Source organism: Pleurodeles waltl, chromosome 8, assembly GCF_031143425.1.
Source record: "Pleurodeles waltl isolate 20211129_DDA chromosome 8, aPleWal1.hap1.20221129, whole genome shotgun sequence".
NCBI classification, from domain to species: Eukaryota; Metazoa; Chordata; class Amphibia; order Caudata; family Salamandridae; genus Pleurodeles; species Pleurodeles waltl.
Genome location: NC_090447.1, coordinates 954,569,612 through 954,713,790, shown reverse-complemented (window position 1 = coordinate 954,713,790; position 144,179 = coordinate 954,569,612).

The following is a 144,179-nucleotide window of genomic DNA, read 5'->3' as shown; positions in this document are numbered from 1 at the left end:
CAAAAAAGTTTCTCAATAATTCTAACAAAAAGCACTGCGCTCCTTGGTTTGACAACTGTTGCAGAGAAGCACAACTGTCTCTCCTGGAAGCAATAAAAGATGGCCATGTTGGGCTGTTAAGAACAGCCAGAAAAGTTTATAAGAAGGAATGTTCTAAGGCACGCAGAAGTTGGGAAGAGGCCAGATGGGTTATTATTTTGGAGACTGCTAAATCCAATGACACATCTAGGTTCTGGAAACTAATAACTGATGACTGTAGCATCTCCCCTGCCGCACCTGGCTCCTCAATTCTCTCAGCATCATGGGTAGAGCACTTTGGGCAACTATATGAAGGGCCTTCTGAAGCACCTTTGTGGGCCCCTGATACCCCAATAAACCATGAGACTACCCCGATCACATTTTCTCTAACCGAAACAAGAGCAGCAATAGACTCATTGAAATGGGGAAAGGCCCCTGGCCCAGACAAGATCCCAGGCGATCTATACAAATCAAGACCAGATATATGGGCACCATATCTCAACCTTATCTGCAATGCTATTGCAGCAGGGGCCCCCGCTCCTCCCAATTGGAAAGGGGCCGAAATAGTACCCATTTTAAAAAAAGGAAATCCGAACATCCCTGCCAATTATCGTCCGATTAGTCTCCTTGATAACTCCCAAAAAATCTATGCAAAGCATCTTTTGCTCCATCTTGAGGAATGGATTATGGAGTCCGAAGCTCTTTCTGACCTACAAGCAGGATTTAGACCTGCAGTGAGTACAGTTGACCAAGCCCTAAGATTCATGTCAATAAAATGGAAGAATGTTGACCTGGGGAGGGGTAATCTCTATGTGGTCTTCATAGACCTCAGAGCCGCATTTGATTTGATCCCCAGGAACCTGCTGTGGTCAACATTATCAAACATGGGAGTGCCATCTGGTCTCCTGAAACTCATTGCTCAACTGCATGAAAATACTTTCGCTCAAATTAGATGTGGCCAGGGGGGTGAGTTGACTGACCCCGTAGCTATTAAAAAAGGAGTTAGACAGGGATGTGTTCTGGCACCCACTCTTTTTTTGCTATATATCAATAATTGCATCCACTACTTAGAGAACTGTATAAATGATTCACCTAAATTGGTTGGGAAAAAAATCCTGTGTCTGCTATATGCAGATGACACAATTTTGATATCTAAATCGCCAATGGGAATCCAAAACCTGATCAACCAATTTTGTGTTTTTTGTAGTGACTATGGTCTGGACGTAAACATTAAGAAAACAAAACTCATGATATATAGTACCTCCAAGAAACGCTCGCGCGTTAGCATAGAAATGAACTCGATTCCATTGGAGAAAGTAGAAGAGTTTGACTACTTGGGTTTCAGACTATCGACCACAGTCAAATGGATGGCAGCCATTGACAAAGGGGCTCTCATTATAAGCCAGAGAGGTGGGGCCCTTGTCCGTAGATCGAGAAAGGCTCCGAGTCCCCCCTTGAACATACTTGCAGAGATTTACAATGTCCAAATCAGAGCAGCGGCCCTCTATGGAGCGGAACTTTGGGGGTCCCACAAAAACCTTGATACTCTGCAAACCAAGGAAAACCATTTCCTTAGACAGATTGCCCGGCTAGGTATGGGCTCACCAATGACCCCTCTAAGGCTAGACCTAGGTCTAAACAGTATCAAAACCACAGCAGCCCTAAGGCCTCTCTCCTATTGGAGTCGCTTATGGAAATCTGTTGAACTCGAACCATATAGGCTGGCTATAAGAGAGCTCATAGCCACCCCCCAGGCACTGGAGAAAATCCCATGGCTGAAGGAAATGAAATCTGCCTGGGTCAAAATAGGTTTTCCTTCCTACTGGAACTATCCGGATCAAATCCCCGATAATGCAAAGAAACTTGTCACAAAAAGATATTGGGAGAAAGTTAACGAAGACTCCTTGCACCAAAAAGGGGCGGGCAGGCTAACAATGGAATTTCTCCAATTCAAGCACGAGCCCTGGCCTGAGAACTTCTTGAACCTTCCCATGCCTCCGTATGCCCGTGCTTTATATCTCCTACTAAGATATGGTACACTGCCTATTAATGGTTTTACGGCTCACTGGTCATCTAACATCGCTTCAAATGATAGATGTATCTCTTGCCAAAATTGTAAAGAAACAATAGAGCATATACTATTTTTCTGCCCTCTGTATAAAAGTCCCAGAGGGAGGTGGATCATTCCCCTCTGCAAAAATATGTCATTACATGATAGAGCAAACACCACCAGAATCTGTACATACGACTCATCCTCCGTGGTAGCTATTACAGTTACCAAATTTTTAGCGGAGGCCTGGTACATCCGGCGTAGGCTTATTGTTTCAAAGGGCATGTGAGCCATCCTGACATTAGTCGACAGAAGGAGTCTCAACTGTTATTTTTTTGCCTCCATATGAGGATTGACGAGGGCCAGGTCTTATGGGGAAACAATTGCACACATTGGTATGTTAGACAGAATTTTATATTCTAGTTTTTTATCTTTTTTTATCCTTAATATTTTAGCCATGTCTTATTTATTGTACTTTTTATCTATAATCAAATACTTAGTCTTGTTGATCTTATTGTTATACTGTCCTGATTATTACTGTTTTTTTTATTGTTATCTTGTTTTTTTTTTTTTAACAAATACTATTTTATCATGTATGATTGTTATCTTTGTTACTCAAAATGGCCTAGATCTCTAGACCGAATGAACTCAAATAAATAAAATAAATATACAAAAACCCACAATTATCCCCAAAAGCAGAAACCTATAGACCTATATACAACGACTGAGGCAAAAATAGTAATTAAGATCACCTTAAATTTGAGGCAAGTCACAATCATTACGTATAGAGAGGAATAATCTCTAAAAAAGTTCAGAACAGTAGAGGACACATCTGTGGCGAGGTATTACAACTACTTTTACCCCAAGTGGACATCTTCTTCCAAATTCAGTCCTCGAGGGAACTAACTTCCAAGTTTGATTATGTACTCAGATTCCAGTCTCGTCAAAGTTTTTTCTCTGTCTCCTCCTCTAATCTTTGATGGGACCCTGCAAATTCTGAAAATAGAGATCGTTTTACTGCTAGGTTCATGTAGCTTGTGCCAATGCCTCGCCACTGGATCTGAAGGATCATGGTGCCAGATAGCTCAATAGTGTTCCAAAATTCCCTTTTTAACCAGAAATATCATACTTCCTACATAGTTCAAACCACAAGGGCACCCTAAAACATAAATCACATAGTCACTGTTACAACTGTTAAACTCATTTATCCTTGCATTTCTACCAGTAGGCAATAGATAAGTTCTCCTATTTGTACTGTACCTACAAGCCTTACATTTTCCACAATTCAAGAAACCCTTTTGTTCCTGTAACCATGTGCTGTTGCTCCCTTTACTGGGATGGCTATAAACTAAAATGTCCTTTAAAGAACTGTACTTCCTATACGTGATAGTAGAACTTGGTATTACTAAGGCCCTGGTGGTGGTGGCAACTACTGCCAACAGGCTGGTGGTCCAGACCGCAAATAATGAAGCACATGAGAAACAGCCAGCATGTAATCCACACACCGCCAGCATAGGAGTGTCGACAGTGATGGAAGAGGCCACTCACAGGCCGACGGAAAGGCCCCACCCGCCCAACAAATAGTGAAGCACAAGACCGCCATCAGATCCGCGGAAGGGACCACTGCCATGCAAAGCATGGTGGAAATGATCCAAATAAAAGGAAACACTCACCGTAGGCACACACAACATGCCGAAGCGGAAATGGAGAGAGAGTTGGAAATCATAACAGTCCTGTTCCTTGACATATACCTCCATGACCGTGACCATCGACGACGACGGTAAGTACCGCAACCTAGTAAACAAGGGGAAGGGCACAGTTACAAACCCAACCACCCCATCCACCCTGCAATGCAAACCCAACCCCTCACACCATCACAAGCCATACACACCAGAATAAGAGGTACTTACCTGACACAAGGCCAATACAACCTGCCCAAAGTACACACAAGTGCACACCCCCCCCCCCCACAATGAAACGATTAACCATGTCTCCAGATTGTGCCAACAGCAACACTGGGCACCCAAAGTTTAATAAATAATGAAAAATGTAATCTCCAAATAAGGCCATTGGCCAGTCCATGTGAAACAGGCCGAAGGGCCCAAATGGCCCGAACTTGACTCCCACATGTACACATGGTATTCCACCATAAAGGGACATCAATGGGGCAGCCAGGCACCTCAGGGAGTGGGGCATGGGGTTGGGGGGGTGGAGACTTATGTGTGGGAGGGGGGACTTGGGCTTACATTTTGGAGGTCGAGGGGGTTTGGGTTTGGTCTTGGAAGGTGGGGGAGTGGGCTTGGACCGGGGTGGCCGATGGACCTGGGGCAGCAGGGGGCTTCTTCCTACCTGGGGAAGTGGCACAGGAATGGGAAGGGCGGACTGGGGCAGACTTAGATATGGAAGGCGTGGACAGGGCCAGGAGATGGGCACATTTAGGGACAAGACAGGGTGGGCTAGTGGGTTCGAACAGGTCAACACGGGACAGGAAAAGTTTTTTAGGGGCAGTTGGGGTGGATATGGAGGAAGGCGTAGGAGTGGAGGTAGAGGGAGTGCTTATAACTGGTGTAGGTGTGCTGGATGTGGATGCAGGTGCCTGTACAGTATGCTGAGATGTGGTGGTTGTGTGTTGAGTGGGTGTCTGGGAACGTTTGAGTGTTTTGGGGGTGGGGGGTGGACACAGTGGGACAAGACAGGCTGCCAGTGTGAATGGATGTTGTATGGGTGTCTGCAGGTCTGGTGAGTGTGCTGCATGTGTCAGTCAATGTCGTTGTGGTGAGTGCAGGTGTGGTGTTTGATGTTGTGGTGACTGCAAGAATGGGGCCAACAAAAGTGACTGAGGGTGCAGTGCTTGTGGGTGTGCTTGTTGAGGTGACAGACAGAGAGGCGGGAGAGGTGGACACACTGGGGGAAGTGGATGTTGTAGTGTGTGCCTTTGTATGTTGGCTGTGTGTATGCCTGTGGTGGGAAGTGTGGTGCTTGTGTTTCTCTGTGTGCATCTTCTGTGTTGAGGTGTGTGCATGGCTGTCTGAACGTGTGCTTGGGATGGGTGAAGGGAGTCGGGTGCTGGAAGGGGTAGAGGTGATTGGAGGGGGGACGTAAAACCAGGGACACTGGCTGCCATCAAAGAGGAGGCCAGAGCCTGAAAAGATCTCTGTAGGCCAGACATGGCACCGTGAATACCTTCCAGGTATGCATTGCATTGCTGCATCTAGGATGCTAGCCTCTGGATGGCATACACAATGGTTGTTTGCCCTATAGAGATGGTCCGTAGGTGGTCAATAGCCTCCTCTGTGACGGCAGTAGGGCTGACTGGGGCAAAAGAGACTCCCACCCTTCTGGGTAAGCGGGCACAGGCAACTGGGTGGGGACCAACTGGCAGGGTTGTGATGGTATGGGGGGTGGCGGAAGATGACACAGAATGGGTGGGCCCACTAAGGTCTGTCACCACCAGGGAGCTCCCATCGGAGGAGGTATCGGAGTCACTACTGCCAGTGGTAGTTGCCTCCCCCATGGTACTCCCCTCGCCCTCCAATCCACTGGTCCCGTTGGCGTCCATCAACTCTGCCTCCTTGAAACCATGGGCCGCTACATCCCCACTCACCGGTGCCATTGCTCCCTTGTCAGATGATGCTGATGTACACAAAGAACACAAGAGCACAGGGATGGGGAGACAAAACATGAGAGAAATCTGTCAACACCTGAATGGATGTACATACTTGGTGCACACACAGTCCCACCCAGCTTACACACCTACATGCAGCACCTACAACGATAGTCATGACTAGGCCCCTGACTAGTGGCCACTACCCCAGCATACAACTCATTTTCCACATGACACAAGGACCTGATGAGTTGTTAGACCTGCTCCTAATCATCTACGTGCCCATGGTGGGCAGGACTGCTGGTAGGCACTTGTCAGAGTTCCTGGCACTAGACAGCTTACATACTACAGCACCCTAACACATCCATCAAAGAGGCATGGAACGTTCTTGGTACTCACCCCCTTGTGGCTGCTTGGCAGCCTTCAAGCGCCCATCCAAATCTGGATATGCCACCGCCAGAATGCAGCACATTAGGGGGGGTCAGGGTCCGACAGACACCCCTTCCTCGTTAGGAGGCCTTCACTAGCTGGGCCTTGCAGGTCTTCCTGGTCAAGTGCCACAGGTCCTCCCACTGGTTCCTGCAGAGTGTCCTCTTCTGATGGGTGCTAACCTGTATGGGACACACAAGAAAAACAGAGTTCAGGATATAGCCACATGATACAGCTAACTATACATCCTCTATGGGACAGACACTTCACAAGATCATTTCACCACCTCAATCACAGTACTTGCCACACAATCTACATCTGTGCAGTTATATACCGACCACACATGAATACAGGCATCCGCCACCATCACACACATCCATGCAGGCAACCGCCTACTTACCTGCTCCTCTGGTCGCCCATATAACTTGGCATACAGGGGTAGGACCCCATCCACCAATTTTTCCAGCTCCTCCGTGGTGAAGACTGGGGCCCTTTCCCCTGTGACTCGTGCCATTTGAGTAACCAGAGTCGGGACACATCAGCACACTCAGTGGAGTACTTCCAGGCACGGAATCCAGGAGTCAAGTGAAATTGGGGTGATGACATGGTGCACATGCCAGCGGCAATTATGATAGGCCCAGGTTCCCCTTTGACAACCATGTTAACCAATGAATGGATGCCCGGCGGTGAACAACGCCTTACGCCATGACAACATCTGCCAGCGGAATGAGGTCACTTCCACTCCTACATACCTCGACCTAAATATTTCCCATTAAGGCCCTATAAATCCCAGCCTTTAGTCGCCTGCTCACGTGAGTGTCTGTTCCTCACATCAGTCCAGAGGTATCATTGCATACATGTCCCTACAGCTGTACATCATACATCGCTTGTGTGAGTAACCTACATATTGTACAGCAGTTATTCTTACACAACATGTTTTGCATCTGTATGTGTGTCCCTCATATTTGTTCTTTCTTCCCATAGGTACAGACCCATGTGGCGAGGGAGGGCCCCATCTGTATACAGACCTCTTGTTGATTTGGAGACCATGTGGAACGTCACATCATTGTCACCTACAGACTCAATCGTACAACAATCCTTGACCTATGTGCATTACTGGATCCTTTACTTAGACTGGCTAATTGGAATCAGCATGCCATCCCTACTGAAGTGCAAGTGCTATCTGTATTCCATCTCTTGGCTATGGGCTCATTTCAGGTGACAGTGGGCATGGGTGCAGGTTCTCACAGCCAATGTTTAGCCTCATCCTGTCCAAATTCCTGGATGCATTTTACAATACCTGCAGGCATATGTCCAGTTTCCCCAAAGGGCTGAACTCCCTGCCATCAAGTCAGACTTTTATGCCTTCGCTAACATTCCCCATGTGATAGGTGCCATCGATGACACCCTCATAGTTCTCATCCCCCCAAGAGTGAATGAACAGGTGTACAGGAACAGGAAGAACTTCCACTCAATGAACATACAATTGGTATGTACTGCTGACCAGTACATTTCACATGTCAATGGCAATTTTCCAGGATCAGTTCACGATTCCTTTGTCCCGAGGAACAGCAGTGTCCCACAGTTGATGCAACAACTACAAGGGGACAGAGGATGGCTCATAGGTGAGTGTGTATGATACTGGATCAGTACGCAGCTGACAGCCAGGCTATCTGCAAGCATTGGCAGTTTGTTACAGTCCTGTTTCCACCACTTTTGCAGGTGATTCTGGCTACCCCAACATGAAATGGCTCCTGACACCTGTGAGAAATCCCAGGACAGATACAGAGAGAAATTATAATGAGGCCCATGGATGTACCAGGAGAGTGGTTGAGCTCACTATAGGTCTCCTGAAGGCTAGATTTTGTTGCCTCCATTTCTCTGGGGGATCCCTGTGCTATATGGCCCTGAGAAGGTGTGTAGAACAGTGGTGGCCTGCTGCATGCTGCACAACATGGCTGTGAGGGGAGCTTTTGTCCTACTAGAGGAGGAGGGTGCTGTACATCTAGGCCTGCTTCCTCTGAGAGGGGATGAAAGTGATGGTGAGGATGAAGAGGAGGAAGATGTCCACTCCAGGAACCAGCTGATCCAACTATACTTCCAGTGACTATGAGGTACTGTTCACTAATGATGTTGTCTGCACTGCATAATGTTTTTCAGACTCATTTGTTTGGGGATGTGGGGTCTGTAGTCATTGACACTGTTAGCTGTAAAATTAGGTGGCATGTGCCATGGAAACAAACACGGTGTACACTTTGGTTTACTCTAGATGATGTTGTGCGTGGGGTACCATTCCTGCAATGAAGGTCTGATTATGGAATTGACTGGCAAATGCATTCACATTTACAATTGATTCTACATAATGACAGGGGACATAGGAATTGGTGTACATGTGTATTATTTGGTGTCACAAATGCATTGGTGCGCTGTACAGGGAGTGGGCTAATGGTTGATGTCCATACTAGGTACATGGGCTCAGCAATTGGTGGCAGTTGGAATAGGCCCATATGTACCTTGCAAGTTGTTAAGTTGCTATTGGCGGGTGAGGATGGTAGCACAGTGGCACACTTGTGAGACAGTTCATGTCAGAGTCACTTCTTTGTGGGTAGCCTTGGTTTTGGCAGGTGTTCCTATGACATATCTGCGTCTGAGGGACTGTTTCAGGGTCTGGTGCAGGGCTGCACAGGTAGGGGTTCTGGTCTCCTGTGTGTCCTCTGCCAGTGCCACCAGTCAAGTTGCTGCTGCTGATGTAGAGGGCTTGTCTGTGTCCTGGACAGTGGTAGGGGCTTCCAGGTTTGTGGGGATCTCATGCTGGGTTAGATAGTGGTGCTGCAGCACCCCTGAAATAGTGGCCATGGTGGCATTAAGTTGTTTCCACTGATTCATGGTCTTTTGATGTTGGGCTGTCTGCAGCCTTTGACTCTGTCCCAGGGTGGCCAGGATCTGGCCCATCCTGTCTTGTGTATGGTGGTATGCTCCCAGGACCTCAGAGATCACCTCCTGGCTCCAGCATCCATCCTTTGGCCTCCCTCCTGGGCCACTGATGCCCTCCCACTTGGCCTAGCCCCCTGTGCCTATATCCCATGCAAAGATCTGGCAGTCCCACTTGCACTGGGGCCACCGTCATCCTTCCTGCTAGGTGGAGACTCTGCACTTGTGGTCTGCCAGTCTGTGGCCTGGAGACACTGGTGTGGGGTCATTTGGCCAGAGCTGATGCTGGTGGCTGGGTAGTAGGGGTGTCAGTGGTGTCCTGGGTGGGTCTGGAAGGTGACAGTCCAGGACTGTGTGACGGGCCAGGGTATTCCTCACTGTCCATATTTCCCTCTCCAGTGTCCTGAGTGGGGCCTTTGTCTCCATTTTGGGCATTGGTACTCCTTCGCCTTTCCGTCAGGGTGACATGGGTGGTGGTGCCAGTGGGGGGAATGGACATGTATGTTACATGTACTAATTTGAATAAGGATACACAACTCTTCCCTATTTTGTGCTGTTTATTCCCCTGTTGGGCCATGCAGGGACCTATTGTGGGGTTGCCATTACATTTTGCATGGGATGTGGAGGTGCATTGTGGGTGGTGTAGTGCCATTGTGATTCATTGCAGGGGTAAGTGGCTGTGCACAGTGGGAGGGATTTGGGCCTGTTGGTGGGTTTGTGGGCATGCAGGGTGACTGGATGTAGTTATTGTGACCTGGGTGTGGTAGTGGTCCTGGTGGTAGTTGGAGAGGTGGGGTGGTATATGCATTACAGGTGTGGTGGATATGAAGTAATTGTAGATGACTTACCAGAGTCCAGTCCTCCAGTGAGTCCAGTGAGGCCCTCAGGGTGCAGGATGGCCAGTACCTTTTCCTCCCAGTCGGTGTATTCAGGGGGTGTAGGTGGGGGTCCTTCCTCAGTTTTCTGGTCTGCAATGTTGTGCCTGGATGCCATCGACCTCACCTTTCTGTGCAGGTCGTTCCATCTCTTGCGGATGTCGTCCCTCATGCGTGGATGGTTTCCCACTGCTTTGACCTTTTTTACCATTGTCTGTCATAACTCCATCTTCCTGGCCATCGGTGTGTGCTGGACCTGTACCCTGAAGATTTGTGGCTCGACCTTCAGTTTTTTTCCACCATTGTTCTTAGTTCCCTATCTGTGAAGCGGGGGTGCATAGGGGGTGCCATGGTGTGTGTTGCGGAAGGTGTGTTGTATGAATATTGGTGATGGTGGTGTTGTGTGTTTGGGTGTGTGACTTGTGTGATGTTGCATTCGTGTATGCTTGTTGTGTTGTCAATCTCAGTTGTCCTATTGGCGATGCAATGGATTGTGGGGAGTTTTTGTGAATATTTAATAGTGTTGTGGATGTGTGTCAGGTGCGTGGGTTTCAAACTTGCCAATGTGTGCGTTTCTCACTGTTGGGTCCACTTGCTGGCTGTGGCGGTCTGTACCGCCAACGGTCGTTCGACATCCACTATCCGCTGCAGTGATTTGTGCATCATTATTTGGAGGGCGAGGATTTGTGTGCTTTGCGGTGGCGGAGTGCGGTGTGCAGCCTTTCTGCCATAAAGGGCCCTGGCGGTGGCTGGAGGTAGCACAATTTTTGGAGGTTTCTGTTTTTGGCATCTTTATATGTCGGGTTTCTGTTCACTGCCAATGGCGGTCTTCTGTTCACGTCGCCACGGCGGTCAACCGTGTTTACCACCATGTTCATAACGACCACCTAAATTCCCAATCACTTGATCTGATCTCTCCTAGTCCAGACTATGATATGATCATCCCATGCCTACCCGTGGTCCTTGTGGAGCACCTGTTACTCCCACAAGCCCACATGCAAGTTTGTTTAGCTAGGGGTGAAACAGGTGCCCAAAGAAATCCCATGGACCTGTTCAAACAACTCCCCTACAAAAAGAAAGAGGTTGCACTTCAGGCATCTCCTGTCCATTGATAAAAACATTTCTGTATGTTAATATAGACTGACCAGTCTGCTTTGTAAGAAATAGCTCATAAGCCTCAAACCACCCTTGTGCCAGATGCTTGTGTACAATGATGTAACATCCAGTGCAATCAAAACATAATCATCCTCCATTAGTAGGTTATATACAACCTCACAACTCTTCACTATTCTTTACATAGGAAGGTAAGTTCTTCACAAGTTGTTGCAAAAATAAGCCAATGTACTTTGAGGTTATTTCCAGTAAACTGCCTTGCGCTTCCCGGGAATACCCTTGTGCTCTTATGAACCTTTGAAATCAAATATAGCACTGGAGTTTTCGGATTGTCATTGTACAGGAACATGTGCTCTTCATATGTAATAAGGCCATCATTCCGCCAACCTTCAAGCTCTCTATTGTTTTGTTGTTGAATTTGAGGCAATATATTGTGGTTGCATCTGATTTAACAACTATTATCATTAAATTTGATTATAGGCCTTTTGTAGGTACATACTCATTGTCCACAGCACAATGTTCCTACATTTATGTGAACTCCTAACAACAACATGCTTATTTTTTGCAATTTGATAACCAAGGGACAGATGTAGGAATATATGATTTTGCGACTCGGAAACTGCAAGTCGGAGCGTCTCGCAATTTGTGATTCGCAAAATCATATGCAGGATGGTGTCATGACACCATCTGCGAATCGCAAGGGTGTCTCAAAGACCCACCTCATTAATATTAATGAGGTGGGTCGCAATTCGCGAGCCCCTTGCAATTCCCTGCACTCACAGGGATGGTGGCCTGCTGGAGACAGCAGACCTCCATGTCTGTGACTGCTTTTTTAATAAAGCAGTTTTTTTTTTGTATTGCAGCCCGTTTTCCGTAAAGGAAAACGAGTTGCAACACAAAAGACAAAATGAAACCATTTTGTTTCATTTTTTTCAAAGTAGGCAGTGGTCCATTGGACCAATGTCTGCTCTGAAAAAATAGTTTAGGCGACATTCACAAAGGGGAAGGGGTCCCATGGGGACCCCTTCCCTTTTGCGAATGATTTAGCACCCACTTGACATGGGTGCTAACTACGAATTTGTTAGGGTTTGTACACAGCAAACAGCATGTCCCCTCTCACTGCACTAGTGGGTTCTGTAATAGCTCCCTTTTAAACTTACTATTGAAAGCCTTTCTTGTTATCTCACCTTACCCCCCCCTAGGCTTCTGTGTATGTTGTTTAATGTGATGTTTTGTTTACACATTGGGCCTTGCTTTTACCAAGGCTTCTTTAAAATACTCCTCCCTAGGTCATGTGTTAATCCAATTCATTTGTATAATAACTGAAACTCTGCACACCTTTCAAGAACATGTGCAGCATGTGAGGACCACACCCAGCTCTTCAAACCACACCCAGCTCTGCACACCTTCCAAGAACATGTGCAGCATGTGAGGACCACACCCAGCTCTTCAAACCACACCCAGCCCTGTCTATAAAAGGCATCCCCCGAGCCTCACCCAGTGCTTGTGCTTGTCTACCTCCCGCTTACCTGAGAACAGATCCCTCGGCGCTGGCACTCCTGCTCTTTACAGACTTTCATTGACTTCAATGGGCGCAGCTTCTGGCTCTTCCTTCTTCCGGTTTCCGGTTCCTCCTTGCTTCAGCCTCTCTCCTATGAGTAACCTGCAAAAGAGAAAGAAGACAAGGTTAGACTGATCAGTATCTCTTGCCAGCAACAAGTAAGTGCAAAACCTTTTATTACCTGAAATAACTTTGACAACAATTTCTGGATTCGTGTATAGACAATTTGAAACGAAATACCTTCCACGAACATTGTGATTCAAACTCTTTGTTACAAGAATATTTTGCAGAACTTTGTGAAGCAAACATTGTTTTTTCTCATGGAACTTTTAAGAATCGAACAGTGGAAATCATTAACAGCAAGGCAAACAGTAAATCAAGGACTTGCACAAATTACATGCTGTATTTTGATGTAAAAGTACAGTATTTGTTTTATAAAAGATTATGGAAATATGGGAAAAGTGAGTCTGCTATTGGGAATTTAGGCTTTAGTTATATTATGATGAATGTTTGATATTGGTAATTCTGATAACGGTATTTGTTTAATGTTTTAGAAGCTTTACAGTAATAGAAAACACATCCCAGAGCAGTAACACATTCCAAACCTGGAAACTAGAGACCAGGATCCAAGAGGTACTTTTAGAAGAGAATTTCTAATAAATAAAGGGATAGTCAGGAACCCATTTAGGAATAGGTTGCACTTATCTGTTCTTTGGTTATGTTTCATTAGGCACCAGTTTCTACAGAAGTCAGAAAGGGCCGCAGATTTGTGCAGCACTTCAACAGTGGAAACGCAAGAACGGTGTTGTCTCTCTTTTTTATTTGATCCACTTCCCCCCTTCCCTTGAGCTTCTGTTCTTAGTGCACTGTTTTAAAAACTAGTGTGCTGGAACAAGCAGTTTCAGGGTGGGGTCGGATTGTCTTCAACCTCCATCAGAACTGAACAAGAACTCAGGTGAGCTGGGCTTTGACAGAAGCACAAGCCTTAAAAAAGTTCAGTTCTGGTGGACGATGAATACCGGGGAAGAAATAGAGGGCATTGACGTCACGGATATGGCACAGGCCCTAAATGAGGACTTGGCTCATAATGAATCAGTGTCTGGCATCTTGCAACATATGCAAGAGGAAATAGAGAGATTAAAGATGGAGAATACCTCTTTAAAACAGGGTTTAAGCAGGTATAAATTTAGGGGATCTCAGTGGAACACAGCTTTTACGCCTTTGTTTAAAACCTCCTCAGAGACAGGGGCGCCATCAAAACATACAACTTTGCCTTCCCCAGTTGAGGTTACTGTTAATGTTCCTAATGTTGTGCCCTTAGCAGCACCTGAACGTTTTCATGGAGATAGTAACAAATTCCATGTTTTTATCAATCAATGTCAATTACACTTCATTTGTAAGCCACAACAGTTCCCTACTGATGATACGAAAGTGGCATTCGTCTTGTCTTATTTGGGTGGCACAGCAGCCAATTGGTGAATTCCTTTTGTGGATAGAGATGATCCCATCCTCCATAATTGGAATCAATTTAAACGTACCATGACCAGCCTTTTTGCAAAACACACTTTCATGCAGGCAAGTGATAATGAGCTTTTAAATCTTAAACAAGGTAACACGGATTTATTGACCTATCTCACTAGTTTTAATCGTTTACTCACCGAGACACAGTGGCCAGAAGAAAAGCGTGTCTCCCTTTTTTATAAAGGTTTGAGAGACGAGTTAAAAGACGCGCTGGCTCATATCGTTGATTTGCCAAAAGACTATTCGGACTTTGTAGATGTAGTTGTGAAATTAGAACATAGACTAGGAGAAAGAAAGGGAGATAAATACAAACTGGAATCACGGTTAACTTTTATTAGACACGAGAAGAAAGACACAGATAATAAACTCCCTGAACCAGAGCCTATGCAAATAGGGACACTCAGAGGTCCACTCACATCAGAGGAAAAAGAAAGAAGGAGAAAATTTCAATTATGTTTATATTGTGGCAGGGCAGGTCACTTTGCCAGACAATGTCCAGTAAAGCCTAAAACTCCACGAAAGGGTGCTGTTTCCTCCACCTCCTCAACTGAATCGGGAAACGATTAAGCTCGACAAGGGGAGAGGTTACTTGTTCGAGAAAACATCTTAATCAAACCTCTAATGCTGCAGCCTTCAGGGTACCGCACATACCTAGACATTTCATAATTCAGGTCGTTTTAATTGTTACTACCCAAGTGAGGCATTCTCTCCCTGTCCTACTGGACTCAGGCGCGACAGGAAATTTTGTGGATAATAAGTAAGCTGAAATCTTAGGACCACCTATGTGCCTAAAGCCTTGTCCAGAAGCAGTATGTGCAGTGGATGGGTCAGAATTGACCTCTGGATTAATCACAAAACAAACAAGTCCACTTGTTATGGTCTGTCAGAACGGGCACACAGAGGTGATTAGCTTTGATCTGATAGATACTCCTAATTTTGGTTTGATTCTCGGGGTACCCTGGTTAACAACTCATAACCCAAAAATTGATTGGGTGAATAGAACTGTTACTTTGGATTCCTCTTTCTGTAGAACCAATTGCTATCAAGAAGCAGGTACAGAACAGAGCACAGTATTACACTGTGCTAGTGTTACACAAGATGAACCAAGTCTCCCTCCTGAATATTCTGACTTTAAAGACGTCTTTGATCCAGTAAAGGCTAGTGTGCTGCCCCCACATCGGTCTTATGACTGCCGTATAGATCTTATCCCAGGGGCCCCTTTACCTAATAACAGAGTATATGCTTTGACTGACGAAGAAACCAAATACTTAAGAACCTACCTAGATGACCTACTACAGTCTGGGTTCATCCGTCATTCCACATCTCCGGTGTCATCTCCACTCTTTTTTATCCCGAAGCCGGATAAATCCCTGCGCGTGTGTATCGATTATAGAGGACTAAATAAGGCTACAATAAACAATAAATATCCTCTTCCTCTAATACCTGTGTTGTTGGATCAATTAAGACATTCTACTGTATACACTAAACTAGATCTGCGGGGAGCTTACCACCTGGTCCGAGTAAAAGAGGGGGATGAGTGGAAGACAGCTTTCAAGACAAAGTTTGGTTTATTTGAGTACACAGTAATGCCCTTTGGGTTATGTAATGCCCCTGCGGCCTTTCAGTTCTTTATAAATGAGGTCCTACACGAATTCCTGGACGTTTGTGTCATAGTATACATAGACGACATCCTCATTTACTCTAAGAACTCAGAAGAACATACCCAACATGTTTGTGCAGTATTATCAAAGTTAAAAGAAAATCATCTTTTTGCTAAGTTAGAAAAGTGTACTTTTAATGTCAACAAGGTGGACTTTTTAGGATACTGCCTCTCACCTCAAGGAATAACTATGGATGTAAAGAAAATCAGTGCTATTGCTGATTGGCCAGAACCATCCTCTGTAAAAGATATTCAGAAATTTCTGGGTTTCGCCAATTTTTATAGGAGGTTTATTGCACATTTTTGCAGACATTGCGGCCCCAATAACTACCTTGTTGCGGAAAGGGCAACGATTTCTTTGGACTGATGAGGCGGCACACGCCTTTCAACTCCTAAAACAAAAGTTCACTTCAGCCCCAATTCTGAAACATCCTGATCCTGACTTGCCCTTTTTTGTTGAAGTGGATGCTTCACAAGTAGCTTTAGGAGGAGTTCTCTCTCAACGAGATGCAGTAGATGGCCAGTTACATCCTATAGCCTTCTATTCTAAAAAGTTATTGCCAGCTGAACAAAATTACACTGTGGCTGAAAGGGAACTACTAGCTATCAAAGTAGCCTTTTCAGAATGGAGGCACCATTTAATGGGAGCCAAGTACCCAGTTACAATCTTTTCTGACCATAAGAACCTACAGTTTTTTGGATCACTTAAAGCACTAACACCACTTCAGATGCGCTGGTTAAATTTTTTTAGCACATTTGACTTTCTTATAACCTATAGACCAGGTGCACAACAAATTCAAACTGATGTGTTATCTAGATACGGACATACCTCAGACATGAAACAAGATAAAATAGGAGAACCCATTATTCCTCCCCAAAAGTTGTTGGCACCAGTACAACAGAAGGATTTCATCACAGATCTATATAATGTACACATGCAAATAGCACCTCAGGATTGGTTAAAGGATTCCCATAACACAATACAACGAGGTTTATTGTATCACGACAACATGCTGTTAGTGCCCACCTCTGAATTACAAACAGAGGTGATAATTTGGCATCACGCCTCACCGTTGGCAGGTCATCCTGGTTGGGTAAAAACCCTGGAAAATGTGCAAAAACACTTTTGGTGGGACACTATAAGAAAGGACATTAAGCAATTTGTCACTACCTGTCCAATTTGTGCAAGACATAAATCTTCTCATAAGGCTCCTGACGGCTTGTTAATACCAATGCCAACACCCAAACAACCTTGGCACACTGTGAGCGTAGACTTTATTGTAGGTTTACCACCTGTAAAATCCTTCACAACAGTGTTGGTTATAGTGGATTTTTTATCTAAAATGGCACATTTTGTACCATCACGGAAATTACCCACGGCGGCAGAATTTGCAGATATTTTTATAAGGGAAATTGTGCGTTTACAAGGTTTGCCAAGCAAAGTGGTGTCAGACCGAGGGAGCCAGTTCAACTCCAGATTTTGGAAAAAATTATGTGAAAAACTGAAAATAGATGTGGCCTTATCCACTGCTTTCCACCCAGAGACAGATGGACAGACTGAACGACTGAACCAAACCTTACTTCAAACGCTACGTTGTTTATTGGCTGATTATTCTAGTGAATGGTTGGAAGCTCTCCCTGTAGCAGAGTTTGTTTATAATAATACTGAGCATTCAGCTCTACTTTGCTCACCATTCTATTTCTTGCAGGGGTATCATCCAAGAGCTATACCCATTTTGTTAGAAGATTCCCTGTTGCCTACAGTAACGGATAGACTAACGAGGTTAGGTGACATACAAGAAAAAGCCAGGAAACAGTTATTAAAGTACAAGGAAAGCATGAAAAGACAAGCAGACAAACACAGGTCTGAGGCCCCAATGTATAAAATTGGTGACAAGGCATGGCTCTCCACAAAGAACCTAAACATAGAGGGATCCCGAAAGCTGCAACCACGTTTCATTGGACCCTTTAGTATAACTGCCATAGTAAACCCGGTAACAGTAAAATTAGATTTACCAAAAGAATATCCAGTACATACTACATTCCATGTGTCCTTGCTTAAGCCGTACAACTCAAAAACCCGACCTGAACCACCACCTCCACCCATACCAATTAAGGGAAATCTGGAATATGAAGTGAAAAGCATAAAAGACTCAAAAAGAATTAGTGGACGTCTGTTTTATTTAGTAGAATGGAAAGGATATGATGAATCTGAGAATTCATGGGAACCAGCATCATATGTACATGCCCCACAGCTGATTAGACGGTTTTATTTAAAAAATCCAGGAAAACCCCGTCCTGTAGGAGGGCCTTTGAGGGGGGCAACTGTTAGGGTTTGTACACAGCAAAGAGCATGTCCCCTCTCACTGCACTAGTGGGTTCTGTAATAGCTCCCTTTTAAACTTACTATTGAAAGCCTTTCTTGTTATCTCACCTTCCCCCCCCCCCCTAGGCTTCTGTGTATGTTGTTTAATGTGCTGTTTTGTTTACACATTGGGCCTTGCTTTTACCAAGGCTTCTTTAAAATACTCCTCCCTAGGCCATGTGTTAATCCAATTCATTTGTATAATAACTGAAACTCTGCACACCTTTCAAGAACATGTGCAGCATGTGAGGACCACACCCAGCTCTTCAAACCACACCCAGCTCTGCACACCTTCCAAGAACATGTGCAGCATGTGAGGACCACACCCAGCTCTTCAAACCACAACCAGCCCTGTCTATAAAAGGCATCCCCCGAGCCTCACCCAGTGCTTGTGCTCGTCTACCTCCCGCTTACCTGAGAACAGATCCCTCGGCGCTGGCACTCCTGCTCTTTACAGACTTTCATTGACTTCAATGGGCGCAGCTTCTGGCTCTTCCTTCTTCCGGTTTCCGGTTCCTCCTTGCTTCAGCCTCTCTCCTATGAGTAACCTGCAAAAGAGAAAGAAGACAAGGTTAGACTGATCAGTATCTCTTGCCAGCAACAAGTAAGTGCAAAACCTTTTATTACCTGAAAGAACTTTGACAACAATTTCTGGATTCGTGTATAGACAATTTGAAACGAAATACCTTCCACGAACATTGTGATTCAAACTCTTTGTTACAAGAATATTTTGCAGAACTTTGTGAAGCAAACATTGTTTTTTCTCATGGAACTTTTAAGAATCGAACAGTGGAAACCATTAACAGCAAGGCAAACAGTAAATCAAGGACTTGCACAAATTACATGCTGTATTTTGATGTAAAAGTACAGTATTTGTTTTATAAAAGATTCTGGAAATATGGGAAAAGTGAGTCTGCTATTGGGAATTTAGGCTTTAGTTATATTATGATGAATGTTTGATATTGGTAATTCTGATAACGGTATTTGTTTAATGTTTTAGAAGCTTTACAGTAATAGAAAACACATCCCAGAGCAGTAACACATTCCAAACCTGGAAACTAGAGACCAGGATCCAAGAGGTACTTTTAGAAGAGAATTTCTAATAAATAAAGGGATAGTCAGGAACCCATTTAGGAATAGGTTGCACTTATCTGTTCTTTGGTTATGTTTCATTAGGCACCAGTTTCTACAGAAGTCAGAAAGGGCCGCAGATTTGTGCAGCACTTCAATAGTGGAAACGCAAGAACGGTGTTGTCTCTCTTTTTTATTTTATCCACTTCCCCCCTTCCCTTGAGCTTCTGTTCTTAGTGCACTGTTTTAAAAACTAGTGTGCTGGAACAAGCAGTTTCAGGGTGGGGTCGGATTGTCTTCAACCACCATCAGAACTGAACAAGAACTCAGGTGAGCTGGGCTTTGACAGAATTGCTTTGTGACCGCGTTCGCGGTCACAAAGCAATTCTGCATCGCAGTGCGAATCGCAAATAGGAAGGGAACACCCCTTCCTATTTGCGAGTCGCATTCACATTTTGCGAGTCGGTACCGACTTGCAAAATGGGAATGTGCATCGCAATGCACATTTTGCATGGTGCAAACTGCGAATTTCGCAGTTTGCGCCATGCAAAACGCTTTGTACATCTGGCCCCTGATTCCTATATTTCATGACAGCATCTAGTTTTCTGTCATCAGTTTTGTTTGATTCTACATGGGTCTTCTCAATTCCCTCAATGGAGAGATCATAAAATGTGTCAATGGCATATTTCGGAGTGATAGGCAGAGTTTTTGATGGTGGTTTGAAAGAGTTGATGTAGCTCCCCATACATCGAAGTTATGCTCTTGGATTATTCCCAAGTCTGTAAATGGATCGCAAAATCTGCAATTGTCATAGCCCCTTTTTTCCTGACACACTTGGTGGCACACGCATTCAAAACACACAACATACACTCACATTCAGTCAATCATGCACTCATTCAACACGACTCACATCCGCATGCACGCATACCAAAACATACACACAACCCCCCACACAACATCCCACTGTACACACACAACACCCCCACCCCCTCTCCTGTCGGAGAACCTGACTTACCTGCTTGCAGGAGGGGCTTCCGGCTGGAGACGGGACGTGGCGCTGCTGTCAGCAGCAGCATCCGCCAGCAAAACACCGCCAGGCAGTATCATTGCTCATGAAACGGTCGGCGGTGTTTTGCTGGCGTGTGGTGCTGCTGTCAGCAGTGCCACCTTACCGCCGTCTGCTGCCATGACTGTCGGCGGTATTCCGCCAGCCTTCTGGCAGAATACCGTTGATGGTCATAATACGGGTAGACGCCTGGTAGCCATGGCGGCGGCATGTTGGCAGCCGTCGCCGTGGCGGTAGGCAGCAGTTACCACCAACGTTATAATGAGGGCCTAAGTCCTAACTCTAACTACCTAGTGGTGACCGCCACTAGATTATATATATATTTATATATATTTTGTTTTATAAATATATATAGATATACACATGAATATATATATATATATATGTATATATATCATATGATATATCACATATCAAATATGAAATAAAGACTTCTGTTGCAGTCTACCCATCCCTTTTTTGTTTTCCTCAGTACTGCCAAAACCATAGTGTTAATGGTTGGCAAATCATGGTTAATAAAGTATTTGATCAACATGTTTGCACCGTTGAAGATGTTGATGTGGGATTCAACAAGACTAAGGGGGTCATTCTGACCCTGGTGGTAGACTACCGGCAGGGCCAACGACCGCGGATGCACCACCAACAGGCTGGCGGTGCATCCCAGGGCATTCTGACCGCGGAGGTACAGCCGCGGTCAGAAACGGAAAACCGGCGGACGCTGCCCTGAGGAATCCTCCATGGCGGCGCTGGGATTCCGACCCCCTTACCGCCAGCCTGGTTCTGGCGGTTTTGACCGCCAGAACCTGGCTGGCGGTAACGGGTGTCGTGGGGCCCCTGGGGGCCCCACTAAGATTTTCAGTATCTGCATAGCAGACACTGAAAATCGCGACGGGTGCAACTGCACCCGTCGCACCCTTCCCACTCCGCCGGCTCCATTCGGAGCCGGCATCCTCATGGGAAGGGGTTTCCCGCTCGGCTGGCGGGCGGCCTTCTGGCGGTCGCCCGCCCAGCGGGAAACTCAGAATAACCGCGGCGGTCTTTTGACCGCGCAGTGGTATTCTGGCGGTTCCCGTTTGGCTGGCGGCGCCCGCCGCCAGCCAAAGTTGGAATCACCCCCTAATTCTACTATAAATTGCCATCCCTGTGACCGCGCATGCTGCATACCAGTTTCTGTACGTGTAAAGTGGAAGACGCATTCAACACTGTTAAAGATGATGCTGCTAATTTAGCCAGCAGTCTCCTCATTTTCTGGAGGCACGTAATAGGTTTCAACAAGAGATTGGGGGGAAGATTTATCAAAAAGACACAGAACACAGCAAGACAACTTGCTGTGTTGTACAGCATGACAGGGAGGGAGCAGAAATGCACCATATTGACTAAGGTATGACACATTCCTGCTCTTCCCCTGCATTGGCACACTGGGTGCAGCTTAGGGCCGAAGACGGCAACCTTGCACCCTGGCACAAAAGTGCCTGCAGGATTGTTTTTGTGCAGGAATGGATCCCTTCCTGCAAAAAAAAAAATCCTCATGAGGCATTTTCCTTTTTCTATGTGTGCTGCAGGATGCAGCACATGTAGAAATAGTAAGTAACAAAGAGAAATAGATATTTCTACTTGTTACATCTCAATTGGGAAACTGCAAATTCTGACTCAATGCCAGGTTTACTTCACTTAGTAAATCAAATCTGGGATTGCATCAATATCCATGGATGAAGGCACAGTAATGCCAATGCTCAACACACAGAACGCCTTCCCAATGCAGAGTATCGCAAGGCAGCAATTTACGCTACCTTGCATTGTTCTGGATTTAGTAAGCCGTGCAGGGCCAGGCAAGGTGGATTTGTGTGGCTAAGTAAATCCCGCTAAAGGCTTGCATTGTCTTGCAGGCCCATTGTAAACATGGGCCTGGGTCTTTTGAAGAGTAAATCTTTGCAAATATAGTGGGTCACTGGTATGAACATGGGTTGTTTACTTGTATCCCATATTCAGTACAGGATGTTTCTTTTTATAAGTGTTGGATAAGCAAAAATGTGTCTAAACCTGAAGATAAAATACTGTAATCACTAGGGCAAAGAAAACTCAATTGTCCCTTAACCAACTTCTTCAAGGTACATTGATGGCTCCAGCAGGACATCTTAGTAGGAGTACCCCCCACATTGTTGTAAAACATTTCCTTTAAAAATCATGCCTTCTGCTACGAAAGTTGTAATTATTAGAGACATCCACCGTGCGAGGTCGAATTTTAGGTACTATTGATATGGGAAAATGGACCAGTGAACATATTTCAGCAACCGGGCTGTCGGTGTATCCTCTGAGATGGGTTTTATTTGGTGAAGACAACATCACTCTGCAGAAATGTCTAGCGCTCCCTCAAGTGGCCCAAGCATAGAACATATGCTATCATACATTTCCCTTTATATGAAAGATACTCACCATTATCCGGTGGCTACAGCTGTTTATGTTAATGCATTGGTGCCTTAGGTGAGTCACCCTATATGAAATAAGCAAGGAAAAGGTGTTGAGAAACGCAATGTCCTTGTCGATGGTCCAGAAATTGCCAATAATTGTTTCTGGCACCAGAGAGTAGGGTGAGTCTGTGAACAAGAGCGAGAGTGTTGTCTATGTCTACAGCATGCAGTAATCAGATCCATTATCAAGGGTCAGTAGCAAGCTGTTGCTTTAAAGAAATTAGGTGTTCTAAATATTAACAGCCACCTCAATGTGATGCAGTATTTAGTCAATATTTCCTGTTCTTTTTTTTGAGCTATGTGGTTCTATTATCAAATGACTCCGTTATGACAACGCTGGGAAATGTATTTCCCCATAGATTTGCCTATAGACATGGTAGCCTCTGATGTTAGTTTCAGATATTATGAGAACGTCTTCTTTTGCCAGACCTATTAAAAAATGGTACAGGCCAGGACTATCACGCCGCTGTTTCATCAACTCGTTAATAAACTGTAAAAAAAATTGTTTTGCAACATGATTTAAAGTATTCCGAATTAATTGGGTACAGAATCGTGTCTTTTTAATAAAGTTCCATGAAAATAAAAAAAAAATGCTTTCTGAGCAAAATATGGTTTTGTGGTATCTCATGTGATTTTTTTTGCACAAATGTCCACCTCACGTACAATGGTTTCTCGATTTACCAACAGTAAGTGGTTTCGAACAGATACTGTCTTTCTTTAGATAGAGAACAAAATTTAAAAATATTCAAACTTTACTGGATTTGTGTCAGCAGCTGGAGCTTGGTCTTATGTCTCCCAATAGGAATACAACAGCAATAACACCAATTGTGAAACTAATCGCAGTACTTCATTTTGTGGCCACTGGCTCCTTTCAGTGCACTGTGGCATAGCTGGAGGCATGTCACAGCCAACTTTCACTTGCTTAAATGATAAGACACATTAACAGCTTCATCCAGTTTCCAAGGGCTCAGGATTTGCCCAATGTGAATTGAGAATTTTATGATTTTATGATTTAGGTGGCCTGCTACTTGTGGTTGGAGCAATTGATGGCACATATTGCTTTGGTACCACCACACGACAGGGAACATGTTTACTGCAATCAGAAGAACTTCCATTCCATCAATGTACAAGTTGTCTGCTTACCAAATATAGACATCTCAAGGGTATTTGCCCACTTTCCTGGGCGAATACGTGATTCCTCTTTACTACGGAACAGCCCCATACCCCTGCAAATCTCACAACTTGGACCTGAGAGGGCCTGGCTTGTTGGTAAGTACAATATGAGTTGAGGATCATTTTCTTTAATCCTAGTTTAGGAATGTACATTAGTTTGATATGATTTTAATCCATCAATAGATTGCTTCCATGTAGGAGGCTCAGCATATCCTAACCGACCGTTGTTGTTGACTTCACTGAGGAATCCAATAATGCAAGGGGAAGTCTGCTTCAGTAAGGCTCATGAAAGAACACAGAGGCCAGAGGAGCGGGCTTTTGGGCTCCTGAAGGTGAGATTTAGGTGTCTAGAGATGACTGGTGGAGCACTCCTCTACTTACCTGATAACGTGTGCCAAATCATGGTTGATTGATGCATGCTGCACACATAACACTTTGATGAAATGTCCAAGTCAACGCAGATGATTGAGACCATCAAGAGCCACCGAGTGAGGATGTCGAAATGCTCAATGACGATGACAATGGTGAAGAGGAAGGAATTGATCTTTGTCAAGATGTCATTGACCACTTTGTTACTTGAGTGTAAGTGTATGCTTACAAATTTTGACATCCAATGTCAGAACACTTGTGACATACTGAACATATCAGTCTTTGATGGTGATTTGGTAGGAATGGTCAGTTCAGGAAAGTCCAAGGCAAACATGTTTGTGAATCAAAGATTCCCTACCTTGACTACTGTCTTTATTGACATTGATTAACTTTGCTTGTGCTAAGTATATGTGTCCTCCCAACTTTTCATTTGAGTCACGTTTTATATCTGAAATTATTAAGTTTCCCTTGCTATTCTGTTTCAGGATACTTCACCATGTCATTTTATTTGGACATTTGCACTGATATGTTGCTGTTGTAAAGTACAAAGAGAACATGGGTTGGTCTTGGGACAGACACCCACTTGGGATGGACAAATCTTGTACAGAGACAACTTGTACTGTGATTGAATGGAAGTTCTTGAGATTGTATCAGATCTGTTTTCTAACGGATGTTGCCACCAAGGCAATACGTGCTGCATAACATGCTCTAACCACATGTGTATGTCAAGGCACAGCATACTGGTCTCCCTTCATATTGGCTAAATTTTCAATTTGTGTTCAGTGTAGGAAGATGTTGATGTGTCCCCTCATAGTAGAAATAGCTTTTTTTTAGTAAACCATTGAATGGTGGTTGTGACATTGCACTGGGTACTGCCATGGTTCCCTGAAATTGTCATGTGGACTCAAATCTTGTTACTGACATGATATAGACTGTTGGTGTTTATGTATGTAGGATCCCTGTTGTGAGGGCAGGACGTCTGACTGAGGTCATGCATGAATAATAGTTTGCCTATTTAATTTGATACTTTCTGTCTTCCATGGTGTCAAGGTTCTGGATTGTAAACTTCTAAATGGCACAGACTGTTTGGCTTCTGCATGGTTTGTGAAAAGCACATTTGAATGTGTCACAAATGTGTTACCCAGAATAGTATGACACCAGTACATTCTTATTTTATTGTTTCTTTTTCGGAATTTTTTTTAACATGGGAAACCAAGTTACCAAGTTGTGTTTTAGTATCATATTGCTTCACAGTTTTAACATATGATGGAGTACATAAGACATAGAAATTAAATTACCACAATAAATATAACACCAGTCTTTAATTTTGATCAAAATGATTAGTGCAATAGCTTTGAAACCAGAATAAAAAAGAATACAAAACAAAAGTCCATCATGGTGGAAGGTGGTTTTTTTTGGAGTCCAATGTACAAAATAGATCTCTCCTCAAAAAAGGTAAATGTGTCCATTAAATAGTCCACAGAGTGAATAGTACATACACACTGGAGGAAATTAGGTTTGGCATCTCTTGGATGTGGTAGTGGAGGTCTTGCAATCCTCTCCTGGTGGTCTATATGAATGTCTCCTCCTGGGGGGGAATAGGTGCAGGGAATGGAGGGGTGGATCAGTTTCCTGTTGTGGTAAAGCCTCCCTCTCTGTGGCTGTGGAAGGTGTATTTTGTCCTGATGTAGGACCACAGATAGGTCGGCATGGTAAAGGAAAAGCCCGGCACATGTGATGGTAAATGTCAAATATCATCCGAGACAAGGAGTACAAATTGAAGTTGTGATTTTGCAGTTCAAAAATGTGCTCCCTCTGCACCTTCTTAAGGACCTGGATCTCTGTTAGGAAGTCTTGGGACTGTTGTACTGGTGGTCTGGATGACAATGATGAGAGTGCCCTCACTTTCCTGGCACACTGATTCACTCCCACCATACCTACCCCCACTACCCTGTGCCCTTGAGGCAGTTTGGCCCATCCCACTGTGTCCTGGCACAACTGGAGGTGGTGGTGGTGGCTCAACAGTAGCTGGGACTGGGGGCACAAACTGGGGGTTGTGTTCCTCTGGACACAAGAAGCAGAGGCATGAATAAACTGTGTTGTTGCAGCAGCTGGGGTGGGTGGTGTAGGTGTAAGCTGAGTGTGACACACTGGTCCTCTCTGCCCTGACAGACCAGATAGACTAGGCATCCCCTCATCATATGGACCTGCAGTAGTAGTGTTCTCACTGAAGTCTTGATCCTGGTCTGGAGTAAATGTATCTTTGGTTGCAGACGGCGGTACACTGGCCCTGGGTGTTGGTCCTAATATGAATTACAAAAAAAAGAGACATTAAGGCCCATATTTATACTTTTTTTAGCGCCGCGTTTGCACCGCTTTTTGACGCAGAAGCGGTGCAAACTTACAAAATACAATAGAATTTTGCAAGTTTGCACCACTTTTGCGTCAAAAAGCGGCGAAGATGTGGCACAAAAAAAGTATAAATATGGGCCTAAAGGTCTGTATTGCATCTCAAATCCATCTTCAGCTACAGATGAGGCAATCTAAAAAATACAAAAATATAACTAATGGGATGTTTAGGCCTTTGTGTGATTTCTAACATTTTACTAATGCAGGTTAATGTATACAGAGGATCACTTCATTAGCAATGATAGAGGGATGTCCTGAAATGTAAAATGTTATTTAGAAGGGCACAATACATGTACCAGACATGCAACTCAACACAGTAGAGAGGAGATTTGAGAACTGAGCCATTTTAAGGCCTAGCACCATTGAAAGCAAACCATGGTACAACTTCTTGGATTAAATGGCATTAGTCATCATATGAACACTGCAAAGTAAATTGTGTATCTACACTACTTATAATCAGCATGCCACAGAACATGATTGGAAACCTTTGATTATATAATCGGTGATGTATGCAAGCAAGTAGATCAATTCAATGGGTTAACATGAAGGTGACAACATACTGGATCAGCAGAGTAGATAAAATGTTGATATAGACCACAAAATGGTGAATGACAACTACATAAAGGTTTGACTTTTGGGCATATGTGGAAGTAAAGGGAGGTTGGTCAACATCATATTGCACTATTGTTTTGCAGAGACAAAATCAAGACATCATGGTAGTTGTAGTCATTTGTAAACGCTGTTGCCAATACTTGTGAAAAATTTAGTAACATATACCTATATAAATGAATAGTGTGAAAATGAAACACATTTACGATATGTACACACACATATATGTGTATAATGTGAATAGGTTAAGACACCTCTTACAAGCACTATACATTCATGTGCATATTCAAGGAGTTTGGACCCTGTTTTTTTTTTTTAAGTAAACAACCTACATTGAGATACAGCAAAATACTAGGTAAATGTAAATGCAAGGTGTGATCCATGGATAACAACACACAATCTGACAATACATATTAATCATTGGAACATAGATTGTAACCATGACGCTACTGATGTGGAAAACACAAGGTATTTTGGAAACCTAAGTTTCGATGTAGATGTTTCCGTAGGTGTCTAGAAATATTCTGAACATTTAAGTTAAGAGCAAGGACTCCATGTGTGATTGGTGAGACTTACATAGGTGTGATTTACCAATCTCCAATCCACCGGGGATTCCTGTTAAGCCTTCAGGATGTAGGATCTGCAAAACCTTCTCCTCCCAGGGAAAGAATTGGAATTGGGGGCTCGGCGAGTCACCACTCATCCTCTGGGCCTGTAGGTGACACTTTGAAGTCAGAGAACGGACTCTCCCCTGCAGACAATTCTACCTCTTCCTAATTTCCTGTGTGCAGATTGTTAGCTACAGCATTTGCTCTGTTGACTATTCTGTCCCACATTTGCCTATGGTCATATTTTATATTTGTGCTCCAAAAAATTGTGGCTCTATGCCAATACTCTCATCCCCCATGACTGCTAATTCTCCTTCTGTAAAATGTGGGTTCCTCCTCCCTGCCATAGTGATCAGTAAAAATATGTACCAATGTTCCTACAGTGATGTGAAAAAAAATTAAAGTGAAAAAACAGAGGGAGAATAGGAATAAATAAAATAAACTGGCTGTTCAGTAGCAAGGTCATCCTCAGAATGGTGTTCAACAGTTGAATGTCAAAGGATCATAGTCTGAAATGGAGTGTGTTTTGTAATGTGTTGTGCAGGTGTTCACAATTGTCCATTATACATCAGGTGTGATCTTCTAACATCCATCCAATAGCCACAGCGATAGTCCAGTCCTGAATGTGCCCTGTGATGGACACCTGCCATCATGGGACCACCACTAGTACACCGTCAGCTCAACTGTGTTATCTAAATATGGTTGGCGCAATGCAGCCGCCCGATGTCAACAGAGTGCTACTCATCAACATTGAAGTCTGCCACTTCAGCTGCAGGATGCAGCTATCTCAACAGAGTACACTCCATCGACGCGGATGGCGGCTGAACAGCCATAAATCGAAATATGGTAGTCAGAACACCACCACCTTGAGGAAGTACCTGGGGCCACTGCCACAGTGGATTGGCGGTAGTACCATCAAGATCGAAATCAGGTCAATAGTCTCCTAAACACTTAGGCAAGGAGGCCAGATCCCTCTTACCAAATCCAAGTGCATACAGTCAGGAGGAATAAGTGAAGATCCAGCTACAGACGTATTCCTTAACAGGTACTGATGTACCCATCCTGAAAATCTTACTTAACGTGAGGTTTCTAAGGGATAAAAATAAATACAATATTAAAAATAAAATAAATGTGTTGTAAGTAATTAAAATATAGAAAAAGTCACTGGAGAGGAGGTCCCACCACTATCCAGTACCCCAACAGAAGATGCCCACAGTGATGACAGTAACTCTGGACCTCTGGAACTGGACGAGATACATGGACGAGATACCTGGCCCATCAGGGACCACTGGACAGCTAGTCACGCAAGCCCAGTCACAGATCACCACAGAACCTCCCACATCAGGATCCAACACCACAGTGCCCACCCAGCATAGCCACACTTCTCTCCCCAGGCCACGTCAATCAGCAGTGTGCCCAACTGTACAGGGACCCCAGGCCACACCTCACACACAAGCAATCTGGGACCTGGGATCATTGGCAGTGGGCACACTGTTCAGGGGACAGAGGAACAGGCCAACAGGGACACTGGGAGAACTGCTGTGTGCCAGGGGGAGGACAGGAAAAGGGAACTGACTCTCCAGGAGGCACTATCTGAGATCCTGGGAGTCTACCACCATTTCCAGGACACGATGGGCCAGATCCTAGTCAAAGTGCAGGAGAACAGGCAGCTGCAGGAGGGACAGTATCAGGGGATCAGGGAGGACTTGCAGACCATTAACAACACCCTGATCTCCATAGCAGGGGTGCTGGAAGATATGGCTAACAGCATGAGGGAGGCAACCGCACACCAGCGGGCCCCTGCCACTAGCCAGTCATCTGAATAGCCCTCCATTTCCGCTGCCGCTAGTGGCCAGGAGGCCCTGCCACAGGACCAACTGACCATTAGCACTCCTACCCCTGCAGAAGGTGAACCACTCTGCAAATGTTCCCTGCAAACCAGACAGAAGCCAGAGACACTTGCCAAGACCACCACCAGGAGATGAGACTCTCCTGATTGTCCCCCTTGTGTCCTACTCAGTCTCCTTGTCCATCTTGAACTGCCATTGCTCCCCTTCCTATGTCCCCATGGACAATGCTCCTGTGCAACAAACTCTACTACTAGTATTCCATGTACTGCAACTATTTATTGATTGAAACAGATACAGCCAATGGAAATGAACTGTATATAGAATGAACATAGAACTAATGACCTGTAGCTGGTTGTTGTGAGAACACCAGGAGAATGTTGTCACATCACCAACATCTGCAAAATGAATATTAATAGGTAACAGTAAGTAGGGCAAAGAAGTGAGTAATGTCAGCATGCCAATGCCACACAGAATACACCAATACTGTGAAGTTGCACTGTCTCACCTGTGTGTCATTGGAAGTACTGACATATCACTGATGTTCTGTTGTCCAGAGCCTCATCCTCTGCCTCCTCATCTTCAATGTCCTAAGGGTCCACTGCTGCCACAGGGGAATCTCCAGTCTCATCCTCCTGCAGAAAAGGTACATGGCATCTGAGGGCGAGGTTGTGCAAAATGCAGCATGCCTGTACTATCTGGCAGACCTTCTCGGGGAGTAGCACAGCGATACAACTGCCATATGGAGGCACCTGAACCTGGCCTTCAGGAGGTCAAAGGTCCTTTCTCCCATGTGCCTCACTATAACGTTCTTCTGCCCTTGTCCTGGCATTCCTCACAGGGGGTCAGCAGCCATGATAGGTTTGGGTATCCAGAGTCACCTGCAAATATTGAGGTGCAACATTTAGGTGGTCATTACAACCCTGGCGGACGGTGTTAAAGCGGAGGTAAGACCGCCAACAGGCCGGCGGTAAACATTTTGCAATTACGACCGTGGCGGAAACTGCCAACAAAGACAGCCACTTTAACACTCCGGCCGCCACGGCGGTACAAATAAACACTGCAGCAGTAACCGCCAACAGACAGGCGGGAGACAATGTACTGCCCACACTATTACAACCCACCAACCCGCCACCTTTTCCGGGGCGGATTCACCGCGGATAAAAACACGGCGGAAACAGGATTCCAAAGGGAAAACGCTCACCTCTACACACCCCACGAGGAACGAGGCCACCATGGACCTGGAACTCCAAATTCTCCCTGCAACAGTCTTCCTGCTCCTCTACCAGGAGCACGAACGCCGGCAGCGAAGACCACGGTGAGTACTGCACCTACGACACAGGGGAGGGGGAGGGAAAAAACAGGGACACACACACGCAACACCCCCACCCCCACCCTCACCCACTACAACACACACAATAATGCATGTTGATACATCACAGTTACTCCCCCAACCCCCCGGAAGAATGCAAAGACAACAGAAAATGAGTGTAACCATTGAAATATATTAAAATCAAGTAGGCAAAAATATATATATACACCATGTACAAAATATATACCAAGCATAGTAGTCCAGGTAGTGCTCCAATTAAGTCAGTGGAACACTGGGCCCACACGGTATGGGCGAGGCCCACACAAGATCCCCGACCATGACGGAGAGAACACGGCAGGGGCATCAGAGAGCAACAAAAAAGGCACCTCAGGGGGAGGGAAAGGGGGGGCCCCTCAGCCGCTTGAGTGCACGACGCCAAATCCACGAGGGGGCCACATTCCCACTGTTCAATTCTGGGGAGTGCAAAGCCACAGTCTCTCAAGTCTATACAGTGGGTGGGTTGCCCACTGTTCCATCCTGGGGAGTGCAAAGCCACAGTCTCTCAAGTGGATAACAGTCTCCACTAGTTCTGGAGGGGGCATGGTGCCCAGAGTGCTTCATCCTGCTAAGGACAGAGGTAGTGGATGGATCTCTCCAGTGGTTCTGGAGGGGGCATGGTGCCCAGAGTGCTTCATCCTGCTAAGGACAGAGGGAGTGGATGTATCTCTCCACTGGTTCTGGAGAGGGCATGGTGCCCAGAGTGCATCATTCACCCCGTGACGGACTCAGTTGCGTCAGTGCCCTTGCCGCTCATTGGCCAGCGGTGCTTGAGACGGCGGTGCCCTGTTCAGCGGTGCTTGAGATGGCGGTGCCCTGTTCAGCGGTTCTTGAGACAGCGGTGCCCTGTGCAGTGGTGCTTGAGACGGCGGTGCCCTGTGCAGCGGTGCTTGAGACGGCGGTGCCCTGTGCAGCGGTGCTTGAGACGGCGGTGCCCTGTTCAGCGGTGCTTGAGACGGCGGTGCCCTGTTCAGCAGTTCTTGAGAGGGCGGTGCACTGTTCAGTGGTGCTTTGAGCGGCGGTCTCCATTGCAGTGACTCAGCTGCTGGCGGTCCTTCATGGCCCAGCGGGGCTCTTGCTGGCGGTCCTTCATGGCCCAGCGGGGCTTGTGCTGTTGGTGGCCCCCTGGGCAGCTGGGCTTGTGCTGGCAGTGGCCTCCTGGGCAGCTGGGCTTGTGCTGGCGGTGGCCTCCTGGGCAGCTGGGCTTGTGCTGGCGGTGGCCTCCTGGGCACCTGGGCTTGTGCTGGTGGTGGCCTCCTGGGCAGCTGGGTTGGTGCTGGCGTTGGTCTCCTGGGCAGCTGGCATGGTGCTGGCGGTGGCCTCCTGGACAGCTGCGCTGGTGCTGGTGGTGGCCTCCTGGGCAGCTGGGATGATGGCGGTCTTCTCCACTGTGCTGCTCTTCCCAGACTTGCTGACATTCTTGTGCCCCTTCCCCACCTTGGAACGTGTCGCAGCTGACTCCACACTCCCACCTGTACCCCTGGGAGCGGCTTTGGTGGCTGGAGTCTTCCCCCTCTCCCGCCGGGCACTGGCCAACTTCTGATGCTTCACAGGCGGGGGACTGTCTGTGCTGTGGCTCCGTGCCACACTGGCTGCCCTGGTGGTCGATGCACTCCAGATTCCGGTGACTACAGGCACCACTGGTCCCGGAGATTTTGTGGCTGAGGTGCTAGGTCGGGACCTAGGAGACGGACGGGGTGGGGGAGTTGTGGGAAAGAGGTCAAGGTTGGACAGGAAAAGTTTTTTTTGACACAATGGGACGGGTTGCTGGAGGGGGTTTGGGAGTGGGGAAGAGGTTGTGGTTGTAGGAGGTGTTCGTTTGCTGACTTTGGGTGGAGGTGCATGCGCTGGAGGCTGTCGTGAGGTGGATGGCTGTTGAGTGGGTGTGTGCCTGCGTTTGTCTATCTTGGGAGGGGCGTCACAGACACACTGGGAGAGGACACAGGGGACGTGTGAATGGTAGTGGGGGTGGTGACTGCACGTGAGCGAGGCGTGGTGGTGGGTGTGCTGGTGATGGTAGTAGTGGCTGTAGAGGTAGTGCATGCCGGTGTGAGTGTAGACGAGACAGGGAGGGAGGAGGGAGACGAGGCGGAGGGGGACACAGTGGAGGCAGTGGATGTTGGTGTGGTGTGATGCTTGCGTGAGTGCCTGTGGGATGTGTGGTGCTTATGTTTGCCTGAGCTTCCCTTGTGTGTTGACGTGAGTGCATGCTGATCTGTAGGTTTGCTTGGGATAGGCTGAGGTAGAGGGGATTGGGACTGGGTGGAGGAAGTTGGAGCGGGGAGGCTAGACACAGGGTCAATGGCTGCCATCAGTGCTGAGGCCAGAGTCTGAAAAGCTCACTGAAGGGCCGCCTGACAAGAATGAATGCCCTCCAGGAATGCATTTGTTTGTTGCTACTGCCTTTCTACACCCTGGATGGCATTCAAAATGGTAGACTGCTCAACAGTGAGGGACCTGAGGAGGTCAATGGCCTCCTCACTGAGGGCAGCAGGAGTGACTGGGGCAGGGCCTGAGGTGCCTGGGCCGAAGGTGATGCCCACCCTCCCGGGTGAGCGGGCACGGGGCGAAGGCTGAGGGGCTGCTGGGAGGGCAGTGCTGGAAGGGGGGTGGCGGCTGTACCTGTAGATGGAGGGGGGCACAGATGTTGCCGCCACCACAAGGGAGCTCCCATCAGAGGACGAGTCCATGTCACTGGTCTCAGCTCCTGTCCCCGCCGTGGAGCTCACCTCGCCCTCCGTCCCACTGGTGAAGTCCGATTCCATAGTGTGGCCCTCCATGGTCATGTGGGATGCAGCCCCCTCGTGCTCCAGTGCCACTGCTCCTCCGCCTGATGATGCTAATGCACACAAGAACAGGGAGACCACAAAAAGGGGGGGATGACAGAAGAAAGACTTGTTAAGTGCATGCATTACCGCTATCATTGGCGGAGCGACAGACACAGAAGCCCCCTGCACTACGCCGCGCTCTTGGGCTCCACTGTTTAATTCCTGGGAAATGGCCTACTAGGCCTTGGACGACATCTGCACACATGGGTGACACAAGGGCATGACTAGGTGTAGTTGGCACTCTACAGAGTTGCGGTGGGGTGCCACATGGCCTGCCTTAAGGAGGGACCTTGCCTACAGAACTCGCCCTGGCCTAGGGAAACCCACAGCCCACCTCCCCCACCCAGACACCTCCACTGCACGCAAAATCAGCAGAATGCGAGTGTACTCACCCCGTTGTGGCTGCTGTGATGCCCTCAAGCGCCCATCCAACTCCGGGTACGCCACCGCCAGGATCCTGAACATCAGGGGGGTCATGGTGCGACAGGCACCCCTCCCACATTGGTAGGCCATCCCCAGCTGAGCCTCCGCCGTCTTCTTGCTCCAGCGGCGAATGTCCTCCCATCTTTTCCGGCAGTGGGTGCTCCGTCTGTGGTAGACCCCCAGGGTCCGGACGTCCTTGGCGATGGCACGCCAAATATGTTTTTTCTGGTGGGCGCTGACCTACATGATTTGTACAGGGGGAAGAGAAAGTTATTACCAACTGCACCGTCAAAGTGATTGGCCCCCATCCCTACCCTTGCCATGTGGCACATGCACTCACCGTAGTTTCATGCACGCCGCACTTCCCCTTCCTTCTTACATCCGCCCCTCTCCACACAGGCATAGCCCATACAGCTTTCTCCCAGTGTACTTACCTGTTTGTCTGGAGGACCGTAGAGTAGCGTGTACTGGGGGAGGACCCCGTCCACGAGTTTCTCCAACTCCTCCGATGTGAAGGCAGGGGCCCTTTCCCCAGACACTCGAGCCATTGTCTCTTCCAGACCGAGGTCACAGCAGCACTTGCAGTGTAGGTCCTCTCCTGTCGAAGATCAGGTATCGAGTGATTGAACAGATAGAAAATGGTGGTCACGTCCACGGCGGTGTGTACCATCACCGCCGGCGTACATCGTCATTGGCTCCTGGGACCCATAGGGTCCAATGTTAACCAATGCAGCATTGCGCCGCGGTCTTCGACCGCCTACTGCGACGGTGTACTACTCCATCGCAGTTACCTCACATTCCATTGTCCCAATTTACAGGTCAGGCAGCCACCATTTCAGGGGCCCACATGCCTACAATTTCAACTGCGTCACACATACCTAGGCCTAGACTCAACACACATCCAGGCCACTTTTTAGATTATGAATGGTGTTCTGTGTATGCTGTGGGTACGTACCTCTGAGTTGTTTGACTCTGTGCTCGCTGTTGTCCTTCATAGGCACCGTCCGCTGGGACATGTGAGGAGATGGCAGCATCCTCCGGTGTACCGACCGTTGGTGGACCTGTCGACAATGGAGGAAAGACATGTGATAATCACATACAGGCTTGACCGTGCCACAATCCAGGAACTGTGTACCCAGTTGGACCCAGACCTGATGTCAGCTATCCCCCAGCCCACAGGAATCCCCCCTCAAGTGCAGGTGGTGTCGGTGTTTCATTTCCTTGCAAGTGGGTCATTTCAAACAACAGTGGCCATTGCATCAGGGATGTCGCAGCCTATGTTTTCCAGAGTGTTGTCTGCCCTGCTGAAACACATACGGAGCTACATCGTTTTCCCTCAGGTGGAGGATTTGCCTACAGTGAAAGGTGATTTCTATGCCCTGGGACATATCCCCAACATCATAGGTGCCATTGATGGGACACATGTGGCTTTGGTACCCCCCACAGGAGTGAACAGGTGTACAGAAACCGGAAGAGTTATAATTTGATGAATGAACAGATGGTATGTTTGGCAGACCAGTACATCTCCCATGTGAATGCCATGTTCCCTGGCTCAGTGCATGACTCCTACATCCTGCAGAATAGCAGCATTCCTTATGTGATTGGTCAACTCCAGAGGCACCGTGTGTGGCTACTAGGTGAGTACCTGGAAGCTAGTCAGTGGGAATGGTTGTGTGGGTCTGGGGATATCCCTCCAGGTTAGTGCGTGTCTAACAGTTGTCCCTCGCCATTTGCAGGTGACTCTGGTTACCCCAACCTGTCATGGCTACTGACCCCAGTGAGAAATCCCAGGACAAGGGCAGAGGAACGCTACAATGAGGCCCATGGGCGAACTAGGAGGGTGATCGAGCGGACCTTCGGCCTCCTGAAGACCAGGTTCAGGTGCCTCCATATGACAGGTGGATCCCTATTCTACTCACCAAAGAAGGTGTGCCAGATCATCATGGCCTGCTGTATGCTTCACAACTTGCTTTGCAACGACAGGTGCCTTTTCTGCAGGAGGATGGTCCAGATGACGGTGTTGTGGCAGCTGTGGAGCCTGTGGACAGTGAAGACAAGGAAGCAGAGGAAGAAGACATGGACAACAGGGACTCAGTGATCCAGCAATATTTCCAGTGACACACAGGTAAGAATACAGACCTGCCTACTACATGTACTTAAACACTACTACCTCTCTACCGTTTGTCATTTTCACCCAGTGAATGGTCACTGAGTTGTCACTTTTCCTTAAGATTTCACAGATGTGGGTCCCACTGTGTGACATCTGCTTTGATTCCTCATGGACTAGAGCTCTGTGACATAGGTATGTTGACATTACCAATGAAAAAGCTTTTTGCCACAGTTATTGCTAATACAGTATTCCGAAATCACAGATAGACTCCAGATTGTTTTGTGCTTTAAGGGTGTTTATTTAAGTGCTCAGTATTGGAGGGGGTTGTAAAATGGTGAGGGGTGATGACAGAGGAATGTCCATGGCTGAGTCCAGTCTATTAGTCTCACAGGTGCATTGCCCATATGGGCATAGGAAGTGGAGCTGGGGCAGTTTAAGGATGGACAGGTGACAAAGTGGGACAGTAGGATGACAGTCAGGGTGGTCTCATTTCTTGGCGGGGGTCTTGGCATCGTTCTCTGTCTTTGTCCTGGATCTCAGGGACCGTTTGCGAGGTGGTTCTCCCTCTGCAGGGGATGGGGTGCTGGTGTGGTGGTCCTGTGGCGGTGCCTCCTATCCACTAGCGCTGGCGGAGGTGGTGGGCAGTTCATTGTCAAGGCTAGTGTCAAGGGACCCTTGTAGTGCCACAGTGTCCCTCTTGGTGTTGAGTACTTCCTTAAGCACCCCTGCGATGCTGTCCAGGGTGGAATTGATGGTTCGGAGTTCCTCCCTGAAGCCCATATACTGTTCCTCCTGCAGGCACTGGGTCTCCTTAAACTTGGCCATTACCGTTGCCATCGTCTCCTGAGAGTGGTGGTAGGCTCCCATGATGAAGGAGAGGGCCTGGTGGAGAGTGGGTTCCCTGGGCCTGTCTGCCCCCTGTCGCACAGCAGCCCTCCCACTTCCCCTGTGTTCCTGGGCCTCTGTCCCCTGGACTGTGTGCCCACTACCACTGCCCCCAGGTCTCTGTTGTTGTTGGAGTGGTGGGTTAGCCTGGGTTCCCTGTAGTGGTGGACACACAGCTGATTGACGTGTCCTGGGGATGGAGGTATGGGCCCCTTGGGTGGGTGCTGTGCTGGTGTTTCCAGAAGGGGGAAGCTCTGTGGTGGCCTGTGACTGGGTGTGGGGAACCGACTGTCCTGAGGTCCCCGATGGGCCGGGCTGGTCATCTAGATCCAGTTGGACAAAGGTGCTGTCATCATTGTGGGCCTCTTCTTTTGGTGGTGTGGACATGTGGGGACCCTCCTGTCCGGTGATGTTGGGTAGGGGTCGTGTAGGGGTATAAACGGATGGTTATAACATCTGTGTGTGGCATAGTGTGCAATGTGTGGGTGACCGTGTACCCCAGTGCTTGCATTCCTGTGTGGGACCTTGTGTGATGGTGGTTTAGGGGGGTGTGTGTGTATGTGCAGTGGGCATGCTTTAGTGATGGGTGTCCATGCTTTGTTGTTGCATGCAGGGCTTGGGGTTAGGATGTGTGGTTTGTGATGTTGGGACATTTGTTAGGAGTTGGAGTGATGGGAGTGAGGGTGAGGGTGGGGGTATGTGCTGGCATGCAGGTAGGGTGGGGGATGTAATAGTTAAGATTTGACTTACCAGAGTCCATTCATCCACCTACTCCTTCAAGGCCCTCAGGATGCAGAATCGCAAAGACCTGCTCCTCCCATGTTGTTAGTTGTGGGGGAGGAGGTGGGGGTCCGCCGCCAATCCTCTGAACCGGAAGGTGGTGTCTGGAGACCACGGAATGCACCTTCCCCCGTAGGTCGTTCCACCTCTTCATGATGTCCTTCCGATTTCTTGGGTGCTGTCCCACTGCGTTGACCCTGTTCACTATTCTTCGCCATAGCTCCATCTTCCTTGCAATTGAGGTGTGCTGCACCAGTGATCCGAATAGCTGTGGCTCTACCCGGACGATTTCCTCCACCATGACCCTGAGCTCCTCCTCCGAGAACCTGGGGTGTCTTTGCCGTTCCATGGGGTGGTGTAGGTGATATGTGGGGTGGTGTGTGGGGTGATAAGTGTGATGGTATTTAGTGGTGTTTAGTGTGCGGTGCGTGGAAGTTATGTGGGTGATGGTGTTGTGTGCCTTTGGATGCTAGTGTTGTTGATGGTGGTGTCTCTCTCTGGCCTTCGTTCGTGATTTGTTGTCGTAAGGGTTTGTGGGTGATGTGGGTGTGTGTTTTATATTGTTTTGGGTGTGTGGGAGTGTATCAGGTGTGTATATTTCGAATTGTCCAATGTGGATGTGTTTTGTAAATGTGTGTGTATTTTGAGCGCGGCGGTGTGTACCGCCAATGGAATACCGCGGTTGAAAGACTGCCATGTGGATTCGTGGGTCGTGATAGTGTGGGCGTATTTCTGTTGGCGTGACGGTGTCGGTTTTGTTTTCGCCAGTTTATCACTGACCTTTGGTGTGGCGGACTTGTGTGAGTGTCTGAATTTTGGTGGATTACGAGCTGTGGGTCATAATAGCTGTGGCGGATTTCCGCTGCCACGGAGGTGTGTTGGCAGTCTTCTGCACTGCGGTAAGCGGCTTTTACCGCCAATGTTGTAATGACCGCCTTAGCCTCACACTGTCCTATATGGTCAACACCATAGGCATACACCAACATATACTGGGTGGGAACCAGGGCTCACCCGTTAGCCACACCCTGTGCCTCTGTAGTTGGAACATCACATTTGGGATGCTTCTATTCCTCAGGACAAAGGCATCATGCACCGACCCAGGATACTTAGCTTTGACGTCGGAGCTGTACTAGTCCACCAAGCACACCATCTGCACATTCATGGAGTGGAAACTCTTACAATTCCTGAACACCTGTTAATTCTGGAGTGGGGGTACAAATGCAACATGTGTTCTGTCAATCGCCCCAATTATGTTGGGGATATGTACCATTGCATAAAAACCAGCCTTCACAGTGGCCAAATCCTCAACCTGGGGGAAAGCAATGTAGCTGCATATGTGTTTTATCAGGGCAGACAACACTCTTGTTTGCAGGATTGAGAACACTGGCTGTGACGTTCCTGCTGCCAAACCTGCTGTCACTTGGAAACAACCAGTTGCCAGGAATTGGAGCTCTGATAGAACTTACACAAGAGGGGGGACCCCAGTGGGACGAAGGATAGCTGATATCAGGTCAGGTTCCAATTGGGCACACAGCTCTGTGATTGTGGCCCTGTCCAGCCTACAGGTGAGTATTATGTGCCTGTCCTTCAGTGTATCCAAGTCCACCAGGGGTATGTACACAGGGGTATGTCTCCATCTCCTATTCATCGGCAGCGGTAGGTATCTAAGGGACACAAGAGAGAGTAGGCTGTCACAAACTGAACAATGGAGCCACGACGGCAGTCCACTATGTGCAAACATGTTATGGGACAGTGTAATTAGTGAAGTATGTGTCTATTTATCTTGTGACGCAGCAATTATCGATAGGCCTGTTCATTCCCCTTGAAATAGCGGCCGCCTGTCCTGTGTGTAGGGACAGGTGGAAGTGAGGTAATGCCGCTGACGTTGTGCGCTGTGGCGGTAGGCGGTCGTGAACCGCCGTGCAGTTCCTCATTGGTTAATATTGGGCCCTATGGGGAACAGTGGCCAATGGTGATCTATGCCAGCAGTGACAGTATGCACCACCGCAGACGTGACTGCCTGATTCCTCACATGTTTCCTGACCTTCCATAGGAGAGGACTTACACTGCATGTGCTGCTGTGACCTGTGTTGGTACCTACCACAGCCCGTGTGAACAGGGAAAGGGCCCCTGCCTTAACATCTGAGGAGTTGGAGCAACTGGTGGATGGTGTCCTACCCCAGTACGGACTGCTGTATGGGCCTCCAGACCAACAGGTGAGTACACTGTGGGCATGATGCATGTCGCATGAATGCATGGAGTTGTGTGTGAAGGCCTCATGTGAGGGGTTGGGTGGATGTCCTCTTGCCACTGTACATGTTGTGGGCTGGGAACTGTGTGTGCCAATGGTGATGCAAACGGGTATGGTAGGCCATTTGTGTGACAGGCTGGACTGTTTGTCTAATGGTGTTCTCCTGTGTGTATTGCCTCTGCAGGTCAACGCCCATCAAAAGAAAGGAATATGGCATGCCATTTCCAAGGAGGTGAGGACCCTGGAGGTCTATGACAGACGGAGCACTCACTGGGGATGGCCTCCCAATGAGGAAGGGGTGCCTGCCAGACCCTGACCCCTCTGATGGCTCACACACTGGCAGTGGCCTACCCTGAGCTGGATGGGTGCTTGAGGGCATCACAGCAGCCACAAGGGAGTGAGTACAGTGGCTATCATTACAACTTACGGCTGGTGGGGTGGTATCTGGGTGGTGGTTATGTGTCCTTGGGTGCCCCTAGGCCAGGCCAGACATAGCAGCGTAGGTCCTCTTTTGGCTAAGGGTTTGAATGTGAAATACAGCTTACCTAGCTTGTTAGTATTCACTTCTGGGCAGGGCTGCGTGGGTCCCAGGTGTGCTGCAGATGGTGGTGTGAGCCCCTCCTCATTCCTTGGTGACTAGCCATTTCACTGGTAGTGCCATGCATAGTGCATAGGCCTGTTCCCTGTGTGTGAGGGTGCTGTGTATGCCAACAGTGGTGTTGGTGCAGTCATTGACCCTGTGTATCCTTTGACTCTCTCCCCCCTTTCTTGTTTTGTCATCCTGTCCATATGTGTTAGCATCATCTGCTGAGGAGCAGAGGCACCAGCGACAGAGGGAGCTGCATCCCACAGGACCCTGAAGGCAGAGTCTACCGACGCTGAGGGCACCAGTGGAACAGAGGGTGAGGGGAGCACCACAGTGGATACTGGAGGGGACAACACAGACTCTGATATCTCCTCCGATGGGAGATCCCGGGTGGTGGTGGAAACCTCTGTGACCACCCTAGCTGCAGGTACAGCCGCCACACCCATAACAGCACCATCCTCCCAGTAGCCCCTCAGCGATTTGACCGTGCCCAGTCACCCAGGAAGGTGGGCATCTCCTTTGCCCCAGGCACCTCAGGCCCTGCCCCAGTCAGCCCTGCTGCCCTGAGCGAGGAGGCTATTGACCTCCTGAGATCCCTTTCTGTACGGCAATCAACCTTTGAGAATGTCATCTAGGAGCTGGCAGCCCAGATGCAGCAATCAAATGCATTCCTGGAGGGCATTGAAGGTAGATTGGCAGCCCAGCAGAGATTGATTCAGGCTCTGGCCTCCTCTCTGATGGCAGCCATTGTCCCTGTTTCAACCGTCCCCCCTCCACTTCCACTTCCACTTCCCCGTCCCATTCTCCTCAACCCCAACCCATCCTAAACACACAGCCAGAAGAGCATGCACAAAAGACAACAACCAAGAGTGGCACAGGCAAACACATGCACCACACTTCATCCCACAGGCACTAACACAAACACCATTCAGTTGCAGACATGACAACATCCTCTGTCTCCACTGTCTCCCCTCCTCCTCTTCCTCCATCTCCCACTGTTAGGGTTTGTACACAGCAAAGAGCATGTCCCCTCTCACTGCACTAGTGGGTTCTGTAATAGCTCCCTTTTAAACTTACTATTGAAAGCCTTTCTTGTTATCTCACCTTCCCCCCCCCCCCCAGGCTTCTGTGTATGTTGTTTAATGTGCTGTTTTCTTTACACATTGAGCCTTGCTTTTACCAAGGCTTCTTTAAAACACTCCTCCCTAGGCCATGTGTTAATCCAGCTCATTTGCATAATAATTGAAACTCTGCACACCTTTCAAGAACATGTGCAGCATGTGAGGACCACACCCAGCTCTTCAAACCACACCCAGCTCTGCACACCTTCCAAGAACATGTACAGCATGTGAGGACCACACCCAGCCCTTCAAACCACACCCAGCCCTGTCTATAAAAGGCATCCCCCGAGCCTCACCCACTGCTTGTGCTCGTCTACCTCGCGCTTACCTGAGAACAGATCCCTCGGCGCTGGCACTCCTGCTCTTTACAGACTTTCATTGACTTCAATGGGCGCAGCTTCTGGCTCTTCCTTCTTCCGGTTTCCGGTTCCTCCTTGCTTCAGCCTCTCTCCTATGAGTAACCTGCAAAAGAGAAAGAAGACAAGGTTAGACTGATCAGTATCTCTTGCCAGCAACAAGTAAGTGCAAAACTTTTTACTACCTGAAAGAACTTTGACAACAATTTCTGGATTCGTGTATAGACAATTCGAAACGAAATACCTTCCACGAACATTGTGATTCAAACTCTTTGTTACAAGAATATTTTGCAGAACTTTGTGAAGCAAACATTGTTTTTTCTCATGGAACTTTTAAGAATCGAACAGTGGAAACCATAAACAGCAAGGCAAACAGTAAATCAAGGACTTGCACAAATTACATGCTGTATTTTGATGTAAAAGTACAGTATTTGTTTTATAAAAGATTCTGGAAATATGGGAAAAGTGAGTCTCCTATTGGGAATTTAGGCTTTAGTTATATGATGATGAATGTTTGATATTGGTAATTCTGATAACGGTATTTGTTTAATGTTTTAGAAGCTTTACAGTAATAGAAAACACATCCCAGAGCAGTAACACATTCCAAACCTGGAAACTAGAGACCAGGATCCAAGAGGTACTTTTAGAAGAGAATTTCTAATAAATAAAGGGATAGTCAGGAACCCATTTAGGAATAGGTTGCACTTATCTGTTCTTTGTTTATGTTTCATTAGGCACCAGTTTCTACAGAAGTCAGAAAGGGCCGCAGATTTGTGCAGCACTTCAACAGTGGAAACGCAAGAACGGTGTTGTCTCTCTTTTTTATTTGATCCACTTCCCCCCTTCCCTTGAGCTTCTGTTCTTAGTGCACTGTTTTAAAAACTAGTGTGCTGGAACAAGCAGTTTCAGGGTGGGGTCGGATTGTCTTCAACCTCCATCAGAACTGAACAAGAACTCAGGTGAGCTGGGCTTTGACGGAAGCACAAGCCTTAAAAAATTTCAGTTCTGGTGGACGATGAATACCGGGGAAGAAATAGAGGGCATTGACGTCACGGATATGGCGCAGGCCCTAAATGAGGACTTGGCTCATAATGAATCAGTGTCTGGCATCTTGCAACATATGCAAGAGGAAATAGAGAGATTAAAGATGGAGAATACCTCTTTAAAACAGGATTTAAGCAGGTATAAATTTAGGGGATCTCAGTGGAACACAGCTTCTACGCCTTTGTTTAAAACCTCCTCAGAGACAGGGGCGCCATCAAAACATACAACTTTGCCTTCCCCAGTTGAGGTTACTGTTAATGTTCCTAATGTTGTGCCCTTAGCAGCACCTGAACGTTTTCATGGAGATAGTAACAAATTCCATGTTTTTATCAATCAATGTCAATTACACTTCATTTGTAAGCCACAACAGTTCCCTACTGATGATACGAAAGTGGCATTCGTCTTGTCTTATTTGGGTGGCACAGCAGCCAATTGGTCAATTCCTTTCGTGGATAGAGATGATCCCATCCTCCATAATTGGAATCAATTTAAACGTACCATGACCAGCCTTTTTGCAAAACACACTTTCATGCAGGCAAGTGATAATGAGCTTTTAAATCTTAAACAAGGTAACAAGGATTTATTGACCTATCTCACTAGTTTTAATCGTTTACTCACCGAGACACAGTGGCCAGAAGAAAAGCGTGTCTCCCTTTTTTATAAAGGTTTGAGAGACGAGTTAAAAGACGCGCTGGCTCATATAGTTGATTTGCCAAAAGACTATTCGGACTTTGTAGATTTAGTTGTGAAATTAGAACATAGACTAGGAGAAAGAAAGGGAGATAAATACAAACTGGAATCACGGTTAACTTTTATTAGACACGAGAAGAAAGACACAGATAATAAACTCCCTGAACCAGAGCCTATGCAAATAGGGACACTCAGAGGTCCACTCACATCAGAGGAAAAAGAAAGAAGGAGAAAATGTCAATTATGTTTATATTGTGGCAGGGCAGGTCACTTTGCCAGAGAATGTCCAGTAAAGGCTAAAACTCCACGAAAGGGTGCTGTTTCCTCCACCTCCTCAACTGAATCGGGAAACGATTAAGCTCGACAAGGGGAGAGGTTACTTGTTCGAGAAACATCTTAATCAAACCTCTAATGCTGCAGCCTTCAGGGTACCGCACATACCTAGACATTTCATAATTCAGGTCGTTTTAATTGTTACTACCCAAATGAGGCATTCTCTCCCTGTCCTACTGGACTCAGGCGCGACAGGAAATTTTGTGGATAATAAGTTAGCTGAAATCTTAGGACTTCCTATGTGCCTAAAGCCTTGTCCAGAAGCAGTATGTGAAGTGGATGGGTCAGAATTGACCTCTGGATTAATCACAAAACAAACAAGTACACTTGTTATGGTCTGTCAGAACAGGCACACAGAGGTGATTAGATTTGATCTGATAGATACTCCTAATTTTGGTTTGATTCTCGGGGTACCCTGGTTAACAACTCATAACCCAAAAATTGATTGGGTGAATAGAACTGTTACTTTGGATTCCTCTTTCTGTAGAACCAATTGCTATCAAGAAGCAGGTACAGAACAGAGCACAGTATTACACTGTGCTAGTGTTACACAAGATGAACCAAGTCTCCCTCCTGAATATTCTGACTTTAAAGACGTCTTTGATCCAGTAAAGGCTAGTGTGCTGCCCCCACATCGGTCTTATGACTGCCGTATAGATCTTATCCTAGGGGCCCCCTTACCTAATAACAGAGTATATGCTTTGACTGACGAAGAAACCAAATACTTAAGAACCTACCTAGATGACCTACTACAGTCTGGGTTTATCCGTCATTCCACATCTCCGGTGTCATCTCCACTCTTTTTTATCCCGAAGCCGGATAAATCCCTGCGCGTGTGTATCGATTATAGAGGACTAAATAAGGCTACAATAAAGAATAAATATCCTCTTCCTCTAATACCTGTGTTGTTGGATCAATTAAGACATTCTACTGTATACACTAAACTAGATCTGCGGTGAGCTTACCACCTGGTCCGAGTAAAAGAGGGGGATGAGTGGAAGACAGCTTTCAAGACAAAGGGGGTGATTCTAACCCTGGCGGTCGGTGTTAAAGCGGCGGCCAACCCGCCAACAGGCTGGCGGTAAAAAATATGGAATTCTGACCCTGGCGGGAACCGCCAACACAGACAGCCACTTTAACACTCCGCCCGCCACGGCGGTACAAACAAACAGCGCGGCGGTCACCGCCAACAGCCAGGCGGCAGACAATGTACCGCCCACCCTATCACAACTCACCAATCCGCCACCTTTTCCGGGGCGGGAGCACCGCCGATAAAAACACGGCGGAAACAGACTACGAACGGGAAAACGCTCACCACTACGCACTCCAGGAGGAAGGAGGACAGCATGGAACCCGAATTAAACATCCTACCTGCTCTCGTCTACCTTCTCATCTACCACGAGTACGAAGTCCGGCGCAGACGACAACGGTGAGTACTGCACCTACGACACACGGGAGAGGGGAGGACGAAAGGTTACGGGCACACACATATGTGACCCCCCCCCCCCAACTATGTACACACCAATGCAGAGCAACAAGTCACAGTGACACCACCCAAACACCCCTGAAAAATGCTAGGACATAATCAAATTTGGAATAAATATTTATGTACCAAAAAGCTCCTGAAAAATATCGTACAACCATGAAAGATATTCACAAGAAAACAAATGACATACACATCAGTGTATAACTGAAGTAACAAGTCCTGCACATCCTACGAATTCATCATGTCCGTGGGCCAAAGTTTTGAGAAACAAGGGCAAAGCCCACACAGGAGACCTGAGTCCTTTGGAGAGAACACTGCAGGGGCATCAGATGTAAAAACTACAGGCACCTCAGGGGGAAGGGAAGGGGGGGGGCACCACAGCCACATGAGTCCACGACGCCAGATCCACGAGGAGCCACCATGCCCACTGTACCATCCTGGGGAGTGCAAAGCCACAGTCTCTCAATGTCTCTACAGTGGGTGGGCTGCCCACTGTACCATCCTGGGGAGTGCAAAGCCACAGTCTCTCAATGTCTCTACAGTGGGTGGGCTGCCCACTGTACCATCCTGGGGAGTGCAAAGCCACAGTCTCTCAATGTCTCTACAGTGGGTGGGCTGCCCACTGTACCATCCTGGGGAGTGCAAAGCCACAGTCCATCAGGTGGATGACAGTCTCCACTGGTCAAGGAGGAGGCATGGTGGGCACAGTGAACCATAAACAGTGATTGAGACGGCGGTGCCCAGCGGAGCGGTGCTTGAGAAGAAGGGCCCAGCGGAGCGGTGCTTGAGACGGCGGGGCCCAGCGGAGCGGTGCTTGAGAAGAAGGGCCCAGCGGGGCGGTGCTTGAGACGGCGGGGCCCAGCGGAGCGGTGCTTGAGAAGAAGGGCCCAGCGGAGCGGTGCTTGAGAAGAAGGGCCCAGCGGAGCGGTGCTTGAGAAGAAGGGCCCAGCGGAGCGGTGCTTGAGAAGAAGGGCCCAGCAGAGCGGTGCTTGAGAAGAAGGGCCCAGCGGAGCGGTGCTTGAGACGGCGGGGCCCAGCGGAGCGGTGCTTGAGAAGAAGGGCCCAGCGGAGCGGTGCTTGAGAAGAAGGGCCCAGCGGAGCGGTGCTTGAGACGGCGGTGCCCAGCGGAGCGGTGCTTGAGATGAAGGGCCCAGCGGAGCGGTGCTTGAGACGGCGGGGCCCAGCGGAGCGGTGCTTGAGAAGAAGGGCCCAGCGGAGCGGTGCTTGAGACGGCGGGGCCCAGCGGAGCGGTGCTTGAGAAGAAGGGCCCAGCGGAGCGGTGCTTGAGACGGCGGGGCCCAGCGGAGCGGTGCCTCAGAAGAAGGGCCCAGCGGAGCGGTGCTTGAGACGGCGGGGCCCAGCGGAGCGGTGCTTGAGAAGAAGTGCCCAGCGGAGCGGTGCTTGAGAAGAAGGGCCCAGCGGAGCGGTGCTTGAGAAGAAGGGCCCAGCGGAGCGGTGCTTGAGACGGCGGGCCCTCTTCAGCAGTGCCTATCTTCACGGCGGGGCCCTGTTCAGCGGTGCTCTTCTCCACGGCGGGCCCTGTTCAGCGGTGCTCTTCTCCACGGCGGGCCCTGTTCAGCGGTGCTCTTCTCCACGGCGGGGCCCTGTTCAGCGGTGCTCTTCTCCACGGCGGGCCCTGTTCAGCGGTGCTCTTCTCCACGGCGGGCCCTGTTCAGCGGTGCTCTTCTCCACGGCGGGCCCTGTTCAGCGGTGCTCTTCTCCACTTCGGGGCCCTGTTCAGCGGTGCTCTTCTCCACGGCGGGCCCTGTTCAGCGGTGCTCTTCTCCACGGCGGGCCCTGTTCAGCGGTGCTCTTCTCCACGGCGGGCCCTGTTCAGCGGTGCTCTTCTCCACGGCAGGGCCCTGTTCAGCGGTGCTCTTCTCCACGGCGGGCCCTGTTCAGCGGTGCTCTTCTCCACGGCGGGCCCTGTTCAGCGGTGCTCTTCTCCACGGCGGGCCCTGTTCAGCGGTGCTCTTCTCCACGGCGGGCCCTCTTCAGCGGTGCTCTTCTCCACGGCGGGCCCTGTTCAGCGGTGCTCTTCTGCACCGCGGGCCCTGTTCAGCGGTGCCTATCTTCACGGCGGGCCCTGTTCAGCGGTGCTCTTCTGCACCGCGGGCCCTGTTCAGCGGTGCTCTTCTCCACGGCGGGCCCTGTTCAGCGGTGCTCTTCTAAACGGCGGGCCCTGTTCAGCGGTGCTCTTCTGCCCCGCGGGCCCTGTTCAGCGGTGCTCATCCAGCAGGTCAAGGGAGCCAGACCTGGCCTGGACTCCCTGCTCAGTCGCCCTCGGACCGTGACGTTTCTGGACCCTTCGGGGACGGACTCCTGGCCTCCTTAGTGTCCTCCTTCCCAGCTGGGATGTGACATGTGGGGTCCACCTTCTCCGCGCTCCTGCTGCCCTTCCGCTCCTTTGATGGGGCTCTCGGGCCCTTGCCTCCCCTAGATGGTGTGGGTGGTGAAGTGGCCGCACATTGCTCGTTGGGGGCAGCCCTGTCGGTCCTCGCACGGCGGCCCTTGTTTTTGCGGGTCCTCTTGCCGGGGGGGGGGGCTGGACGTGCCCTTGCTGCTGATCGATGTGTCACTGCTGGCAAAGGGTGGGCTCCAGAACCCATGCACAACAGTGACACCCGAAGCTGGGCTGGTGGTGGCTGCGGTGCTCTTGGGACTCTTTGAAGATGGAGGGGGGAGCTCATCGGAGGGAAAGAGGTCAAGGTTAGCCAGGAAAAGTTTTTTAGGGCCAAGGTAAAGGGTAGGAGAAGTGGAGATGGAAGTGGAGGAAGAGGATGTGGTTGTAGGAGAGTCAGGTGTGCTGTCATTGGGTGAAGGTGCTGGTGCTGTAGGCTGTCGTGAGGTGGATGGCTGTTGGGTGGGTGGCTGCCTGCGTTTGTGTGTCTTGGAAGAGGGGGTGACAGACACAGTGGGAGAGGACACAGGGGACGTGTAAATGGCAGTGGGGGTGGTGACTGCACGAGTGTGGACTGTACTGGAGGGTGAGGTGGTGATGGAAGCACTGGCTGATGTTGGGGTGCATGCAGGTGTGAGTGTAGACGTCACAGGGAGGGAGGAGGGAGACGAGGAGGAGGGGGACACAGGGGTGGCAGTGGCTGTTGGCATGTCTGCATCTGTGTGTTGCTTGGGTGAGTGTTTGTGGGATCTGTGGTGCTTGTGTCTGGATGAGCTGCTCTTGGGTGTTGAGGTGTGTGCAGGCTGGTCTGATGGTGTGGATGGGATAGGCTGAGGAACAGGAGACAGAGAAAGGCTGGAGGCAGTAAGAAGAGGGAGGCTGGAAACAGGGACAATGGCTGCCGTCAGTGCTGAGGCCAGAGCAGTGAACGCTCGTTGATGGGCAGCCTGACCCGAATGAATGCCCTCCAGGTACGCATTGCTCTGTTGCACCTCCCTTTGCACACCCTGGATGGCATTCAAAAGGGTTGTCTGCCCAACAATGAGCGTCCTTACCAGGTCAATGAGCTCCGCACTGAGGGCAGCAGGGGCAGGGGCTGAGGTGCCTGGGGCGAAGGAGACGCGCGCCTTCCTGGGCGAACGGGCACGGAGCGAAGACTGAGGGGCTGCTGGGAGGGCGGGGCTGGTGCGCTGGGTGGCGGCTGTACCTGTAGAGGCGGGGGGCACGGATGTTGCCGCCACCGCTAGGGAGCTCCCATTCGAGGACGTGTCGCTGTCGCTGCTCTCACCAGCGGTCCCCGTCGTGGTGCTCCCCTCACCCTCCGGATCACTGGTGCCCTCGGTGTCTGTTCCTGGGCCCACCGGGGCCTTGTGTCCTGCAGCTCCCTCGTGCTCCGATGCCAAATCTCCTCCGCCTGATGATGCTAATGCACACATGCACAAGAAGATGAAGAGAAAGGGTGGGGGGAGAAAAAAGAAGACCAGGTTGAGTGCATGCAATGTCAACACCGTTGGCGGAGAGGACAGACACAGGAGCCTAATGCACTAGCTGCGCATTCGGGGTACACTACTCAGTACTACTGACTAGGACAACAGGCCAAGAGACGTCAAACGCGCACATTGGAGATGCTGGACCTTCAATGGCTGTACTTGTCACCCTACAGAGGTGGGGGCCGGGGGCACAGGGCCATGCCTAAGGGAGAGGACTACACTACAGAAAGCGCCCTGGCCTAATGTCACCCACAGCCCTCCTCCCCCACCCAGACGCCTCCACTGCGCAGAAAGATAGGAGAATGTGCTGATACTCACCCCCTTGTGTCTGCTGTGATGTCTTAAAGCGCCCATCCAATTCAGGGTAGGCCACCGTCAGGATCCGGGACATCAGGGGGGTCATGGTGCGACTGGCACCCCTCCTAGGTTGGGAGGCCATCCCCAGCAGTGTTTCTGCGGTCTTCCTTGTTCCGCGGCAGATGTCCTCCCACCTCTTGCGGCAGTGGGTGCCCCGTCTGTTGTGGACCCCCAAGTTCCGGACTTCCTTGGCGATGGCACGCCAAATCTCGATCTTCTGATGGGCGCTGACCTATTTGACATGTACAGGGTGGAAAGGAGGAAATCATCAATGACCTGCATGTTAGATGTGATTGGCCCCCCCCACCAACTTTGCCATATGGCACATGCTCTCATCTGTCGGGCGTTGCACTCCTCATTCGCCCCCCACCCCACCAACTTACATCCACCCCAATCCACACAGGCATAGCCCATTCCGTGTGCACCCGGTGTACTCACTTGTTGATCTGGAGGACCGTAGAGTAGCGCATACTGGGAGAGGACCCCATCCACGAGCTTCTCCAACTCTTCAGACGTGAAGGCAGGGGCCCTTTCCCCAGTCGCAGCAGCCATTGTATCTTCCAGACCGAGGTCACAGCAGCACTTGCAGTATAGGTCCTCTCCTGTGGATGATCAGGTCTCGAGTGATTAAGCAGATAGAAAATGGCGGTCACGCCCGCGGCGGTGCGTACCGCGGCGGTGCGTACCGCGACCGCCGGCGCACATCGTCATTGGCTCCTGAAACCCATAGGCTTCAATGTTAACCAATGCGGCTTTGCGCCGCGGTCTTCGACCGCCTACCGCCACGGTGTGCCCCACCAGCGCATTGACCTCACATCCCATTGTCCCACTTGACAGGTCAGGCAGCCGCCATTTCAAGGGCCTACATGGCTTAATTTTGACTGCGACACACAGGCCTAGGCCTTGCATTGCCACACATACACGCCTTTCAACCCATTGCCATTCTTTAACTGTGCAAGCTGTCTGTACGTACCTGTGGTTTGCCTGACTCTGTGCTCCATGTTGTCCTTCCTAGGCACCGTCCGCTGGGACTTGCGATGAGAAGGAGGAATCCTCGCGTGTACCGACCGCTGGTGGACCTGTCGACAATGGAAGAACGCCATATAATACTTCGATACAGACTTGACCGTGCCACTATCCATGAACTGTGTGCCCAGCTGGAGCCAGCCCTGATGTCCCCCATCCGCCAACCCACAGGGATTCCCCCTCTGGTGCAGGTTTTGTCAGTCCTCCATTTTTTGGCAACTGGGTCATTCCAGACCACAGTGGCCATGTCATCTGGAATGTCTCAGCCTATGTTTTCAAAGATTTTGAGCAGAGTGTTGTCTGCCCTGATGAAACTCATGTGGAGCTACATCATTTTCCCAGAGGAGGGTGACTTGCCTACAGTGAAGGGTGATTTCTATGCCCTTGGACATATCCCCAACATCATTGGTGCCATTGATGGGACCCATGTGGCTTTGGTACCCCCAAAAGACGATGAGCAGGTGTACAGAAACAGGAAGAGTTATCATTCGATGAATGTCCAGGTGGTCTGTTTGGCTGACCAGTACATCTCCCATGTAAATGCCAAGTTCCCAGGGTCAGTGCATGACGCGTATGTGATGTGAAATAGCAGCATCCCCTATGTGATGGAGCAGCTACAGAGACAACGTGTGTGGCTAATAGGTGACTCTGGTTACCCCAACCTGCCTTGGCTACTGACCCCAGTAAGGAATCCCCGGACCAGGGCAGAGGAACGGTACAATGAGGCCGATGGGCGAACAAGGAGGATCATCGAAAGGACCTTTGGCCTCCTGAAGGCCAGGTTTAGGTGCCTGCATATGACTGGGGGATCCCTGATGTACTCACCAAAGAAGGTGTGCCACATCATCGTGGCCTGCTGTATGCTTCACAATCTGGCATTGCGACGTCAGGTTCCTTTCCTGCAGGAGGATGGTACAGATGGTGGTGTTGAAGCAGCTGTGGAGCCTGCGGAGAGTGAAGAGGAGGAAGACTCAGAGGACGACACGGACAACAGGGACAGAGTAATAGAACAGTATTTCCAGTAGCACACAGGTAATAATCACCCATGCCATTTTACATTTCCTGAAAGCCTCCTGCATCTCAACTTTGTCGATTTCCCCCCAGACCTATAAACATGATGTTTGATTTTCCCTTCCCTTTTCTGTGCTGTATGAGCCACTGCGTGACCTCGGCTTGGTTGGCCCATGGACTAATGCTAAGTTACCTCGGTATGTGTAATTCACAATGTTAATTATACGTAATTGATATGTAATGTGTCATACATTTGTAAATAAGACAGGCTGAGTCCTGATTGATTTCAGTGCAATGTGTGATTTATTATTAGTGCATAGATATTGGTACATGATAGTGAAACAGTGATGGGTGGGGGTGGAGTAATGTCCATGGCGGAGTCCAGTTCTCAGTCTCACAGGTGCATTGTCCATATGCCTGTGGCAGGATGGAGCAGGGGCAGTTCAAGGTTGGACAGGGTGGCAATGTGGAACAGTGGGAGGACTTCAGGGGGTATGTGATACTGGCGGGGGACTTGACATCCTACTCTGTTGTTTTTTTTTAATCTCAGGCTCCTTTTGCGGGGCGGTTGTTGTTCAGCAGGAGGTGGGGTTCTGGTGGGCTGTCGTTGTGGTGGGGCCTCCTGTCCACTAGCGCCGGCGGAGGTGGTATGCTGTTCCTGTTCCTGGCTAGTGACAGGGGCCCTGTGTGATGCCACATGGTCCCGAAACGTGTCCTCTATACGGTTCAGGGCCTGGACTATGCTCCCCATAGCGGTTGAGATGTTGCTGAGTTGGTCGCTGAACCCCATGTAGCGTTGCTCCTGCTGTGCCTGGATCTCCTGGAACCTGGCCAGTACCGTCGCCATCGTCTCTTGTGAGCAGTGGTAGGCTGCCATGATGGTGGTGAGGGCCTCTTGGAGAGTGGGTTCCCTGGGCCTCTCCTCCCCCCCTGTCGCACAGCAGCCCTCCGAGTTGCCCTGTTTCCCTGGGCCTCTGTCCCCTGGACGGTGTGCCCACTCCCACTGCCCCCAGGTCCCTGTTGTTGTTGGGTTGGTGGGTTACCCTGGGGGCCCTGTAGTGGTAGACACACCGCTGCTTGACCTGTTCTAGAGACAGAGGCATGGGCCTGCTGGGTGGGAGCTGTGCTGTTGTTCCCAGAGGGGGTTGGGTCTGCAGTGGCCTGTGTCTGGGTGAGGGGAACCGACTGCCCAGAGGTCCCCGATGGTCCGGGCTGGTCGTCAGGTTCCAGGTCGATAGAGCTGCTGTCATCACTAGGGGCCTGTTCCGGGGGTGGGATGGACATTTCTGGTCCCTCCTGACCGGTGTGTTGTCGTTCGGTTCCTGCATGGGGTAAGAGGGTATGGTTATTGTTTCTGTGTGTGCATTAGCTTGCGTTTTATGGGTGCCCTTGTCCCCCAGTGCTGGCATTCCCTTGGGGGAGGTGTTGTGAGGGTGTTTTGTTGGGGGGGGTGATAGGTATGTGCAGTGGTCATGCTTAGGTGATGGGTGTCCATACTGTAGTTTGGGGGTAGCATGCAGGGGTTGGTGTTGGGTGGGTTGTGCTGGGGAGACATTCTCAGGGAGGATGTGTGCTGGGGGGTTGGGGGTGAGGGTGGGGGTTAGCATGCTGGGGGGGGGTGACGTGGTTGGCCTTGTACTTACCAGAGTCCATTCCTCCGTGTACTCCAGCGAGGCCATCGGGATGCAGGATGTTGAGTACCTCTTGCTCCCATGTTGTGAATTCGGGTGGAGTGGGTGGGGGTCCCCCGCCAGTCTTCTGCACTGCGATGTTGTGTCACGAGACCATCGAGCGCACCTTCCCCCGTAGGTCGTTCCATCGTTTGCGGATGTCCTCTCGATTTCTGGGATGCTGTCCCACCGCGTTGACCCTGTCCACGATACGCTGCCAGAGCTCCGCCTTCCTTGCTATGGTGGTGTGCTGGACCTGTGAGCCGAAGAGCTGGGGTTCCACTCTTATGATCTCCTCCACCATGACCCGGAGTTCTTGGTCCGAAAAGCGTGGGTGCCTTTGTGGTGCCATGGGGTGGTGTGAATTAGGTGTGGGGTGGTGTATGTGATGATTTGTGTGTTGGTGTGTGGTGCTTTGTGCTTCTATGTGGTGTGTGTGATGTTGCGGGGTGCCTCTGTGTGTCTGGCTCTCTATTCTCTGATGTGTCTCTCTCTCTCCTTCGTCTCTGGTTTTTGTTGGTAGGGGTTTGTGGGTGATGTGGGTGTGTGTTTTATATGGTATTGGATGTGTGGGAGTGGTGTGTGTATGTGTTTCAGGTGTGTGCCTTTCAAATTGTCCAATGTGGTAGGGGTTTGTAAAGGTGTGTGTATTTTGACCGCAGCGGTGTGTAACGCCAATGGAATACCGCGGTTGAATGACCGCCGCGTCGATTTGCGGGTCATAATGGGATGGGCGTATTTCTGTTGGCGTGTCGGTGGAGGTTTGGTCTTCTCCAGTTTACCGCTGGCCGCTGATGTGGCGGACTGCAGTGGAGGGCGGATTTTCGGAGGTTTTGCAGTTGTGGGTCAGAATGTCCGTGGCGGCTGACCGCGGCCGCGGTGGTATTGTGGCGGCCTTCTGACCGGCGGTAAGCGGCTTTTACCGCCGAGGTCAGAATGACCCCCAAAGTTTGGTTTATTTGAGTACACAGTAATGCCCTTTGGGTTATGTAATGCCCCTGCGGCCTTTCAGTTCTTTATAAATGAGGTCCTACACGAATTCCTGGACATTTGTGTCATAGTATACATAGACGACATCCTCATTTACTCTAAGAACTCAGAAGAACATACCCAACATGTTCGTGCAGTATTATCAAAGTTAAAAGAAAATCATCTTTTTGCTAAGTTAGAAAAGTGTACTTTTAATGTCAACAAGGTGGACTTTTTAGGATACTGCCTGTCACCTCAAGGAATAACTATGGATGTAAAGAAAATCAGTGCTATTGCTGATTGGCCAGAACCATCCTCTGTAAAAGATATTCAGAAATTTCTGGGTTTCGCCAATTTTTATAGGAGGTTTATTGCACATTTTGCAGACATTGCGGCCCCAATAACTACCTTGTTGCGGAAAGGGCAACGATTTCTTTGGACTGATGAGGCGGCACACGCCTTTCAACTCCTAAAACAAAAGTTCACTTCAGCCCCAATTCTGAAACATCCTGATCCTGACTTGCCCTTTTTTGTTGAAGCGGATGCTTCACAAGTAGATTTAGGAGGAGTTCTCTCTCAACGAGATGCAGTAGATGGCCAGTTACATCCTATAGCCTTCTATTCCAAAAAGTTATTGCCAGCTGAACAAAATTACACTGTGGCTGAAAGGGAACTACTAGCTATCAAAGTAGCCTTTTCAGAATGGAGGCACCATTTAATGGGAGCCAAGTACCCAGTTACAATCTTTTCTGACCATAAGAACCTACAGTTTTTTGGATCACTTAAAGCACTAACACCACGTCAGATGCGCTGGTTAAATTTTTTTAGCACATTTGACTTTGTTATAACCTATAGACCAGGTGCACAACAAATTCAATCTGATGTGTTATCTAGATACGGACATACCTCAGACATGAAACAAAATAAAATAGGAGAACCCATTATTCCTCCCCAAAAGTTGTTGGCACCAGTACAACAGAAGGATTTCATCACAGATCTATATAATGCACACATGCAAATAGCACCTCAGGATTGGTTAAAGGATTCCCATAACACAATACAACGAGGTTCATTGTATCACGACAACATGCTGTTAGTGCCCACCTCTGAATTACAAACACAGGTGATAATTTGGCATCACGCCTCACCGTTGGCAGGTCATCCTGGTTGGGTAAAAACCCTGGAAAATGTGCAAAAACACTTTTGGTGGGACACTATAAGAAAGGACATTAAGCAATTTGTCACTACCTGTCCAATTTGTGCAAGACATAAATCTTCTCATAAGGCTCCTGACGGCTTGTTAATACCAATGCCAACACCCAAACAACCTTGGCACACTGTGAGCGTAGACTTTATTGTAGGTTTACCACCTGTAAAATCCTTCACAACAGTGTTGGTTATAGTGGATTTTTTATCTAAAATGGCACATTTTGTACCATTACGGAAATTACCCACGGCGGCAGAATTTGCCGATATTTTTATAAGGGAAATTGTGCGTTTACATGGTTTGCCAAGCAAAGTGGTGTCAGACCGAGGGAGCCAGTTCAACTCCAGATTTTGGAAAAAATTATGTGAAAAACTGAAAATAGATGTGGCCTTATCCACTGCTTTCCACCCAGAGACAGATGGACAGACTGAACGACTGAACCAAACCTTACTTCAAACGCTACGTTGTTTATTGGCTGATTATTCTAGTGAATGGTTGGAAGCTCTCCCTGTAGCAGAGTTTGTTTATAATAATACTGAGCATTCAGCTCTACTTTGCTCACCATTCTATTTCTTGCAGGGGTATCATCCAAGAGCTATACCCATTTTGTTGGAAGATTCCCTGTTGCCTACAGTAACGGACAGACTAACGAGGTTAGGTGACATACAAGACAAAGCCAGGAAACATTTATTAAAGTACAAGGAAAGCATGAAAAGACAAGCAGACAAACACAGGTCTGAGGCCCCAATGTATAAAATTGGTGACAAGGTATGGCTCTCCACAAAGAACCTAAACATAGAGGGATCCCGAAAGCTGCAACCACGTTTCATTGGACCCTTTAGTATAACTGCCATAGTAAACCCGGTAACAGTAAAATTAGATTTACCAAAAGAATATCCAGTACATACTACATTCCATGTGTCCTTGCTTAAGCCGTACAACACAAAAACCCGACCTGAACCACCACCTCCACCCATACCAATTAAGAGAAATCTGGAATATGAAGTGAAAAGCATAAAAGACTCAAAAAGAATTAGTGGACGTCTGTTTCATTTAGTAGAATGGAAAGGATATGATGAATCTGAGAATTCATGGGAACCAGCATCATATGTACATGCCCCACAGCTGATTAGACGGTTTTATTTAAAAAATCCAGGAAAACCCCGTCCTGTAGGAGGGCCTTTGAGGGGGGCAACTGTTAGGGTTTGTACACAGCAAAGAGCATGTCCCCTCTCACTGCACTAGTGGGTTCTGTAATAGCTCCCTTTTAAACTTACTATTGAAAGCCTTTCTTGTTATCTCACCTTCCCCCCCCCCCTAGGCTTCTGTGTATGTTGTTTAATGTGCTGTTTTGTTTACACATTGGGCCTTGCTTTTACCAAGGCTTCTTTAAAACACTCCTCCCTAGGCCATGTGTTAATCCAACTCATTTGCATAATAACTGAAACTCTGCACACCTTTCAAGAACATGTGCAGCATGTGAGGACCACTCCCAGCTCTTCAAACCACACCCAGCTCTGCACACCTTCCAAGAACATGTGCAGCATGTGAGGACCACACCCAGCCCTTCAAACCACACCCAGCCCTGTCTATAAAAGGCATCCCCCGAGCCTCACCCAGTGCTTGTGCTTGTCTACCTCCCGCTTACCTGAGAACAGATCCCTCGGCGCTGGCACTCCAGCTCTTTACAGACTTTCATTGACTTCAATGGGCGCAGCTTCTGGCTCTTCCTTCTTCCGGTTTCCGGTTCCTCCTTGCTTCAGCCTCTCTCCTATGAGTAACCTGCAAAAGAGAAAGAAGACAAGGTTAGACTGATCAGTATCTCTTGCCAGCAACAAGTAAGTGCAAAACTTTTTACTACCTGAAAGAACTTTGACAACAATTTCTGGATTCGTGTATACACAATTCGAAACGAAATACCTTCCACGAACATTGTGATTCAAACTCTTTGTTACAAGAATATTTTGCAGAACTTTGTGAAGCAAACATTGTTTTTTCTCATGGAACTTTTAAGAATCGAACAGTGGAAACCATTAACAGCAAGGCAAACAGTAAATCAAGGACTTGCACAAATTACATGCTGTATTTTGATGTAAAAGTACAGTATTTGTTTTGTAAAAGATTCTGGAAATATGGGAAAAGTGAGTCTCCTATTGGGAATTTAGGCTTTAGTTATATGATGATGAATGTTTGATATTGGTAATTCTGATAACGGTATTTGTTTAATGTTTTAGAAGCTTTACAGTAATAGAAAACACATCCCAGAGCAGTAACACATTCCAAACCTGGAAACTAGAAGCCAGGATCCAAGAGGTACTTTTAGAAGAGAATTTCTAATAAATAAAGGGATAGTCAGGAACCCATTTAGGAATAGGTTGCACTTATCTGTTCTTTGTTTATGTTTCATTAGGCACCAGTTTCTACAGAAGTCAGAAAGGGCCGCAGATTTGTGCAGCACTTCAACAGTGGAAACGCAAGAACGGTGTTGTCTCTCTTTTTTATTTTATCCACTTCCCCCCTTCCCTTGAGCTTCTGTTCTTAGTGCACTGTTTTAAAAACTAGTGTGCTGGAACAAGCAGTTTCAGGGTGGGGTCGGATTGTCTTCAACCTCCATCAGAACTGAACAAGAACTCAGGTGAGCTGGACTTTGACACCCACCCAGTTACGTCTACATTCACACCTGCATTCACCACATCAATATCCACTACCAGCATCATCACCACACCAAGCAGAACACACACCTCACTGGCAGACACCTCCACAACATCCATGCACACATCCCGTGTCCTCTCCCACTGTGTCTGTCCCTCCTCCTAAATGACACAAACGCAAGCACTCAGACACCCAACAACCATCCACCTCACAACAGCATACAGCCAATGCACCAGAACCCAAATCCAGCAGACATACACCTCCAACAACTACTCCCTCATCCTCCACTCCCATTACTCCTCCCTCTTTCCGCCCCAACGTCTCTAAAAAGCTTTTCCTTTCCATGATTGTTCTCTTCCCTACCCCCCTGTCCTGCAAGTATGGGCAGGTAGAAAGGACCGAGCCCAGCACCTCAGCCACACAGTCCACAGGCCCAGTGGTAGCATCACCTACTTGTGGTGGTAGGGATTCCAGACCAACAATAATGAGGAGAAAGGATCCTGCACCAGCTGCGAAGAAGGGTAAGGGATCCTCAACCCGTGACCAGGAGGAGAAGATGCACTCTACGCCAGCGGAAGCAGTCAGCCAAACACCGCCCCGCCACCAGCTGTCACGGGCACCCACCACCTGCCGTGGTTGTGTAGCCATCAGAGGGGGCAGGGGCTGAGCAGGAGCCTCCCCCAACCACCACCACAAAGCAACCATCAGAGAGTGCAGGGGCTGAGCAGGAGCCTCCCCCTACTGCCAGCACAGTGCAGCCATCAGAAAGTGCAGCGGCTGAACAGAAGCCTCCCCCAACCACCACCACAGGGCAGCCATCAGAGAGTGCAGGGGCTGAGCAGGAGCCTCCCCCAACCACCACCACAGTGCAGCAATCACCGCTGGTGGACACCATGTAGTCCAGCCTCCGGGGACTACTGTGCAGCCTGTCCCCTCCAGAACCAGTGGGCAAGACACCCACTCAAGAGACTGTGGCCTTGCACTCCCCATGACAAACAGCACAGGGCATGTTGCCTCCTCCAGAACCAGTGGGCAAGACACCGACTCAAGAGACTGTGGCGTTGCACTCCCCAGGACAAAGAGCAATGGGGATGTTGCCCCCTCCAGAACCAGTGGGCATGTTCCCGCATCGACTGAGGTTCCACCCCTCCCCCTGAGGCGCCTGACTATTTGACAGCTAATGCCCCTGCAGTGTTCTATCCGGATTGGTGCAGGATTCGAGTGGGGCCTTGGACTGTGCCCTGTGGCCATGTGGGCCCTTTGAACTATGGACTGGGCAGTGTCTCTTTTTTATACAAGTGTACATATCTGTTTCATGGCCAATTCGTATAGTTGATTTTATTGCTGGACTGATTACAATCACTTTCGTCAATTTCTGTTATCCTTGAATTATTCTGCAGATTTTCATGGTCAAATTGTTTTTGTAATGCATATGGTTGTGTGTAGGGTGTGTGTGGTGCGTGTGTGTGTCACTCTCGTTTTCCTCCCTCCCTCACTTGTGTGCTAGGCGGCTGTACTCACCCTCATCATCTTCGCCGGCATTGGTGTTCCAGGTGAAGTATAACATAGAAGATCATCGGGAAGACTTGCAGTTCGGGTTCCATGGCGGCGTGGTTCTTCCCTGTGTCTCCAATGGTGAGTCCTTTGACTTTTGTGCTCTGTTTCTGCCAGGCTTTTGATGGCATTGGTACCGCCCCAGAAAAGGTGGCAGATCCATGTGTCTTAATACAGTGGGCGGTACTTTGTCTTCCACCTGGCTGTAGGCAGCTACCGCTTGGTGACTGTTGTTTCTGCCCTGACGGGGGGTGTGGTATATAGGCTGTGCATCAGAGATATCACCGCCATGGTCATATTTTGACGGTAATTACGGCCAGACTGTTGGCGGTATTACCGCCACTTTATCACCCACCGCCAGGGTCGTAATGAGGGCCTTAATTTACTTATATGTTCATAGTACAGTGCACTACATGTTCCCTTGGCCTGCATATTGAATGCTACTTATGGGTTTGCAGCACTGATTGTAGGAGGCTCGCCTGGTTTGTAGTGGGTACCTTGGGTACTTCCACCTAACACCAGGCCCATCTATCCCTTGTTAGTGAATGTAGTAGTGTTCTAGCAGCTTAGGCTGATAGCGGTACCTATAGCGGAGCAGCTTAGGCTGAACTAGGAGACATGCAAAGCTCATGCAATACCACTTAAAGTTACACAGTACTTATACACAAGTAAAGACAATAGTCAGTGTTACCAAAAATAAAGATATATATACACTAGACACCAAAATTAGACAAGTAAATACTCATAGGACAATGCAAACAGTAGGAGATCCTATAGTATGCAATGGGGGAAAATAGGTCTGGGGCAACACAAACCATATACTAAAAAAGTGGAATGGGAATCACAAATTCCCTCCTAGATAAGTGTAGTGTGTGTAGAATTGCTGGAAGAGTAAGAGTACAGTAAAGGTAAGTAAATCCCCCCAGAAAAGCAGGAGGAAAATACTGCAAGTTTCCCTGGGACACGCTACACCTCGTGATATGGTTGTTGCAGTAACCAACCAAGTCTGCAAAGAACAACTGCTAGATTATTGGACCTGAAGACCTGGAAAGGAAGGGGACCAAGTCCAGAAGTCGAAAGAAGATCCAGGAAGAACAGGAGCCCCAGCCAACCCATAAGAGGGTGCAAAAGAAGAGTCCCTGGTTAGTCGAAGACTGCAGAATTGCACCCTAGGAAGATGCCAGTGGGTTCCAGCATAATGCAAAAGATGTCACACGGCATGAAGATCATTGCAGGTGAGATTTCGTGTTGGAAGGCACCAACAAGCCTTGGCTACGGCAAAACTGTGTTTTTCATCAACATGGCACTTGATGGACCCAAGAGGGACCTGGGGGCCTCAACTCTATGTGAGGAGGAAGATGGGACTCTCAGCACTTTAGAAAGCCCTCAGGATGCCAGCCAGAACCCCCAGAAGCTGCCGGATCCAGGTTCAAAGGAGGTGTAAATGCAGTTGATGCAGCACAACACAAGAAGATCCCACGCCGCCGGAGAACAACTCAGTGAGTTGTGCGTCACAGGGTGGAGTGCTGGGGACCTGGGCCAGGCTGTACATGAAGGAATTTTGCAAAGAGTGCACAGAGGCCTCAGGAGGTGAAGAAGACACAAAACACAGGGGTACCTTTGTTCTCGGGGAAGGCAAGGTCTTACCTCCTCCAAATTGCATCAGCAGGACCTCAGGACAGTCTATATCGATAATGTCTACCCTCTGTGTCCTTAGAAGCATGCTCGTCACCATGAGAGGAGTCCCAGGGTATTGGTCATCACCTTGGAAGGTGCCTGCTTGGAGCAGGGGAGTGACCCCGTCACTCCACAGGAGATTTCTTCAGTCCTTCTGGTGCAGGATGAAGACAGGGAGTCCCCAGAGCATGCACGCTGTGGAAACTGTTGCAGTTGCTGACTCGGGGCTGACGTTGCTGAAGAAAGGTGTCTCTTGTAGACAATTTGTTGCAGTTACAGCGTTTCTTGGAGCAGGCTGTGGTTGATCTGAGTTCAGAAGAGTCTGAATTTGTTGCAGAGGATTCCTGAAGGAAACTTGCAAGCAGAATCTGAAGAGAACCCACAGGAGAGACCCTAAATAGCCTTGAGAGGGGGATTGGCTACCTTATCAGGTATGGACCTTTCAGGAGGGGTCTCTGATGTTACCTGGTGGCTCTGGCCATTCAGAGCCCTCCAGAGTCCCCCCACACCTTGCAAAGCAAGATGGCTGAAGTCTGGGACACACTGGAGGAGCTCTGGGCACCACCACTGGGGTGGTGATGGACAGGGGAGTGCTCACTCCCCTTTCCTTTGTCCAGTTTCCCACCAGAGCAGAGGACAAGGGGTCCCTGAACCAGTGTAAGCAGGTTTATGTAAGGAGGGCACCATCTGTGCCCTTCAAAGCCACCCAGAGGCTGGGGGAGGCTACCCCTCCCCAGCCTGTAACACCTATTTCCAAAGGGAGAGGGTGTAACACCCAGCTTTCAGAGGAAATGCTTTGTTCTGGCTTCCTGAGACTGGGCTGCCCAGACCCCAGGAGGGCAGAACCCTGTCTGTGAGGTGGCAGCAGCTGTAGCTGCAGTGCATGCCTCAGAGAGATGCTTTGGCAGTACTGGGGGTCCATGGCAGAGCCCCCAGGATGCATGGAATTGGCTCCCCAATACTAGATTTGAAATGTGGGGACAATTCCATGATCCTAGACATGTTACATGGCAATATATTGAGTTACCATTGTGAAGCTACATATAGGTATTGACCTATATGTAGTGCACACGTGTAATGGTGTTCACGCACTCACAAAGTCTGGGGAAATGGCCCTGAACTATGTGGGGACACTTTGCTAGTGCAAGGGTGCCCTCACAGTTAGTAACTGTGCACCTAACCTTCAGCAAGTGAAGGTTAGACATATAGGTGACTTATAAGTTACTTAAGTGCAGTGAAAATGGCTGGGAAATAGTGTGTGCACTATTTCACGCAGGCTGCAATGGCAGTCCTGTGTAAGGGTTTGTCTGAGCTCCCTATGGGTGGCAAAAGAAATGCTGCAACCCATATGGTTCTCCTGGAACCCCAATACCCTGGGTAGCTAGGTACCATATACTAGGGACTTATAAGGGGGTCCAGTATGCCAATAGAAATGAGTAAATGAAGTCACTGGCCTAAAGTTAACATTTAAAAGCAGAGAGAGCATAAGCACTGAGGTTCTGGTTAGCAGAGCCCCAGTGACACAGTTAGGCACTACACAGGCATACACATTAGGCCATAAACTATGAGCACTGGGGTCCTGGCTAGCAGGATCCCAGTGAGACAAGGAAAACATACTGACATATAGGTTTTTATCTATGAGCACTGGGGTTCTGGCTAGCAGGATCCCAGTGACACAGTAAAACACACTGACACACACTCACAAATAGGACAAAAGTGGGGGTAACCATGCTAGAAAGAGGCTACTTTCTCATACTTTCATTTCTCTTAAAGTCTTGAATGGATGTACACCAAATAACAAAAAAGCGTAATCTGGATACTGAAAACTACCTTTCTGCCAAATTTGGTGCAATTCCGTCCAGTGGTTCGTGGTTGGGCTGTAGTCATATTCACAGCTCCTATGAGAATTAACATGGGAAATGCACTTTTTGTGATCTCTTTTTCTCAGTCTCTGCTTGACGGATCACCCCAAAACTTCATGAGCACAGCAAGATTCTCTGGTGCACTTTTTTAGAGAATTTAATGAAGATCCTTCGAACTGTGCCAATGATATAGGCAAGTCAAAAATGACTTTTCAAGGGAAACTAGGTCTTAACTATAACTACCTACTGATTCTCTTAAATGGCCTGTATGAATTCCCAAAGTGGCAAACGTAGTCGTTTGTCTAAGTTTAGCCCAAACATCTACGTTTACCTTTGTGAAACAGAGGAATGTGAAATATAGAATGTGAGTGCTGTAATATTCTTATATATTTCTTTTGTTTTACCTAAATCAACCTTTTCAAGAAGTTGTTGTATAACTTTGTTTCCTAATATAGGCAACATATGGCTCTACATCAATATTTTTAAAGATATTGTAAACCACTCCTAACCCTATCAATGCTGACAAGCCCCTGCCATTTTGTTTTCTCTTTGGTAGATACTCAATTCACTAGAATCACTAGTGGTTCTTCTTTTTCTCGATCTACTTCTATAGTTTCTGTATTATCCTTTGTATTCAAGAGCAAGTACACAACTTTACAGTTCAAACTTTTTTATTGTGCAGAAGTAGGTAACTTTATTTGTTAGTGTCCATTCTAACAATGGCTTGTGTTGTATGCACCGTTTGTAAGAGAATATTCTCATACACATTCAGGTTTTGAAGCTCAGGAGGAATTAGAAAAACTTCCAATTTGTTATGAATTCATCTAGCAGGCATTTTATTATCCAGTTTATCAATACAGTATTTCCAGAGAATCTGGTTTACACACAAGTCCAACCTATCTTCAGCGATCAAAGAAAGAAGCAGTTTAAACCATTGCACTAGATTACTGTCTTCTGTTTTTTCGCAGATATCATTTTTTTGACCTGTGAATTGTAATGAGTTCACCTGCAACAAAAACACTTTTTGTCTGGAATTTCTGCAGTTATTCTTGCAAATACATAAATTTCCTTTTTCAAATCATGTAAAGCTATGCTAGTATTAGAATTTTATGTATTGTTCTCAACAACCATCTCAGTCTCTTCACTTGGCCTTTCGGACACAAAGAGGGTCATTATAAATATGGTGGTCTCAAGACCGACACGTTGGCGGTGGCGGTGGAGCCGCCAACAGTCTAGCGAAGAAGAGTGCCAAATTATGAGCATGTTGGTACTTCCAACAGAATACAGCCAAACCACAGCAGGCACTGCCAGTGCGGTCACGCAGCCACAGACAACGGAAGTCATCTGCAGCCCGGCGGAGACCATTATATCGTCAGACAGATTACGAGGTTGCACACCACCAAGGTTTCCACCACGGTCTCACCACCACGGAAACCCAGGCGGAAACCAACTGTATAAAAGGAGACACTCCCCTTCAGGAACCCATACTCGGCTGGAGCCGCCATGGAACCAGAGCTAGACATTTTCCTGCTGTTTCTGCTTGCCCAACAACTTCGGAACCAGCTACAAGGATGATGACAGCAACCATGAGTACACACACTTACCTGTTACTGTTGTAAAATGTCAAAGTACCGATGCACACACAATATACAAATCAGGAACAGGTGGTGAGGGCGACACACACACATAACCCCACACCAACACACACACTCACACTCACACACAGGCACAGACACACCCGGGCATTCATAGTACACACACAACAGCCATCACACACACACACACACATGGCTTAAACACACACCAACCCCCAGATACATAGCACTGGTACAGTAACATACAACAGCACACAACACCACCAAACAACACTACTACATGACAATTGCTACATCATCAATGCATTGACAAGGACCCATAATAGACACTACCACTTGACAAATTATGCATACAACACAACGTACCAGGGAACGAACACACACAAACATACATTAAAAAAATGCAGCATACGACATACCCCACAAACACTCATCCCGATGTACCTGATAAACCATTCTCCACACACACTCATGCATATAGTCCAAGCATACAAAGGCACACAAAACTGCAACTAACACATGTCAACACAAACACCATACAATACCAACACAACAACATGTCTCCAACATATACATGACCATCACACAACACACACCCATCACTGGGGTACAAATGCTATGCACACAACCACACATTCTGCACAGACAAAACAGGTAACACAACTACCACTAACAAACAAATGCTCACATGCAAACAATATCAGCCAAGACCAAAACTGCCCTAAGTAAAGAAATGCAGGAAAAAGATTAAAAGTTGAAACCAACAACAGGTTGGTCCTGATATATATTATAGTAAATAAATTAATGTAATACCAAGGCCAGAGGCCAGTCCAACATTTCAAAGTGCAACATGCACACAAAGCACATGTGTGTGCCCCCAACTTGACTCCTGACTGCATGTAATCTCCACAGGTAGGGCCATCAAGGAGGCAGGCATGAACCTCAGGGACTAGGGAGCGAGACAGAGGGGGGTTTGGTTTTAGTTTTGGAAGGGGAGCTTTGGATTTAGGTTTGGGAGGGGGCTTAGGTCAAGGCTAAGGGGAGGGTTGGGTACTCTTGAAAGGGGTAGACATCTTGGCGGGGAGGGGTATGGGGACTTTGAATGGGGCAGGGAAGATCTTGGAGATGGAAGGGCTGGACTTGGGGAGGGACACAACATGGGGTGGGAGAGGAGTAGGCAACAGAGCAAAGTCCGAGAGGAAATCTTTCTCTGACACATGGGGATGGTCATGGCAAAATGCTTTGGGTGTGGAAGGAGAGGGAGTGGTTGTCTGAGGTGCTGTTGTGGATGTCTTGGATGCATGTGTGTGTGAGCTATGCTTGTGGGTGATGAGTGTCTGTTGGGTGGATGAGTGCGGGCGTTTATGTGTCTTAGGAGGAAGGGGTGGAGGTACTGTGAGATGCCATGGTGGATGAGTCACTGTCTGTTGGGGTGGTGACTGCAGGTATGTTGAATTTGCTGCCTGTAAGTGTTTCTGTGGTTGTGGTGTCTGTGGATGTGGTGACTGGGGTAGATGTCTGAGGATCTGCTGTTCTGATGTCTGTGGGCACGATAGGTGCTGTGACTGGATTTGTGAATGTTGGTTTGGTGTCTGCCGGTGTGTCCAGTGTTGTGTCTGTGTTGCTAGGGGTGGTGGGGGTGTCAGGGCAGGTTGTGACTGTTGATGTGTCTACTGGTGGATGTTGCCTGTATGCATGCCGGTGGTGTGTCATCTGGTGCTTGTGTTTGTTTGAGCTACCCTTTGATGCTGAGGTGGATGCACACCTGTCTGTCTGTGTGCTGTGACTGGGGCAGGGAAAAGGGGTTTAGGATTGGGAAGAGGAAGGTGGAGGGGGGACAGAAGACAAAGAGTGAGTGGCCTGCCATCAGTATGGAGACCAAAGCCTGAAAGGATCTCTGTAGGCCAGCCAGTGCACTCTGAATGCCCTCCAGGAATGCATTACTCTGTTGGATCTGAGTTACAAGTCTCTGGATGGGATTCATGATGGTTGACTGACCCACAGAGATCGACCTCAGGAGGTCAATAGCCTCCTCACTGAGGGCAACAGGGCTGACAGGGGCAGAGGTACCTGTGGCAAAGGAGATGCCCACCCTCTTGGGTGAGTGGGCACGGACAACTACTTGGAGAGCTACAGGGAGGGCCATGGTGGAAAGGGGGTTGGCTGACAATGGTGGTACTAGGGTGGTCCCAGGTGGGTCCACCACTGCCAGAGACTATCCACTGGAGAAGGATTCTAAGGATGATGATGTTGGTCTAGTGTCCCCCATGGCACTCCCCTTGCCCTCCCGGACAATGGGTCCCTTGCTGTCAGTAGTCTCAGCACCCCAGGTCCTGTGGCAAGCAGCATCCCCACTTGCCTGTGCCCCATCTCCTTTTCCTGCTAATGCTGATGCACAAAAACAGCAAGAGAGGGAGGGAGATAGAGAGAGATAGAGGGTCATCACATTCTTCACATGCACACTTTACAACATGCACAACTGTAGGTATACTTCTCCTGTGAGGGAAATCCCATTTTGAAACCCTATGATCCTACAACATATCACAATTTGATACTCCAATCTACCCCATTTTTTATCTGCATCACCAATATCATAATCCAAGTATTTGAGTACTACTTGACCATCTAATCAATTCACCTGTAAGTCAAAGGCAGCATGCTCATCATGGCCTGTCTAAAGCTGATATATCATCCATATACACCTTAATACTGTCCGTCTTCTTATCACTCTAAGGAAATGCATTTTACAGATAAAACCAAATCATGCCTAGTCCGACTCCACACCAGCCCAGTCCACAAACAAAAGTCATGTTCCATGCAAGTAAAGTCATCTCTCTTCACATATGACACAGCACCTGGCCTTCCAATCACATGACTAGCTGAACCCTCTGTAAATAACTGACACAATGGCAACAACCTCTGATGAATACACAATATGTGGCAGTCCCATACAGTGGCCATTACAATCTGAAATTTCATGTCTGGAGAACAACTATGTCAATACATGTATTAAATATTACTGGATTAGCTGCAGTCACTAGTCACAGACATTGCCAAATGATCCATAGCTCTATGTACTGCAAATGTGGTCTACTTAGCACATATGATACATTCACTGAAATCAAAGAGAGCATAGTTACAACAACAAAACAATGGACAGCCTTCAAATTTATAGGAGGGCACATTACATTCCACCTGACATGCTGAATCGGAGCCATGACATGACAACATGAGGACACCTACATTACTTACAGCTGTCCCACTAGCTAAATCCAGACAAAACACTTATCACACTGAAAAGCAATGTACACATGATTTAAACATGCACCTACAAGACTGCTATTTCACTAACAACATATACAACAACAACAACAGCTGTATGTTAAATGGAAGTACAGCTAAACCATGAAATAAGGATAATATGATAAAATCCTGTCTAAACAGCTAGGCTAATTGTAGCAACGATTAGCCTACTGTACATGTTCAGGCCCTAAGTAACCAGTGAGAAATGATATAGGCAGGTAATACCATATGTATCACTCTTATAGGTATGTTATTGGCATATCTAGCATGGACATTGCAAATTATCTAAGGGTAGAACAGCCTAGCCATTTACCTCCTCTACAACAAAGGTATTGGGATACAAGTGATTTGTCAACATGTCAATGTAATACCAATGCATGTTAAGGGCTAAAAAACCACATGAGTCCCCCATAGTTGGATGCCCATCCATTAAAACCTTCACAAACACCATTCTATGAATATGAAGTAACAATGGGCACACCTCCTCATACCTCATATGGACAATCGCTTATCCCTACTGGAATTCGCCCAATGCTACGTATACATAAATCTGCTTTAGTTTTTGTAACAGAAATCACAAATTGTTCTTTCTTGTCAGAGTCTCTTATATTTGTGAAGACATATGGTATTGAAACATTGTCCGGTTGATACTCTTCCCATTCCCATTTAGTTCCTTTGGCTTGGGGATACCCATCTTTGTCTTAGTAGCATACATTATTAAGGCGAAAAAGAAGTCCGCCCTCTGTGCGTTTTCCAGATGCAAACAAAAGCGTATACCAAGCTTGACAAGAACCATTGTGTGAAAAAGGAAGAGGAATGAAAGGTGTTCCTCCTTTCTTTTGATGTGCAGGTATCATTCCACATACCCAACAGTTAGTAGTATTTGTAGCATTATGAGTATGATGCAACATCTGAATGAAAGTATTATTGAAGAACGATTGACCGTGCTTCTGCTCCTGATAGGGAAGTGTAAAGTAATAGTGATCCTCTGGTACTGGAGTAGTGGCAACAAAAAACTCACGAGCAGGAGACTTCTTTTCAACAAACCAGGTGATTATTGCTATAACCACCAAAACAACAACAAACCCCATAGTACTAATGATCAGTTTGTTATTCATGTTAGCAACAGTGATAATCAACCCTTTCAGAAATTAATTAAAAACCATAGTTGGAGCTCTTATCCCTGGACAGCCGCTGATTTCTTCACCACGGGCCAAGACGGGTGTCACTACTCTAATGAATGGCAGATCCCTCCCCTTGCCACATTGGCTCTCAGTTTCACTAACCCAGGGCGGTAGCTCAACCAGTTTTTTCCAGCACTACGGGGTCTTTCCTCGGTCTCAAATTATATTGCGACACTCCAGAAATCGTATGGTCCGGGAAGAACTCCGCAGATTCGTCAGGTGATATAGCACGGCCTTTCTCCATAGTCAAAATCTCTCGATGATCGGTCAGCACAGCAGGTTCCACCAAGTTAGGTAGAACTCTCTTGCAGTGAGTACTATGGACCCAATTCTTTGGGTTCGTCACTCGAACTGCTGTCCTTGTCGCAAGAAGCACCTGCTCTGGGCCTCGCCACCTTGGTTCCAAGCTGCTTGATCTTTCAAAGGACTTAATCATCACCTGGTCACCAGGTCGGAGTTCATGGCCTTCACCTGTAGATCTGTCAGGAAGTGCTTCTCGAACCTGTTGATGAATAGAAACCAAATTGTCGGTCAACTGTGCCAAATAACCATTCATCAGGACACAAGGTACATCTTATACTGAATTTGGCTTAGGAACTCCCCAAATGTTCATTGGCCTTCCAAACACTATTTCACAGGGGGTAAGGCCTATTCGAGAGTGTGGCACTGACCTAATAGACAATAATGCCAACGGTAATGCATCCGGCCAAGTTAAAGATGTGGAAGCCTGTATCTTCGCTAACTTCAGCTTCAAAGTAGCATTATACCTTTCCACCAACCCTGCTGATTGTGGGTGGAAAAACGCATGGAACTTCTGTTTGATCCCTAATCCTTTCAGGACATACTTAATAACTTCCCCAACAAAAAGAGGTCCGTTATCATTCCATAAAAGTCTGCAAAAACCAAATCTAGGGAAAATTTCTTTCAAAAGCACCTTCGCTGTGGTAATGGCAGTATTATCCTTTGTGGGGTACGCCTCTATCCATTTACTGAAGGCACATACCACCACCAAGACATACTTTAAATTGTTGCAGCGTTCAAGCTGAATATAATCCATTTGTTGAAGTTTGAAAGGTGCAGTTGGTGTAGCAAACCCTCCCGCAGGAGTTTGTGTCTCTTTTCCAGGATTGTATTGTAAACAGATCAAACAAGACTGTACTACTCTCCTAGCTGTACTGGAAATTTCTGGATGCTCCCAAACTTGCGTAAGCAACTTCGTTATTGTTGAAGCTACAACGTGTGCCAGCCCATGTGCCATCTGAACCATAGGTTGTACAAAAGCTATAGACAATTTCCATTTATCCATCCTCTCATTCCGCCAACACCCCTCATCATCCAATTCTCCTTCTTCAGACCATTGCTCACGTTCTTTCACAGAAGCAGATTTCTGTATATCTAATACGTCTTGTCTAGCATTATGCCAACGTTCAGCTTGTGACTTCACTACATACATAGAAGTAGTACTTCGCTGCATCACAGTCTCACATGCTACGCGGTCCACAGGGGCATTACCTTGCCCTATCTTATCAGTCACTTTCTTGTGTGCACTACATTTCACAATAGCTAGTTTCTTTGAATATGTCAGTGCAGTCAAGAGGTTATGCACTAATTCTCCGTGCATTATCTGCATCCCGTGGGATGTGAGAAAGCCTCTCTCCTTCCAAAGCAAACCAAAATCATGAGCCACTCCAAAAGCATAGCTGCTGTCTGTATAAATGTTCACACATAAGTCATTACTAAGCTCACATGCTCGTGTCAAAGCTATTAGTTCAGCTGCTTGAGCTGACTTCTGTGGTATACGAGCTGTCTCCACTACCGTGTGTATTGGGGTGATTGCATATGCAGCAGAGATCGTACTGTCTGGCAACTTCAAACAAGACCCATCAACCAACAATTCCCCGTCAACATCTGGAAGGGGCGTATCTTGTAAATCAATACGACCCTTTGTCTGTTCTTCGGTAAGGAATATACAATCATGTGTTTCTTGTGACTGAGGCTGAGTCACCGGATATGGCAACAAAGTGGCTGGATTTAGTGTTGCACATCTCTTCAGTGTCATGTGAGGAGCCAGCAATGCCAATTCATATCCTGTCAGGCGAGCGCTAGTAAAATGTTGCATCTTTGTTTGATTTAAAAGAGCATCAACCGCATGGGGTACTAACACCAACAGCTTATGTGACAAAACTATCCCTTTACTCTGACGTACTGACACAGCTGTTGCCGCAACTGAACGAAAACACCCAGGCAACGCTCGAGCGACAGGATCAAGTACTGCTGAAAAATATGCACAGGGACGCTGCTTATCACCATGTGTCTGTACTAAAACTGACAATGCACATCCATCTTTCTCATGTACGTAAAGTGCAAAAGGCTTCGTGTAATCTGGAGTACCTAACACTCGTGCTGAACAAAGAGTTTGTAGTAGCTGCCGGAAAGCAGTCTCACATTCATCTGTCCATGGGAGGGGCATTGGAGTATCTTTAGTCAAAGGTGCAAGCAAAGGTTTGACAATGTTTGAAAACCCTAATATCCATTGCCTACAAAAAGAAGTAAGACCAAGGAATGCACGAACATCTTTCTGAGTAGAGGGTACTGGTGTGTCTAAAATTGCTTGAATACGATCTGATGTAAGTGCACGACCCTCCATAGACAAAAGGTGACCTAAATAGGTTACCTTTGGTGTACAATATTGCAATTTGTTTCGTGACACTTTATGATGGTGTGAAGCAAGAAAAGAAAATAAGGACAAAGTGCACTTTTCACATTGCTCAGGGGTATCAGCTGCCAACAAAATATCATCAACATATTGTATGAGAGCCACACCTTCAGGCGAAACAAAAGAATCAAGTTGTCGTTTTAACGCTTGACTATAAATACTAGGGCTCTTAGGATAGCCTTGAGGAACTCTGCAAAATCTATATGATTGTTTATTCAAAGTAAAACAAAACAAATATCGGCTGTCAGGATGAATAGGGATCGAAAAGAAAGCATTCTTCAAGTCTATCACAGAGAACGTAGTTGCTGTCGGGGGAACCAAAGTAAGAAGTGTTGTGATGTCAGATACCACAGGATATTGTGGTACCACAATCTTATTGACTTCTCGTAAATCAATAATGAATCGATAAATCCTAGTATCAGTATCCTTTTTCAGAATAGGAAGAATCGGACTGTTACAAACATTATATGGAACTTCCTCAACAACTCCAACTGCAATAAGATCATGCACAATTCGTGTGAGTGCTTCTTCGCCCTCCTGTGAAATTTTGTATTGAGGCAAACGTGGCAATACAGCTCCCTCCTTGACACTAATATGCACCGGTGGAATAATCATTTGTCCCACATCAGTGTCTGAAGTAGCCCACAAAGTACTAGGGAGTGAAGCTAATGCAATATCTTCCATCACAGGATGATTATCATTCAAAATAACATGCACCCCTTCAGGAGAGCATCGTATTGTAGCCCTGAAATACTTGAGCATATCAAGACCCACAATATTGTCTGGTGTATTTGGAGAAAGCAAAAATTGACATGGAGCAGTAAATTTATCAACATGGAATGCAAGTGGTTGTGACAATGGGCTAGGGGAAGGTGTTCCATCAAAACCTATCGATGTAATGGTTAAGCCAGACAGGGGAGCCCTTGTAATCAATTGTATAGACAAGGCGCTACGAGTAGCTCCTGTATCAGCCAGAAACTGATCAGTAGAACCCAAAACATGTGCTGTAACATAGGGACCCCTCTGATCTACAGGAACTTCAACTGATTCCTTACCCCATCCTAGGCAATCCTAGGCATAAGCAGAACCTTGGAAATCAGGCTGCACATAGTTAGACATCTGGTATTGGTTCCGTCTATCAAAAGTGTTAAACCCATCCTGCCCTCGTACATTAGCATCAACCCTAGCATGATCATTTGTGCTTCTTCTAGGCCCTGAATATCCTGAGCGATTTCTCATTTGTCCCCGACCACGTGAACACTGCTGAAGACGTAGTGCTGGACAATCAGCAGCCCAATGCCCAAATTTCTTACAATACGCACACTGATCAACAGACAAATTCAAACGAGTGTAAGAAGAACCATAAGATCCATGTCCACCTCTATCACTACCTCTAAAAGGCGGACCATAAGCTTGAGCCAACATAACCTTCGGCTTTAATTCTTTAATCTTTTTATCCTCGCTACCTTTTGCTTCTAATTCCTGACGTTCATAATACTGAGCCATAGTCAAAAGAGAAACCGGAGTAGAGGTAGTCCATGAACTTTCACTAGCTTTTAGACGACTGGCTATTCCTGGAAACAGATTTGCGACATATTTATCGACAAAAAAATGTCTGCCCATATCATCTGACAATAACTGGCCTCTAAAATCATGAAATGCTTCTTCAAAGCGTATAAAGAAATCAGAGACCGATTCATCTGCCTTTTGCTTACAAGACGCTAAAACTGTCCAATCTATCTTTTTAGGGGGAATAATCGTTTTTAACTTAACTAATATGGCTGCGGGAAGATCTAGAATCAACTGATATGGCTTTTTCGCAGGTTCCCTATCCACGTCCATCTGTTCTAATTCTTTCCATGACGCCCCAAAAACTACACGATCATCAACTTTACGAACAGTCCTCCACATATCTTGCGGTAATATCAATCTGAAAAATAAATCAATGTCAGCCAAAGTCATAGTACAAGAACTAATTGCTCCCTCAACTTCCTCATAAAAGGCGGCTGGATTTATCTGCGGGTCAGGTAATGCTGTTTTAAGTGCCATTACATCTGCCCTATTCCAAGGAGTATAAACCCAATTATAAATAAAATAATCCTTAGCATCAACAGAAGTTTTATCATCACTTGTACCCAATCCTTTACGAGGAACATACAAAGGCGCAGCCTCCCGCATTGGTTTCACATGAACTATCATAGTCTTATCTGTTCTGGAGATGGAAGCTTGCACCCCGCCGGTCTGAGATGTCCGTGCAACTACGTCCACGGCCCTTTTCTCCTCTTGCAAACGGACTGCCACAACACATAATTTCACCAAACGCCTGATTGCATCAGCCTCCTGGGAGAAAACAAAAAGACCATCACAAAAGATGATCAGCTGCTGCATCATCAGGCTCTAACTCATCAGAATATTTCCGAAATAGTAAAATAACTTCTGTGCCAAATGCCTCAGTAAAATATAGCTGCTCCTTTTCCGTCCACCCTTTCATGTTGTCTAAAAGTTCAGAAGCAGAGACAACGCTACAAATTGTTTTACAAGCAATAGATCTAAGCTCAGGCGCACGGTCAGCAGGCAACATAGAGCGACTGTCTCGTATCTTCTGTTGCTCCGAACTGGAGACCTCAGCTAACTCATGAGGGGCAGAAGGAACGACAAACGGAGGTGGAGGGCGATCTAGTAACAAAAAATCATTGTGGTTTATTAAGGATAGGATAGAGAGGTTGCCTAACAGTGTATTGGCCAGTTACCTGTAATTTACTTTCTTTCTCTTCTAGCTCCTTTAAGGCATTTATTTCTTTCTTTCTTACTTCCACTGCTTTCACATATACATTCTTCCGCTGCTCTTTCTCAAGCAAGGCTTGCTCACGCTTCACTCGTCCACGCACTTCTTTCTCCCACATTCGTACACAGTCAAACATATCTTGCCTAGACCTTCGCTTACACATACTTTGTTCCACATACTCAATCTTTTGCAAATCAAATGACCCATGCATAGGCCAACGGAACTCGGGATCCGCACGAGTGTATTTATTCCATTATATGCTGTACATTATAGAAGAAAGACCATGTTTAACATACATATCTCTATTGGGCGTCCCCTCTGGGGGTGCCGGTTGCGATTCTTCCAGTCTCAAATTGGTACCATTAAAAAAGCAACACATCCTACGAAGTGCGCTAAAAACAGGCATGCCAAAAATAGTGCAGAATATGCAATATTATAATCAAAGTAGCACTTAAGGTGCCGTTCAAATCAAAATTAAATTGGAGAAAATTCTCCTCAACAAAAAGGATCTCAGTTGAGGACCGGCGCCACCTGGATGGTCAAATCAGAAAGAAGGGAAAAACGTGTGGTTGCCAAGACTCGGGGCTCCTCAGGCATTGATCGTCTGCAGCGAGATCCCAATCCTTTGTCGCGACCAATCCGTCGGGCGTCCGAGTCGGCGATGAGTCCCTGTTCGGGCGCCAATTTGTCGAACTACGCCTCAGCAAGGCCTACTAGTGCAACGAGTTCACCCTTCTCTGCACAAATTCCTCAGACCATGTAGGAAGAAGCTGGTACAGAAACTGAAATAAAAGACAACGTTTATTAAACCTCATGAGGTGGTATTACAGTTCAAACAGCACCCTTCGGTAATGTTTGAAGTTGCACACTGAACTAAGAGAGCATGGTCCTTTTATACCCACGCAGGGGCTAAAAGAAGGTGGTACAATTATAGAAGCAAGACTTACATACATATAAGGTCATATGGAAATGCACAGTCAACAGGTAGGAGGGGCTAACAATTTTCAAGGACTAGTTGACACATTACTGTCTGTTACTGATTACTAACAGCTGCAGATCTTACTGGGCATGTGCAAAAGTGGGAGATACTAAACATAACTTGTAACTAGACAGATTTTCAAGAGTAGTTAACAGAAAGGTAGGACTGAGCACAAGGCAAGCACATGGCAGAGAAAAAGGCTGCCATGAATACAAAATGGATTCTGCGAAATGTTCACAATAGTTGATAAATACAAGATGTCTTCTGCTAATGCTTAATCTAATCGCTATTAAATTACAACAGAGGGAGATGAGGAGGAGGTGGACACAGTGGAGGCAGTGGATGTTGCTATGTCTGTATGTGTGTGATGCTTGCGTGAGTGCCTGTGGGATGTGTGGTGCTTATGTTTGCCTGAGCTTCCTTTGTGTGTTGAGGTGTCTGCATGCTGGTCTGATGGTGTGCTTGGGGTAGGCTGAGGTACAGGGGGTTGGGTCTGGGTGAAGGAAGTTGGAGGGGGAGGCTAGAGACAGGGACAATGGCTGCCATCAGTGCTGAGGCCAGAGTCTGAAAAGCTCTCTGTTAGGCTGCCTGACCAGAATGAATGCCCTCCAGGAATGCATTGGTTTGTTGCAACTGCCTCTCTACACCCTGGATGGCATTCAAAATGGTAGACTGCCCAACAGTGAGGGACCTGAGGAGGTCAATGGCCTCCTCACTGAGGGCAGCAGGGGTGACTGGGGCAGGGGCTGAGGTGCCTGGGGCGCAGGAGATGCCCACCCTCCTGGGTGAGCGGGCACGGGGCAAAGGGTGAGGGGCTGCTGGGAGGGAGGTGCTGGAGGGAGGGGAGCCACCACAAAGGAGCTCCCATCAGAGGACGAGTCCGTATCACTGGTGTCAGCTCCTGTCCCCACTGTGGAGCTCCCCTCGCCCTCCGTCCCACTGGTGAAATCAGACTCCGTAGTGTCGACCTCCAGGGCCATATGTCGCCCTCCAGCTCCCTCTTGGTCCGGTGCCACTTCTCCTCCGCCTGATGATGCTAATGCACACATGTACAGGGAGACCACAAAAAGGGGGGGGAAGACAGAAGAAAGACATGTTGAGTGCATGCATTACCGCTACTGTTGGCGGACACGACAGACACAGAAGCCCCCTTCACTACGCCGCGCATTTGGGGTCCACTATTCAATCCCTGGGACATGGCCTACAAGGCTATGGCTGATATCTGCACACATGGATGTCACCGGAGCCTGACTAGGTGTAGTTGGCACTGTACCTAGGTGGGGTGGGGTGCCACAGGGTCTGCCTGAAAAAGGGGACTTAACTAGCACACTCGCCCTGGCCTAGGGAAACCCACAGCCCACCTGCCCACCCAGACACCTCCACTGCACGCTGAATCAGCAGAATGAGAGTGTACTCACCCCCTTGTTGCTGCTGTGATGCCCTCAAGCGCCCATCCAACTCCGGATACGCCACCGGCAGGATCCTGAACATCAGGGGGGTCATGGTGCGACGGGCACCCCTCCCACGTTGGGAGGCCATCCCCAGCTAGGCCTCCGCCGTCTTCTTGATCCAGTGGCAAATGTCCTCCCATCTTTTCCGGCAGTGGGTGCTCCGTCTGTGATAGACCCCCAGGGTCCGGACGTCCTTGGCGATGGCACGCCAAATATCCTTCTTCTGGTGGGCGCTGACCTACATGAATTGTACAGGGGTAAAAGAGAAGTTATTACCAACTGCACCGTCACAGTCATTGGCCTGCATCCCTATCCTTGCCATGTGGCACATGCACTCACCGTCGTTTCATGCACGCATCATTCTCCCCCCATCTTTTATCCACACCACTCCACACAGGTATTGCCCATACAGTATGCTCACAGTGTACTTACCTGTTTGTCTGGAGGACCGTAGAGTAGCGTGCACTGGGGGAGCACCCCATCCACGAGTTTCTCCAACTCCTCCGTGCTGAAGGCAGGGGCCCTTTCCCCAGACGCACGAGCCATTGTCTCTTCCAGACTGAGGTCACAGCAGCACTTGCAGTGTAGGTCCTCTCCTGTCGAAGATCAGGTATTGATTGATTGATTGAACAGATAGAAAATGGCAGTCACATCAGCGGGGGTGCGTTCCGTCACCGCCGGCGTACATCGTCATTGGCTCCTGGGACCCATAGGGTCCAATGTTAACCAATGCAGAATTGCGCTGCGGTCTTCTACCACCTACCGCAACGGGTACAACGTCAGTTCAGTTACCTCACATCCCATTGTCCCACTTTACAGGTCAGGCAGCCCCCATTTCAGGGGCCCACATGGCTTTATTTTTAACTGCGTCACACATACCTAGGCCTTGCCTCAACACTCATACAGGCAAATTTCAGGTTATGAATGGTTTTCTAAGTAAGCTGTGTTTACGTACCTCTGAGTTGGTTGACTCTGTGCTCGCTGTTCATAGGCACCGTCCGCTGGGACATGTGAGGAGATGGCGGCATCCTCCGGTGTACAGTCCACTGGTGGACCTGTCGACAATGGAGGAAAGACATGTAATCATCACCTACAGGCTTGATCGTGCCACAATCCTGGAACTGTGTGCCCAGTTGGAGCCAGACCTGATGTCATCCCACAGGAATCCCCCCTCAAGTGCAGGTGCTGTCAGTACTTCATTTCCTTGCAAGTGGGTCTTTTCAAACTACAGTTGCTATAGTATCAGGGATGTCCCAGCCTATGTTTACCAACGTGTTGTCCAGAGTGTTGTCTGCCCTGCTGAAACACATGCGGAGCTACATCGTTTTCCCTCAGGTGGAGGATTTGCCTACAGTGGAAGGTGACTTCTATGCCTTAGGACATATCCCCAACATCATAGGTGCCATTGATGGGACACATGTGGCCTTGGTCCCCCCACGCAGGAGCGAACAGGTGTACAGAAACCAGAAGAGTTACCATTCGACGAATGTGCAGATGGTGTGTTTGGCAGACCAGTACATCTCCCATGTGAATACCAAATTCCCTGGCTCAGTGCATGATGCTTACATCCTGTGGAATAGCAGCATCCCATATGTGATGGGGCAACTCCAGAGGCACCGTGTGTGGCTGTTAGGTGAGCACCTGGAACCAAATCAGTGGGAATAGTTGTCTGGGTCTGGGGATATCCCTACAGGTTAGAGCCTGTCTAACAGTTGTCCCTCGCCATTTGCAGGTGACTTTGGCTACCCCAACCTCTCATGGCTACTGACCCTAGTGAGGAATCCCAGGACAAGGGCAGAGGAACGCTACAATGAGGCACATGGGCAAACTAGGAGGATTATAGAGCTGACCTTCGGCCTCCTGAAGGCCAGGTTCCGGTGCCTCCATATGACAGGTGGTTCCCTATTTTACTCACCAAAGAAGGTGTGCCAGATCATTGTGGCCTGCTGGATGCTTCACAACTTAGCTTTGCGACGACAGGTGCCTTTTCTGCAGGAGGATGGTCCAGATGGAGGTGTTGTTGCAGCTGTGGAGCCTGTGGACAGCAAAGACGAGGCAGCAGAAGAAGAGGACAACGACAACAGGAACTCTGTGATCCTGCAATACTTCCAGTGAGACACAAGTAAGAAGACAAACCTGCCTACTACATGTACTTTAACACTACTACCTCTCTACTGTCTGTCCTTTTCACCCAGTGTATGGTCACTGAGTTGTCACTTTCCCTTATGATTTCACAGATGTGGGTCCCACTGTGTGACATTTGCTTTGTTTCCTCATGGACTAGAGCTGTGTGACATAGGTATATTGTCATTACAATTGAAAGAGCATTTTGTCACTGTAATTGCTAATACACTATTTCAAAATCACAGACAGACTCCAGATTGTTTTGTGCTTTAATGGTGTTTATTTAAGTGCTCAATATTGGAGGGGGTTGTAAAATGGTGAGGGGTGATGGTGGAGGAATGCCCATGGCAGAGTCCAGTCTATTAGTCTCACAGGTGCATTGTCCAAAGGGGCATAGGAAGTGGAGCTGGGGCAGTTTGAGGATGGACCGGGTGACAAGGTGGGACCAAAGGATGACATTCAGGGCAGTCTCATTTCTTGGCGGGTGTCTTGGCATCGTTCTCTGTCTTTGTCCTGGATCTCAGGTACCGTTTGCGGGGTGGTTCTCCCTCTGCAGGGGGTGGGGTGCTGGTTTGTTGGTCCTGTGGCGGTGCCTCCTGTCCACTAGCGCCGGCGGAGGTGGTGGGCAGTTCATCGTCCAGGCTAGTCTCAGGGGCCCCTTGTTGAGCCACAGTGTCCCTCCTGGTGTTGAGGACTTCCTTCAGCACCCCTATGATGGTGCCCAGGGTGGAATTGATGGATCTGAGTTCCTCCCTGAAGCCCAAATACTGTTCCTCCTGCAGCCGCTGGGTCTCCTGAACCTTGGCCAGTACCGTTGCCATCGTCTCCTGGGAATGATGGTACGCTCCCATGATGTTGGAGAGGGCCTCGTGGAGAATGGGTTCCCTGGGCCTGTCCTCCCCCTGTCGCACAGCAGCCCTCCCAGTTCCCCTTTTTCCCTGGGCCTCTGTCCCCTGAACGGAGTGCCCACTGCCACTGCACCCAGGTCCTGTTGTTGTTGGGGTGTGGGATAGCCTGGGTTCCCTGTAGTGGTGGACACACTGCTGATTGATGTGTCCTGGGGACAGAGATATGGGCCCACTGGGTGGGTGCTGTGCTGGTGTTTCCTGAGGGGGCAAGCTCTGTAGTGGCCTGTGCCAGTGTGAGGGGAACCGACTGTCCCGAGGTCCCAGATGGGCTGGGCTGGTCGTCTAGATCCAGTTGGACAGAGCTGCTGTCATCACTGTGGGCCTCTTCTGTTGGTGGTGTGGACATGTGTGGACCCTCCTGTGTGGTGACATTGGGTAGGGGTCCTGCAGGGGTGTAAAAGCATGATTATTGCATCTGGGTGTACCATGGTGTGCAATGGGTAGGTGACCGTGTACCCCAGTGCTTGCATTCCTGTGTGGGACCTTGTGTGATGATGGTTTAGGGGGATGTATGGGTATGTGCAGTGGGCATGCATTGTTGATGGGTGTCCATGCTTTATTGTTGCATGCAGGGCTTGGTGTTGGGATGTGTGGTTTGTGATATTGGGACATTTGTGAGGAGTAGGAGTGATGGGGGTGAGGGCGAGGGTGGGGGTATGTGATGGCATGCAGGTAGGGTGGGGGATATAGTAGTTAAGGTTTGATTTACCAGACTCCATTCCTCCAGCTACTCCTTCGAGGCCCTCAGGATACAGAATAGCTAAGAGTTGCTCCTCTCATGTTGTTAGTTGTGGGGGAGGAGGTGGGGGTCCGCCGCCAGTCCTCTGAACTGCAAGGTGGTGTCTTGAGACCACGGAACGCACCTTCCCCCGTAGGTCGTTCCACCTCTTCCTGATTTCATTCCTATTTCTTTGGTGCTGTCCCACTGCGTTGACCCTGTCCACTATTCTTCGCCATAGCTCCATCTTCCTAGCTATGGAGGTGTGCTGCACCTGTGATCTGAATAGCTGTGGCTCTACCCGGATGATTTCCTCCACCATGACCCTGAGCTCCTCCTCAGAGAACCTGGGGTGTCTTTGCCGTGCCATGGGGTGATGTGGGTGGTGTGTGGGGTGGTGTGTGTTGTGGTATGTGGGGTGATATTTAGTGATGTGTTGTGTTGTGTGAGGTGCGTGGATGTTATGTGGGTGATGGTATTGTGTGCCTGTGGATGCTAGGTTGTAGATTGTAGTGTCTCTCTCTGGCCTTCTGTCGCAATTGTGGTCATAGGGGTTTGTGGGTGATGTGGGTGTGTGTTTTATATTGTATTGGGTGTGTGGGAGTGGTGTGTGTATGTGTATCAGGTGTGTGTATTTGGAATTGTCCAATGTGGTAGTGTTTTGTATATGTGTGTGTATTTTGAGTGCGGCGGTGTGTACTGCCAATGGAATACCGCAGTTGAACGACCGCTGCGTGGATTCGTGGGTCGTGATGGTGTGGGCGTATTTCTGTTGGCGTGACGGTGGAGGTTTTGTTATCGCCAGTTTATCACTGACCTTTGGTGTGGCGGACTTGTGTGGGTGTTTCAATTTTGGCGGATTCGGAGCTGTGAGTCATAACGACCGTGGCGTAATTCCGCTGCCCACGGCGGTGTGTTGGCGGTCTTCTGCACGGCAGTGAGCGGCTTTTACCACCAATGTTGTAATGAGGGCCTAGGCCTTCTATTAACAGACTTTAACAAGCAACAGATTCCGAACAGTTTGGTTCCAGGAGAGAGGGGCTCATTTTCTTGTTATCTTCTCTGTTGAGGCATCTGTTCATAGTGAGAGCTGTCTGTAAAAGGATTTACTGAGAAATGCATTCCTCTCTAAACATATTTCGTGTGAGTGAATAGTGTGTTGAGCTCTGTGCACCCTCTCTAATAATACCACTGAGCAGAATACAAAGTGTCTTTAGAATCACTGACAGAACAAGGAGGCCCTGCACAAATACTTTTCAGCATGCTATACATTCTGCATGTTACAAATTCTTCAAACAGTGATCCTATCTCATACTACCCTGTAACAGCAGTCTCTCTAAGTGACAGCTCAACAGAGACCAACTGCTTTGTGTAGAAGTCCTTTAAGAGCTAGTACCTCCTATGTTACACAGCTTTAAAAACAGCAAGCTCTCTACTGAGATCCGTAAACAGAGTAAGGGGTGTGTGTACAAGGCCACAGAAAAGCACTAGCGCCTGCGTTCTACATTTTACCAGAGGGGAGATGAGGGATAGTTAAGTTTGATTTAAAATGATAGGTTAGTAATAGATTTGTATAGAGAGTAACATGCTCACCTCTATCAGAATATTCCTTCTCTACTAATAGGTCTTTCAAAGGTTATAGGTTGGATGTAAGAGGGTTTAGTGACTAATATACCACTTCACAAAGGGGTCTCTTCTAACACAATGGGGGTCATTCTGACCCCGGCGGTCAGAGACTGCCGTGGCCAGGGTCGGCGGGAGCACCGCCGACAGACCGGCGGTGCCCTGCAGGGGATTCTGACACCCCCTACCGCCATCCTGTTCCTGGCGGGTCTCCCGCCAAGAACAGGATGGCGGTAGGGGGTGCCGCGGGGCCCCTGGGGGCAGGGCATGGGCACTGCAGGGGCCCCCATAAGAGGGCCCCACTTTGTATTTCAGTGTCTGCTTTGCAGACACTGAAATACGCGACGGGTGCCACTGCACCCGTCGCACCTTCCCACTACGCCGGCTCAATTCTGAGCCGGCGTCATCGTGGGAAGGTTGATTTGCCCTGGGCTGGCGGGCGGCCTTTTGGCGGTCGCCCGCCAGCCCAGGGCAAATCCCAAAATACCCTCAGCGGTCTTTCGACCGCGGAGCCGTATTTTGGTGGGGGAAGTCTGGCGGGCGGCCTCCGCCGCCCGCCAGACTTAGAATCACCCCCAATATGGTATATGAATGAGTTTACAGGGAGCAAGATCTCTTCTGATACTTCTAAAGAGGGTAAAAGCTTAGGGGCATATTTATACTCTGTTTGCGCCGCAATTGCATCGTTTTTTTTTACGCAATTCCCACGCAAAACTAACTCCATATTTATACTTTGGCGTTAGACGTGTCTAGCGCCAAAGTCCATGGAGTTTGCGTCATTTTTTAGCGTGGACACCTACTTTGCGTTAATGATATGCAAGGTAGGCGTTCACGTCTAAAAAATTGACTCCGAGGCATGTGCGCCGTATTTACACTCCTGGGCAAAATTCACGCCCGGGAGTGGGCGGGTCAAAAAAAATGACGTACGGCCGCTTTTGCAACTTTTTTTGCACCTGGAAAAGGCAGGCGTTAAGGGACCTGTGGGCTCTGAAGGAGCCCAGAGGTGCCCTCCCATGCCCCCAGGGACACCCCCTGTCACCCTTGCCCACCCCAGGAGGACACCCAAGGCTGGAGGGACCCATCCCAGGGACATTAAGGTAAGTTCAGGTAAGTCATTTTTTTTTTTTTGTGGCATAGGGGGGCCTGATTTGTGCCCCCCTACATGCCACTATGCCCAATGACCATGCCCAGGGGACAGAAGTCCCCTGGGCATGGCCATTGGGCAAGGGGGCATGACTCCTGTCTTTGCTAAGACAGGAGTCATTTCTATGGGGGTTGGGAGTCGAAAAAAATGGCGCAAATCGGGTTGAGGCGAAAAATTTGCCTCAACCTGACTTGCCCCATTTTTTGACGCCCAAGCCCCATATCCCCCTACGCCGGCGCTGCCTGGTGTACGTCGTTTTTTTCCACGCACACCAGGCAGCGCCGGCGGCTAACGCCGGCTAACGTCATTGATTAAATACGGCGCCCGCATGGCGCTTCAGAATGGCGTTAGCCGGCGCTAATTTCTTTGACGCAAAACTGCGTTAGCGCAGTTTTGCGTCAAAAAGTATAAATACGGCCCTTAGTGTACAAGGTATAAGACTACAACTAGGCCCTCTGCTATCAAATTAAAAAAGGTACACTTTGGTTGTGGAAGTGTTTCATAAAATAATACTCCTTCTTTACAAGTCCATACAGAGTGACCGATTCAGTTTTTATAAGAACACACCATCTGTCCTGATAATCCTCTGCAATGTACACAGTAGCAGTGTCAGACATTACTAACAAAAATGACCTCTCTACTGAAACCTCTCCACCTGTTAAATACTGTAAGCAAAATACCTTTGTTAGAAAGCCATCCCTCTACAAAGATGTTTTCTCTAAGTGTCTCACAATTATAATTGCTTTATGAAACAGAACCCTGCATAACTACAACACAGAAAATAACACATTTTAATTTAATTGGAAAATGGACCTCTCTGCAGGGTCACCTCTAAATATTTTGCCTTTTTGCCTCCAATGTTGCTGAATCAGTATTTGTTTGCCTTAGGGCTATGTGCAAGTTAACACAGTTAACAAGTGCTAAAGTACTTGTGCTCTCTCCCTAAAACATGGTTCTACTGGTATATACCTAATTGTCCTATTCATTTCATGTGTAAGTGCCAAGTAACATGGAAACCATGTCCACAAGGCCTGTAAATTAAATACTACTGGTGAGCCTGCAGCACTGCTTGTGCCACCCACACAAGTGGCACTTTAAAACATGTACCATGCCTGCCATTACAGCCTGAATGCAGTGCTACACTGCTATGTCGACTTGGTATTTAAAACCCCTTGCCAAGCCTTAAATTCTTCTTTATTTAAATATACGTCCACCCTAACGTTGGCCAAAGGTAGCCCATAGGGCAGGGTGCTGTGTAAATAAAGGCAGGGCATATAGTTTGACATTTTACAACTGTGAGGCCTACAACTCTCATAGGATAACATTGGGGATTCCTTATTACATTTCATAAGCTGCAATTCCTAACTGAGAAAATGAGTAGATATGTCATGTTTAGTACCTTTGGAATTGAAATGATAATTCCTCTTTGATGGTAAAGTCTGATGTATTGTTACAATTTTTGAGAATCCCACTTTTAAAACAAATTGGCATTTTCCTGCTATTAGTCTTGTGTGGCTGCAGCCTCTCTCCAATACACATCTAGGGTGGGTGACAGCTGGGCTTTGTGCATTCCCTCCAAACCGCAACACACAAAGGGAGCTTAGGTTTGACTGATGGGCCATCCACATCCTGATGGGCCATTCTGGGCAGGATGAAAGGGAGGAGCTGGACACATTCTCACACTTACACCTGAATGGGCTAAGTCGTGTCCCCACACAAAGGACAGCTTAACCCCCTGTACTGAGTCTGGAGTCAGGGCAGGAACAGGGGACCTCTGTGCACTTCGAAGCTCCTGTTTGAAGTCTCTCCTCCTTCAAAGCTACTGCTTGGTATAGGAACTAGACTTCTAACCCTCCAAACTTAGTACACTTCTGGACCTGTGGATGATCTGCTGGGAAGAAAGACTACTGTGCTACTGAAGGACTGCCAATCTGCTGGACTGCAGCTCTGGAAGGACTACTTTCTTGTTGTGGTGACCTGCTGCCCTCCTTGCTTGGCGTGGAGAATTGGACCCACATCACTTGAACCCAAAACCCAGAGTGACTCCAAGGGCCAACTGACTAGTCTCCTATTTTCTGAAGTTTCATGGGCACAAAAGACTTCCAACTTACCTGATACAGCGCCTGGACTCTGCCATCTGTGTGTCTTGCCATGCCAAGTGTTGCAAATCCAGTCCTGGGCCCTTAAAAGTGGGTATAAAAATGAAATGGTGCTCTGACAAGAATCCCTGCATCAATGGCGTTGCACCACTTGGAACCAGCAGATTTCCATTGACGCTGACACAGCGCTGTTACTGCAAGGACTGAGTGCAGCAGTGAATCTCCTCCATTACTTTAATACCTTAATAAACCATTTCAGCCCTCATTAAATTGGCAAGTAAGATAGGGGACAAACTGGTAAACAGAATGTTAACCATTTACAACTTTAAAGTGTTTCTGTAGCTCTTCTTGGGGACGGGCATCTGGGGTTTCAAACATGCTAGCTCTGTCCAAACACTTGAGAATTCATTTTTAAGAATCTCTTGGCTGTACCTAGCAGTTGTTCCACCTTTGTCAGCCATGCAGAGTTAAGGGCCCTTTTTTAACTGATTTGTTCACCATTCAGTCTATGTTATTGTGGCATAAGGTTTGGACCAGTATATTTACCATTTTAAATTATATAATTTTGGTGGATTGTTTAAAGCTAACTTATTCTGTTTCCTTTTCCTGGTTTAAAAGTGTTTTTATGTAAATCTGTGTCACCCTGAATAGTTTGATTTACCCAATGTTCTATCTAAAGTGAGTAGAATCAATCAATCAATCATAATACTTGTAATACGCGACTGGTCACCCGCTAGGGTCTCAAGGCGCTGGGGGGCAGTAAGTGAGAGTCCATCGATGAACAGTGGGGATCTGGTGAAAAGCCAAGATTTTAGGTCCTTTCTGAATTGTGATAGTGTGGGAGATCTTCTGAGGTGTATGGGAAGGGAGTTCCAGGTCTTGGCGGCGTGGTTGGAGAAGGATCTTCCTCTGGCTGTGGCCTTCCGGACTCAAAGGTCGGCGACGGGTGCGAGGTCAGCTGAGTGGAGCTGTCTGGTGGGCGGGTAGAAGTGGAGTCTTTGGTTGAGGTATAATGGCCCGGTGCTATGGAGGGCTTTGTAGGTGTGTGTGAGAAGCTTGAATGTGATTCTCTTGTCTATTGGGAGCCAGTGCAGGTCTCTCAGTAGAGCGGAGGTGTGGCTGTGTTTGTGGATGTTCATGATGAGACAGGTGGAGGCCTTCTGGATGCGTTGAAGTCTTTTCTGTACCTTGGTGGTGTTTCTGGTGTAGAGTGTGTTGCTGTAGTCTAGGCGGCTGCTGACAAGGGCTTGAGTGACTGTTCTTTTGAATTCAGTTGGGGTCCATTTGAAGATCTTCCGGAGCATACACATGGTTTGAAGCAGGCGCAGGAGACTGTGCTGACTAGACAGTTCATCAAGAGTGCTGAGTCCAGGATGAAAGCTGGTTTTGGCCGTGTGCCGGTCGTTGGTGAGGGAGATGATTAGCTGAGTGTTGTCAAAGTATGAGCGAATATTGAGTGCCTGGCGATGGTTGCTAGGGGGGCCATGTAGAGGTTGAAGAGAGTGGGGCTCAGAGAGGAGCCTTGTGGCACACCGCAGAAGATCTTGGTGGCCTCTGAGTATAAGGGGGGTGTAGGATCCGATGAATGACAGGCAGAAGCAGAGAAGAAACTTCTTTTGAGGAGTTTATTTTCCAAGAATTCAGGACCCAGGGAGAATCGCTGTTTACCAGGCGAAGTGCAGGAACTAACTGCCTTTACCTGACAACCAGGATTCATAACATTCCACAAGATAGAGATGGAAAATGAAATGCTAAAACACAATGCGGATACTACAACACTTCCTTCCCATAAAACAACTCGATTTAAATCGTAGTCTTCGAGACATACAGGCAATCTACAAATTCTTTTGCATTTAATAACATCAGGCACATGTTGAGAATTGTTTGCATTGGAATAAGAAGTAGGAGAAACAAAATCATTAAGGACCAAATCATCACACATGTGCTGAACAACCTCAGAGGTGTGTTCATTGGAAGAAACATCCTTTGTTACATTCAAATTACAAGGATCAAGAGGTGGAGCTGTGTCGGAAGATGTAGCGTTATCGACAGAGGCCTTATAAGGTTAAATAAAAACAGAACCTTCATCAGTATAAACATGAGTTCTATCATATACCGGCGCCTGCATATCAGAAATAGGAACAAGTCTAGACTTATTCAACCAACCTTTGCCACGTACTAAAACAGCATTTTTTGTGACCTTGTCAATCCTAAAAGGAAGTGTAAATGTATATTCCCCTTTTTTCACCTTAAAAGGTTTCTTAATAGGAACCTAATCTCCCACACAAAATTCTCTATCCTTAGTACGTCTTAAGGAATCAAAATACTCTTTTTGTTTCTTCTTCCTGTTCTACACTATCTCCCTCACAGAGAATGCAGAACTATTATCTTTAGGAATCGCAGAATGCAGAGTCCAGCCAACTGGGTACTACCCTTGATCTACATTTCCTTCCTCTGAGTAACTCAAAAGGAGTTATTCCAGTAGTTGAATGAGGGGTGGAATGGTACCCTGCAATTTTCTTCCTAAGGAAATCCTCAACATCAACACCCGAAGAAAGAGCAGACTGTATTCCGTCTTTAATAAAACGGTTTGCCCTTTCCACCAAACCATTCACGGAAGGACTATACAGAGCAACTTATAAGTGAGTGATATTATAACTGGGGAGAACAGTTTTCCTAATTTTAGCAACAAAATGATTGCCACTATCAGTTACAATTTCTTTCGGAGCTCCCTCCAATGTAAAAACATTTTCAAGAAACCAAATAACTGAATTAGTGGAAGGAGAATCCACAAAGGAATAGTATATCCACTTCGAATAATAATCAATCAAAACTATTGTAAATCTTTTGGTTGCAGGTGGCAAATTGATTGGACCCACATAATCTAATGCTACTTTACACCAGGGCTGATCAGGCCAGGGCACGTTTTGAAGAGGTTTCTGTACAATTTTACAATGTTTGTCAGAAACCAAACATTGGGGACACAAATTAATAACACCCTCAACCAGCTTATTTATGGACGGCCACCAGTAATGTTCCCTCAAATGACCTTCATGAGCTAGTTTTATGATGCTATCCCTTAAGCTAACAGGCAGAATGAAACAGCCATTGCAAACGCAAATATCATTTTCGCAAGATAATTCCGATGAAATTTGAGCAAATGGTTTCAAACAATCTGGGATGCTACGAATGGGGAGCCAACCCTTCTTTAAAAAATCCAGAACTTTCAATAAAATGTCATCGCGTGTGGTGGCATTCACCCATTCAATCTCAGAAATTGATCCATTAAGATCACTTAATGCGTCAATAACAGCAACAACACATTCATATTCCTCCTGGATACTTTCTGAAAGAGGCTGAGGCATACGTGAAAGACAGTCAGCCTTAAAATTCTTCACTCCTTGAATATACCTAATAGTGAAGTCATATTCTTGCATTTTAGAAAGTAAACGTACAAGATGAGCGGAAGCCTTGCCTTGCCCATCACCATTCAATAAAAAGATGAGAGGTTTGGGGTCAGTTTGTATTTCAAAGGAATTACCCCATAAATATCTTTTGAATTTTTGAACAGCCCAAACACAAGCTAGAGCTTCCCTCTCTATAGTACTGCAGTTAGTTTCCACTTCCAACAGCCAAAGCTATGGTGATGAGTTTACCATTAACAGATTGATTGAACACCGCTACAATGCTCTTTACATTTTTCTGGCTTGATTGTTACACCAGTGTCCTCTAATATACGTAATACTTTATTCAAAATTTCAAAATGTTGTTCTTTAGTATCAGTGAAAATAAGAATATCATACTGAAACGCCAGAACATTGGTCATGCTAGAGAACAGGACATCCATTGCATTTTGAAATACACTTGCAGCTGAGGCAAATCCAAAAGGAAGTCTGAGATATTTGTAAGCTCCAAAAGGTGTTACAAAGGTGGTGAGTTCTTGGGATTCCATACTCAGTGCTACTTGATGATAAGCCGAGTGCAAATCGATTGCAGAAAAATATTTTGCACTTCCAATATTGGCTAACATCTCGTGAATGCGTGGTGAAGGATGGCAGTCAATGATAATATTATTGTTTAAGGATCTCAAATCCACAGAGAGACGTAACTCTCCAGACTTTTTTTTAGCTAATACAATAGGTGAAACCCATTCTGAAGAGTCTGTGGGAGAAATAACTCCTTCCTTAGTAAGAACACTCAAGAGTTTTTTTTTTTTTTTTTTGTAGCTCTTTATTGGAAATTAAAGGATATTATAGAGTATATTGAGGGATATCGTCCGTATGCTTCATAACAGGTCTAGTTTTATAATTAACATGCAAAGGTTAATTGCCATCTGAGTCGATATAAAATACATTGGGTATGATAGACTGAAAAATTATATTAGGTGGGGGAGATGGGGATAGGTAGGGGTGGAGGAAAAACGTATTAGAGATGGAGATAGATAGGGGAAAAGAGGGGAGGGGGATGTGGTAGAGGTGAAAAGAAAAGAAAATTGGGGGGGTTAGATCAGCGAGCCAGGGTGGATTAGAGAGTATGTTGATAATTTCCTTAATATTATGAAATGTTATGGGAATTTATGTATGTATGTATACTGTAGGGCGGGAGGTCCAAGATGTTGAGTGTGGGGTATCCAGGGTGTGGACGTGGTAAGGGGGGTTGAGTGGTAATACAGGACATAATTGCAGCTTTCATTCAAGTGACCAGGGAGGGGGGATCAGGACAGGTAAGCTCATAAGAGTATATATCACAGGATGTTGAAGGTATGCGACTCATACTTATAGATGTTTATGCATACTGTCGTTGGCCTGTAATACAATCCGACAGGAGAGTGAGGCCCCGGCGCATTCTGTTGATGTCTTTCCTGATGGTTAAAAGATAGCCGAAGGGGGCAGATATTCTGTGAGTCGGTTGTATATAGGGTACAATATGGGTGAGTTATCTGCTGTTGCCTCTCCCGTGCCCTGGGGCTCACCCCTCATTGATTGAGGGGAGGAGTGATCGAGGGAGGTCTGGGTGGGTTTCCCCAACAGCTTTAACCTGTTGGGAGCGGGTCTAGTAGTCCTACACTGATCGGGCTAATAGAAGCTGGATAGGAGGGAGGGAGAAGAAACTTCGACTTGAGGAGGATTAAGAAGAACAAGACTATAGAAAAACAGTATGGAACTGAGGGGTTCTGCCAAAGATAGATGGTCTAGGAGTCGGAGAAGAAGAGGATGTGCGTTGACACAGGAAGTGAGAGTGGAAGTGGAGCTTGGCGAGTTGGGGAGCGAGAGGGAAGGGATGGAAGAGGGGGGACCAAGTTGTCATCTGTCGGCTGTCCACCAGCTGGTGTAGGAAGGGGGGGAGGGATGGTTAGTAGGGAGAACGAGTGTCAAGAGGGAAAAGGCTTTTGGCATTTACGGTCCTATTAGGAAAGGCCTCCAAACTTCTGTAAACAGGGCCGCCTGGTCCTATAGATTATAGATTACCCGTTCATGTGTAGCGGTTTGGATCATAGTGGTCATCCATTCTGCCGGAGTTGGAGCAGTGCTGGATCTCCAGTGTCGGAGTATGCTAATTTTGGCTGTGGCGAGTGCCATGTGTAGTAATCGATGCTGTGGTCATGGCAAAGGGGGGGTATGGACGCGTGTTGTGGAGAAGGATGAGCGGTGGTGGGATCGGATGCGGTATCCAAATGGAGTCTGCCAGAGTGTGATGTACAGCATCCCATAAGGGTTGTATCGATGGGCAGTGGCACAAAATGTGTAGTAAATGGCAGTGAGAATCTACGCAGCGCCAGCAGTTCGCGTGTGGTATAAGACCCGCCCCAAAGAGTTTCATAGGGGTCCAGTACCAGTCTTGGAGGATTTTAAAGAGGCAAAGCTTAAGTCGGTCTTCTTGGGTGCCTCTGTCGAGGGCTTCCAAAATATCTGACCAGTCCTCCTCAGTATGGGGTGTCCCTAATTGGCCTTGACACTTAAGGCACAACGTTTCAAGAAGAGGTTGCGAGTAAAGATGATTTGCTAGTACTTCATATGAGCCGGCCATTACACCTCTATGACGGCCCCATGTCTGTAGATAGGCGACAACTGGAGATGCCTTGACCTCCCATGAGAGGGTTCCCAGTACTTTATGCAGACAGTGCTTAAGTTGTAGGTAACGCCATTCTTGACTGCTCTGAATGTCGAACTACTCTCCTAGGTTATCAAAGGATCGGACCTGGTCCCTATCTATGATTTGAGCTATACAGCAGATACCGGCAATATTCCATTGAGGCCATCTTATGATGGTTCCCCCTATTTTGATGCTGTTGTTACCCTCTATTGGGGCTAGGGTGTGTAAAAAGGGATGCAATCCTACTAGGTGGTGAGCCCTTCGCCATGCCGTGCTTGTTGCCGTGAGGACTGGATTGAGCTGCCAGGGACATTCATTGTATAATCCTCCTAGCCCTTCGTGAGGGGCTCGTAGGAGTTTCTCTGTGGCCACCCACTGTGGAGGGTCCGGAGTTCCGGGAAGCATATAAGCCAGTTGCGATAGCTGTACGGCTAGTGAGTATTGTTCCACTGAGGGGAGTCCTAAACCTCTGCAGGATCGCCGCACCAGTATTTTTGCCGGTGTCAACCCTGTGCGTGTGGGGCCCCAAACAAAAGCTTTTATTGAGGTATCTATCATCCGGAGCAAGGGAGGGGCACAGGTAGGGGAAGCATGCCCAGTATGTGTGTAAAGCGCAGAAGGGTGACCATTCTGACCGCCTGAACCCTACCCCACATGGAAAGACCCAATAGTGACCATTTTGCAAAGTCCTGCTTCATCCGGGATAAAAGGGGGTCCAAGTTATCCCTAACCATGTGTTCCAGACCCGAATTGACAAGCGTTCCCAGATATTTGAGGCGAGTCGGGGTCCATTTAAATGGGAGACCGTGAATTGCTGCCCTCGTCGTTACTCGTGAGAGGGGTAGTGCTTTACTCTTCTCCCAATTCACCCGATATCTGGATAGGGACGCAAAGCCATCTATGACTGAGAGTAACAATGGTAGGGATTGCTCCAGGTCAGACAGGGTTAACAAGATATCGTCAGCATAGAGATAGATTTTGGAGGTGCCGCCTGTGAGGGGGATACCTGATATCTGCTGGGAGTTTCAGGTGGTGGCTGCCAGGGGTTCCATTGCTAGTAGGAACAAAAGTGGTGACAAGGGGCAACCCTGTCTCGTACCCCTTCCAATGGGGAACGGATCTGATAGGAAGCCCCCGCAGTTAACTTGCACCGTGAGGTGGTCGTATAATAAGCGGACTTTGGAGATAAATTGTTCTCGAGGCCAAAGTGTTTCATAGTAGCGAACAAGTAGGACCATTCGATGCGGTCGAACTCCTTCTCTGCGTCGAGGGACAGGGCCAGGGCCTCCTCTGGCATGTTTAAGGATTCATATAGGGTATGACAGAGAGTGCGCATATGATTTCTGGAGGTGCAGTCCGGTACTAACCCCAACTGGGTATTATGAATCAAGGACGGTATGACTTTAAGTAAGCATGCCGCCAAGACACTTGCGAAGAGTTTGATGTCTCCATTCAGGAGAGAAATAGGTGGATAGCTGCCGCACAGTAGGGGGTCTCTGCCCAGTTTGGGTAGGACAAAAATTGTGGCCTTATTGGATAATACACCCAGGGAGCCCTCTTGGCATGCCTCCGCGAGTGCCTCATGTACAGCAGTGACCGCCTCTTCTCCTGCCCATCTGTAAAATTCTGCAGGGAAGCCATCCTCGCCCGGAGATTTGTGGTAGGGGAGATTCAAAATGGCTTGAGCTATTTCTGCCCTACTTATTTCACCTTCTAGGAGAGCCTGGCCTACTTCCTAGAGGCGGGGTAGGTTAGCCGCAGTGAGAAAGGACTCGATTTTTTTTAAAACAGTGTCTTTCTAAGAGTACACTGGCCTCATCAGAATACTGTTTTTTAATCTTTCCTTGGCTTCTAAATATACAGTCACCATCCCCACCAGGATTAGTAATCAGGGGAAGATTGTCGAAAACATTTTGTCCCTCAAAGCCTAAATGACTAAACAATAAGGCCAATTTACTAGCAGGACTATAGTGAAGGGCATCAATAGCTAGTAAATAGTTCTAAAAAATACGTACCCATTCTTTCCATTTGATTTCAGGTTTACCAGATTTTTGCAAAAATGGTGGTGGATATATTACATTTTTGTTAGAAGCCATGATATGGGTGCGTAACAAAAACCAAAGAAGAATAGAAATAATGCAACACAAAACAAATACAACAATTATAACACAGAGAAAACAAGAAATAAAAATGCAAAGATTATGATGAAGCAGAATGGTTACTTAATCCAAATTAAATATGAGCTTCAGTATGGTGTGCGCATCACCACGCTACTAAAAGTCACTAATAAATTGTTCTCCACAAGGTTTGTATGGTGTGCGCATCACCGGGCAAAACAAATAACTGCCCTATTCTTTTGGGTAAACTCCTCGGCACACACACTCCTGAGACCTTACTCTGTGTCTCTTCTATACCTTATACCTCTAGATGAGACGGAGGGCTTACACGTCCTTTTTCTCTACATACATGCCAGCTTAATTATCGGGGAGCAAGACACAGCGCCCCCAACACAAGAATTTACCCAAAAGAACTGTTTTGTTTATAGATCGCACCGTAAAAGATTTTGGATCCATACCTGCTGACTTATGAGCACTCCCTCACGAAGACTCGGGATAATAGTGTTTTGCCCCCGTCACGTGATTCCCACTACTCTTTCTCTATTGATCGTACATTATCTTGAAGAGTTTTACTTGAATAGGATAAGCCATCTATTCATGTTAACACCTTACTTATATTTTGCCCTGAGGAAGTCAATGAGATACATTTCTCAGAGACGAAACACGTGTTGGCTGTTGGATGTTGTTGTGATGACCACATATGGAATCTTTCTGATGTGATGAACATGTATGAAAACCTCGCACAAGAATAAAGACACTGAACTTGAACTCTGTTTGGATTATATATTGATTTTCCGAACACCAAGAACCTAACTGTACAGACTCTTATCTTATTTCATACGAGTGCCCTGGCCTTTTGAATAAAGGAACTAATTGCCTTTACCTGGTAACCAGGATTCTACATGAGAACATAACATACATCATAGAGACACGTAACATTCCACAAGATGGGAATGGAAATTGAAATGCTAAAACACAATGTAGATACTACAGGGGGCAGTCAGACTCTTTGGGTTCTGTCGATAAGGAAGGAGGTGACCCATTCTAGTGCTTAGTGTCAGATGCCGGCTCTGTGGAGACGAATCCGTAGCGTGTGGTGGGAGATGGTGTTGAAGGCAGCAGAAAGGTCGAGGAGGATGAGAGCAGCGGTCTCACCCCTATCTAGAAGAGACCGAAAAAACTACTGTTTGTCATTTCTCAACGTTCAAAGATTTTCCAAGGAAATTGCCAAATCCAGTGTCATCAAAAATCTACAGACACTGGTTACTGACACCTTTCCAGCCATTAATGATAGCTCACTGGTTTCATTTACTATCCCTGCAATGGTCACTCCATTTAGTGCACTTTGCACTTTATGTTTTTGTCCCCACTATGCTGTACCAAGTAAATGTTATATTTTACCTATACTCGATTACCAAAACTTCTTGCAGTGTTGGCATGCTTTGTTTTTACAACAACTAAATTCCCTGGTGATTTGTTGCAATGTTTTTTGTTTTTTAGGGTCTGTGTTATGGCTTAGGAAAAATATGAGTAATTCATGATGACTTTCTTTTCTCTTTCCATCTTGTTAACTTGTTTTATTATCCGTTTGACGTCAACTACTTTGTATATTTTATCTGCTTTTCTGCTTTTATGTTTTTTAAAGGCAAATCGAAAGACGCTGCTATGATGATGGTCTCCTTGTCCTTCTCTATTTTTTTACATGTGGGATACTTTTATTGGAAGAACTCTTTGTACTGCCTTAGTCACATATCATCTTTATGATGCTTCTTTATTATACGTTGTGCATTTAGCGGTTAGGTTGAGCATGCTTTGCATATGTAGCGTATGTCTTGAAACTAATACCTTTCTTTTTGAAGTCACAATCTTTCTTTATGAATGAGTAGCTCTCACCGTAAACCTCTGTAGCCACAAAATGTGCAGCTTAAACATTTATTTTCTGCACATGACTGCCCTATAGCTCCATGCACAAACAATTCTTTACACAGCACTGACAGGGTGACTGAAATTACAGTGGTGCACACCTGTTCTGTTATCGACTCAAGATGTGACTTCAAGAGCAATAACCCCTGTGCAGAAGTGAGAAATACCCGACCTATCATGTCATGTTGTGCCTCCCACAAACACGTGTACAGACACCCTTCCTTACCCCCGACCCCATGTAAGGGGAAGGCACATTTGTAAATCTTCATCTTATCCTGCTTTGTGAAGTTTTTTTTAAATCTTTTAACTCTTCCCTCTGTTTTTAAATTGTGAAAATGTCAGAACATTTGTGAAGATTTTAAAATGTTAGATTAACTTGCTGAAGTATGTTTTTGGGGAAACCATCTGCGAAACCTACGTTTAGTGAAACAGCTTTCATTAAAAAATTTGTGAAGCAAATTTATCCAGAAAAAGGTGAAGATTTGAAGATTCAGCGTTAACATTTTTACTTGTGGAATGTCTTCATCCCGAGTTGAAGATAGGTGACAAAGTGCAAATGTGGAGCACATTGTTTAATATTTTAAATAAGGTTATAATTTTCACACCATCTCTTGTTCCCTGGACTCCACTTTCAAAATATCCGTGGAAAAATAAGATGTTCCTTGCTTTGGGTGCCCCATTGTCGGTAGAATTTTTAGCAGTGACTTTCATTATGACCATTTTGTAGCTGTATAGCCTCTGGCAAAGCTGAATATAATGTTAAATTAAGTCAGGGGTCTCCAACCTTCTCTATAACAAGAGCTACTTATGATCACTAAAAATCACCCCTACCTACTAAAATCATTAGTGTTGTACTAGTGACCACATCAGACAAGATTACGGTAGTGGCCACCACTGTGATCAACTTTGTGCAGCAGTATGGTTTGCCAGTAGTAATGTAAAAAAAGCTTTGTCAATTCAGAATGCATTCACTTGGGAATACTAAACGACCATAGCTTAAATGCTACTGGCAACAAGGTAATAATATAGCCTTAGAACCCGCCGTAGCGGGCTCTACCGGCTATTAAAGGCCCGCTCCCCGCGTTAAATGCCCGTGCCGAAGGCGAGGGCATTTAACAAGGGAGAGGGACTTTAATAGCCGGTAGAGCCCGCTACGGCGGGTTCTAAGGCTATTAGAACATTCTGCCACTCAGGGCAGAATGTTCTATTAAAAAAAAAAATTTCACGGAGCCCGAGGGGATTAAAATCCCCTCGGGCTCCGTGAGGCTTTGTTCACAGCTGTTGCTGTGAACAAAGCGAACATTGGAATGTTGGCGCTGCGGGCTTTTACCGGCCAGTAAAAGCCCGCAGTACTCCATTGTTTTCAATGGAGCCCCCAGCATTCCAATGTTCTAATATTCATTAATAAACCTCCCCAATGCAAGAGGTTTATTACACAAACATCTGCTTTAATTAGTTTTAGGAAAAACAAGTTTTCAGTTCTAAAAATACCCACGTTGTTTCTAGTACACAGCTTTCAATTTTGCTATACATATATTCAGTCAAGAAAAAGCTTGTAATTTAGTAGGCTGAAGGGGACACTGGAGAGCTAAGTACAGATAACTAGAGAGCTATCAGTAGTTCAGAAGTTACTTCTTGGAGAATCCTGGATTAAATGGACTCATCAGATTTCCTTTTACAGAAATGGAGACAGCAAGGTTTTTTCTCTTCCTCAAAAATAAATACTGCATAAATTTTTTTAAAATATGTCACTTTTTATTCATATGTTAGTGTTAAAGGTACTGAATGAGCTTGTCCCAAAAAATATTTGTGCCTGCAAGCTATGCTATGCTGATTTTAAGATGACTTTTTTAACAGATGGAAATATAAAAATAAATTTATTCATAGAATTTGCGCCTACCCTCTATCATATATGTGTTACTTAGACTTTGTAGCTGCACTGCCTTTGAAATTATGTCAATGTACAAGGCCTTTGGGTGAGAAAACAAACAATGCATGATAGAATACTGACTGAAGACAGCTATAGTGTTGTAAATGAAGTCTGACGGTGACTTCCACCACTAACGCCTTGATTATAACCTAGGTGGAGCAAATTTAATGCATGATTTAATATGTTAATTTGAATCCAACTGATTAAAATCTCTTGGATTTTACTCACCTAAGTGTTACTTAGTTTGGGAGAACCACACATGAATTTACCAAATTCAACCTTTTAGAAAAAATGTCTCTCCCTAATCTACATACCACACACTGACCACACATAATTTGACCACCTGTCATAGTAAGTCAATTAATCAATCAAGATTTGTAGAGCATGGCTAATCACCCACAAAGGTATCCAGGTGCTGAGAACATTGCTGCTTTGGAGGATCAGTTGAACAGCCAGGTCTTGCATCCTTGCTTGAATTACAGAATAAAGGATGAAGTCTGAAGGAGAAGGGGAGGTCACTCCAGGATTTTGCTGCAAGGTAGGAGAAGGAGATTCCTCCCCTGTTGCTTCAGCGTATGCAAGGACCTGTTTTTGAGGTTGGATTGCTCACTATGCTGCGCAGCTCCACCTGACTGTGCCCGTGTCTGCTTCCCCGCTCTCGATGCTGCTACGAGTTTGAGGCCCTCATCCACCCGCAGGGTCCCGCCTGCGCCTCATCCCTGGTGGACAGTGGTGAGCCTGTAAGTATTTTTATGTCTGCCTTTGTGTCTGCTGTTGTCTTTTTCGGCCTTCTTCACTGTTTTCTGCTCTTTGCCTTTCACGGTTTCTGCTTCTCTCTCTGTGTCTCCTTTTGCCTTCCCCTTCCTTTTGCAAGCTCCCCTTCGTTTTTCCCGCCGCTGCGTCCCCTGCAGCCCAGCCCCCCTCGCTCTCTCATTTGCGCTTTGCTCCCGCCTCCTAACGGCTCCTCCCTCCCACCTTCCCTTCTTAAAGGCGGCCGCTGAGCAGCTGCACGCACCGGGTGCGCTGCTGGCGCGCAAGATGCAAGCCCGTCTGCAACTGTCCATGCCTCGACCGGGCCCAGCTCCAACCTCCTGTCCCCCGTGACCGTCATGTTGCCTGATGCTGCTACGATGCCAACACCCTCCATGCCCTCAACATCGGCCGATCAGCCACCTGCTTCCAGGCCACCCGAAGCTCATTCACAGACCCTTCTCCTGCCGGAGCTTCAGCTTCACCAGCCCCCGAGCCACCGCACCGCCCGCCAGAGCTGGATACAATGACCTCAGATGCATCCTTCTCAACACCCGCTCCGTCCACAAGCACGCCATCGAACTCTGTGACCTACTCCACTTCTCCTCCCTGGACGTCACCTTCCTGACGGAGACCTGGATGAACACCTCCTCGGCACCTGGCATCACCGTAGCCATCCCGGATGGCTACAAGATCACCCAGAGTGACCGCGCCAACAGACCGGGAGGAGGGATCGCCATTGTCCACAGGAACACCATCAGAATCTCAATCAACACCGAAGACACCCTCAGCACCACCAAACACCTGCACTTCCAGATCCACATCGATCACAAGACCACCCTCAGAGGAACCGTCGTCTACAGACTTCTGGAACCCGGCCGCTGTTCAGCGACTCCATCACCGACGTCGTAAGCATGCACGCCCTTGCTACTACAGACGACATCATCCTCGGAGACCTGAACTTCCACCTCGAGGACACCAATGACAACATCTCCACCGCTCTGCTCGACAACCTCACCAACCTCGGACTCAAATAGCTTGTCACGACACCCACCCACTCCCCCGGACACATGCTAAACCCCATCTTCTCCACCAGCAGCCATGTCACCTTCAGCCACACCACTGAACTAGGCTGGACTGACCACCTCTGCATCAACTTCACCTTCGAGAAACCCACCACGCACCATCACCTGCAACGGATCCCCACCGCAGCTGGAACAAGGTCAACGAAGACCAGCTGATCTCTGCCCTCGACTCACCAGCCGACACTGCAGACACCGACACAGTTGCCTGCAACCTCAGGCAATTAATCAACGACTGCGCCAATGCTCTCACCCCAATCAAGAAACCCTCCAACAACCACACCGACAGAAAGGCCATCTGGTTCACCACCGACCTCCAGGCTTCCAAATAGACGTGCCAGAAGTGAAGAAGTGGTGCCATGAACAGACACTGGTCACCCACATGGCCCTCAAGAACAACATCTGCAGGCACCACCAGCTTGTCCGGACTGGCAAGAGATCCTCCTTCAAGGAACACATCGGCAACAATGCACTCAACAGCAAAGAGCTCTTCAACACCATGAAGGAACTCTCCAAGCCCAGCTCCAGCTCCAATGACATTCCACCTTCGCAAGACCTCTGTGACTCCCTAGCCACCTTCTTTCACCACAAGATTGCAGACATCCACGACAGCTTCAACACCAAGACCCTCCCGACAGTCGCCCACACCTCAGACACACCACCCCCCAGCCACATCAACCTCCTGCTCTTCTGGACCCATGTCAACGATGATGATACCATCAAAGTCATGAACACCATTCACTCTGGTTCACCATCCAACACCTGCCCTCATCATGTCTTCAACAAAGCGAGCTACAGCATCACCTCCCAACTCCGGATGATTGTCAACAGCTTCTTCGAGGCCACCACCATACCGGAAAGCTGGAAGCACACCGAGATCAACGCCTTACTCAAGAAACCCACGGCGGACCCAAAGGACCACAAAAACTACCGGCCCATCTCCCTGCTCCTGTTCCCGGTGAAGGTCATTGAGAAGATCGTCAACAGGCAACTGACCCACTTCCTTGAGGAAAAGAACACTCTGGACCCGTCCCAATCCGGTTTCCGCAGCAACCACAGCACCAAGACCGCCCTCATCGCCACCACCGACGACATCAGGACCCTGCTGGACAAAGGTGAAACTGCCGCCCACATCCTCCTGGACCTCTCGGCCGCCTTCGACACCGTCTGCCACTGCATCCTAAGCACACGCCTCCACAACGCAGGGATCTGTGACAAATCCCTGTATTGGATCACCTCCTTCCTCACCAGCAGAAACCAGAGAGTCTGCCTCCCTCCTTTCCGATCTGAAGCCACCAAGACCATCTGCGGCGTACCCCAAGGATCTTCCCTCAGCCCGACCCTCTTCAACGTCTACATGGTACCGCTTGCCAACATCGTCCGATCTCACAACCTCAACATCGTCTCATACGCCGATGACACCCAGCTGATCCTCTCCCTCACCAAGGACCCCGCCAGCACATAAACCAACCTCCATGAAGGAATGAAGGCTGTCTCCGACTGGATGGAGAACAGTTGCCTGAAACTGAACTCATACAAGATTGAGGTCCTCATCCTCGGCTCCACCCCCTCCGCCTGGGACGACTCCTGGTAGCTGGCCACACTGGGAGCTGCACCGTCACCTACCAACCACGCACCCAACCTGGGGGTCATCCTGGACTCATTGCTCTCCATGACCCAGCAAGTCAACGCCATCTCATCCTCTTGCTTCAACACCCTCCGCATGCACCACAAGGTCTACATGTGGATCCCCACCGAAACCAGAAAGACAGTCACCCAGGCCCTCGTCAGCAGCAGACTGGACTATGGCAACGCTCTCTATACAGGAACCAATCTCCAGAAAAGACTGCAATGCATACAGAACTCCTCCGCACACCTCATCCTCCACATCCCCAGCCGCAGCCACATCACTGCCCACCTGAGAGACCTGCACTGGCTCCCTGTCAACAAGAGGATCACCTTCAAGCTCCTCACCCACGCTCACAAAGCACTCAACAACGCCGGACCAGCATACCTCAACGAATGACTCACCTTATACACCCCAAACCGACAGCTTTGCTCTGCCAACCTCACCCTCACCACCATTCCACGCATCCACAGGACAACAGCCAGCAGCAGATCATTCTCCCACCTCGCCGCCAAGACCTGGAACACCCTCGCGGGTGAGTAGCGCACTTTACAAATGATTGATTGTGAGAGAGGGGAAAGCGGAGCTCAAGTGTCTGGAGGTTTGATGGAAGTTCAGGTGGTGGTTGATGTATTCTCGTCCTTGATTGTAGGTGTGGATCATCATCTTAAATTGATATCTCTTATGATTGGGGAGCCAGTGAAGCTTCTTGAGGTGGGACGTGGTGTGGGTCCATTTGGGGAGGTCAAGGGTGAGTTTGACTTCTGAATAATATAAGGTCTGTAGTCTCTTCAGGTGTTGCGTGTTGATTCTTACATAGAGTGTGTTCCCGTAGTCCAGTCGGCTGGTGACTAGGGGTTGAGTGACAGTTCATCTGGTGTTGGTTGGGAGCCATTTAAAGATCTTACTGAGTATGCAAAAAGTAAGGAAGCAGGTGGAAGAGAGTGCGGTGATTTGGTTTTTCATGGTGAGTTTGCTATCCAGGATGATGCCAAGGTTGTGAACATTGACTGTCCTAGTGGGTGTGTGTTCTAATTCAGAAGACCACCAGGAGTCATTCCTCTAGAAGGCGTTGTTCCTGAAGATCAGCACTTCCATTTTGTCTGTGTTGAGTTTTAGGCAGTCCTTTTTCATCCAGTCAGCAATGCTCCTCATGCATCTGTGGAAGTTGGCCCTCGTGGTAAATGGGTCTTTTGATAGTGAGAGGATTAGCTGGGTGTTTCTTGTGTAGGGTATGATGTTCATTCCGTGGGTACTGACGATGTTGGTCCAGGGGTCATGTAGATGTTCAATAATGTAGGGCTAAGGGGCGAGCCTCGAGGGACGTCACAGATGATGTTCTTGGATTTTGAGGTGAAAGTTGTTTGGCAGATTTGCTGGGTTCTTCTGGTGAGGAAGGATGCAATCCATTTGAGGGCATCACCTTGGTTGCCAATGTGATGAAGCCTCTTGATAAGGGTGTGGTGGGATATAGTGCTGAATGCTGCTCAGAAGTCGAAGAGGTTCAGAGCCGCAGTTTCTCCCCAGTCATGGAGGGTTCTGATGTCATCAGTAGCAGCTATCAGGATGGTTTTGGTGCTTTGGTTGATGTGGAATGCAGATTGGGAGAAGTCCATTGGTAATGTGGTAATGTGTGTGGAAAGATGCCATAGAATAGTGAATTCAACATGGTTTTATGGCCTGACAAATTGGCACCACACATTAATTCCCTATCCTATGGGGTTTTACTCATAACTGCACCGTACTGGGGCAATTTAACTGCATAGTAACAGTATATTTGCATACACATTTACAGTGCAATAAAATCACCACAGTACATTCAAACTCACAATTGGGGCCTGAAAGAGCTATCACTAGTCACTCATTCTGACTTACTTGTGTGCACCATTTCCATCTAATGATAATTGGCTCTTGGGTGGTATAAAGGTAATTACTTAAAATAGTATGTCCAACATTTCAAATGGTCATTTTGGAAATAAAAAGTCTCAGCTACCTTAGGAAAATGAAATGAGGGACACACGTGCCCTTATCTGTTGAATCATTTTTGCTAAATGCAGTAGGTTAATATGGTTAATTCATAATTCAGCTTCACATTTATGGGGCTTTCTTTTCAAGCATGTTCCAGAAGTATTTTCTGTACTTTTTCATGAAGAATTTCCTATTAATTTCAACAAATGTCAAAATTCAAATCAATGCAACAGGGTTTCTAAAGTCATCTTCCTGGGGATTTAGTCCTAATGAGGTGATTTCCATAACAGTTTTATTTAAGAAGGAACATTCTATTCCCCTAGGGGCAAAACTCTTTCTTCTATCATAAGGACCCGAGACCTCACCAGTTTTTTCCTTGCTATCTTTTTTTGCAGCAAGGTTACCGACATGTTGCTTCAATCAGAGTTAAAATTGGGATTTAAGATGATAAAAGAGAACTCTATTTTCATATAATGTTTTTACCCATAGCATTCTAAAATGTACAACTTAATGATTTGCCAATAGAATAAGAAAATTCAAACGTGTGGCAATTGTATTGCAACAATAACACTTATGCCCTTGTTGCGAGTGGCTAAGAGTGGGAGATATTTGGGGGCATATTTAAGAGCCCCTAGCGCCACCGGAGTGTGACTTTTTGTGACGCTCCGGCAGCGCCTTGCACTGCGCCGCATTTACATGGTGGCTTTAAACATTCTGCAGCACGCATAGAAATAGCAAAATGCCAGAAATGATCGTTTATGTGCGGGCAGTTGTCCTTTTCCTGAACATAAACAGTCATTTCAAAATTACGCTTTGGAACTTCTCTGTGTGCTGAATTCTGCAGCACACACAGAAATGCCAAATCGTCATTAGTGATTGTTTATGTGCAGGAAAGGACACCTTCCCCCACATAGATAATCAAACCCGTCACCGCAGACATCCTTGCACTACGATGCAAGGATGTCTTCGTTGGCTGTAGGCAGCGCAATTTAGCACCAGCGTAGGGGGAAACGTAGGGGTGCATCGTATTCTAGTAAATATGGCGCATCCCTGTGTTTCTAAAGAGACAAAGCACTGCCAATGTTGGCGCAGCATCGCACTGCGCCACTTTTTAGTAAATCTGGTCCTTAGTGTATTTGATAAAATCCGATTCCTCAATGGTCAGTAATTATTGGTGCAGTAAACAGAACCTGTTACACAATAATTGTAAATTACCTGTGGAATGTGGTGCTTATCACTCCAAATCAACATGTTCTGGTAATTTGCAGGGCTTTTTTCTCTGCTGAATACTGGCATAATTGTGCTGATAAAACTTAGCAAGGTATGTGAAATTTATCGCATTCAGTAATTTACTGGATGTAAACAAATGTGCATAACTTATAACTCTGACATTTGCAAAGAGGTTTGGACAGGGGTTTGAAAACACTGGGACTCTTCCAGGAAGTTGTTACTGAGGCACACAGCTATCAGACATATAATAAAAAAGGGTTTTTAAAAATGTATTAAAACATTTACATAATTATCTATACAATCCTATACTTTGATTGAACAAAACACTTCAAGAACAATCCGTTTAGTCGCCTATTGATGCAAAGACTTTGCAACTGGATTCTTCAAACAACGCCTTGATGCAGTGTATTCGCTTGGGGCCATATTTATAAGTCCCTTGCACTGCTGTTGCGTTGTGTTGCATCACTTTTTGTGATGCAATGGCGGGCAAACCACTAACCCATATGAGATCACGCAATGGCACTTTGCATGGCTTTGAATGTCCTCATAAATAGGGTGTAAAGCAAAGCAGCACAAATGCTGTGTTGCTTTACTCTGCACTAAGGAGCCGCTCCATGAGTGTTGTGTTAGGTTTTTCCACACAACCCCCACAGATTTTAATGCACCCCCAGATTTACAACACCTTGTAAACCTGGGGATGTGCCAAAACCTTACGCCTCCCCAGAAGAGGCGCAACAAACAGAAATATACTTATTTTTCCGCACTTTTCCTCTTTTTGTGTGCTGCGTTTTGCAGCACACATGCAGCACATATAGAAATAGTAAAATGGTGCCCTTTCCTGCACAAAAATATTCCTGCATGCAATGCAGGCAGCCTTGCACCATGGTTCAACAGTGCCTGTGTCAGCGCTAGGCTGCCAAAACAGTGCCAGCACAGGCAGAAAGGACAGAAATGTGCTATATGCCACAGATACACTTTGTTCCTGCCCTTTCCTTGTGACACAGAGCAGCACGGCATGCTACCTTGCCCTGCGCCACAAAACCATGAGTATGGTCCTTGGTTTCCTCACGACTCCTGAAGAAACTCTACTTCCATTGTTGCCCGCAATTTTTTGTCTACTCAGTTTCATTTCCCTAAAACCTGTAAGCAATGCATCAGTGCTCTCTGTTAGCTTCCACCTAAAAGTCCTTTCTTATTAATGATATTTTCCACTGCAAGCTCCTCTGCCCCCTCCACCCCCCACTTTCCCCCGTCCCTTTGCAGTCTCCATTGTAGTTTCCTTTTTGTAACGCACTACATTGTTTTGTGAGGAGGTCTGCACTATACAAATAACACAGACACATAACATTATTCCAAGGTGTGTAGCAAACTCAGTCTACCAGGGTACCTCCCCTAAGGAGCAATCCTGCGGTAAACTTCTATATGTGTCAAAACAGGATGCTCCATGTAGTTAGTATGTGCCGATTTTAACCGAACATGAGACCATAAGGTCGAAGGGAATCCATGCTTAGCATATCGTGGAGAAGGGGTGAAGAAAAAGGATGGATGTAACCTCTAAGTCCGAACTCCTACTATTAATGTATTATTCGGACTGAATCCTTTTCCTATTTTTTCAGTTCTGAAATTTAGAAATGCGAGTAATAATAATATCAGCAGGTATAATCAATTTTGAAGACTGGCAAAATTGCTTTATGTTATGACATATAAATAGACGTGTTGTTTAGTATTTCTCAGTTTTTTTCTTATTCTAATTTTGTACAGATATCATTATTATTTGTTCTTTATTATTACGGTGTATATTGAACTCCTGAACTCCTGCTCTGAGATTAAATCTTCAAAACCAATATAAATTTAAAACGAAAATATTTAAACTATGCCATGGCCTATCGTCTTTATCAGGTGGAATTAGGTAGGCATGCAAAGAGTGATGCTATTTCTACTAACCTTGTAGTGTACGTTCTACAGGAGGTGGGCCAAGAATATAGACCTCCGGTAGACTGCAACAGCATCATGATGATCACTAGGTTCATTAACAATAGGTAGTTTTGTAGCGTGAGTCATGTGGCATAGGTGTAATGAATTCAATCTCTTACCACTAGTTTCAACCATTAACACTGATAGCCCTGTCTGTTCCCTTGTCCTAGGCAAAGGTAGATAGTAGATACACTGAAGGAGTGGCACAATGACCACATAGGTCTCTTTCTTTCAAGTAGCATGTTCATATTTTAAACAGAATGTTATGCCAGTTGTGAGTTCTTTGCCATGTGTCGCCTAGATTGGGCCTTTAGACCATGAACTCAGTGGTCTTTAAGTTAATTCATTTATTAATTCACTTGATTGGGTAAAGGAAAACTGAGTGGAAAACTACTTGACATATATAGTCAAGAGGCAATGTCCAAATAAAGTCTTAGAACTAAATCAAGGCCATATAAATGGGACCATCAAGACAAAACGTTGGAAATGCCAACATAATGGCTTTATGGAACCAAACTTGCTGCAAGTGGCTTTCCTGGGATCAAATTAGCGAGGCACCCAAAGTTGAATTCTGATATAGAAATATAAAGAAATAGACCAGTTGTGGAAATAGTTCGCATTTTAGTTTAGAGAATTCATCTAGACAGTGGACTGCACAAAGCCTGAGAGCTTCCTTGGATCAAAATAGGAAACCTATGAAACTAAATGTGAATAATAGGGTTAGGTTTTATCACATTTGGTGCAGTGGGCTCCACCTGGTCAACACGTGGGGGGCTCCCCCTTGAAGATTTGGTGAGAGAGGCACTGTCATTGATGTCAACCAGGGGTAGAGCTGATGTCCCTAGTGTTGAAGTGACTAGTGACTCCAGGATGACATCACTTTGAACTGGCCCAGCCTGCTGTGCAGGCATACAGGAGTGTCTGGACAGGGGTGGAGAGGTGAGATGGCATTCTCATTTTGGCCAGGGGTCCCTGGCTGCTGGAACATTCCACTCCACTTTAATAACTCTTGCACAAAGGGGAGACTCTCTCTTGGTTGGTATTTTTCTGCTGTGCACTGTTGAACCCGAGGGATGCCATGGACAACTGGTAGGAGAAACCTCCTGATGCCCAGAAGAGACCCAGTTAAACCCAGGCCTAGTGTGTCTCCCCAAGGGCAAGTGTGCTTAGTCTCCTACCACCCTATGAGGACCAGTTGGGAGAAAGCCATAGACTTCTGCACCCATTGACAAAGACCGTGAGGAAGGCTGGCAAAGGGAGCCAGGAAAATCAGCTCCTTATGGATTACACCACTTTGGAGGTGAGAATGTCTGCTTAAATTGCTCACCACCAGGATGGAAAAGACCTCAAGATCGCCTGGATCAGCACAAAAGGGCCTGAGTTATGGCATTCTGAAGACTGGCAACCTTTGACCCTTCTTCATGGCCTGGGGGTCAGCGGAGGAGGAATTATTTCAATCTTTCTCAGGAAAGGGCATGCATGCAGCCCCCTCTTCAGACTCTCCCTTGGTCCGGAGACCCCATCCCCAGGGCAATGGCTGCCAAAGAATGTTGCACCCTCCCAGTTGGGGTGGGCCTGTCCCACTTCCTGTGCTCATGCCTGGGGGAGATGGGGGCCACTATGTGCAAATAGATCTCTGCCCACAGGAGCAGGCAGAGAAGCATAAGCTCTCGGCTGCTGCAGCCTCACGCAGAGGTGCGAGCCACATTAGAGCCAGCATGGCAGCAATGGGTGGGCTTCTTCAGCTCGCCCCAAAGTGGTTGAGACATGAAGGTGCCAGGTTGTGACTGGGTACCCAGAAATAAAGAAAAAAGAGGAAAAGCTGTGCAGCCCCCAGTCCACACACCAAATAAAAATGCAGCATCTCTCTCCGGCACAGAGAGGAAATCACTAATTTCATACTCACTGCTGCAGATTGGAACACCCAATATTGCACTGTGGGTCTTTTGAATGTACATATTTCTCTCTCCTTGTGATGTCCATGGGATTTCAGGGACACCACCAATGTTATAAAGGAAAGAGGAGAGGCTGCAGGAGTGCAGCAGCTCCACCTGAGATGTTTTTAGAAGGATTGACACTATGTTTGCAGTGTCATAGAAACCAGGATCCCTCTAGGATTTTCCCCAATGTTTTTGAAGCACTCCCAAGACTTGATCTTCTGTTGTACAGCCCAAAGTGCAGTGCCTTCTTGGGGCTTGTTCTATGTCTGTGTTTATTGTGGCCCAGAAATGTTTAAGAAAGGTATATGTTGTAATGCTCTCTAGGGGTTGTTTTTTATGATTGCATTTTCATGATTTGGAAGCATATAAAAAGCCCAAGTCATAAGGTATGTTCATTTTTAAATACTTTATTAATATAATAATGTTGATACACCCTCTGGTTTCTCTTCAAAACAACTGGACATGCATTCATTGAGTGTTATTACTGTGTGCCAGCGAACAGTTGATTACTAGCTCCTCCACCTCCACTGAGTAGGACTTGGACTTCTCTGCTTCACTACTCTGAAAGAGTCAAGCACTACCATTGGGTTCTTGGTTCCCAATAAGGAGAAAATCTTGAGCCTATTAGATGTGTAGGCCAAACAACTAAAACCCCACTTTTCTATAGCTGAATACTGGACTTCTCAAATAACCATCTCTGAACTGAGACAAGAGAGCTGATTTCTAGTCTTTTTTCATCACCTTGGTACTAAAGGTCCCAGACTCCCTGCAGATGACAGCCTCGTGGAAAACTCAGAAATGCATTCTCAGCAAGCAGATTGTACAGAATAAAGTGATTCTGAACCTCTGACACAACATGTGGTTACTAAGACCTATGGCAGGGGAGAAAATCAACTATGTGATCATAGATACCACATATCATTGAGGTACAGCAATTCCCACTTGCCAGTGGAGCACAGATATACCCCCCAAACCATTGGAAGTCACTAAACACAGATGCCCGTAAGAAATTGGGTTACTGGTATTGGGGGGGGGGGGGGGTTAAACCCTTCTCAAGCAGCAACCACAATCTGTGTCAGGGTGAACTCACAAGCAAACCCAAGATTTACCTGTGCTTAACCCTCTGGTAGCTTGGCACAGAGCAGTCATGCTTAACTTAGAGGCACTGTGTAAAGTATATATGCAGCAATTTACACAGTAATAAAGTGAAACACAACACAAGAAAAATCCCACATGAATTAACATGTTTTAGAAAACAGGTTAACATTTAATAAATAATGTCAGACTAAAAAGACAAAAATCTAATCAGTAGAACTGGAGGAATGCAATTTTAAAGAGGTAAGGGAAAATAGAGCCAAAAAACACCAAGCCCCAACTGTTGTTATCTGGTCGCATCAGACTGTGATAAAGTCACACGTTCAAGATGACTGCAATGGACCATGAGCCATCTACAGAGACTCAGGCCAACTGGGCAAAATTATTTTAAATCCTGGTTGAGGAACGCTGTGGAGTCCTGCATTGAGGATGTGTCACTTAGTGGCAATTCCCACAAGCTGAAAAGCTGCGATGCAAGCTCCTGCATTGTCATTGATGACGCCATTGAATAAGGGCCTGTGGTGACAAGGCCTGCATTGAGATGCATCTAACATCAGCTGGTTACAAAAAAAAATTGGGGCTTGTGATGCGAAGCCCGGTGGTGCAATTAAGGATGGTGTTTAAGAGGGGCTTGCAATATGAAGGCCTGCATCAAGAATGCATAATGCAGCTGTGGTTACAGGAACACTGCAGGTGGCGATGCAAAGTACTGCACTGGAGACAAACCACACAGCGGTCTCCCTGCAGAGTTTGGTACAGAGTTGCGTAATGCAGGGTCTCTGACACCGAGTTTCTGGTTGTTATGTATCACACTCCAGCTCGATGGGTCAGTTCGGTTGAGACTATAGTTGGGCTGGCAGAGCTCCTTCTGGCTTATTTCTAAAGGTCCAGGACTGGGTTAGCACTACTTGGAGGGTAGGACTCATAGCAGGCTGTTCTGTGCGAGCCACTCACCTGAATTCCCGGTGTTCTGATGAGGTGATGACAATAACCCATTCCGGTGAGGATTAACTTGCCTGTGATGAAGAGTACATTGCCCTCTCGCAAGTCCTCAAGGTGAAGGGGGTTTTGGGAAGAGAAAAAGAGAAAATACCAGCATCTGCTTCATGGACTACAGCATTGGACTGCTGAACCCTGGATTGCATGCAGTGTTGGGTGTCAGGACTTCTGATTTCTCAAAATACTGGATTCTTGGTTTTTAGGATCATGGGCTTGAAATGAAGTTACTTGCCTGAAAATTTCAGAAGAACCCAAACTGGGATTTATTTCCACGTTTCTTATTTTCGGTCTTTCATGGGAAATACAAGATCATCTGCAAAAGATGGAAGAGGAAAGCTTGGGCTCTGCAAGAAGCTGACCGGAGGGTGAGGATCGCCGGAACTCAACTGAAGGCTGTCCAGAGGACGAGAAATGCTGGAACTCGACTGGGAGCTGTTTGGACAACAGGAAACACTGGAACTCGACTGGAGGCAAGCTGGAAAGCAATGAAGTAGACTTGCACTGAAACCCGACTGGAGGCAGGCTGAAGGAAAAGGAACTTAACTAGAAACAGGTGAGCAGAGTAATAGGTATGAAGCCAAGCAAGAACTCAGTCTCACAAGCATCCTTAAAAAAATCAAATGTGCACATGTGCCTTTTGGCAGTTGATTCCTTGTTAAGGAAATGAACAATTATCCTCCTGATTGTGGCACATGTTCAATACAGATGACATTGTGAAGAGCACATATTTTGACAGTTACAGCTGGCCCAAGTTTAGCAGGTGGGATACAATGTGCATAATCAACAAGCATTGGTTATAACAAATGAGACATTTAACAAGCATTGGTTATCGCAAACTTGATTTTCAAGGATGTAATGAGCATACACAAATAAGTCTGAATGTTGCAAGCAGCAGCATCTTACTGTAATCAAGCTCTTGGATGTGCTAGTGTACCCTCAACACAGGCATAGTACAGGTGCTAGATTCAAGGTGGTTGGAGCCATTCAGTACCTGAGGCTCTGGTCAGGAGGCCAGGCAATTAGCCTTTGAAGTCACTTTGGAGGTCCTGGGTTCAAGAAGTAGGTCCAGTCCTTCACTCAGACAATAGAGCAGCAGGCAGCAGGGATGCAGGGCAGCAGAATTGCTGTCCCTCTTACAGAGCAGCACAGCAGTTCTTCTTCTGAGCTTTCTCTCAGGCCTAGATGTCTACTGAAGAGTTAGGTATCAGGGTCCAATATTTACACCCGATGCCCACTTTGAAGTAGGGTAAGCTTCTTAATGTTCTCGTCCTCCTGAGCTGGCAGGAATCCCTATCTTCCTTGCCATGGACCCACCTGTCTGGGCTCTAAAAAGACTAGTGACAAACCCTTTGTGAGAGTGCTCAGGCAGAGCCTTTTTGATGTGCAAATGTGATAGGTGATAGCTCCTCCCCCTTGTTAACTCAGAGTGACCCATCCTACCAACACCTATCTTCCCTTTATCTCACTGTCTGAGGACAATACATAAACACCAACTACCAGCTACACCTAATCATGTGACCCATGATCAGGCTGCAGGCATCAAATGGATGAGGCAAGAAAATGGCAACTTTTTAAAAGTGTTATTTTCATAATTGTGACTATAAATCTAACTTTACCATTAAAGAGGGATTTTAAATACAATTCTTTAGATCTGTCCACCTGATCCCAATTGGAAGTTACATCTTATGAGATGTAATAAGGTAACTCCAATGTTACCCTATGGGAACGGTAGGCCTTGCAATAGTGAAACCCAAATGTAAGTGTTTTTAACTATCAGGACATGTAAAACTTAAAAGTACCTTTACAACCTTTGAGAGTCTACCCTAGGGGTGTCATATATATATTAAACAGGAAGGTTGGGCCTAGACAGGTTCAATTGGAATTTAAAATTGCACACACAGATTGCAGTGGTAGGCCTGAAAGATGGTTGAACAGCAACAGATTTTATTTTGTATCACACATAATGTTACTTTATCCCTTTTTTCAGTTAATTTTTAATGTTTTTTTAACATAAAGTAATATTTTATTATCATACATAAGGCCAACCCCCTGCTGAGCACAGCCTTTTGTCATGCACAGTGGGGGTTGGCCGCAGAGCATGGCTGCAGCCCCCACAGGCAGCCAATCCCGCACTGCACACAACCCTAAAACATCATATTAGGCCATGGGAGATGTGGTACCAGGGGCTGAAAATGGCTTGAGGAGGGGGGCTGTCTGTGCTTGTGGTCTGACCATGGTGCAACTGCCAAAGTCACAATTCTTACTGTTTCTTGTTGCCAGGTAAAACCCAGCAAATGAGTATAATTCTCCCCCTGTCATGGGAGAAAACACACATGGCGAGGGGAGCATCATAATTTTTCTCTAAAAAAAAGATCCTGATTTAGGATTTTCTTTTTTTAAAGAAATATGAAATACTGATGCAGCTGTGTAGCAGATAAAAAATATAATGGCATGAACCACTATGACAGTGATTCCTGACAATGCTTTTATAAAAGATCTCCTGTCTGGCTGTCATTTCTAAATCTGGAGGGCAGTCTTTCTGTTGTCCTGGTAGACCCACTGGCTGTCCATCAAGAATTAACTTAGGCCCTATGTCCCTGAGTCCTGTAATGGCTGCCAGAAACGTTTTCTCATATTGATGGCAGCCTATCAGAGCGCTTGCTCAAGCAAGAGTTTTACTCCCACAGGATCAAGGTGGAATTTTTTAATTTGTGCTCCCCCAAGGCTCTCAAGAGACTCTTGTGGACCCAACAATCCAGATATACAAATATTTTAAAACCTAATTTCACAAAAACTATGAATGGATTCACACCAAATCATGAAAAACACAATCTGCACACAAAGATCTAGTTATCTGCCAGGTTTGGTGTTTTTTTTTTCTTCTAATGTGAATTTACCTTAAAAAACAAAAGACAAGAAGCATCTGTCAGGTCAGGACCAGTTTATTTAATTAAACATTAAGGTGAGTAGCACAGTTACAGAACCTGGGTCTGAGGACTGTCTCTCAATATACATCAGTAGGTTTTTATGCATTTCTTTGAGTACCATAACGTTTCTCTGATCACTATAAAGTAATTAAAAACATTCCTTTCTTAGTTACTAATTCAATAATTTACTATGGAGTCATAAATAAGGGCCAGATAACGAATGCAGGTAGGCTTCAACCTTGCGTGGACACAATGTGGGCCAGGGGGTACGTGCTCGAATACCCAGATATTCGGCCTCGATGGTGCTTGGTTGCTGAATTTGCTATGTGTGCTGTGTTCTAGTTTGCTAAGTGTTTCTAACTACATGTGGCATCTATCTGTATGGTGTTTTGGGGAATGCACACATATCTCTGGCCATGTGTGTTTTATTAGAGCCAATCTCCTGGAACAATAGTGGTGTTGCTGTGCCTATCTGTGGGATCTGATCAAAGTATTCCTGCTTGTGCATTTGTCTGCAAGCTAAGTGTTACCCCACCTGTGACCTGTCAGTCTGTAACCTGCAAAGGCCTCAGAGCCTGACTGACCACGTATCTACGTGTTGGGTTATCAGAATCAGTAGGCACCTAGCATTCTGATCGCACACTGTTCAGAGCGGTACACGGAGTTACGTTTTGGACCCAGAACATGGACTGCCGTACAGGCAACATTCCCTAAAGCCACAAGGTAATCACACATGTGGAATGCGTGATAAATAGGTGCCCATAAGAAGTTGTCACAGAGTTAAAAGCAGAATGCTATAGGCATAAACAACCTCCATGCAAGATGAAGTACTTCAAAAAGTAAATGAAGGATTCCAGAGAGCAGGAAAGAATTAAAGAACAATTATCTCTAAGCACAAAAAATGGGAACTGTTGATGGAACACAACTCCATTGTGACACAATCTTCAACCAAATTAGAGTCCTTATGGAGAAATAGGAACCAAAAATTATTAATTACCTCATGTGCCAATTCCCATGATGGATTGTGAAATCTAATAGAAACTAAAGGAAGAAATAAACATATTTTAAAGTGAACAAAAGGAAAAAGAAAACCAAGAATCGGACTACCAGCAGGGCCCCATTAAGGCCCACCTGCAAACTTCCAGTCAAATGTTCGACTTTTTGAAGTCAAGCTCCGAGAAAGACAGCCAGCAGCAACCTGCAGTAGCAAGAAGCTGGGAAGGTCTAATAAAACTTTCCCCAGGCAAGTATTTTCCTTTGCCTGCAGCTACAAGCTTCATAAGGTGTCTCATGGTTCCTTTGAGTCCAAGTTATGGCAGCTTCCAGGTACCACAACACCGCAGCTCCAAACACTAGTGAAAAGTTGCGTTGACAACAGGCAATTCACAAATCTATGGTAGAGACAACCATTTCATATATCTTTTCTGTGCAGAGATCTAAACTACAGTGGTGGAGTACTCTGCACACTTAAGTATAGTACCTAGTAGTAAATGTGTGAAGCACTGAAGGAGCAGTGGAAAAACTGTGAATGATCACTGAAAGAATTGGCACATTTAAGGAATATTTAAGGAAGGTTTCGAAGTGGACATGCTAATACAAAATACACCAACAAAAAAGAAAGACCATTGAAATACATCAACTTCTAAAATTACAAAGTTACCACAGTCCTAGTGGTGTCAAAACAGGGTTATATGTACTCCAACCCAGACTTTAAGTACGTCAAGTTCCATAGATGGTCAACAACTGACACTGCAACATAATCCCATAGAATAGAATGGGGCATTAACTTAACCCCCCTTAGGAGCTAATGTAAAATTAAATTATATATACTGAGACAGACAGAGAGAGAGAGAGACTTAGAGAATTCTTAATGGGTAACTGTGTAAAATGGTCCTACATTACCATTGAGGTGTTTTAGTGCCATTTATAAACCATAATGCCAAAGGCCAAGTAGTGTTTTATAAATGTCACCTCAACCCCGAGATGATACTATAGGAGAATACTACACATGTTACTCATTATGCATTTCTGTATTTCATGGTTAATCATTTGCTTTAATGGTCTTTAGAAAGAATTGAGTACTGGAGCATCATCCATTTAGTATTCATTGTTTGCCTGAAACTGCAGATATGTCTGGCATTATTTTGAGAAATGTGTGCTTTGGTTGGGGATAATATGTTAATATTTACAATGTGTTATTCAACAATGAGTATTACTAAAAGTCAAATTTTAAATACAGAGCGGATTGTGAATTAATGAAAAACACGCATATTAAAATGTGCTCTTCTTTGGTAGCATGTATATGAAAAAAACAAAATAAAGTGTAATGGAGGATAGTGTAACTTTCTATGGTTTAAGTGCCTATTTTCACACACCTGAGAGTATTCTTTGGTCGATGATAGCAACAGCAATGGGCCTGCAAGGGCTAGCATGGTAGGTGACATGATTAATGCTCACAGAGTTTGAAAGAATTTTAGAAGGATGAAATACAGTGTTAAACAGACATCTTTTTTAAATTTGTTTAGAGGTGCAAAAAATGCTCCACATGAACTCAGCATTGTGGATTATGGAAATATTTCACAGTTTGAGCTATTTTCTGTGAAAATGTTCAATAAAAAGGCTTAATTATGTTATACCACTACTCAAGGCAGAATGCTTGTTTACTTTAATACTGGGCAATACATTTTGGCAGGAAGCCTTTCTTGAACCAATACAGGGTGCCCAAGTTCCATCAAGAGAACAATGCAAGTTCATGACAATGACAGGCTCGCGTATCACTCACATCACATGATTCTATTATTTAAGAAACATTTCATTGAATGAGTTTAAGTGCTCTAACATTGCAGTTTATAAGTTCCAGGTTAATATTCAGGAGTTTAAATAATTTTACATTTATAGTGTACATTAAAATATTTTAAAATATTTGTTTTAAAATAGTAAACTTTAATACAATTCCCAACATGTTCCCCTAGGGAGCACTCCGCTCCGGTAGTGAAGAGCTTCGCCAATAGCTGAAAACATATAACTAGTAACTGTGCACTCCTAAATTCGGTTGTAGAAGGCTGCACCTCCTCATTTGAGAAGATTAAGACATATCTCTATCCTTAGATTCAATTCTAATTCTTCCCAACAGATGGGCTATAAACTGCCTTCAACACAAAGAAGAGAAATTCCCACTAGCTAAACAGGTTTCATTACATTTTGGAGGTTGCCTTGGCCTATCTTCTCATAATGCCCATAGGATATCCATGAGGTACGGTTGAGGGCTGGGACCAGGCACTGTGAGGGTCATTCTGACTTCGGCGGGCGGCGGAGGCCGCCCGCCAAAGTTCCCCCGACAGAATACCGCAGCGCGGTCAAAAGACCGCCGCGGTAATTCTGAGTTTCCCGCTGGGCCGGCGGGCGACCGCCAGAAGGCCGCCCGCCCGCCCAGCGGGAAACCCCCTTCCACGAGGATGCCGGCTCCGAATGGAGCCGGCGGAGTGGAAAGGCTGCGACGGGTGCAGTTGCACCCGTCGCGATTTTCAGTGTCTGCTATGCAGACACTGAAAATCTTTGTGGGCCCTGTTAGGGTGCCCCTGCAGTGCCCATGCCATTGGCATGGGCACTGCAGGGCCCCCCAGGGGCCCCATGGCACCCGTTCCCGCCAGCAAGGTTCTGGCGGTCAAAACCGCCAGAACCAGGCTGGCGGGAAGGGGGTCGTAATCCCCATGGCGGCGCTGCCTGCCGCCGCGGTCAGAATTGGCCTGGATGCACCGCCAGCCTGTTGGCGGTGCATCCGCGGTCCCCGGCCCTGGCGGTCTATGACCGCCAGGGTCGGAATGACCCCCTGTGTGTTTAGGTAATTGTGACAGACATTTAGCTGCCGTGAATAGGTGAAATGCCATGCCATTGAATGTCAATTTTGTTTGCAAAACAAAATGTGCAAACGTTTCTTGGTGTTCAGAAAAGTGAATGCAGAATCCAAGAACCCAGCTTGATAGGTTAAACAAATAGAAACATAGGGGGTCATTCTGACTTCGGCGGGCGGTGGAGGCCGCCCCCCCAAAGTTCCCCCGACAGAATACTGCAGCGCGGTCAAAAGACCGCTGCGGTAATTCTGAGTTTCCCGCTGGGCCGGCGGGCGACCGCCAGAAGGCCGCCCGCCCGCCCAGCGGGAATCCCCCTTCCACGAGGATGCCGGCTCCGAATGGAGCCGGCGGAGTGGAAAGGGTGCGACGGGTGCAGTTGCACCCGTCACGATTTTCAGTGTCTGCTATGCAGACACTGAAAATCTTTGTGGGACACTGCAGGGGCCCCCAGGGGCCCCACGACACCCATTCCCGCCAGCAAGGCTCTGGCGGTCAAAACCGCCAGAACCAGGCTGGCGGGAAGGGGGTCGGAATCCCCATGGCGGCGCTGCCTGCAGCGCCGCCATGGAGGATTCCTCAGGCCAGGGGAAAACCGGCGGTAAACCGCCTGTTTCCCTTTTCTGACCGCGGCTTTACCGCCGCGGTCAGAATTGGCCTGGATGCACTGCCAGCCTGTTGGCGGTGCATCCGCGGTCCCCGGCCCTGGCGGTCTATGACCGCCAGGGTCGGAATGACCCCCATAGTGGCTTAAACATGTGTTTAAAAGGTTATTAAAACTCAATAGGCAAAATTCAACTTAGTAAGTATCAAGGCATGAATTCCAAGTCATTTACATTGTTAATAATGAAACCAGATGCCCAATTGTGGCTGACTTTACTTTAGAGTCACAAAAGAGAAAGCAGGGAAAAGAGAATGTGAAACACCAGGAAATATATAATTACAGTGGTAATAGTTCATTACAAATTGTTCCCATGCTTTATGTGTCACGTTAATAACACTTCTCTGGAGGAGTATTATACAATACTAAACAGTGCCAACACTTAGAAGTTTTCTTATTTGACTGTATCAGCACTTCACAGCCTAATACAAACATTGCAAAAACATCTGAAGACTACATCAAACTATGATCACAAGTTTGACTAATGCTGTGAGACATCTCTCTTTCAAATGTTCCTTGGCCTTCAGGATTGGGTATAAGCATACAACACTTACACTAAACATAAGGTGACTCCCCAAAGGGCTGCACAATGCGTCCCACACACAAAAATGGTACAAAGTTTATGGTTATCTAAGTGAGTATCTCCATTTCCCTGACTAGAATGAGGGTCCCTGCTTGGGCAGAGTGCAGACTGACTGCCAACCAGGGACCCCATGTCTAACAACAACACTCCTGCTTACCCACTGGACTGGTTCAGAAAGGCACCCAAGAGTGATAAACCTCCCAGAGGAGATTGCAGATGCATTACGCAATTTGGCAATACAGTAGCATTTTTCTTTTTTCTATTTTTAGAACCGGATAGGTTCAATTCACTCTTCCATAATTTTATTTTATCAAACCTAGAATGCAGAACATTTGGATATCTTATAACTTATTTATCTGGGGCAGAGGGACTATTTGCAATGCATTTAACTGAACAGTGTCATGCTCAATCCTTTATTTCCTTACACAACAGATTGATGATGATGGGCTGCTCATCGCCCTGGTGAATATTGTTCTGTGTTGTGCTTCTCTCTGTCACACATTCCCCAAATCCTCTTTCCCATCCGTTTATCAAAACCCTAACCCTCTTACCCAGGCCTATGTGATTTATTGAGGTGTGACTTAATTTACACCAAACTGATCACTCTCTTTGAGGGGCAGATGTGGATAAATCCGACACCAACTCACTGCCGGATCTTTTATTACTGGAGCAATAGCCCATACCAGCCCCACTTACCCAACCGCACATAAGAATGTCATACCTTAATGTCAACAACATCAATCAGGACTTTGTTGTGCATAAAACGCTTAACATTGTCAACTACAATCTTTGAGTACTCTTATCCTGACTTGAGGATTTAATAACTTTGCTTTTCAAAAAATTCCATACTCACCATTGTTCAGAATAATTTACTATTGCTATGTTTTATAATATTTGGTATTCTTTGATGTGCCGTCGTTGTAGAAGTCTGTCTGCAGTCTTTCTAAACTTATACTATAAAGGTATATGTATCACCCACTAACTCTGTTTTTCTTTCAATGTATTTGCCTGTGAAGGATATCCTTTTCACTAACCCAACAGTTGGAGATCATCTAGGTGAGATTGTAACCTGGCTTGTTGTGATGTCTTTTCTGTTAGCACACTACCACTACCATAAAGAAGGTGCCTTGGGAAACCCTCAAGTAAGGTTTTGGAAGATTGACAGAGGGAGCAGCCATCACTTTATCTATCCAGGTAAGAGAACTATGGGGTGAAGTGAACTAGTTTAGTTAGTATGTAACTAATTTCTACTGCGGATGAGATAAGTAATTGTTTATCTAGGTTTCTGTCGGCAATATGAAGGATGGCAGCATACCCTCTTAATGATGACTATTGTTACAGAGGAAAGTTGGACATGGGTATAACTAACTATAACTAAATGGCATACACTTTACGAAGTAGTTTAAAAAGACAGGCAGCAACAAAAAGCATCAGTGCAAAATTAAAGCAAAACACAAAAATATTCTTTAGACATACAGTAGAATAGAAAGCTTTTCTCTTTACTAAAAAAAAGTATAAACTAAACCCACCCTTTTCACCCACAACTGGCCCAGCATTCTCCAACAACGTCTTACCATGCCCAACCAATGTTCAAAATAAATGTAAATGTCCAAAAGTCAAAGATGCTCTGGCCAATTCCCTCCCTCTCTACCCACAACCAAAGCTCCTTCCCACCAAAGCAAAAAAATAAAAAGGGCTTTAAAAGAAGGCATTCTTAATAAAGGTCTGCAGGTGTTGCAGCTGGGCTTTGAGGTGTGCCTACGTATGGCCCAAGTGCACCAGTTCACACAACACTCAGCAATGGAGTAGTCGGTCTGAAAGGGGGGCATCAATGATTGTATAGGCAGCTGCCAGCAGTGCTGGTGTGGCCTGAATGCTGGAGGAACAGATGGTTGACTTGCGATACTGGGGTCTTGGGCATGTGTCTAACTCTCCTAGTCTACCAGCTGTTGGTGCTGTGCCTGGGTGGCATCCATCCTCTGCTGTCAGAGCTGAGTCACTATCATCTGGTGGGTCGATGGTTGTAGTGGACCAGCAGGAGTAGCTTAATCAAGAAAGAAAAATAAGTAAAAAATACAAATTGTAAAGAATGCTCTTTGCAAACACTTGTTTAAAATTATATAGTGTCAAAGAGGCAGTGCATTGCTGGTCCCCTAGGACCACTGGATTTTTTGCTGTGATTAGGAGAGTCACAGGGATATGATTTTACCAACACATGCCTCACATAGAAGTTCTGACTGGCTACAAGGAGGCAGCATAACCCCAGATAAAAAAAATTAAAAAAACAGAGGGCCTGATTCTGACCCCGGCGGTTCCTTACCGCCGGGGCCAGGGTCGGCGGGAGCACCGCCAACAGGCTGGCGGTGCCCCGCAGGGCATTCTGACCGTGGCGGTTTTGCCGCGGTCAGAAGTGGAAAACCGGCGGTCTCCCGCCGGTTTTCCACTGCCCATTTGAATCCCCAATGGCGGCATTCTGACAACCCATGCCGCCATCCTGTTCCTGGCGGTTCTCCCGCCAGGAACAGGATGGCGGTATGTGTTGTCGTGGGGCCCCTGGGGGCCCCTGCAGGGCCCATGCCAATGGCATGGGCACTGCAGGGGCCCCCGTAAGAGGGCCCCACATTGCAGACACTGAAATACGTGACGGGTGCCACTGCACCCGTCGCACCTTCCCACTCCGCCGGCTCAATTCTGAGCCGGCGTCCTCGTGGGAAGGGTCTTTTGCACTGGGCTGGCGGGCGGCCTTTTGGCGGTCGCCCGCCAGCCCAGTGCAAAAGCCAAAATACCCTCAGCGGTCTTTCGACCGCGGAGCGGTATTTTGGAGGGGGGAAGTCTGGCGGGCGGCCTCCGCCGCCCGCCAGACTCAGAATGACCCCCAGAGTGTGTTTTTTCTTATGAAGGATTTACTAAAAACGTAAAGCACACATACACTTTGGCCCTCATCATGACATTGGTGGTAAATCCCGCTTACTGCCGCGGTGATGGCCGCCAAGATACCGCCACAGTGGCGAATATCCGTGCTCCATATTATGAGACACACACACCAGTCTGACAGAATAATGCCACATACACAAATCCGCCAGCCCAAAGGTCAGTGCTAAAGTGTCAGTATCAACACCCATACCGTTACGCCAACAAAACAACACCCACCACATCATGACCCACAAATCACCATGGCGGACATTCAATGGCGGTAGACCATTGGCGGTACACACCGGCGCACTTAAAATGGACACCCAAGTACTAAACTACACAATATTGGCCAATACCAAATACACACACCTGACATTGGCCAATACCAAATACATACACCTGGCACTCATACACACACCACACCCACCCACAGCACTATAAATCACACAACTCTTTACCCACACCCCTTTACGAGCACAAGTTATTGCCACCAGACTGACACCAAGACCACTGCGACAACTAGACACATACACCCATACATCCCTCACACACCCCACTTTGCACTCCCAACCACAGTACCCAACACCCACACACTTTCCCACACTACACAACACACATGTCCCCACAAAGGCACCCCGTTTCACAGATGAGGAGTTGTGGGTCATGGTGGAGGAAATAGTCAGGGTAGAGCCATAGCTGTTTGGAACACAGGTACAGCAAATATCCATTGCCAGGAAGATAGAGCTATGGTGGAGAATCGTGGACAGGGTGAACGCCGTAGGACAGCATCCAAGAACAAGGGATGACATCACGAAGAGGTGGAACGACCTACGGAGGAAGGTACGTTCTATGGCAGCAAGGCACCAGCTCACCATACAGAGAATTGGAGGTGGACCCCCTCCTCCTCCTCCTCCACAGCTCACAGCATGGGAGGAGCAAGGCTTGGCAATACTGCATCCTGAGGGACTCACTCCACTCCATCCCACACACTAAGCCTACACATCTGACTTATCCCAAAGCATGTACAGCCCTCCCAGCCCAGCATGGGCACCCATCACAAAAGCATGCACAGCATCGACAACTAACAATCCCACAATACATCAGAATACACAAACAAAGCTGGTAGGGCAACAGCAACAATAGAGGAGAAATTAGGGATATACAATATGTCACAGACATGAAGTATAATACATCAATTACATCCCTACAGGTGCACCAGCCAATACCAGCGGAGAGGAGGTGCCATGACTAACCAGTCCATCACCCGAAGATGACAGTAACTCTGGACTTCAGGATTTGGATGAACTACCCGGCCTATCAGGGACCACTGGTCAGTCAGTCACACCAGCCCACTCAGAGTCAACCACAGAGCCTCTCCCATCAGTATCCAACACGACAGCACCTACCCAGTCTCCCCGCACCTCTGTCCCCAGGACACGTCAATCAGCAGTGTGCCCACCTGTACAGGGACCCCCGTCCACACCCAAGACAATCAGGGACCTGGGGTCAGTGGCAGTGGGCACACCATTCAGGGGATACAGGCACAGGGCAACAGGGACACTGGGAGGACCGCTGTGAGCCAGGGGGAGGATAGGCCCAGGGAACTGACTCACCAGGAGGCACTCACCAATGTCCCGGGGGCCTTCCAACAATCCCAGAACATGATGGGTCAGATCCTTAACAACATGCAGGAGAACAAGCGGCTGCAGGAGGACCACTATCAGGAGATCAGGGATGACTTACAGGCTCTCAACACCACCATGATCTCCATAGCAGGGGTGCTGGCAGTCATAGCCAACATCATGAGGGAATAAACAGCACATCAGTGGGCCCCTACCACCAGCCAGTCTGTTGACCAGCCCTCCACTTCCGCTGCAGCTAGTGGGCAGGAGGCCTCGCCACATGACCCACAGGCCACCAGCACCCCTCCCCCTACAGAAGGTGAACCACCCCGCAAACGTTCCCTGCAACCCTGACAGAAGCCAGAGACACTTGCCAAGACCAGGACCACTGCCTGGAAATGAGACTCTCCTGATTGTCCCCCTTGTGTCCCAACCTCTCACCTTGTCCACTTTGAACTGCTTTGCTCCCCTTCCTATAGGCCCTTCGACACTGGACCTGTGCTACAAACTGAGTGGAATAATACCCTGGACTTTCCTCTACCATCACCCCATTCCATTGCACCTTTCCCTCAGTTATTTGCCCTACAATAAACACCCTTGAAAACAATTTGAGTGACCGTTTTATGTGTTGAAAATGTGCATGTATGGGGATAGTCATATCTGGTGCAAATTATCTGAACACTGTGATAGCATACAAATAATGACCTGCAGCTGCCTGCAGTAAACATATCAGGACACTGTTGTCATATCACCAACATCTGTAGAAGGACAAGCCATAGGTGACAATAAGTTCAGATGGAAAAGACGTGAATGCCTTCATGCTACAGCCACACTGAAAACATCAATAGTCAGAGTAATTGTCAGTTGCACTCTCACCTGTGTGTCATTGGAAGTATTGATGTATAGCTGATGTTCTGTTGTCCCCATCCTCATCCTCTGCCTCCTCATCCTCACTGTCCTCAGGGTCCACTGCTGCCAATGGGGCATCTCCAGTCCCTTCCTCCTGCAGAAAAGGCATATGGCATCCGAGGGCCAGGTTGTGCAACATGCAGCATGCCACTACTATCTGGCAGACCTTCTCAGGTGAATAGCACAGGGATCCACCTGTCAAATGCAGGCATCTGAACCTGGCCTTCAGGAGGCTGAAGGTCCTCTCGATTATTCTCCTAGTTCACCCATGTGCATCATTGAAACAGTTCTCAGCCCATGTCCTGGCATTCCTCATGGGCGTCAGGAGCCACAACAGATTTGGGTAGCCAGAGTCACCTGCAAATATTGAGGGACAAAATTTAGCCTTACACAATCCTATGGGGATAACACTTGAAGGCATACACTGACATTCACTGGCAGGGGACTCTGGCTCCCTTATTAGCCACACCCTGTGCCTCTGTAGTTGGGCCATCACATTTGGTATGGTGCTATTCCTTAGAACGAAGGCATCATGCATCAACCCAGCATACTTGGCAGTGACGTGGGAGATGTACTGGTTTGCCAGGCACACCATTTGCACATTCATTGAGTGGAAACTCTTCCGATTCCTGAACACCTGTTCATTCTGGGCAGGGGGGCAAACGCAATGTGTCAATCGCCCCAATAATATTGGGTATATGTCCCATTGCATAGACTCCGGCTTCACAGTGGCCAAATCTTCCACCTGGAGGAAAGAAATGTAGCTGCACATGTGTTTAACCAAGGCAGACAATACCCTTGCCAGCACAATTGAGAACATTGGCTGTGACATTCCTGCTGCCAAGACTACTGTCACTTGGATAGAACCAGTTGCAGAAAATGGAGCACTGATAGAACCTGCACAAGAGGGGGGATCCCAGTGGGATGACAGATAGCTGACATCAGGTCAGGCTACAATTGGGCACACAGCTCTGTGATTTGGGCCCTGCCCAGTCTATAGGTGAGTATAATGTGCCTGTCCTCAGTGTAGCCAAATCCACAAGAGGTCTGTACTCGGGATTTGTCTCCTCCTCCTATTCATCCACAGTGATAGGTATCTAAGGGGCACAAGAGTGAGTAGGCCATCAAAAGTTGAACAATGGAACCACCACCTCAGTGTGTATACAGCATTAATTATGGGACAGTGGGAATGGCAATGAATGTGCAAGTTCGATAAATGACGCAGTTATGGAAGATCTGTATGTAATCCACCACCATTAAATGGCGAATGCCTGCCCTGTATCTAGGGACAGGTGGAAGTGAGGTAACTCCGCCGACGTTGGGCGTCGTGGCGGAAGATGGTCTTGCAGCGCCATGCAATCGTCATTGGCAAATATAGGGCTCTATGGAGTACAGTGGCCAATGGGGTTCATCGGTGGCGGTGTGGACGTGACTGCCATTACTTGATTCCTGACTTTCCAAACACCTACACTGCATGTGCTGTTGTGACCTGTGTCTGAAACCTACCATGGCCGGTGTGATTGTGGAAAGGAACTCTGCCTTCACTTCGGTGGAGTTAGAGCTCTTGGCAGATGGGGTCCTACCCAAGTATGGTGGACAGCTGTATGGGCCTCCAGACCAACAGGTGAGTACACCTTGGGCACGATGCATGTGGGAAGGTTGCATGGAGATGTGTGTGCAGGCATTGTGTCATATGGGGGGATGTCTGCTGGTAGTGTACATGGTGGGCACCAGGCGATGTGTGTGCCAATGGAGTTGGAAACAGGATTTGTGGGCCATATGTGTGACAGGCTGGATTGTATGTTCAATGGTGTCCTCCTGTCTGTATTCCCTCTGCAGCTCAGTGCCCATCAAAAGAAGAGATTGTGGTGTGCCATCGCCAAGGACATGCGGACCTTGTGGGTCCACAGCAAGTGGAGTACCCACTGCCGGAAACAGTGGGAGGACCTGAGACGCTGGGCATGGAAGACTGCGGAGGCCCAGCTGGGGATCGCCTCCCAACGAGGAAGGGGTGCCCGTCAGAACCTGACCCCCTGATGGCACGCATAATGCCGGTGGCCTACCCAGAGCTGGATGGGCGCTTGAGGGCATCACAGCAGCCACAAGGGGGTGAGTACAGTGAGTGTTTCTACAATAATTAGTAGGTGGCATAGGATCCGGTTGGTGGGTGTGAGTTAATGGGTGCCCCTTACTGCCAGGTCAGAGTTTGCAGTGCGATCCATCTCAAGGGTAATGGGTGTATAACAAATGCAGGTAACCGAGCTCGGTTGCACTTCATGTCAGTCAGGGCTTTGTCGGTCCCAGGAGGGGTGCAGTTAGTGGTTGTTGGCCCTCATCTTGTTGTGGCATCTATCCAATCGAATGCCAGTGCAATGCATAGTGCTCATTCCGGATCCCTGTGTGTGAAGTTACTGTGTATGTCAAATGTGGTGTTGGTGCTGTAATTGAATCAGTGCTCCCTTTTTCTCCCTCCCCCTTTTCTCCTTCTGTCATCCTGTTCATGTGTGCATTAGCATCATCTGGCAGAGGAGCAGGGGCACCGGTGACAGAGGGAGCTGCATCCCAGAGGACCCAGGAGGCAGAGTCCACTGACAACTAAAGGAACCAGTGTGACGGAGGGCGAGGGGAACACCACAGCAGAGACAAGAGGTGACAACACTAACTCAGATACCTCCTACAATGGAAGCTCCCTGGTGGTGGCGGACACCTCTGTGACCACCCCAGCTGCAGGTACAGCAGTCACCCCCGTACCAGCATTGCCCTCTCAGTAGCCCCTCACGGAGTTGCCCATGCCCGCTCACAAAGAAGGGTGGGCATTTCTTTCACCCCAGGCACCTCAGGCCCTGCCCTAGCCAGCCCTGCTGCCCTGAGTGAGGAGGCTAGTGACCTCCTGAGATCCATCTCTGTAGGGCAGTAAACCATTGTGAATGCCATCCAGGGACTGGCATCCCAGATTCAGCAATGCAATGAATTCCTGGAGGGCATCCGCTGTGGATTGTCGGCCCAACAGAGATCGATTCAGGCTCTGACCTCCTGTCTGATGGCAGCTATTGTCCCTGTTTCTACCATCCCCCCTCCAACTACCACTTCCCAGACTCCTCAACCCCAACCCATCCAATGCACACATACAGACGAGCATGCACACAAGACATCACACAAGAGTAGCACAGTCAAACACAGGCACCACACTTCAGTCCACAAGCACTCACCAGACAGTTGCACACACATCCACATCCACTGCCTCCACTGTCTCACCTTTTCATCCTCCTCCACCTCCCACACAGTCACATCCACACTCACACCTGCATTCACTGCTTCAACAGCCACGACCAGCATCACCACATCAAGCAGCACACACACCTCACTAGCAGACACCTCCACAACATCCATCCATGCGTCCCCATGTCCTCTCCCACCCTGTCTGTCCCCCATCCTAAAGGACACAAACGCAGGCATTCTGACACCCAACAGCCATTCACCTCACATCAGCACACTGCCCATGCACCTGCACCAAAGTCCAGCAGACTTTCTCCTCCAACAACCACTCCCTAAACCTCCACTCCCATCCCTCTTCCCACATCCTGCCACAACGCCCTAAGAAGCTTTTCCTTGCACGTCTTGACCTCTTCCCTCATCCTTCCCCCCATCCTGCCCGTATGTGCAGGGTCCCATTGACCCAGCCCAGCACCTCAGCCAAACAATCTACGGGGACAGTGGAGCCACCTCATAGTCATTGGGGCAAGACAGTGAAGGATCCCACTCCACCATCCAGGAAAGGGAAGGATCCCACTCCACCATCCAGGAAAGGGAAGGATCCCACTCCAACAGCCAGGAAAGGGAAGGATCCCACTCCACCATCTAGGAAAGGGAAGGACCCCACTCCACCAGCCAGGAAAGGGAAGGCTCCCACTCCACCAGCAAGGAGAGGTAAGGTTCCCACTCAACCACCACTGCAAGAAAAGGTTCCTACTCAACCACCAATGCAAGAAAAGGTTCTTACTCAACCACCAATGACAGAAAAGGTTCCCACCCAACCACCAATGACAGGCAAGAAGCCCTCACCTCCAGCTGGGACACAGCAGCCCTCACCTCCAGCAGAGGCTGCCCAGGTGGCACCTCCCCCAGCAGAAACAATGCAGCCCTCATCTCCAGGAGAGGCTGCCCATGGAACACCTCCCCAGCAAAGAAAAAGCAGCCCTCAACTCCAGCTGAGACACAGCAGCCCTCACCTCCAGCAGAGGGCATGTAGGCCACCCTCCATGTACTGTTGTACAAGGAGCCCCCTCCAGAATAAGTGGGCAATTTCCCCACCTCAGAGACTGTGGCCTTGCACTCCCCAGCATTGGGAAATGGGCATGGAGCCCCCTCCAGAGCCAGTGGGCAAGTTCCCCACCACAGTGACTGTAACCTTGCGCTCCCCAGCATTGGGAAATGGGCATGGAGCCCCCTTCAGGAGCAGTGGGCAAGTTCCCCACCTCAGTGACTGTGACTTTGAACTCCCCAGCATTGGGAAATGGACATAGAGCCTCCTCAAGGAGCAGTGGGCAAGTACCCAACTTCAGCTGAGGTGCCCCCCCTTCCCCTGAGGTGCCTGTCCACTTCCGTGATGTTCCCTGCACAATTTTATGCATAGTTAGTCAGGATCAGGTTGGGCCTTGGACTGTGCCCTGTGGCCATGTGGGCCTTATGGACTGGGCATTGGCCCTTTCTGGACAATTGTTTATGTCTATCTGTTCTAAAATTGGTTCAAATGGTGGCTTTTGAATTGTAATAACATTTTTAGTACTTCTCACCTCTAGTCCTTGTATAATTATGCTGTGTGTCCTGTGCCATTGCTTTACATCTGCAGCTGGTTGTGTGTATGGTGTGTGTGTGTGTGTGTGAATGGTGTGTGTTGTGCGTGCGGCTGTCACTCTCCTCTTCCTCCTTCCTCCCTTGCTAGGCGGCTGTACTCACTGTTGTTGTCTTCATCGGCGTTGGTGTTCCAGGTGGAGCATGGCATAGAAGTGCATTGGGAAGACTTGAAGTTCCTGTTTCGTGGCGGCATTGGGCTTCTCTCTGTCTCTGTTGGTGAGTCTTTGGTCTTCTATGATGTGTTTCCACCAGGCTCTTGATGGCGGTGCTACCGCCCCAGAAATCATGGCAGTGTGGTGTGTCATAATGTGGTATGCAGTACCTAGTCTTCCGCCTGGCTATTGATGGCTACCGCCGTGGTGCATGGTTTTAACGCCCTGGCGGATGGTGTGGTACATTGGCTGTCTATGGGAGTTATCACTGCCATAGTCTTAATTTGGTGGTAATTACCGCCAGCCAGTTGGCAGTATTACCAGCACTTTAACAGTCACTGCCAATGTGCCAATGTCATAATGACCACCTTTGTATGGAAAAAAGAAAAGTAACTCTGATTAATGAGTAAGCCATTGTCCACTATGGAGGCAGAGTAACCTGCTCACCAAACTATAAATCAGGCTCTTAGTCCACTGCAGGGTAAGGTACAGGGACAAGGCTGAAAAGGAGCAGTAGAGGTTTTTCTATACAATAATGGGGGGGTTACTGATGATGGGGCAAAGCCAAGGCTTAGTCAGTCACTGTAATTGAAACTGAATGTTGATGAATGTCAAAACGGCAACATTTGAACAGGCGTACATCCATTATGGAAGCCATATGAAACACTCGTCGTGTAACATGTGGCACATGCCAAAAATGTTATTTTTACAATGATTTTCGTAGGCTCGGACTGAACCTAGGAACACATAAAAGAGTGTGGTGACTGAGTAGGCACTATGAGGGAAGGGAAAGAAACCATGTTTTTGTTTCAATTTGCAATCCATTGAAAGCTTTGTATGTGCCACATTAACAGAAGCAGACACACATGGAACAACCAACACTGCAGTGCTGAATTGAATCATACTGCAGTTAGGTAGGATCATGGCCCATGGGTCCTGAAATTCCATGGGCAGGTAGGTCATGGATGATGATGGGCGGGATCTGCCTCGTTTAACGAATAAAGTGGGTATACTATTAATTGCCAATAACCAAGCAATGTGACATACCACCACAAGTCCCTGCCACAGCGGAGACTACCCCTTCAACTGCTGCTGCTGTGGCAACTGATGTACTGGCACTGGCCCCAGCACTGGTAGTCTGTGTAGCTAGAAAAAAACAATACACATTTTAGATACCAGATATACCTCCCCTATTTATTTTTTCTAACAAAATACAAACACAATACATGAATACAGTTCAGTTTGCAGTATATTCTCTCCCATCTAAAATATTTCTTTGGGCATTTGGTTGGCTGGTAATGTTAGAAAAGCCAGTAGTCAAGCCAACCGTAATTGAGGGGCAGAGATATGATGATGACTGTGAGTCAGTTGAAGCGCAATGAAGGGGTAGAATAAATTGGTCATTGAAGGGCCTAGACTTTTGGTTGGCAAAAGCAATAGGACTGTCCTCCTACTACTTTCCTGTCATGCTGCACTGTCTTTGAAACTGCTGGTATACTGAATAATCCATACAATGCAACATAGGGGGAGAGTCACCATAACCATTGCCACTCTCTTGTCATTTGAGCATGAGCAAGAAATAGCTAGCCTTCTCAACAGACAAGCAGAGAATCTCCTGCTTAGGTCAGCAAACTCTGCAATCTTCACAGTAGAGCACCTGTACCAGTCCAAATAGTATATAAGTTAGGGGAAAGGGAAAGCTTAATGACCATGCAGAAGAAAGCTACAGATTATAACAGACATGAGGAAGTCAACTACGGAAACAAGAAATGTAGAAACAATGATAATACAAGGAGGAATAACAAGAACTGAAAAACATTAAATAGAACAAAAAGGATTTGAAAAAAGTCACAGTATAAGAAAAATAAGGAAAATTATTCTAATCCAGAGAGGTAAAAGTTAGAGAAAGAAATCATTTTAATGGTAACTTACTGGGGCCAGCAGAGCCGTCAGGCACTGCTGAGAAGCTGGTGGTGGTACTTCCACCCTCCACAGCACTGGTAGTGACAGCCTCGGCCTGACTCTCTGATGCCCTCTTCTTGCCCTTAGGTGCCAATGTAAGTAATAAAGAAGATAACAGAAATAAATTAGTGGTACATTTAATCTCATAGAAAATATTTTGATTGGGAAAGGCAAACTCATAACTCAGATTGCCTATATTTATCGAGTTGACCTATTCCTAATTTCTGAAACCTTACCTAAGCCTGATCCTAAGTTTCCTAAACTACATTTGGAACTACTCATGCATTGTGACAAATGATCTGTTCTTCGCAACCTCTATCTGATGAAACATCTCAGTCAATTTCCCTTTCCAATGCATGGATGCATACTCCACATCACTGGGAGATTGCTTGGGACTGTATGAACTGCATAAAAAGAATGGCACAGAGAATCCTAGCTCACTGGTAGTTCTACTATTACCACAGTTTCCACAGGACACAGGACACAGGACAGAGGAGTCTCCATGACTTTTTAAATAATCAGCTGAAGTGAGCGTCTACGACAACAAGCAGATTTAGGGAGCACTGAGCACCTGGCTCACTCAAATTAGATCACATCTTATTTGTAACATTAAATTAACTCAACTTACCTATGAGTGTGAGCAGCATGCTATTACAAAAAACAATTCGGAATTGTAGGACACAACAAAATTAGTAATTAGTACTCACAAAACCCTGCATGCTGGATGCCCAGCAGGTGGAGCATGTCCTGCTCTCAGTCCGGGATGTTAGCCAACAGTGCATCAGCTGCTGCTATGTGCGCCAAACCCAGGAATGCATGTGCACACACCAATGCTCCCTTCCCTGACAGCAGCTGGTGCTCCAGCAGGCTGGACCCACTCCCAGGCCTACTGTCTGCTGCCAGCATTGAGGGACGATGGCACTGCGTGAAAAAAATCAGTGCTGGCAGCTCCTCACCACTGAAAATGGTGCAGAGCTGCACCCCATGGTGCCGCAGATGATTGCAAAGTGTGCAATTAGATGCACCCCCACCAGTGGCACCACCTTGCCCATGCTCTGGCATGGCAATGGGAGGAATGAAAAAAAAGACAGGAAAGAGGAGCAATAGAAAGGAAGAAATGACGAACTTAAAGGAAATAAATAACGAGACAAGAGTCAGGAAATTAGAAAAAGAGACAACAGCATAAAAAAAAATGAAACACAAATACACACACTAATGCAATAAGTGTAACACAGAGGAGGATAAACGGGATAAGGTAAGAGTTTGCAGAGATACTGACTCAATGAAAAAGTAGGCCCAGCACCATGCACAGAATAGGAAAAACAAGATGGCCACATGTGCATGTGACCGCATGGGGCCGTTCCTGCTCGCTCCGTAGCATAGAATATGCTACTCACACCGATCAGCGTGAATGGGCAGTCGAGCACAACACCACCCGTTTGTGGAGTGAGGTCGAGTTCTCGCAGACTTTTTTGGACACTCCACAAGCTCCACAGTTATAAAAAGAAATATATGTCTTGTAGTTAACCACGTTGTGAAGTAATAGTTAGGTGATTTCAAATATAGATGTTATCCTTTGTCTGAATATTGGCATGTTGATGTATTATTGTCAGTTTATAACATTATATAATTCAGATAACATGGACATCAGTTTTTGTCTAAAGTTGGAGATTTTAGAGGTATTTAATTTATGTTTATTTATTTAAGGATTTATATGGAGCCTGACCAAGTGGTGTCAGAAAGTCTTAAAAAGTACATATAAAAACATGCAGACCCTTGAATCAAAGTGTAAAAACAGAAAGAAGCAAGAAAAACAATCAAATAATGAAGAGAAAATTTACACAATATATATTTAACAGTTCATTTTTCACGGTTCATGAGTTGAAAAAAAGGAAATTGTTTTGTGAAGTTGGGATAGAGTGTATAAAAATCATATGTCCCCTCAAAAGCTATGAAAGGGAGACCTGTGTAAATGAATATGTCCTGTTTGCTGTATATCTGACGCTCCAAAAATAATGTAATATTATGAAAACCAGTGCCTTTTCATAAACTAACTATGAATATTTTGGTTTTATTGTAAACAGTGCTCGCAAAAAGAAGTTATATTTTTGGTACATCTTAACCTTCCAAATTATACACCATAAAACTAAAATAAATCAGAATGTTGTCCCAGATTCAGCAGTCAGTTTTTTGTGTTTTTTTTGGTGAATATTCACACAGTTCTACAGAGTTTGAAAAATATGAGGCTGTGCACGGTGAAGGATGTAAGATAAGTTTGTTTTAAAAAAAAGAAGCACTGTTCCGAATGTAGGAGCATGGCCTGTTAAAAAAATATTCAGGAAAAGTCATCTTCTTGAGTGAGTGAACCTTGCACATCTCCCAGGGGAAGCATCAAGCTGGGTTACAGGGAAGCCGTCAATGTCCTCCAAAGCACAAACTGTCTCCGAGTGCACCATTAGGGGTTATCTACTTGGCCACATGAAGGTTAAGTATATTGAACAGCTAAAAGTGGACTTCAGGTTGCAACTCGTAACCTAGGTGGGCTGTTCTGACGGGCAGTGAGAAAAGGAAGAGTGGAATCCCTACTGTTGCACTGTGCATTGTAAGTCACATTATCACAGTCACACAATAACACTGTAAAGAAATGTTGAGTGCAACGTATCCTAAATTACTTTTCTATATACTTTATTATCCATAATACAGATACAATTGTTTTTATCACCCATTTCTTTGTGTAATCTTAATCATGAAGTACACCATATTAAGTTACATCAAACTTTTATTTTATTTTTTCTTACATAATTCAATCCTGTTACCATCACGCGAAATTCAAAAAATTGATAGTTAACATCTTGCAAAATCAGAACTAGCTATGTTCCGTCCCACATAGACTCTAATGCAATGCCTTTCAAATGCTCTTCTAATTTGGGTCTTAGCATTATTGCCCAGTGTGTTACTGGCCATTCTCTTTTTAATAAGCTTTGATGTACTTGAAATCATTGCCTTCTAAGGAGTTGACAACAGTATTTGGTATACTTCACCCAATTCAATGTTATGGGTGAGTGCCAAACGTATCCAGTGATTGCTTGTGATCATAAATGATTTTGTTAGGTAATTTCCAACCTCTCCTTTTATGAAAGTCAGCCAACATGTGTTTCACCTTTTAATCAGCTGGCAGGCCTTGGGCTTTATCAAGGTGTCGTTGATTTTTTTAAATAGAATTGTTCTCCTTTCATAGGCATTACCTGACTTGTTTTGGAATAAATCCCTGCTCTCAGTCACTGTGGTCCCTGTTGCCTGATCTCTGACTGTCCTGTTCTTTGTCGGCTCCAATGTATTATGGAGTATTAAATATATAACACACTAATTTTGGGAATGTTACACTCAACACTTCTTTACAATTTGCTCATTTCAAGAGCCCTATAGTCACGAGTATAAGGTTTCCCATATTTGAGAGAATATTCAAATGGGGTAAGAGATAGCAGATAAGAGTGTCGGGCCTTCCCCTAATGCTTTGACATTATTATCCTGTGTGTGCCCACAGTGTCCCACCTTCTTATGTTACATAATTGAACTCAACCATACCGAGGGAATAATCACTTTTTCGTCGCCCTCAGCGGATACCACTTGATTCCATACTAGTATACATCAAGTGCAAACCTCAAGAAGTGAGACACCTCTGTTAACGCGTCCGTCTATGTTAATTTATACACATCAGGACTCGTTTTAGGTCGATGAATCTTTGGGCCCAGTGGTGAGACTCCGTAAGACGAGATAACCAATCAATAAGCCAATCAATATGTCAATAACATTGTCAAAAGTTAGCATCAAAATATATTTTACTTCAGTCATTAATAAACCTTCGGCGCAATCATGACCTTTCAGTCATGAATAACCACACCTTAATAGAGATTTTAGTGAATTTTATTCCCTATTGATTACAATCTAATAGTAAGTGCATTAGTCTCAAAACCAAGAAGCATATGAACATAATCACAAGGTGACAACTACGATAAGCTTTCAATAACGCAAAGATCAGGAACATAAGATAGTTATGTTGATAAGAGCAGATCGAGATACATAATACCTCCTAGAGGTCTCAGTTCAGCATAGCAACACGTCAGTCACGTCAGTTCCGTCAGTCTAATGAATACCTCATCTAACCTCGAATTAGCATTAACATGTGGGGCTTCATGTAAAACAATTTAGAACATCAATTTGGAAAACTTCTAGCTAAGATCTCTAATCAAAAACATACAGCAGTTGGTACCTAGAAAGAAAAGGCAAATTAGATTTCATTAGTAATATTATTACCCTCCTCTGGATAGGTCAGCATACAGGATCAGTCTTCGTCTTCAGGACATCAGTTAGATCACCGTCAGTCTATCTAAGTAAAAGGCAAGGGACACTCTCCCCTTAAGGAAGAAAGTGTAATGGGCAGTCTATGGGCAAAGATTATTCTCTAGTTTCGAGTCACCAAATAGAGTGACAGAGTTTCTGGATGCAATCGATATCATTCCCTACCTAATGCGTCTTGTCTCCTGTGTCATGGGTTTTTATCCCTTTTCCTAAGATACATTCCCCAAAATTCTATTGGTCAATCACTACACCCCACTATTGGTAACCAATCAAATTATACATTAAGTAATGCATTTGTCATTTCATGATATTCTCCTAAATCCGGGGTTATTTCATCTCCTTGGCACACATCTCGGGTCAAGAGTTCTCTTCTCCTCGCTTTATTGTCCTTGAAAGTGTCCATGTTTGTTTCGAAGTCACATAGTTTATACTAAAAGCTACTAGCATGCGAATGGGAGAATTGGGCTTTGTAACGAATAAGTGAATAAAAAGAACAATCGCTGGGTCATGCATGGTCTTTTGCAAGTCAGCACACTGGAGAAACAGAAAAATACGCCTTTAATATGAGAGTTACACAGCTAATTCGCGACTCATGCTAACTTAAGAGGTATGAGCTCTAATGAATGCGGTTTTCTACGTGATAATGCACACAATTATAAATGGTTATTTCTTTTAGTTGACATTAGTTTACACAGGTGAATAATTCTCCACGTTTATTAATACATTTCAATTATTAAAGCAGCATTGTTAAACATAAGCATTTCACATCTATAACATGTAATATTTTAAACTACGCTCTCTCACCTCAAAAGAATGCTGCTCCTCCTGGCTAAATAGAGACTGGCGATTCATTGGGGGGACCCTACCTCAAGTTACACACTGGCTTTGAGATGCCTGGATGGTTTTGACCCAAAGACATTTGGGTCAATTGGCTGCCCATTTGAGACTGCAAGAATGCAAATAACGTCCTGGAGCATCCTAATGACATGATGACCCCCTAGATGATCCTCCCTGAACATATCCACTGCCTGCAAGGTTTGCCTCGAGGTTAGGGAATGTCCCTCCTGTTGGACCTCTATACTATTATGGTGTTGGTGTCTGCTGCTTTGGATGTGATATGTGGCATTGATCTTTTTTGCATTTCAGTTGCTACTGTAGGTAAATGGCATGTATCTACCCTTCCCCTCTTCATTTTCTTCTTGTATTTTCTTTGATTGGTTATTGTTGAAATTTCAACAAAAACAGTAATACAAAGGCATCGAGGGGGTCATGTAGAGATGTAGAATGTACCTTCTCCAATTAACAGCATATGTATTTGTTTACTCTCTGAGTGGGGCAGACTGTATATCTGCCAATTGTTGGGAAGTGTACCGGATCAGCAAAACTCTGTGGCGTGGGTTTGAGAGATAGGGAATTCTTTTGTTTAAGAGTGTTTCTCTAAAAGGTTTGCTCATTGTTTTTGGGAAAACTTTTTATATGAGAAAAACATATGTTCTCTAATGTACAAATGCATTTTAAATTTTATGCGGTGGGGTTCTGAGAAGAAATGTGTTTTAATTCAGTATTGTTGTAATCTATGTATGCAATGTTCATATGAATGGTAATGATGTGTATGTTTCAATGGAAAACGTTTTTGAGTTTTGGCTCGTGAGGACAGTTTGACTAGATTGCTATATGTAGAATTTTTTGGAACAGTACATTGTTCTTTATTACTTAAAGCATTTTTAGATGTTTTATTTCAATGCATTATGCTTAGTGCCAAGCTAGACAGCACAGTATTTTTGCATCTCCATTTTCCAGAAGCCCTCACTATGAGTGTGACAGCGCTTGTTCTTGACAAGCACCCTCTGCTGAATGCAGTTTTACCTGGTTACTGACAGTGGATGGTATTGCCCAGAGGAGCACCATGACCTGTAATAAGTGATAGTTGATGATAATATCTCCCCCAAGCACAACCATATGTTCATCAGGTATATGAGCAACAATTAAAGATTGGAGATACTGTACTGCCAGACCTAGAAAGGAGAGTGTGGTGATTCCTTTACCACTGAAGAACGAGCAATGTTGTTTTAGGTCTGTTTCCACGCTTGTTTATTACATACAGAGCTGCCACATCAGCGGAGTTGTGCAACCATCAACTGAATGCTCAGCAAAATTCTATTACATTAACTCTCACTGTTACAAAGTCCAGTATGTGCCATGAAAACTACAGAGAGAAAATCCATGTACATTAATGTGTGACTTGAGATCTTTGAAAATAGTTCTTCACCACTGACTGCTCCCGCTATGAGGAAAGTAAGTAGGATTAGGGCTAAGAAGTAGGAGTAAGTCTCCCACAAGGTCAATGACTTCTCAGGGATTGAAATATGCATTTCAGCATTGACAGAATACTAGGGCCAAGATTTAAGAGGGTCTAGCGCCTCCTTGCACCACATTAGCATGATTATTTTTTACGCTATTGTGGCTCAATGAGGCCAAAATTCGCCACAGCATATTTAGAATGCACGCATTGCTCCACATTGTAACCCCTCCCACCACATTATGCCTGCTCCAGGCATAATGTATGAAAGGGGGCATTTCCCCGTTAAGGGGACTGCAAAAATGGCACAGTAGAATCTAAGAGATTCCATTGAGTCATTCTTTGCAGCTCCTTTTAATGCCTGTGCAGAGCAGACATTAAAAGGGGGCACACCATTGCTTTTAATGGACCCCTTTGTACTGTGCAGGATTAGCGCCAACATTTTGGCACTAATCATACACTGTACATCAATAGCATCCAAAATTTCAATGTCCTTGCCCCTAACCTGTGCCATATAGTAAATACGGCACACATGTGGTGGCAGTCGGGGGGGCACTAAGGGGTGAAAGAGAAGTGGTATTACATTTGATGCAGCACTACTTTTTTTAAATCAGGCCCTAAAAATCTGAACTTGTGGAAAAGTAGTATTTGTCAGCTTGTGACTCACACCAAGGCACATGCCTCCTGATCAACACCTGTAAATAAGCAAAGATTTGCAGTCCTTGTAAACATAAATGTTATGTCTCTATGCAAGGAAAGAAGTTTTTTATTGCATTTCAAAGGAATTTGTTGTCCCTACTTAAAGGTCAGCTGTCAATTCAAAGTCCCTGTTTTCCCAATCCAAAATCATCTGTTGAAACCGTGAACCTCTATTAGTCAATATAAGGGCTCAACAATCACGCGTCTTTTTTACGATTACACATCACAATTTTTCAACAGTATTTGAAAGGTTGTCACAAATGTGCTAGGCAGTAAGAATGATATTGCCCAATAGGCAAACATATATTGTTTTTTCCGGTAGTGTCATTATACATTCATTAGTACTCCTTTCCCAACACCCTCCACCCCAATATGCTACTCATAAATTCCTGCCACCCTTATCCTGGATGCATGGTCCATACACCCAGCAGCGAGGACCAGTGATCTCTTCTGAATTCCACAAATCAAAAGTTATCATGTCATTCGGCCTGCCAAACAGTTCATGTCCTACCTGTTCCCCCATAATACTAGCACATCCCACACACAATTGCTTTGGGTCATAATCAATACCCTGAGGTTTTCAGTACACCACGTTGCCTCCCCCCTGGTTTCCAGCAGAAGTATTAAGCAAATATGTCCCTCCCATTTCCCCAATTCAAATCATCCGCCAGTTTCTCATCTCTCCATACATGTCTCATTCTCACCTTTTTAGCCACCGCCCATTCCAACATGTCTCATAGCCAATCATCCTAACTGGGTGGCCCTGCACTTAGCTATTTAATAGCAATTCACTGATTTGCCAGCAGAAGACCCAGCAACACAAATATGTGACTTAGGCCCATATTTACACTCTGTTTGCGCTGAATTAGCATCATTGTTACGCTAATTCAGCGTAACCCTAACTCCATATTTATACTTTGGTGCTAGACACATCTAGCGTCAAAGTTATGGAGTTAAGGTAATTTTTTGGATGTAAAAACCTACCTTGCATCAATGAGATGCAAGGAAGTCATTTCCGTCCAAAAAACAACGATATGGCATTAGTGCCACATTTATCCCCCCATGCTAAAATCCAGCACAGGAGGATGGGGGCCTTAAATAATGGTGCTAAGCTTGCTTAGTGCCATTATATAACGCCTAGGAATAGGCAGGCGTTAGGGGACCTGTAGGCATATTTCTATGGTCGGTGCCCTTTCCTGGCCCCAGTGACACTAACTCCCATCCCCACCCACACAAGAGGGACACCACAGGATGTGGGACCCATCCCAGGTAAGTCCTGGTAAGTATTTTATTTTATTTTTTCCACACTCAGGGGCCCTGCATGGCGCTGGGCCCAATGGCCATGCCCAGGAGACATCCGCCCCCTGGGCATGGCCATTGGGGTGGTGGGCATGGCTCCTGTCTTTACAAAGACAGGAGCCATTGTCCATGGGGGTTGTGCGCCAGAAAATGGCTCTACACTGCTTAGTCGCATTTTGTGATTCTAAACAGTGTAGCGCCATCATTCTGCACACAAGCTCCGGTTTCCCCTGTGCCTCCCCAAACCTGTTAGCATCCTTTACAAGGACGCTAAGATGGCATTAGCGCCGGCTAGCCCCATTCCATAAATATGGCTCCCAGCCGGTGTCTTGGTATGACGCTTGCCGGCGATATACTTTTTCATGCAAAAGTGTGCTAACGCAGTTTTGCGTGAAAAAGTATAAATATGGGCCGAAGTTTCTTCTTTTTCAGTGTTGGGACCAGTCCCAGCAAGAGAGTCTTAGGTTTGAATGGTATCTCCCATCCTGTGGCTCTACTAAGACTCACTACTATGTCCCCCCAGAAGGGTGTTAAAGATGGGCACTGCTAAAGTACATGTATAAAATCTGCGCCAGGGTGCCTCAGTGGTGGCAAAGGTCTGACCGAATGGTGTAGATATGATGCAACATCATCAGTGCCATATACTCTAAGTGCGTGTAGGTATATTGCATTAATTCAAAGCACGTGCTGGAGCTCACTGCCTTTGCACCCACATGCACTTGCTCCCACTCATGCGCAGGCATTGTTTTTCCCAGTGTCCATTCCCATTTCGCCTGTGCCTTTGATGTTATCCTGGGAAGATCTTCCCTCAATGCCCTTTATTTGTGAGATCAATCTATGCCTTCCAGCCATTGCTACAAAAGTTGTCAGGGTGTGTGAGATTGGTGGCTCTTTTGTGCAGCAGGGCCTCAACTCCTGTGCTGTTGCTGATATTTTAGCATACTGCAAGTATTGTCCGGCACCCAGTGTAAAGGAATCAACTGCACCTTCTTGTGTAAAAAATTGACCTCCGATATAGAGCTCATCCAGAATTTTGCAACCTCCGTCCCTCCATCTTTGTACAGACATTACCTCAGCCATTGTTTTGATTGGTTTCAAGTCCCAGATTGGCATGTCTCTGCCATATAGAGCTGGGCACAGCATGTGAGTGACAGTGCATGCCCATACTGTGCACATCTGATGGACAAGGAAAGGTGCATCTTTCTGTAGTTGCACTCCACTCATGAGCAAGACAGTTAACACCCAGTCACCGTACATACCTTTTAAAAGATTTTTACAATTATCTTTAGTGTCCAGTTAGTGAACAGCATTGTATTGTATTGTAATAGTATTTATATAGCGCGTACTACCCCTGATGAGGCGTCAAAGCGCTTTTCGGTAAGGAGCAGGCTACTCTGGAACCCAACAAGAATTAGGGATGGATTAGTATCGGGAAATATGAGTACAGTTTTAGTATTAATATGAGTTCATTTGAGCTGCAGATATGAGAGTTTGTTAGTTAGATTGACTGGAGTAATGGAGGGATGGAGGAGGAAAGAAATCCAGAAGTGTTAATTGGGAGTATATCCCTCATTTACTCAACCCAAAGGCTTGGGATGAGTAAAGAGGGATGGAGGAGGGAAGAGTGTGGAAGGGTTAGGGAGAGCATAGAAGCAGAGTGAGATAAATGCAGGAGAATTTAGTAGGGTTGTGTGGGAGGTCATGGTAGTAGAGTGAGGTTTGGTGAGTTAGATGTGGAAGAGGAGGGAAGAGCTTAGGCAGAGGTATTTAGGAGATTAAAGTAGTAGAAAGGATTTGGGATGAGTCAGAGTAGGAATAGAGGATAGTTTGATAGAGACATGACATATGATGATGGGTAGATAAGTGTGATAAGATGAGAGCAGGGATTCATAGATATCTAGTATAACAACCCACCCAGGAGCCATGCAATGACCCACGAACATGCCAAGCACAGAAACAACATATACACATACATACATATATATATATAAATATATATACATACATACACACACACACATACAAACACACATGAATACACAAACATATATGTACATACACTACATTATTAGAACCATGGGTAAATATATAAGGTGTAAGTACCTAGGGTACCCACTACAAACCAGGCCAGCCTCCTACAACAGTACCTTCTGTTCGGTTCACAAAAGGCTACCAAGAACACAGTTTTAGACAGAGGTTTAGTGATCTTAGTTTAGAGTTTATGGGGTGCTTAAATATCAACTCCTGGCAAAAAAATTCAAAATTACAGCACATGGTGTGGGGTTGCAAATTTAGACATGCATACAGTTTACAGGACGGATGTGTAGAAGTGTGCAGATTATACTGGCAGTTCTCACATTTACAAAAGACTCAGGAGACTGGAAAGCCTGATCAAATACCTCATACTAGATTATCAGTATTCCCCTTAGAATTTTTATGTGGCTACCCATTCAAATTGTCGACTTCAGCTTTTGGTAAGACTTGTGTAGACCAGAGTGACCTCAATCAGTTTAGTGCCAACATTTGCCCTAGTCATTCATTCATATATATTGCAGCTTTCTAGCATGTAGACAAGACTTAAATTGGGGGGCGTGGGTCAAATAGCTTTACACAGAACGTAATTACAAGTGAGAACCAACACATCAAAACGTTGGACGCTGCAGATGGGCTGCCTTATAATAGAGCTCTATATTGGGAATCTTAAGCCCACCATGTCTCTTATTGGCTCATCAGAAGCCTATGATTAGATGGCTCATCAGAAGCCTATGATTAGACCATCCAGCTCAGTGAAGTTTTGTTGGGGGATCTCCTAGAAAGTGCCTTGGAGTTTACAACAGCTGTCCTGCCAATCAGAGACCGGGAACGCTCTCTCCAGAATCTGACTGATGCCTTCCATCCCTTCATCACCCTGCCCATATTAAGATCTAGGGACCTTTGATCTGCGTGGGCCATCCGTATTCCCAAATATTGAATCCCTTTGGTATCCAATGGGAGCCCATCCTGTTGGAGGGACTCTGTCTATATCTCAGTATTTTTCAATCTCTTCCTTGCACTAACTATTTTCACTTTTTCGCTCTCTTTTTACCTGTTGTGATAGCACCCCTTAACCTTTGTAAAATGGTCACAAATGGCTCCACCCCCCCAGTGAACTGTCCAACGGAAGAAATGTCTAATCTGACCCTTGTTTAAATGGTCCTGGTATGGTTACAAGGCCAGGTTTTGGGATATTAGTTGATCTCTGTGTTCAGTGAGTTTGGTGTGGTGGCTGGTGATAAAGTAGTGGAGGCATATTAGTGATATATCAATGTGCCAGGAGGAAATGTGTTTGTCCATAGCTTGCTTTTATGTACCTTGTCAGTTCTGCCACAGGAATCAAAGCATGAAAATAATAGTGAAATGACCCTGGTGGACATTCTGCACAAATCTAATTATAATCCATGGACCTAATCATAAACACGCAAACATGTTCTTGGATGAACAAGTTAATGAATGGATGCATTCAGTTGTTTTAACACTGAGCCGAAAATGTTGGCATGATCTACCTCTTATCGAAAAGCAGAATGCAGCAGGCATACAAAAATGATAGAACAAGAAGAAAAATAAAAATATTTCTCCTCATTAGGCCATCTTCAAGGAGAGACATGACTTTGGTGCAAATCCATATCTATAATTCTTGTATATGTGGACTTGCATCTAAATCCTTGTGTGGATGCACCAGGATGCCTTTGAACCACCCGTGGAATGTCCCCTTGACACAGAGTAATGGAAGGCAACACATTGCTTTGTGCTGCATTACTTTTGATTACAAACCAATGCAAATCTTCAGTTGCATTGGTTTGTAAATACTAAC